Here is a 144,179-nt window from a genome sequence, read left to right as displayed (position 1 = left end):
CTTTTCCCTTTTCTCCCCTCCCCCAACTTTCCTTCCAAATAAATAACTACGGAGGAAGAACACAATGCAAAATATCACCTGAAATGAGTCATTTCCTGGGTTCGCCGGGCACACCTCACTTTTGTATTCTTTATACCCACAGCTAAATACAGCCATATTGACAATGTCAAATTCTGTGGCAGGTTCCAAGCAGTTTATATTTGAGGGGAAAATGGCGGGGTTCCATATCACAATATAAATAGGTCAACTGTTGAGAGAGGGAGAGAGAGAAAGTGAAGTTTTCATCAGGCCAACTTCCTTCATAGTAATAATTTAAAAGGGGGTTTCTGCTCATGCACGTTCTTTTCTTGAGAGAAATTAATATAAATCATATCCTGGATATCATTGTAAGGATTTGTTCACATAAGACCTCATGAAGTTTATATACAGGAGTTGGCACTAAGGCTTCATACCAAACATAAGATTTTAATACTAATGAAAAGTCTGAGGGCACATGATGTAGCAACTTCACTGAAGCTAAGCAGGTTTGAGGCTGGTCAATGCCTGGATCAGAGGCTACTTGGGAATCCTATGTATGCTTCATTGAGTTCCATGATGGGGAAAAGGCAGGATGTAAATGTTCTAAAAATCAGTTCATTCATATGCAGTCAATAGAGTCAAGTGGTTGCACCAGGGCTGGTACTACCATGAGGCAAACTAGGCAGCAGCCTAGGGTGCAGACCTCAGAGGGGCTCAGTACTGACTTTTAAGGGTCACAGTTTATACAAATTAGCTGTTTTAAGAAAAATAAATAAAAGGAAAATATAACAGTTAAGAAATTCTTCTTGAACAGCTGAATCAAAGTTGGCAATTTTTGGGGTGTGTGTGTGTACAAGTAGCTCACCTTGCCTGGGGCACAAAATAGTCTGGCACCGGCCCTGGGTTGCACAACCAGTCATATGCCTCACACTAGTGTATAAGTGTGATGCTTAAATACAGTAGGAGGGAATACCCCACAAAATAGATATGAGGCAATTCATAGTATTTCCCCCCTCATACCCCACACTTTTAGGCCTGGCCCATTAACACTGCTGAATAGAAAATTCACATGTTTAAATTGTTAATGGACAGCGTGGTAGTGGCAGGCCCAAGGTGGCCAGAAAAGTTTATACTTGAGGGGTGAGGGTAGAGGTAGGTCTTGAATTTGGGGGGGCTGTCTTCATGGCACCATGTTGGCACCACTCTGCCGCCAAACCCCATGCACTCGCTGGTGCGTGGCAGTGGCAACTTGTCCTAATGCGGGGAGGCAGCGTGGCTTTCCAGTGGCCATTAGGCTCGCCAGGCCCGCCTCCTCCTACAGCTTCCAGCAACCAATAGGAGTTTGCCTTCCTCCCAGGAACACCCCTGGAGTGGCTCCGAGTAAGTACAGACTGGCGGAAGAGCCGGGCTGACCTCGCTCTGGCTGGAAAAGTTAGGGTAAGTCCCCAACTTTTTAGCCACACATCTTCGCCTCTTTGCCCCGGGGTGGTTTCGAATCTGTGGCTGCATCATCCAACTGATGCAGTACAGATTTGGAGCCACTCTGGGGCAAAGACAACATCAAGACAGCCTCCAGGTCTCTTCCCACAACTTGTGGCTTTATGGTGTTTCAGGGAAAAGGGCATGCTTTCAGTAGGAATGTGTTTTGAGAAAAAGAAGTGGATATCTTGACAAATGACGCGAAGGCAGCTGTTCTGGTCGTAAGGGGAGAGGAATGGAAAAAAGGAAGAAGAGTGTTACTTAGTGATGAGTAACAAAAAGCCTGGTGTGGAGAGAAGTTTGCTGCGGGGGGGCGGGCACATTAATCCCAAAGGCTCCGGATACACCCATGGACAGCTCCATTGGAAACAAAAAACTACCTCCAGCAGTGGGACAGAGATTCTTCCTCCAAAATTCACCCCTTGCCTAGGCTAACCTCAGACTGGCATAGATATTTTCTCTCCTGTTGGCACCAATTAGAGGGGATGGGGATTAAAACTTCCAGTAAAAACAACCAAAAGTAACAACCCCCCTCCACTCCACCCCCTAGGCCTACAGTTACATCTATTTTACATCTGACCCATAGAGAGAGAGAGAAAATGGTGGCCAACAGTTTCTGATTCCTCCTGAAGTTTTTTTTTTAATCTTGAAAGGTGGTATACAAATATTTTAAATATTAATTAAATGAAATAACTTCTTAATTGAAGAAGTCTGAGCTTTTATCACTACAGAAGTTTGATAATTATTCATATGCCACTATTTTGAGAAGTGACTCCACTGAATTCATACCAAATCTATAAAAAGATGGTGCAGGTAATGATCAGAAACGCCAAACAGAAGCCTCGGTCTAGACTTTCCAAACAATCTGTGGCTGAAGAAAATTGCATAAATATAAGACCTCAGATGGTAATCATTCCCTTTGCCGCTTTGCTTGGACAGAGAGGAGTTTCAAGATGGCAATTCTTGGTAAGTTATACTGTCTTATAATAATAACTGAAGGGCTGTGGGATTTAATGTTATGTTAAGTAACATATGGTAAGATGATCGCCTCATGTTATGTAAATAAAAAGGAAAGCCAAGTGAGGTTCAGCTTCTCTGTGTCTTGTTTTTTCGTTTCGTTTTTGGAAATGACTTTCCCTCCTAAATACATTGTTCTCACTTATGCTGGCAAAACAACACAAAACACATATTTAAATAAACTAGTGTCCTACACAGAATAAGAGATTATGATTTAAATAAATAAATAAATGAACACACACACACACACACTACCTAACTGAACAATTGATTTGTATTTTCAGAGGCTAAGGGGAGACATCATTGAGGAGACATCATTTCATGAATAGTGTGCAGAATACGGATAGGGAGACATTTTTTCTCCCTCTCCCATAATACTAGAACCCATCTTTTATCAGGACAGATAAAAGAAAGGAAGAAAGGACTTCTTCACACAGCGTAGGTTTACTGCAGGGATAAGCAATTTTGGGGTGACCATATGGAAAGGAGGACAGGGCTCCTGTATCTTTAACACTTCCATAGAAACGGGAATTTCATCAGGTGCTGTTTGTATGCATGCAACACCTGGTGAAATTCCCTCTTCTGCACAACAGTTCAAGATGCAGGAGCCCTTCCCTCTTTTGTATCTGGTCAAGAAGGCAGGGCTTCTGCAGCTTTAACTGTTGTGATGAAGAGGGAATTTGACCAGGTGCTGCATGCATACAAATGCCACCTGTTGAAATCCCCTTTTCAATACAACTGTTAAAGATACATGATCCTGGACTGCAGCTCCCATTGGTTCTAGCTAGCACAGCCAGTGGTAGGGCATGACAGTGGCATTCCCCCCTCTGGAAAACTCTCCCAAGTGTGATCCAAGAAGTGGAAATTATGTCAAACTTTAGATGTCTCTTGAAGACATATCTGTTTATTCATGCCTTCTTTGAATTATAATTGCACTGCTCTGTTTTAGTAATTTTATTATTTTATTGGTTTTTATACCGTATTTTATGTATTTTTAAAATGTAGACCGCTTAGAGATCTTATATCAAATTGTAACAACATGTAATAATAAATGTAATAATAAAATATAATAATGTAATAATAAATAAATAAACAACAACAGCAGCAACAATAATAATAGTGGAGTTGCAACCCAACAACTTCTGGAGGGTCACAAATTGTCCATCCCTCGTTTAGGAGTAGAAAAGAGTTGTTTCAATTCTATCATGATTCCAGTCCCCTCCCTTACATTCTATTATTTCCTAATATTCTGTATGTGTTTTTGATAGCAGCAACATGGTTCCGCTGATGTTTTCGGCAGATATCAACAGGTTGCTCCCTAGGAACCTGTTTCTGGCCAAGAGGGTGACTATTTGCTTCCACTGTGTTCCCTTTGTATAGTGGACACAAAACAAATATTTTAAAGAAACTGTAAGAAACACCCAGTGTTCTCTCATCCAAGGGTAACTCAGTCCATGGCTAGACCTGCCGATATCCTGGGGATTGCTCCGGGATCATCCCCGTGCATCCACATGACACACAGGGGATCCCGGGAGCAGGGAGGAATGATCTCTCCCTTGCCTTGGGATATCGGCATAGCCTTTAATGCCACTTTTTCCTGTGGTTTTAGGATGATCCCGAGACCATGGGACGTGTAGCTGGGCATCGTGGTTTTGTCCTGGATCCTCGTGAGTAACCGCAATTGGGGGTGGGGTGGGGAGAATGGGAGGGGGTTTTGTAAAAAAAACCAAACCCTTCCCCTTTAAAAAAACACAAAATGGCAGCTATGATGTCCCCTCCTCCTCGCAAACATCGTGCACAGTGTGCAGACAGAGGGGGAGATCTCACGATTATTAAATCGCGAGTTCCTTCCCCCTCTGTCACGCTAGACCTCTAGGTCTAGTCATGACCTCAGACCTGGTCGACACACACAGCAGAATGAAGTAGTAGAAGCCTGAGGTGAGAAAGTACCATTTTCAGATGCTCCCACTTGTAGGAAACTCAGTTCAGGTATAAACCTAGCACATCAAGAAAAAGCTTCTAATTCAGTCTGTAAAGGCTTGAGGCATACAGAGGCAAAGTAAAAAGGTCAGGCCTTAGAGCCCTGGGATTATTCTTTTGTGAAGGGGTATCCCTGAGATGAGTAGTTTCATTTCTGAATTAACTTCCATTTTTTTCACTTAAGCTTCATTTCTTCAAGGTTCAAACAGTATTTTCTGTTTTAGGGACAGAGGGTATAAAAAGAGGGGAGAAAGGCAGCCAGGGATTCTACACGTCGTACTGAAGGTGCATGCATGCGCCCCCAGTATGCCCCCAAAACGATGGTGTAGATTCTGCCTACCTGCAGCCCAGAAGAGACGGAGGAGGCAGCGCCTGGGGAATCCGGCCGCGTCCTTGTCGCCGCCGCCTCCCTGCCGGCCTCCTGCTGCCGGTGAAAGAGCCACCCGGGTTGGAGAGCTCGGCGGAAGCTCGGCTCTTTCGCCGGCAGCAGGACGTGTAGATTCCCTAAAGATGAGAGTGTAAGGAAGCAGCAGCTGGAAAAGCCCAAATACAGCTAGGGTAAAATAATTCTCATTTTTGCAACTTTTATTTTCTTTTAATGACTTCGCATATCCCAGCTCTATTGACTAAATAACTATATTTGTAATTTGGTTGTTTTAATATACCAGTAAACTGTTGTGTTGTGTTACACTTCAAGTGTCTGGTGTGCCAATCACCCCACCTCTACAGCCTAAACCCCACTTTACTGGGAAGGAGAGGACAAAGGAAGGAAGGAAGGGCTCTTAAGGAGGCAGAGATCCTTAAGGATTATTATTATTATTATTTATTTATATAGCACCATCAATGTACATGGTGCTGTACAGATTACACAGTAAATAGCAAGACCCTGCCGCATAGGCTTACAATCTAATAAAGTTGTAGTAAACAATAAGGAGGGAAAGAGAATGTAAACAGGCACAGGGAAGTGTAAACAGGCACTGGGTAGGGTGAAGCTAAACAGTATAGAGTCAGAACAAACTCAATATTTAAAAGCTATAGGGAACAGAAAAGTTTTTAGCTGAGTTTTAAAAGCTGTGGTGCTCAGGGGGTCCAGGTCATACATGTAACCATGACAGAGCCCAATCTTGATTGTGCTAATTTTCTACATGCAGGGTGGTCTTTTTTTAAGGTGATAAGCCCACCTACAGGGTGGTGGGAATCTACCTGCTCAGTATGTTGCCTGTGTAGACAAAGCTACAGCTTCTTGCAGGGAACTGGGGAGCACATGTTTTCTACATGCAAGGAAGTATTTATTTTTAAAGGGAGGGGATGGAAGTTTTCAAATGTGCTCCCTCTTCCTCCCTACCAGAAATCTGCAATGGTATAATCCTGGGAAAACTTCACCACATAATTTCTGCATATTTATTTATTTACATTTATATACCGCCCCACAGCCAAAGCTCTCTGGGCAGTTCACAAAAGCTAAAAACAGTAAACATTAAAAATATATAAAATTTAATTTATTTATTTTTGTAGATTTGATTAACAAACCGAAGGGAGAAATCCCTGCTCTCTTCTTCTCTCCCTGTGCCTAGCTCAGGAGCTACATAAGCAGGCAGATAATCATATAAATCTTTCAGCAGCTGAAATACATTTCAAGTTTTCACTTTTGATGGGTGTTGTCATTTTATTTTGAACACCGTGAGCCTTGAGAATTTGCATTAATTGTCAGAAAGGTAATGAATGCACTGCGTTAACCGTCGACATGAGGGAGACCTCAACAAGAGCAAGTGAGTCATAGGGGGAAAATTAGGTTTACATTGAGTAATTAACTTCTCTTTGTCCCACTTTCGGCTCTGAAGTGCTGGCACCTGGCCATGAGGTGGTGGTGGGGGAACTAGAAAAAGCAAGAGATAAGAAAACACCCCCGCAGTTCTTATATGTAACATATTTCTATAGGATTGAATTGCAGCTTCTTTGTAAGCTGAAGGACGGAAATGTAATACAGTTCATTTATTACAGGGGTGGACAACCTTTATGCATCAAAAGATTGCATGCGGCCATGCACACAGCTGCATGGCATCAGTGGTGGAGCCTGATCTCTCCCTTCTCTCCATATACACACATTCAGGGTCTGTCCCCCCCCCACACACACACACAGGGAAGGGGAGGGTTTTAATTCATCTCCTGACACATGGAGATCCCACTGTTCCCCACTCTTAGCTACCACTGATAAGTGCTGGAAGAGCACCCCTCAGCTACTCCTGATTGGTGATGACTTGGCTACTCCCATTCTAATTAGCTGGGCAGCAGGGAGGGATAAGTTATGTAAATCAGCTGGGGAAGGAACCTGTGGGTCACATTGAACCAGCTTAGGGCCACATGTGGCTCATGAGTCATAGGTTTCCCATATGTGGTTTATTACACTTATGTCCTGGCTTTCCTCCAATCAGCTCGAGGCAGTGTACATAGTTCTCCCGTTCCCCATTTTATCCTCACAACAACTCTGCGAGGTAGGCTAGGCTGAGAGAAAGTGACTGGTCCACGATCACCAAGGGAGCTTCATAGCTGAGTGGGGATTTGAACCTTGGTCTTTTGACCGTGCAGCGGCAGACGGTGGAGCCAGGTAAGGGGGGTCTTATTTGCCCCCCATTTTGTCCCCCCTTCCCCACTTACCTGTCTCCGCCATCTACCGCGGAGGCAAGTGGGGAAGGGGGAGCAAAATGGGGGCCGAATATCGATCTGGACCTCCGGATCTCACTCTGGACCTGGTTCTGGAGCGGATCGGGGGAGATCTGGATGGACCCAAACTGGTTTGGGCACAATCCAGGAGGTCCAGATCGAGATCTGAAGTGGTTTGGGGAGGGTGTGCACAGCCCTAGTTTAAAGTAATATCTTTTTTGGCCCTAAATTCAATTAGCTTAATCTGGTTCTGTTTTATTTGAACAAGGTTATGCATTCTGGAGATCCCATCCGGGAACTTGTTTGAATAAACAAGAATTCAGATAAAGAAGCATGCTATATAGAGCCAAACATATAAATACAGTACAAGGTGATAAAGTCCTTCTTAGGATTTCTACTTCAAACTGCAGGTAGGGGATTGCATGCTCAGTCAAGTTTTTTAAATAGTCCCAGCACATAGAAAGCTAGTGAGCATGTTCAGACAACATGCTTAAGCCATGGTTAGGCCACTAACTCTTTTGCAGCAATTGGTTAGTGAGCGTGTTTAAATCGTAGTTATGTAACCACCATGGTTAGGAATGGTTCAAACGACCCGCTAAGTCATAACATTTCGCTCAAAATGCTTTTAGCATGTTTTCTGAACAGAGCCAGGGTGTCAAAGAAAAATTTTTTAGCCTAGCCATTTCCATTATGTGCCAGTTTCTTGAAGTGGTACCACCTCTTCTGACTTGCCTTAACATCCCTTGGCCTAGGAGCAGAAAAAACTAGCAGGAACAGATGTTATTCCTGAATGTTCAATTCTTTGGTCTAGGCCTTGTAAATTTTAGCAGAGGTAGATGACCCTATTATGGTAACATATTAAAACTAAAACAGAACCTCAACATATATAGAAGAATGTATTTAAGTTTACGCCCCACTAATTAAAATGGCATCGTATTGAATAAAATTGAACGTAACAGATTAATCAACTGAGGCTTTAGTTACAACCCAATCCTAGGTTTACTAAGAATTACATGTCATTGTGTTCAATTGGATTTATTCCCAAGTATATGCAGTTTTGATTAATGCATCAATTAAACTCAATATCAGTGAATAGCAAGGCCAAGCAGAGTTTTGACTTCCTGTTTCAAGGCTGCCCTATCTGCTATATCAGTATCTTAGATTACAGTGTTGTAGGGTGACCATATGAAAAGGAGGACAGGGCTCCTGTATCTTTAACGGTTGTATTGAAAAGAAAATTTCAGCAGGTGTCCTTTGTACATATGGAGAACCTGGTGAAATTTCCTCTTCATCACAAAGGTTAAAGCTGCAGGTGCCCTGCCCTCTTTTAAATCTGGTCACTTTAGTATAGCTCCTGCAGCTTTAATTGTTGTGATGAGGGGGAAATTTCACCAGGTTCTCCATATATACAAATGACACCTGCTGAAATTTCCTTTTCTATGCAACTGTTAAAGATACAGGAGCCCTGTCCTCCTTTCATAGGATCAGCCTACAGTGTTGCAATTCACTAAAATGCAATCCACTTTTCAGCATCATATGAGTTGTCCCTATAAATCCCAATACAGTTAGACCTACATTGGTAACCTTCACAATTTTTAATGTGTGAGTTAGCATAGAGGCCTTCCAGGATAATATTAAAATAAATATAATGATTGGATTCAAGGGTGCTACTAGGTACTTTTAAAAAAAGATCCAGGGCACAGGCCCAGCTATGCTATCTACACCTATGACCATTATTTCAATTAACCTGAACCTGAAATCCTGGAAGAATTTACATCTGAAGTGGTGCAGGGAATATGATTGTAAGGTGCAGGGCTGGCTCCAGATTTGAGGGGATTTTACGCAAAAAGCCCCCTAGTGTGACCTCTCAGACTTACCTGGCAGTTGCAGCAGCACTCCAAAAGTGGTTAAGAGTGGCCATTTAAATTTCTTGCAGTGCCCTGGAGCACCTGATATGTAGTGTCATTCTTGGACATTGTGGGGGATTTAAATGGAGTCTCAGAGACACAGCTACTCTGTGTAGATGGTCTCAGTCAGGTGTCATTGATGGTGGGCCCCATCATTCTGGCAACTGTCCGAGGATGCCAGGTGTTAGTGCTTTACCAGAAAAGTTGATGTAGTATAACCTTAAAATCTTTGATTCAAACCTCTTGTTAGACATGAATGCAAGGGTGGCCTTGGACAAGCCATTATGCCTTCTCTCTCTCTCTCTCTCTCTCTCTCTCTCTCACACACACACACACACACACACACACACACCTTTACTGAGGGTGGCCTACTTTATGTTGTGATGTTGGAATTTAGGGGTACTCCCTTACAGAATAGGGGAGAGAGAAAATTCAAATTACTTTGAACCAAAAGTAGATGAGCCAAAGACAATGGTATGCCTTCTTTTGCTCTATGAAAATTCTTCTGTCTCGTTTGTTTATTGGTTTTTAATTAAATTTAACAATCTTGGTATTTTAGAAATTCTGTTTTGTTTGGATTATGGAGCTCATAAATCTGAAATACTGTATATACTTAAATGTGGCATTTAAAAATAAATATTATTATTATACACATATAAGTGGTTTCAGTACCGCTGCTGAAATGTGAAAGATTATATCTTTAGCAGGACCATTACCTCCTGTTACTTACATATAGGATAAGGATCACGGAAATATGCAAACTAGTACCATGCCTAGAAAGTAGCTGTGTGCCTCAACTTGATGTCCTATTTGTTAATTGTACCTCAGTGCATTAAGTAAAGGAGAGATACAGAGGGAGTTAAAAACAAAAGAAAGGATGGTATAGCCCTAGTCAGCAACTGTTTTCTTTTGAAAGGCCACTAAGAAGTAAGGACCAAAGTAGACCCTTTGGGGAAGGAAGCCTTCGATTCTCTAATAAGCTTCATTAACACTTTCTTGACAGCTCGTTAACCATCCTGGTGACCTCTTAGATTTGGTACTACGTTACCTGACCTGCACTTTACATTCTAGCTAATCTTCTATTATTGTGGTTTGGAGTGACCTCCAAGCATTGTGAAGAGAGTTAATCCTCTTGTCTCCCCCTTTCAATGTCTTTTGTGTATTGTGGGTTTAATTGGAATGGTAATATTTTATGATTATTTATATTTTTAATGAAATTTTGAACACTACCTTGGGAGGGTAGAAAATGCAGTTCATAAATATTTATATAGATAAATTCAAATGATCTTTCCTCCAAGGATCTCTGTGTTTCTGAGATGCTCCCCCTAATTGGAGGGTGCTTCCCCCTAATTGGAGGGAGGGAAACAGGTCTCAAGCATTATTTGAGAGGTGGGGGTCAATACAAATTTGTATAACAGACCACATCCCACCCACATACATACCGTGATCCCATAAATACAATTTCATTTCATTCATTCATTTATTTAGCTAGATAATCTATCCTCCAGCAGCCCTGGCTCCCACAGTCCCTGGGATCTATTTTCTTGACTAATTTGGCATTTTGTGACCCTACCCCAAACTATCCCTTTCTCCTATCTATGTGTAACTTTAGGACTGGTAGTTCTTGAGAGGGTGTGTCCCACCTAATAAAGCACAAATTTATCTGAGCATTTCTACACCAGGGAAAATCTCACAACTTTAGCGGGGCTTTCTGCTTTCATTCTCATCACACAATCCCAGAGTCCTCCCTTTACACATGCTTTTCTCCCCCCTCCCCTTTATCCGTGCGTTCTATATATTTTATTTATACAGCCACAAGTTGGCACTGTGGTCTGCCTCATCTTATCGCGGGATTTCCTCTTTCCCGCTCAAATGGAAAATGGATCTTTTTGTTACTAGTTTATTTCTGTTTCAAATTAAGCCGCAGAAATCCTTGGAAAGTATGGGAGAGGTGGTGTAAAGGATCTGCAAATTTTTGTGAGTAGCCAATCACAAGCATGCAATAAATCGTTCTTGTAGAGATGGTCAAATTCTCAAACTACAGGTCCTAACTTGAATTGCACAACCATACTGTCTCTATTTTAGAGAAGGGCCTAGCCCAACCCTCTGTTCATAATTTTGTTTGTTCTGATTGTTCTGACTGTTTCTGATTAGTCCTATTCAGAGGTTACAGAACTATAAACATGGAGTAGATAGGGGGATAACAAGTATGGCACCAGCCCCCTCCACCTCTATCACACCTCAATTTTCTGCAGACGCTGCAAGAAACAGCAATAGTTCTGAACAATGCTTCAGTGATTCTGTAACACCACAGACAACATAAGACTTTATACATGCCTGACAGCTCAGAAACCATGGTGCAAATGTTCATCTGATTATCCGTGTTTGCGACTGTTGAAAAAAAAGTGCTCTAAAATCTTTCTTTGAAACCCTCAAAAACAAAGCTGTATGAACCACGGATAAACTATTGAGATGGGGAATGAAGAGGGGAAATCCCAGCCACAAAATTAAAATGGGTGAGTCAGAGAAAATAAACGGAAAAGTAAATACATCATTTTAAAATACAGATCTCAGGTTTTCAAATTAGAGGGATAAGATAAAAATACATCTCCCACCCCATGGCATAGAAGAAAGACATTTTATCTCACATAAAGGTGTCAAAGTTGTTCAGCATGCACTAATGGAGCTGGAAGTTCAGTGTTTTGAATGTCTAAGGATAAAGTTTAGAGAATGAAAGAACTGGGCATGTTAGCCTTGAGAAGAGAAGACTGAGGGGAGACACCTTTCAAGTACTTGAAAGGTTGTCACAGATGAGGGCCAGGATCTCTTCTTGATCATCCCAGAGAGCAGGACATGGAATAATGGACTCAATTTACAGGAAGCCAGATTCTGGCTGGACCTCAGGAAAAACTTCCTGACTGTTAGAGCAGTATGGCAATGGAATCAATTATTACCTAGGGAGGTAGTGAGCTCTTTCACACTAGAGGCCTTCAAGATGCAGCTGGACAACCATCTGTCAGGTGGATTCCTGCACTGAGCAGGGGGTTGGACTTGATGGCTTTATAGGCGCCTTGCAACTCTACAATTTTATGAACCTCCATTGTCTAAAGGTTACATTATCTAAATATGCTGCTATGTCTTCCATCGGCTGGTAAACTGATTTTCCCATAAAAAAACCCCAACCTTCTATATCCTACAATGATTGTCAATGAAGGCTAAAAATAGATTACAAATAAATGGATCAGCCTTTGTAATTAACAAAGGTATTCCATTTTTATCTTCACAACTGAGACTGAGACTCAGTGACTGAACCCTATTGAGCTTCATGGCTATGTGGGGACTAAAACCCAGGTCTCCCAAGCTCCAGTCCAACACTCCAACCACTATACCACCCTGGCTTCCATGACAGAATCATTCTGGAACCGAATTATATCAAAGAAAACTTTTAAAGTCCTCCAAACCTAAAGTTTAGCTTAATTTGGGGGATTTCCCTGATAACATTGTTTTTAAAAATGTAACGTATTGATGAAGTGATCAATGATTGTCAGCGTATTTGCTTTCTGCCTGTCTGTGCCTGGTACGTTTCCCAGTGACAAGTCACCAAATTCGTTATGTTGGTGAACTTTGGACCTTTTCAGGTCCCTGACAAGAGAGTTTTGAGTGGACTGCTTGAATTCCATACCTAGCTGGCATTTGTATGCCCCATTTTGATACCGGTCCTAGAAAAGGGAGTGGGATGTATGACTCAATGGAAAGAAGATTATATATATTCTGCCTGGAAGATGTTTGAAAACTTCCTGAATTTTTGAGTGACAAGTCACTTGATTTTATCTAACAAAGATAGTCCTTTACAATTGTTCATAGTCAAAAATTAGATTTTAAATATATACTTCTTTACATACCTGGCAAGTCATCCATGCACAATTCTAGGCCCAATCTACGTGGAAACTAAAGCTGTGCACTGCCTTGGGCAGAACTCCCATATCCAAGTTGAGGCGGGCTGATTTGGCCTTCCTCAGCCTGAATATGAGGTGGTACTGGGTCAGCCCGAGGCACCCTGAGGTGAAGTAGATTGGTTCTGAAGCCCCTGGTGTACCTCAGGCTGATTCGGGGGGGGGGGGTGGGCCACCACCCCATTCGCCTGCCCATACGGAAAGCTGGTGCGAGGCCATTAATGAGTCCATTGGACCCACCTGACAAACATTCACATATATGAAAAATAAACACGCTTACTTGTTCTAATATAAGGGATATCATCTACTTCATAACAGAGCATAGGAAATTGGGTGTTATGAAGTAGTTCCTTATAGTTTTAAAAGTGCGTTCATTCTTCATATATATGAATGTTTGTAAATAGCTTCTCAGTTTTGAACGTCTCACATCTTGTATAATTTTAGATGTTGAGCACACTGGTAAGATTTATTTGAATAACAATGGTGGTCATGTGGCTGTATAAACAGTATGCCTGGAGGCAGGCAATATCTTTAAGAGAGCTGGGACATGTTAGAGAGATTCATCACATCCTATGACCTGCACTTGTATTTCTTTTTTCTCAGTGTTGGCTCTGGTCCCAGATGCTGTTTTGTTGTTGTTGGAACGTCCATACAAAACATTTCACAATATGTTTACCAAAGGTGAAGTGAGATAAAAGTATACATCACAAAGAATAATCCCTCTTTTCAACTGCTCTCAACTCTCTGAAAATCGATGGTTTCCAGCCTAAAATCACCTTCTACCTATATCACAAATCAAAAAGGAAATGGATGTTTTAGGTTTGAAATCAGAGACATCTTCTGTCTTGCTTTGCTTCCTTGCTACTACCAGGACAGACACTCCTTTATTTCATTGTTTGTTTATTTGTTATAAATGAGTATGGATTTATATCTTTGCAGTTTTCCATAACCTTCTAGTTAATATACTTAAAATCTAGAAATATGTTCAAGTACAGACTTAGTATTAATAAACTGAAGAAAAAATATACATTTTGCTTCAAAGGCATAACAGTGAAATCCCAGTTCCGTCTAAGTGTGTTAAGTGATATGAATTAACATGGTTCCATGATGTTATCCCATTATTGTAAGCTGCCATTTAACGTGAATTCTAAAGAACATGCATTGCTAAAAACAGGGGAAATAATTGTGACTGTATTTTTATTTTATTTATATTGTATTTTATATTATGGTTTTATACTTTGAATGGTTTTAATTTTTGTGAACCGCCCAGAGAGCTCTGGCTATTGGGCGGTATAGAAATGTAATAAATAAATAAATAAATAAATAAACATTTTTGCTTAATCTTAATCATCATTAAAATGTATATATGAGCTAATCCATGTTTTGATGGTTTATTTTTCCTTAGGAAAAAACTGAGGGGGAGGGGAGTTCACCAGTAACTAACACAACTGTATTTCCTTCTCTTCCATTTTCTTGCCATCAAATTTCTGTGTACGGGTTCTGTAGCACTCCATTTAGTTCTCTTTAATAATCTATTTGTCTTTTAGCCATATTGGTTGCAGTCCTGCAACATAGATAAGCATCTTAAAACTTCACTGAAGTTGAATACCATTAAGCTTTTAGCAAAATCCAATTTAAAATAAATGCTGCCGAGTTGCATTATCTACACAGGAACTTTTTTAAAAAATATAGTTGCACAGGAAAAGAAATCTAGATGGATTTAATTTCAGGCTCCTAATTATCTTTGCAAATGAGATGTTACCCTGAATCATATGATCATCTCTGACTTCCTTACTCTGATCACAATATATTTCCCCGTAGTAAGATCTGGCTCCTGTGCTCTTACAACATTTTCATATGAGCAGAATTCTCAAGATGAGTTAACGATTTCTTTTGGTTCCCACAATTTATCTGTTCTTTACATGGCTCCAGGATTTTTCACCGAAGGTAAGTCTCTCAATTTTCTTTGACTGTTAATCTCTTACGTTGGCTCTCTTTGCACTTTGAATTGAGAAGCCACTTTACTTGCTCTGCATGTGCCTGCCGTAAAGAGTCTCGGATATTTTGCTAGGCTTCCAGTGCAATCGACCTCTGCATATTTATTTGGAAGTTGGTTCTACTGTGTTCAATAGCAAGGGTGTTTAGGATTATTACAACCTGAAGAATAAATAACAGACTCATTTTGAACAAGATCATAAAAGTCTAGTGCATTTGTGTTGTCTTGTGCAATATTTTTTCTCAGTAACTAGGAAAGAAATTTTATGTTGTAAAGCTCACCTATGTATTTCTAAAATCCCCCAAAACCTATTAATCTCTTTTAACTGACATTAGTATGTTATGATGATGCATAGACATGACAGATGTACCTGGTCTAGACTTTTCATAAATTGCTGTTCCCCAAGGAGGTGTCTGCAAGACACAGTGGCCCCAAGCCAGATAAAGTTTATTGAGACCACTTTCCATTGAAAGCAATGGAACAATAATCCTAGCAGTGAATATAAGAACATAAGAGCAATGCTGGATCACACTAAGGGTCCCTCTAGTCCAGCATTCTGTCCAAACAGTGGCCAACCAACTGTTGACCAGGGACTCACAAGCAGGACACAGGTACAACAGCACCCTCCCACCCATGTTCCCCAGCAACTGGTGTACATAGGCTTACTGCCTCTGCTACTGGAGGTAGCACATAGCTATCAGGACTAGTGGCCACTGAGAGCCCTCTCCAGGAATGTGTCTAACCCCTTCTTAAAACATATAAGCACACGCGTCCAAAGGGATCATTTCTGGCCTTTTCCAGTAAAATGTTAGATTTTCCTCCAGAAATGTATCTAACTAAATGTATCTAATTAAATTGGTGGCCATCACAAATCTTGTGGTAATGAGTTCCATAGTTTAACTACATGCTGTGTGAAGAAGTACTTCCTTTGATCTGTCCTAAATCTCCAATCAATCATCTTCATTGGATGACCCTGGGTTCTAGTTTTATGAGAGAGGGAGGAACATGCCTCCCTCTCCACACCATGCATAATTTTGTACACCTCTTTTGTACACCCTATAGCCTCCTGTTTCCCAAGCTAAACAATCTCAGCTGTTGTAACCTTCCCCCATAGGGGAGATGCTCCATTCCCTTGATCATTTTAGTTGCACTTTTCTGGACCTTTTCCAGCTCTAAAGTGTACATGAAGTGTACACCATATGTGGTCATGCCATAGATTTGTATATTGTATATTGGCAGTTATATTCTTAATTCCTTTTCTAATTATATCTATCATGGAGTCCCTCCCCCCTTTTTTTTAAAGCAGCTGCTCACTGGGTTAACATTTTCACCAAGCTGGCCACCACAACCCCAAGTTCTCTTTCTTGGTTGGTCACTGCTAGCTCAGATCCCATTCAGTTATACTTGAAGTTGAGATTTTTTTGCCCCAACATGCATCACTTCACGCTTGCTTACATTGAACCACATTTGCCATTTACATGACCGTTCTCCCAGTTTGGAGAGATCCTTTTGGAACTTATCACAACCCCTTTTTGTTTTAACCACCTTAAATAATTTGGTATCATCTGCAAACCTGGCCACTTCACTGCTCATTCCTAATTCCAGTTATGAACAGGTTGAAAAGCATTAGTCCTAATACAGATCCCTATTGGACCTCACTATTTATCCCCCACCCACCCTTGGGAGAATTTACTGTTTATTCCTACTCTTTGCTTTCTATTCTTTAACCAGTTACTGATCCATGAAAAGACCTCTTCTCTAATTCCATAACTGCTAAATTTGCTCAGGGGTCTTTTGTGAGGGATTTTGTCAAAGGCCTTTTGGAAGTCCAAGTAAACAATGTCTACTGGATCACCCCTGTCTACATGTTTATTGACCCTTTCAAAGAACTCTAAAAGGTTAATGAGACAGTACTTACCTTTGCAGAACTTGTGTTGATTCTTTTTCAGCAGGGCTTGTCCTTCTATATACTTATTAAGTTTATCCTTATTAGTGCTTTCAACCAATTTACCTGGAAAAGATGTTAAGCTAACCTGCTTGTAATTTCCTGGAACCCTGTGGACCGCTTTTTAAACATTGGTATTATATTGGCCATCTTCCTGTCCTCTGGTATGGAGGCTGATTTTAGGGACATGTAACATAAAGCGCTTTTCTACATGAGGTAGTTATTGTACAGTCATGATTCCTTACTTGTGCTTTTATTATTATTATTGTTTTATGGGGGTTTTTAGGCAATGGGGAAATGGGGTATTATTTCTGAGAGTGAAAGTAAAGGTATTTTCCTACTTGGTAATTTCCTACTTGTGTATTTGTGCTATTCCACTATAGCACAGAGCCACTTAGAGCTTATATAGCATAAAAGCAGGAAAGGAAAAGCTGTTTATATAGAGCTTGAATCTCAATTCTGAGACGTAATCAAAAGCAGATACAGCAATTAACAGCCGCCTGTAAAAACTTATTTTAGCCTTAATGTATTCATTGGGACATGCCACCCAATCCTATGCCAGTTTACTTAGAAGGAAGTCCAACTGTGTTCAGTGTGACTTATTTCCAGGAAAGTGTGCCTAGGATTGCAATGTTAGACACAGCCACTATATCTGGATCAGAGTTGGGAGAATGTATGACAGGGTTCCTAAAAGTTTCATCTGAATAGTTGATCTTGCCCTACGTTTCTGAATATCTATGGGCCAAACTAGATGTGATAGTGATCGCCATATTTAATCATGTATTTGCCCATGTATAACGTGAGCAATGGGGCCTGATCTGAACATCAAGAGTGGCACATGGGTCAGGAAAGAGAATCCTTCATCAAGTTCTTTGTCATTGCCCATCATCTGAACTCCTTAACCCTCCGATACTGGAATTCATTTTTGTGAACCGCCCAGAGAGCTTCGGCTATTGGGCGGTATAAAAATGTAATAAATAAATAAATAAATAGAAGGAAAGTGTTGGAGCTGGGAGGAAGGGGAGAGTTAAGTTTCCCTCACCTGCACACCCCTTTTGCTTGTAAAATCAAACACCCACATATAATCCTGTAAATATATATGAATTGAGGTTAGGCCATAGAGATTATGTTATACCAATTCTGTACCAGCTGCTTGCCAATTCATTTCTGGATACCATTCAGAGCCTTGGGCCTTAGCTAGACCTAAGATTTATCCCAGGATCATCCCGGGGTCATCCCTGTTCATGTAAATGACACACAGGGGATCCTGGGAGCAGGCAGGGATGACCCCGGGATGATGCCGGGATAAACCTTAGGTCTAGCTAAGGCCATAGTGTTGACCTTTAAAGGCCTAAATAGTTGAAGGACCACCTAACCCATATGACTGTGCCCATGATTTAAGATCATCTTTGGAGGCCCTACACATTAGCCCAGTAATAAGATCAGTAAGGTGCAGACTGAATTCACTCTAGCTGATGGAGGCCACAGTGTAAAAACAGATTGCCCAGCCGGCTATCTTAAGGCAGAGGACATGGTACACTTCCTAGCAGAGTGCCCATTGTACGCAGAGCTGAGGAAGCAATATCTTGAGCCCTTAATTGTTGGGTTCAAGTATGTCTCCTCTGCAAGCATAACTCTACCACTATTGGCTGATACAGATGATTACACGTCATATAGGACTGCCAAGTTTGTCAAACGGGCTCTGGAGAAACGAAAGTCACTGGCAGCCATAAAAGACTAAACTTATTAATATAATATAATATGTCAGCAAATATTCTCCAAGATTACAAGATGTTATAAGCAATAAACTGCTGTTGCTGCAGTGGTGTAAAAGTAGGAGTGCTGCAAACTCACAAGTGCCCTTGTTTTGGGACTGTCAAATGTTGGAAGATGTGCTACTCTGCTATCCTTCTGTTGCCTTGGTACAGACTCGCAGGACAGGTAATTAAAATACTTCTAATTGGCGCCTTATAAAAAAAAAACCAGATCATCGCAACAGTTTATTTGTGTAATTACTTCTCCACCTTTTGTCTTTTTAATCTGGTATGGATTGAAATGAAACAGTCTGGGATGGGAACGCTCTTCTCTTTCAGCTTAGAACACATTTTCCATGTACAACGTTTAATTTAGCAATGAGTTAATTGCAGGCTTTTGCTGTTGTTGATCAGCATCATTGTAACCTACTTGAAAGATATCGTCCTTTGTAGGTGGTGTGATTTTTGCTCTTGTTATTGTTTGGGCAACTTTTAAAACAAATTCTGGAATCACTACATTTAAATAATGGGAAGCTTAGTTTATGGTAGTATTGCCATTATCTTAACAAGGAAAAGAAGATTTTGTTTGTTTATATTTTACACTTTGATTATAGTTGAATTTATATGGGGTTTCCCGCTCTTGAATAATACACTTTATTTTGAAATGTGGGCTGGTCTCCTTTGTGTTACTATTTTCTAATTCTATATGTAGGACTGGGATTTTTCATGATGGCTGGTTGAAATGGAGGAAAATTCCTGAAGAGTTCTCTTGTAGGCCTGTAACACCCAAAAGGCATGAAGTTCTCTGATACTTTAGGCCAGAGGGTAGGCAACCTAGTGCCCTGCAAATGTTTTGGACTACAACTCCCATAATCCCTCACCATCGGCCATGCTAGCTGAGTAATCCAAAACATGTGACCCTTCTTTAGGCAAAGAATGACCTGAAAATTCCACATATATTTACCTCTGAAGCTAAGTGGGGCATTCAGCTGATGCCAGTTGGACCCTTCCTAGATTTGGAAGACCTAAAGATGGTAGTGCACACACTGGTAAATTCGAGGCTCGACTTCTGCAATGCGTTCTACATAGGGCAACCTTTGTGCCTAGTTTGGAAACTTCAACTAGTGCAAAATATGGCAGCCAGGTTGGTCATCGGTACATCTAGGGGTGACCATATTACACCAGCTTTAAAATCATTGCACTGGCTGCCAATTAGTTTCTGGACGAAGTATAAAGAGTTGGTAATTACCTTTAAAGTCTACGTGGTTTGGATCCAGGCTACCTGCAGGATCGCCTTCTCCTGTACAATCTGCCCTGCACACTCAGGTCCTCTGGGAAGAATTTACTTCAATTAAAAGGTAAAAAGTTAAGGAGATACATATGAATTAAAATTTAATACATATAAAATTGAATTATTAATATTTTCAAAGAGCACTCCTACACATTAACAGATAAAGTGATGGAATGAAAACAGTGCTCATTAGACTCCAGCCATATGCGTTTCAACTTGTTTTTAATGTTTACTATTTTTAATTGTTATAAACCGCCCAGAGAGCTTCAGCTATGGGGCGGTATATAAATGTAATAAAATAAATAAATAAATAAATTAGTCTTCGTCAGTGGCCCAATCACTAAAAATATACCAAAAAAACAAAAACAAAAAACATTTGTTAGAGCCTTAGAATAAAGGAACTTTATCTTTTTTATCTCTCTTTTCCTGTTCAAATAACACAAACTTTTTTGGACCTACCTAAGCTGTTGAGTATTCAGAAAAGGTTTTTCAAAAAAAGGGGGAGGGGCTGAATAAAGTATTCCCAAAAAAGGAATTTATATGCCACTTCCCAAAGTGGTAGATGGAATGCACCCTGAAATAAAAAATGAAGTTCTTAATTAGCACCTTGTTTTCTGTGCAAGAATTTACTTCAGCCAGCAAAACAACAGCTGTTACGTCTTCCAGCAGGCCTATGCAGTCGAATTTTAAGGTGTCTGGCTGTTATTTTAATAATGTATTAATTTTATATGTTTTAATCAGTTTTATGTATTTTATAATATTTTTGAATTCTATCTTGTTCTCTGCCTCGATCCAGAGGGAGAGGCGGGTAATAAATAAATTTATTATTATTATCATTATTATGGGAACTTGTGTGAGTGGGATGTTAAAGAAATGTAATAAGCAATGAAGTACTTCTCAAAGTGGTTCATTGTGGTATGAGCTCTGATACCCAACAGGTGATTTCATTGTATTAAACTCAGCAGGGTTTATGATGGTGATGACAAAGTAGTAGGCTGTTGCTTATAAAAGCTGCTGCCACACTCACTATAAACCATGTCTTGATAGCATCAGGAAGCTCATATAACTGAAACGTTTGCAACCACACAATAAGCATTCTTCCAAATGGAGGGCTTCTAGCACTATCAGTTAAAAGGCACTGTGCAGTGATTCTTTCCCTCCTGTATGGATTTTCTATAGTAAGAAAAATGATGGGGAAAGTGGTTGGAAAACATGGGGCGGTGGTGTTAACAAATGGAAAAGAAGGTGTAGTAGTCCGTGAATGATGAGGCAGGATGATTGCATGATAAAAGCATCACCTGGAAGTACCCTAAAAACACGACCCCAAACTGCACTTATACTTGGGAGAGTTACTTCTGAGGATTGACATTCAGAGGATTGAGCTACCCAGCTGCAATTTCATAAAAACTTGTTTGAGAACAAGCTCCACTGAATTCAGTGGAAGATATTTCCAGTATATACAGTAGGACCAGGCAGTACATTTACACCCTCGCCCTCATTTACACACAAGGCACAGCGACCTCAAGAAGAGAGGTGTCGCGCCCGCCATTTTTTGATTTTTAAAGAGACAGGAGCGCAGGAGCGCTCCAGCGACAATGAATCTTTTTTTAATTACTTTCCCTGCTCCCCCCCCAAACCCCGATAGGTGCAGCGGCTCCCTGCTCGCGCGGAGCTGGCTCAAGCCGCGGCAACAGGCCCGGGGACCGTGGAAAAACCGGGACCAAAGTGTCGGGCTGTATCCCTCCCTGATCCCCTGTGCATCATCTGGACACACAGGGACGATCCTGGGGTTCACCCTGGGATAAAGGCTGGTCTAGCTAAGGCCTTTGAAAGTGGTATGACATCAGTATATGGTATGTGTCTTATGGGCCCCAATAGTTGTCAGTGCACTTCAATACCCCTATAAAGCAGTAGTGTGGCTCCTGCCTTTTATGTACCGCTTTCATAACACTTCCATACTGGAATATCCTGTTTGATGTAGATGAGCCCTTAGATTCCTTGTTCTAGTTATAAAATAAGGAAACAAAAAGATGGAAGATTTGCCACTTGAAAGTTTATCTTTACCTCAGAAATAAACATATTCCCAACAGTGATAGCCCAAGGCCTTTTGCTGCCTGAAACAAAAGACACAGCCGCCACCACCTGGCCCAAATTATACACACAGAACTGGACTGGCAGTTCAGTCTTACTTTAACGCTAGTGATGGGACAGTATCCTGCTGTGCCACACTTGAGGGCAACAGGTTAGCTGAGGGGCTGCCAAATAGGCTGTTTGGCGTGCACAGCACTCTGCCTTCCAACACCTCGCCCCACTCCCTGCCCCCTGGCATTTGCCGCCTGAGACGTCTGCCTCACTATGCCTAATCGTAGGGCCATCCCTAATTCCAAAGTAATTAAGAGTTTGAAATATGTCTGTAAGAACAATTGGATTTTTATCCCTTAAACCAAATCATCTCATTCCTTTCCCAATCATATATATGATCAAACCACAAACGTAGCGTTTGTCTCTTCTGCAGGAGAACCTACATCTATTTGGTTCTTTGCTAATGTATGGTAAAATACTTTACCACCTTAGCCTCAATGCAAAATGTGCGTGATGGGTTATTAGTACTGACACTGTGTAGATTTATACCTGATGATTTATACCTGCAACTTTTTTCAACATGCTTTTTGAGAAGGAAGGTGGCCAGAAGATGACTAAAGATATTACTAAAGCCCCAAAGCTGAGAGTAGGAGTGTGGTAGCGGCCAGGATTGTGAATTGGGTGTTGAGAAATCACTAGTTCAAATCTCATCTCAGCCACCATCTCATGAGATGCGCTTTAGGTGAGTTACTATCTCTCATCATCAGTCATTCATCTGTAATATTGGAATAATAATACTGCCCTGCCTGAAAGGACTGTCGTACAGATTACTGAGATAATGGAAATGAAGTGCTTTGAATGTTTTGAAATGTTCTATATAAATAATAGGTACTATTAAAAATTGCAAAAGTTGGAGAACAAATATGAGGAATAAATCCTGCAAAGCTCCTGGGCTTTTTCCCACACATTTGATCCATCTCACAATAAAAAAGATGTACATTTGCATCCATTTTTCTGATCATTTCCCCAATTACAAATGTGACTCACTGCTTTGACTTACTTAAACAATCCATGACACAGGCCATAGCTAGACGGGGCTTTATCCCAGGGTGATCCCCAGGATCGTCCCTGTGCATCCACATGATGCTCAGGGAATCCCAGAATCAGGGAGGGATGATCCCTCCCTTGCCCCGGGATCTCGCCCTCCCCTTTGGCCCCGGTTTTTCCACGGTCTCAGGCTGAGCTAGAGACCGCGGAACATGTGGCTGAGTGCCGCGGGTTAACTCGGCTCTGCGCGATTCCTCACGAGGAGCCGGGACCTGCGCCCATCGGGGGTAGGGTGGGGGGAGCAGGGAAAGTAAGTTAAATTAAAAAAAACCCACTTACCTTATGCGCATGAGCGTTCATGCGCTGCTGGCTCTTTATGGTTTTTTTTTTTAATGGTGGGCACGACGCCTCTCCTTCTGAGGTCGTTGCGTGTCGTGTGTAAACAGAGGAGGGATCTCATGTTAAACACAATATGAGATCTTCCCTCCTCCATTGCAGGTTAACAGGTAGGTCTAGCTAAGGCTACAGTTAAATCCAACTTTCTCTCTTCCGAACCCAGCACTCTTTCCACTATACTGGCTTCACTATAAGCAATGCACTTTCCCTTCCCAACGGTTTTTTAAAAATTCTTTTCAGACTGATTTTTGAAAATTGCACTTATTAATATATATAGTAGCTAAATTCCTAATGCATGCATAGGTTGTTGATGGACGTTGAAATGCTGCAAATGTTACAGCTTACTTTGATCGGTTTTCAGTAACACAATATTGTATCCTTATTTTGGAAACAGATCTGACAACGTTGCTAGCATGTACTGAATTTGGACATAATTCTGAAGTATCTTGGGGAGTGAGGTGTGTGATCTTACTCCACAATATGTCTATATGTGAAACATGGGCTGTACAGAAATACATATTTTGAAGTTAACATTTAAAGCATCTTTGGCAAGGAATAACTCCAGATCTGATAGAAATATAATTTGCATTATGTACTACCATAGAAAGAACATTTTGCTCATAAAAGTAAAACTAATTGACATTTGTGTCAAATATTGGCAACAACGGGTTAAATCTAAAGTTAATTATTGAAATGAATGGGACTTAAGATAGTCAAAGATCTCATTTATTTAGATGGATCTACTCTAAGAAGGACTAGTGTTGGATTTAACCCTCTAGGTACAACCTAACCCAATTTAAATCAACTGCAATTTTGCCATTGACTTGAACAGGATATGATTGTGGGCCATGAGTGCTCCCATATTAGCCATCTAGTGTAGAATCACCATGCTTTATTCACTCATTGTTTAGAGGGCATCCACATGACACTATCATGCATCATTGTCATCCTGCATTTTTCTTATGGTTCTTAGAGCGTCACCACTAGGGTGACCATATGAAAAGGAGGACAGGACTCCTGTATCTTTAACAGTTGTATTGAAAAGGGAATTCCTGCAGGTGTCATTTGTATATATGGAGAACCTGGTGAAACTTCCTCTTCATCACCACAATTAAAGCTGCAGGTGCCCTGCCCTCTTTTAAATCTGGTCACTCTAGTATAGCTCCTGCAGCTTTAACTGTTGTGATGAAGAGGGAATTTCACCAGGTTCTCCATATATACAAATGACACCTGCTGAAATTCCCTTTTTCTATGCAACTATTAAAGATATAGGAGCCCTGTCCTCCTTTTCATATGGTCACCCTAATCACCAGATGAGTGTTTTATAGCACGCTCGTTACTGGCCACTCGCAGATCCTTTTTTTACTGGCCACTCGTCTGCCTTTTTTTTAAAGGGCATGGTTTTAACATGGGCAGTGATGTACCATACAGGTGAAGTTCCACGCACATTGATTATAATCTTTGCAGTAGGTGATGTTTAATGAACCTGTTGTTGTTGTTTTAATCTATCTTTTAATTATCACCAAAATGTTTTTTGGTTAAACTTTTTTTAATGAAAAAGATATATAATGCTATAATGTTTGTATCCATAAAAATAAAAATAAAAATTATAGAAAGAGGTTTTTTTTTTTAAAAAAAAATTAAAATTAGCATTGTTGTATTATGTTGTAATGCTATAACACCATAATATAACATTTTACGTTGAAGCAATTTATCCTGTTGTTCTCACCCTAGATTCAATTAACATATTTCTCAGGGAGGAGGAAGAGAAAGGCAACCCGCCTTCCAGAATAGTCTTGAAAGGGGAAAGACAAAAACAGGCCATCTATGCTCATTACCTGTGACTTCATGGGCCATTCCAGGGCCCTGAAACACAAAGTGAGAACGTTAGCAGTCATCAACTGTCTATTCTCAGGTCATTCATTCCTTTCATTTCTAACCTGCTCAATAGCAAAAGCTCTCTGGATGGTTCACAGAAATGAAAACCCTGAAATATAACATGATAAAGCATAGTATAAACACCTTTAACTTACAAAAATTCTAAACAATTGAAAACCATTACAAGTAATTAAGAAATACTACGACCCAATAAAGAACGAATATGATCAAGAACAGAAGTCAAATGCTGTGAAGCAGAGGAAAGTCTTGACCTGGTGTTGAAAAGATGAGAATGTTGGCACCAGTTGGACCTTGCCAGGGAGAGCATTCTACAATGGGGAGGGTGGCACCACCAAGAAGGCTCTGTCCCTTGTTGTCATCATCCAAACCGCCCATGGAGGAGCATTCAGAGCTCAGATATGTAAGGGTAGGTTCATACTGGGAGAGGCGCTGTGTCAGGTGTTTACCTGCAGGCAAATATCTGTACTTGCCGAAATCTTGGGGCTCCATCACACCTATTTTTCCCCCTCTGGTTTGTCTCCACATTTTTTACCCATTTCATAAGCCTGTCAAGGGCTTTCTCACACACAGTCCCTTTCATGTGGGTTTTCGCTCGTTTGCTCTTCCACTCCACCCTGCCCCTTCTCCTTCCTCCTCCAGTTCATTGGTTGTGGCACTCTGATGGGCATGGGCTGTTCCCTCCTGCCTCTGGCTTTGTTATTTATTTATTTATTTATTACACTTATATACCGCCTCCATAGCCAGGGCTCTCTGGGCGGTTTACAGTAATTCTAAAATTAAGATAAAAACGAGTATACAAAATTTAAAATTCTAAAACACAGAACATGTGTTGGAGCACTAAAAACTCCATTCAATCAACTAACAAGTCCCTACAACAATCGTGCTGGAGGAGGAGAACCACCCCGCCCCCCTTTCATCATCAAGACTCTATTAGCACACACACACCAACAAAGGAAAAAACGAGAGGGGAAAATAATCCAGACTTCCCCACACCAAAATAAAATACAACAAGGGGGGAGGTGCAAGATGAGTGCAGGACAGGGACAATGTCGTATGAGTACTGCGCTGCAAATCCACATACCAGGAATGGCGAGTGTGCAATAAATTGCTGGTGTGATGGCGCTCATAGAATCACAAGTCTCCAAAGGGCTATGCAGACATTTGCTTGCAACACAGATAGAATTAAAGTGGGTACGGGATGTGTGCAAGGTAGCAGGTTAAAGATGGGGAGGTTAAAAGTTGGATTCTTTTTTAAAAATATGGCTACTTAGCATTATTATTAGGAGACCCAGATTAGTAGTACCTGATTTAAATCAAGCAGCAGCCTTTCCCTATGGATTGACAAACTCTATGGATTATGATGGATGTTCGATCTATGAACCTGCTGTTCATGCCATATTTTTTTTACAAATCAATTTTTTCATCAGCTAATCTAACCCAGAGGGTGCAATCTCCTATGCCATTGTCTTTCACAAACCCCATTGTGATGAATGGAAACTGTGCAAAAGCATGGAAGTTTAAGTCCCATTCATTTAAATAAGAGGATTGCATGGAACATTGTCCCAGGGTATTGTGCCCTTAAGCTGGAGAAAACTCCAGACATGTAGAGTTTTGCAGGAGAGTGTCAGTCAAGAACTGTACTTTAAAAAAGAAAAGAAAAATCAATGGCATATAATGGCAATACTGGATGTGTGGACAGCTTTGCCAAATATGGAAAAAGCCAAATATAAAATTATTGTATTAACAGTGTTTATAGTTTTATTACATGTAATCTCTGATTGTTTTTTCTTCTTCTTTTCATGCCAGTCTCTAAAATATTGCTGCCTGAACTTGTTTGAGAAACACAAAATAGAAGAAGCAATCTCTTTTATTGGCCCAGCTAGTAGTTTAAAAAATTGGGAGGCTTTTGAATGTTTCATGGTGTTGGGGGGGGGGGGGCGGTTTGGATAAGGGTGTTCATAGAGAAATGGTGCCAAAGTTAAATGTTTTAGGACCTATTGATCTCAATGGGGAAGGGCAGGTTAAGCAAATGCTTAGTTTTTTCCCATTGAAATCAAAGAAACTTTAAAATGCTGTAAATATCTGGTTCCATTTCCATCTCAGACCATTTTGGTAAGGCTATTACTTTGCCTTAAAACCAGATAACAAATCCAAAAGCACAATTGCCTATTATATTTCAGTTTGGTCATAAAATTTGCAGGAGGGAGTCAGTGGGCATATTTGGAATTTTGAGAGTATTGTGGGTACTCTCCCAAAATGGCTGCCATCAGCAGGGAGGGTTTGCCCATTCATAAAATGGCTGCCATAGTGGGTATGGATGGTAACAAAACACTCATTTCTAAGACGGCACATTGGAGAATCTAAACTGAAAGTAAAGTGTTCAGGAATCTACGTACAACGCAGAGGAAGAGCCTGAGCTCCAAAACCCAAAGCCACTGATTTGAATCCAGCATGCTGACCTCCCAGTTAAAAAGAATAAATAAAAAAATCTTAAGTTATAAAATCAGGAAGGGGCAGGAAGCCTAGCAGGCATCAACAGAGGTGTCTGCCAGCGATGTGGGTTTTCTGGAAATATTTCCAATGCAAATTAAGTTAACTTGCATAGTGTTATTTGCATAGAAACATTTTGAGTTTGCAATGGAAAAGATTGCGATGCCCTAGCGAGATCTAATATAGCATATTTATTTTACCTGCATTTAGTAAACAACAAAGCTTTTTTTTTAAAGTATCCGGTGTCTGTTTGTTGCCCCAATGCACCACAAGTATTTGACCTGAAATATTTGAGGGGGGAAATTAAAACACATTTTAATGTGATTTAAATGCTATATTATACTGAAGTTTTTATTGGAATACTTGTAAAAAATTAAAGACAATAGCATGGACCTCCCTTACATTGCTTAAATTTAAGAAAAGAGAAACAAGTATTGAAAACTGTTGACATAGGAATTAATTTTAGCAACCCATAGAACTATGCATGATATGTTTACAACCATTCATCTACTTCAAGGGAGTTCAACTGTCCTCCACTAAAGTTATTGGAACACCTTCAGTTTTACTGTCACTACTTATTAGTTCCATTTTACTCTGAGACATATATGTATTTCAGTGACATATATGTATTCTCAATGACATATACTTGCTAGGAATAATCACTTGAAAAGCAACTTTGAAACTGCCATGTTTGTCTAATGTTATATTTGTAACTGGCATATATTCATTTTTCCCAATGAACTTATGAAATGGAAAAATCTCCATGAAAAAATAATGCACTGGAAAATTTTCCAGGAAATTTTCCACCACATATCACCAGTGTCTGCAGACACCATGTTGGAGACCTCAGATTTACAGTTGCTACTTACATATAGTTTGATTGGATGATCGTGAGGTGGAACCTCATATCAATGTCCCATCTCATGGTTACACAGCTTAGGGTGCTTTTCTCCTGCAGTTAGGTTACACCAAAACACAAAAGGCAGCATTGTAAGAAGGTGGTTTTAATGTCACCACTTGTAGGAGATCTCCAGCAGACATTTCAGTTGGTCCAATGTAAAAGCACGTGTGACAACATCTGTCATGGAAATCTTTTTAAATAATGTTGTGATACTGAACAGCCACCAATTTCTATTTCACAATTGCATTCCAGGGTAGATTTCTTTACAGCACAAACCTACACGTCTCCTGGAAAGTAAATCCCATTGAGTTAAACAGGATGTTCTGTCATCCAGTTCTGGGCATCACACTTCAAGAAGGATGCAGTTTCCAGACCCCTGATCAACGACGATGATCAGGAGTCTGGAAACAAAGCCCTTTGAGGAGAGACTGAAAGAACTGGGCATGTTTAGCCTTGAGAAGAGAAGACTGAGGGGAAACATGATAGGACTCTTCAAGTTCTTGAAAGGTTGTCACACAGAGGAGGGCCAGGATCTCTTCTCGATTGCAGGACACGGACTAATTGGCTCAAGTTACAGGAAGCCAGATTCCAGTTGGACATCAGGAAAAACTTCCTGTTAGAGCAGTACGACAATGGAACCAATTACCTAAGGAGGTCGTGGGCTCTCCCACACTAGAGACATTCAAGCTGCAGCTGGATAGCCATCTGTCAGGTATGCCTTAAGGTGGATCCCTGCATTTAGCAGGGTGTTGGACTCGATGGCCTTATAGGCACCTTACAGCTCTACTATTCTATGATTCTATGATAAGTAGCTATATATAATATTGTGGCCATAATGAAAGAAATTTCAATGGCTTTCTTGTGGAAGTTTTGCTTTTATTGTACACTTATTAATGGGCCTACCGACAGAATTATTGAAGGGAATACATGCTGGAAGCAAGGGCAAAGTTCCTAAAAAAAATACTGTACAATGCTTATGACATTAGACAAGGGATCTGTGCCAGTTTCCTGTCTGGGCGTATTCAGTGTGTGAGTCACTCAGAATACTTTTTGCCTGTAGTCAGATGTGTGACTGAGAACATTGGAATTTTCAGCCCACCTCATAGTGGGTCCTGTCAGGATTAACCACTTCGTGTGGAAGTTTGTCTTTTTGTAAAAGGAGCTGCAGGGAGCTACAATGTGGATCAGGACTTCTCTCTCTCTCTCTCTCTCTCTCTCTCTCTCTCTCTCTCTCTCTCTCTCTCTCTCTCTCTCTCGTTCTCGTTCTCTGGTGTGTGTGTGTGTATGGTGTTCTACCCCATTTTACCCATGCCAAGGCCATGATCCAGATCACTCTCCCAAAACTGTTTCAGAAGGGAAAACTTTGCAGGCTTAATTTTTTAAGCCTGCAACTTTCCCTCTTAGTGGCTAATACTAGCAACTCAGAGGGCTGCTATTAGCCACTAAGAGGGAAATTTGCAGGCTTAAAAATTTAAGCCTGCAAAGTTTTCCCTTCTGAAACAGTTACTGTCCCTATGGCAGGAGAACCCCTCATCGCCATTCCATGGCCCAGATCCAAATCAGGGTGTGTGCTGCATTTTCCAAAGAAAATTATGCTGGGATCCCCAGATAAGGAGCTCCGAAGAAATGTAGTTTGGCCCTTAAAGTGACACTAAAGCAGGGGATCTCTGTTTGTGTTTCTTTGCATGTGTTTCGCTGTAAAATACTATGTACATTGATGGTATTCAGTTACAAATAAGGTTAACCAAGTTTGTACTGCTCCATTCAGGTTCCCTAGCTCTTACACAGACAAACAGACAGACAGACAGACAGACACAGACACACAGACACACACACACACACAGAGAGAGAGAGAGAGAGAGAGAGAGAGAGAGAGAGATCAATAGCTGGAGCTTTTAATTCTTCTTGATTTTGCCTTTTCTAGTAAGTTTACTTATGATTGCAGGGGTTCACATTCAGCTAGGGTGACCATATGAAAAGGAGGACTTGGCTCCTGTATCTTTAACAGTTGTATTGAAAAGGGAATTTCAACAGGTGGCACTTGGATGCAGGCAGCAGCTGGCGAAATTCCCTCTTCATCACAACAGTTAAAGCTGCAGGAGCCCTGAACCTCTTTTTTATCTGGTCACTTTAGTATAGCTGCTGCAGCTTTAATTGTTGTGATGAAGAGGGAATTTCACCAGGTGCTGCATGCATGCAAATGACACCTGCTGAAATTCCCTTTTCTATACAACTGTTAAAGACACCCAGTCCTCCTTTCACCCTACATTCAGCTGCGAGGCCTTAAAGGATCTGTGAATGCCTTAATTAACAATTGGCCTTTTCAGGGTCAAAGGACATGTTTCAATACAACATCAAAGCATACAAATCAAGAAAGTAGAAGGGAAGCCAAGAAAGAGATGTAGTGGCTACCACACAATCATAATGGTATTTCAAATGACACATTTGGTTGGAGAGCTAGTGGCAAGGCTGCAGTGCCCACTGTACAAAGTAACTAACAAATAAATAATGTTGTCAGAAATGTCAGCTGACCATCCTTTGCTTGGGTGATGGCTTGCTAATGGCACCCTGGTTGTGGGATAAGCTTCCCAGAGAGGTTCGCCTGGTCCCTACATCATGCTCTCTTCAGTGCCAGGTGAAGACCTATTTATTTTCTCAGGCATGTTAGTCTTCCAGTTTTTCTTGTTTAAAATCGTGGGGCATATCTACACCAGCCATTAAATCCGGGCTGGTCTTGTGTGGGTCCCGGGGGCAAGTGGGGATGGCCATGGGCTTTCCATGGGATATCGGAACTGCAGAAATCTCCATGTTTCCCATGGTCCGACAGATAGTGTGGCTGCCGCTGCCGCCTCTTCCTTTCCTCCCTGCAAGTAGCGGGGATCTGAAAATGGGCATGGAGCTTTACGGGGAGACTCTGTGCCCATGGGCGGATGGGAGCAGCTGGTTCGGGGAGTGTTTTTTTAAAACATACTTTTGGGTGGAGTGCAATTGCGCTCCGTCTCCCCTGTTTAAAAAAAAATGGCGGCCAGAACGTCCCTCTTCCCTTCTGGGATGTCACGTTACTGTTTGGATGCTGGAGGAGGATCCTGGAAGCAGGTAATTTCATGATCCTCCCCTCTCTACACCCTTATATTTTCACTGCTGCTAGGTTTTATTTTGGACTTGTATTGTTATTTTATACTGTCGCTTTAAACTTTTATATTATTATTATTATTATTATTATTATTATTATTATTATTATTATTATTATTATATCGCCCCATAGCCAAAGATCTCTGGGCAGTTCACATAAGATATTATATTTTATCATATCATATTTTATGGTTTTAATTGTTGCATACTGTCTAGAGAGCTTTTGACTATTGGGCAGTATAGAAATGTAATAAATAAATAAAAGTCCAGGACTATTGGTTCATATTTCATAATTGGGAGCTCATGATAGAATCCAGTCTTCTGGCACCCGGGAATCTCTTTTTCTCCACCTTTTGGAGTGCAATAATTCTCCCCACTTTAAGGAGGGGGCAGAGAATCAATTTGGAGCAGTTTGAATTTGTACACACAAACACAAAGGTGCTAGCCTTGACCAGATATGAACAGTTGATAAAAACAAAGTTAAGGATTATACAAAGTTATTATAAAATTATATGGAGGTGGTATCTAACCCCAGTGAGATTAAATAAAATAAATAAGCTGTATTCAGCAAATTGTTGGAGAGGTTGTGGGGAAAAAGGAATGTATTTACATATGTGGTGTGAATGCGAATATGTACAAAAATTGTGGGAAATGGTGTTTAATGAGATAAAAGAAATTGTTGGAATGGAGATTGAAGAGACACCTAGTGTGGCATTACTATCATTATATGGACATTTAAAGTGTAATAAGGAAATTAAAGAATTGATAACAAATTTGCTGACAGCAGCAAGAGTAATTATATCTAGGAACTGGAAGGTCCAAGGAGATTATCGTATTGAAGAATGGTATAAGGAAATTTGGGATATTGCCATTAATGATAAATTGACATGTAATATAAAAGTAAGAAGAGGCATAACAAATACGAATGAATTTGAGGGAATTTGGAAACAGTTCCTGGTATATGTGTTCTCTAAGGGAAGTGGAAAACCACCACCAGAAGAAGTAATGAGATTTTGGAAGCAGGAATAGATCCCAAAGGGTGAAAGGGAGCAATTGTACTGTATTGCATTGTTTGATTATGAATATTGATAAATTACAAATGTTAACAGTTGAGCACATTTATGTAATTTTTTTCTTTTTGATTGATTGTTTTAATGTGAAATTGATGTATTTTAATTTGTGTTAATAAAAAACTTTAAAAAAAGGATTATACAAAGTATAAAACTTAATACAAAATAAATAAATTAAAATTAACAATATTTTCTCATAAGAACACTTATATTCACACTCAGGTCCTCTAGGAAGAATTTACTCCAGTCAGCCACAACTAGGCTGACAATCATTACCCAGTGGACCTTCTCTTCTGCTGCTCCCAGACTGTGGAATGGCCTTCCTGGAGACATCCAACAGCTTAATGGTCTTTCTGATTATTATTTTTTTTAAAAAGCTATAAAGATGGATCTCTTCCAGCAGGCCTACCCAGTCAAATTTTAAAATGTCTTAAAAGATTTTAGGATTTTAATAATGTATTGGTTTTATGTTTTTACACAGTTTTATGTATTTTATATTTTTGTATTTAATATTGTTCCCCACCTTGATCCAGAGGGAGAGGTGGGTAAGAAATAATAATAATAATAATAATAATAATAATAATAATAATAATAATAATAATTTTAAACATCTAATGATATAATAAAAAGTGCTCTTTCTCTTATGACCAAACGCATTTCGACCAGAAAGGTCCTCTTTAGTGGCCCAAAGTCTAATATACAGAAAACATTCATTAATGCCTTAGAAGGAGACATTGGGGGGGGGAGGGGCTTTTCTTTATACCTACCTAGGCTTGTATATGCAACAAAAGTTTACCATATAGGGCTGACTTTTTTTATCATTCCCAAATGTAGTCGATATTGTATACAAGTGAGATGTTTCGGTTTCAGTTAAGCCTCATGCAACAACCCTAAGCACCTTGGCCTCCAACACGGAATTGAATTTCACGAGGGGTCCAGATGATGACCTCTCCTATTTGTAACCCTCTCATGATTTCCCACTGTTTCTTCTGCCAATAAAAATAAATAAATAAGAATCAAAGGTGCTTCCCCCCCCCCAAGTGGTTTGCATTTTTCCATTGTTTTTTAAATAATTTTGGCTTGTTTAACATCGGAGGAATAAAAGAAAAGAAAAAAAGGAAAGGAAAGGTACATAAAAACGAGAGATTCTTGGTATAGATATTTATGAGCATTGTAGTGTTTCTGTGATAAAATGTTGTTTGGAATGAATCATGAAAACCACAAATAGTTCTGTCATGTACCCAGAAACTTCTCAAGTGTTCTGATTTCATACATTCTTCAAAACAAGAGGGAAAAAATGATACACTCTTAATTGTCAGACAGAGTTCTTTATTGTGTCTTAGCAAATTGCTATTATACACAAACACAGAATAAAACACTATACAGTTTAAAACTTCGCCAACAAACCATTAAGAGTTGAATAGTTTTCAGATGTTACATTCCCCTCAAATAGCTTTGATCATATTATTAATTCACTGGTACAAGGAAATACTCCTCTTTACTACTTCATTCACCTCTCCTTAATGCCCTGAATAAATATCAATATACAAATAATATATGACTATTCAATACAGTGGAGGTGGGTGGCTCCTATTTCAGTGGGGGTGGTGACGCCACTCTGGGTTTCAGTCAGAACCACTCAGAACTCTAAAGGAGCTGTGCCAAGCCCTAGCCCCCAAATGTGTTCAGCACTTTGGACAGCTCCTTTAGAGTTCCAACTGGTTCTGACTGGATTCACCACCCCACTGAAATAGGAGCCACCAACCTCCATTGATTAAAATAGTTCTTTAAAAATCAACAACACTTTTTATAGTCCCACTTGAAGTCCGTGGAACATATGATCCATCTGGTTCAGTACTGTCTGCATCAGCCTTCCCCAATCTGGTGCCCTCCAAAGATTTTGGACTTCTACCCAACATGGTTACTAGAGAAGAATCCCGGGAGTTGTAGAAGGCACCAAGTTGGTCACAGCTGGTCAATGTTGACTGGCAGCCAGTGGTTCTCCCCAAAATTTACACATGCAGTCAAGTGAACTGGTAGGATGGGCCAGGACACTTCAGATTGTAGGTGGGGGAGTACCATTTCTGAATGCTTCTTTCTTTCTTTCTTTCTTTCTTTCTTTCTTTCTTTCTTTCTTTCTTTCTTTCTTTCTTTCATGTCCCTGCCAATAGGAAATCAGCACATCAGGGAGAAAGGCTGTAGAAGTCTGTTGTATTGTTTTTCTCTTTTCAGAGAGTTTTAACATATGCAAGTTTGTAAGCAAGTATGCAAAAATATAACCTTTTACTTATAACCTTAAATGGCCATTTTATCAACTCAGCAATCTAGTATTTCACTGCAGCATGTGTGGACCAGACTAGAATTCAAATACTTTACTTTAACTCTCAGGGAGTAGTACCTTGCTCCTAACCACTTTAACTCTCAGGGAGTAGTACCTTGCTCCTAACCACATTTAATTAAAGAGCTGTTATAGAACTAGGAGACTTTGGACCGGTCACTGACTCCCAGCCTAACCTACCTCACAGGCTTGTTGTGAAGATAAATTGAAGAAGAGGAGGACCATGTAAATTGCTTTGGGTTCAGTGCAAGAGGAAAAAATGTGGGATGATCTTATAACTCAGTATTGTTTTTGCTGATTGGCTGAGCAATGACACCTTCTCCTTGTCTCCTCACTGTCTGAGAGGCAGGAGGTGGGCATGTGATGTGGGCCATTTTGGCTCATAGGACCACAAGTGTGGAATACTCTCCTGGAGGTGAGCATCTGACTGACTCAACCACTCCTCAGCTTCCAGCAGAAAGTGTCAATGCAAGGCTGTGATTGTTTACTCAGAAGTAAGCTCCATTGAATTCAACGAGACTCAGGCCATTTCTACACCTGCCTTTTCCCCCAGGATCATTCCGGGATCATCCCTGTGCATCCAAATGACACACAGGGGATCCCGGGAGCAGGCAGGGATGATCCCTCCATTTTCTTGGGACAACCCTTAGGTGTAGAAAGGGCCTAGGATTGAAGCATAAAGGGGCACTGTTGTCATAATGTGACCACGTTTCAATTTCAGAACTAGAGCTAAAATTAAACTTTACCCAAAAAATTAAATTTTACTATTCAAATTTTAATATAAAAATTTGAATGTGAATTTTTACTCAATATTCAAATCGGGGTGCTTTAGATATATTGATATGTCTCAACTGCTTTGTCTTTGGCAAAATCTCACAGGCTCTCAACAACTAGATATTAAATACTATTACATCTCAGCTACAAAAACTGAATTTCTAAATGCACCACTGGATGTCAGTTATCAGATACCTTCAAATAATAACGATCAGGCTTTTCCAATGAATTAATGCTATGCAATGTCACCTGCCAAATATAAAACACTGAAACTGAATATCATTCAGTGTGAGATATGGGCATAAAAAATGGGAGAATATTCTGATATTCAGAGAATGACAACTGAACATTAAGTTTCCAGAGAGGAGTTCTGGGGAAATTTTGAAAATTCATTTCAACCTCAGTCAGGCTGAAAGGACCCCTCTTTTATGCTAATAGCAGTTCTAGAGCTACTTCTTAGTGTGTGTTTTTTTAGATCTTTTTTTCCCAATGAGTTTATTTCATTGGAAAATCATGACTTTTTTTTTTTTTTAAAAAAAGTTAATCCAGTGGTAAATCTAAAATGCTTTTCTCATCAAAAATAAGGGAAAATAGAATGGAATTTGCTTCACTTTGGCACATACCTCCATGACAAGTAAAGCATGAGTATGTCAGTTTTAAGTTATGATGCCTTATGTTTTGTCCAGTAGACTGGAAGAGTCTTGTCCACTGAGCATTTAAAATTCTGACACACACTCCAGAGCATCCTTCCCAAACTTAATGCCTTCCAGATGTTTGGGACTTCAACTCCCATCAGCCCCAGCCAACATGCCCAATGGTAAAGCATGCTGGGAGCTATAGTTGATAAGACTGCTCTAAAACCTCCAGTTTTTATTATGAATCACAAACTCTTTCTGGTAAAAATCATGTGAATTGGTGGCCACCTTCAAGTTCAGGCCTGCTCCTCAGCCCAACCTTAATGTACGTTGGCAGAAGATGGTGGCCTACAGATCGGTGGAAGACATACTAGGCCTGCAAGGCAGCCTACTCACTACCATTTGGCAAGGGGACTGAGGCTAATGACTAGCAAAGGGGAGCTGTGACTAACCTATCAAAGAGTCAAAGGATCCACCCGAAGGGATAATTTCCACAATAAAAAAATTCTGCATCCATTCTTGTGACTTACAGCTTTGAACTCATGAGCGGGTCAAAGTAGAACATATACCTGGAGTTCCTGGAGAGTTTGAATGAGTTAATAAAAAAAAATCCATCAATGTGAATTCAAATACTTATATAAATCTCTTTTATTTTTGGGGTGGTAGTGGTAAAACATCTGTTTTTCATGGATCTATGGATCGCAATAAAGAAGTATAAAAAGTAAAACATCTGGATTTTTTTTAATAGGATGAACCATAGTTGCTCACTCTTTTAAAATATAGTCCAAACAGTGGACTACTAAAAGAATAGATATGCTGGGTGTTATGTTCACAGGAAAAAAAATGACAAAGCACAAAGTGCATGAGAGTAGACTGTTCTCCACTGGAATGAATGGGAATGACACAAAACCAAAGTAGTGCTAATTGGGCCACAGCTTCCTGCAGGATTAAGCCAATGATATTTACTACTAGGGATGTGCTCCGCTCCGATTAGGAGCGTAGAAGCAGTAGCGGATTGGCCTGCTCCGCCTTACCCAGAGGCGGAGTAGGAGCGGACCGTGGACCCCCTAGAAGCAAGGCGAAGAGAAGCGACCATTTTTCGGAGCTCCGAGTTCAGGCGGAGCGCTCCGGTCGCCATCTTGAAAACATTTCGCCATAGGATTGCATTGCGGCAAATAATCGCGCATAACTACGTTGTTTTTGAAGCTATCGCTCTGGAAATTCTTGTGCTCAGAGAGTCGTGGATGGGGGTCATTTTGAGACCACTCTCACCTCTCTGCGTTGTCCGTGTCGCGTGCTATATTTTTTTGAAAATCGGGTCAACCGCGCGGCTCAAACTGCGTTTCGGCTTTTCGCCCATAGGATTGCATTGAGGGAAAGAATCGGGGATAACTGGGGGGGGGTTAAGCTATCGTTCTGAAAATTCTTGTGCACAGAGAGTCGTGGATGGGGGTCATTTTGAGACTACTCTCAACTTTCTGCGTGCTGTGGTTCACGTGCAATGTTTTTGTGAAAATCGGGTCAACCGCACGGCTCAAACTGCGTTTTCGGCTTTTCGCCCATAGGATTGCATTGAGGGAAAGAATCGGGGATAACTGGGGGGGGGTTTAAGCTATCATTCTGAAAATTCTTGTGCACAGAGAGTCGTGGATGGGGGTCATTTTGAGACCACTCTCAACTTTCTGCATCGTACGGGTCGCGGGCTAGAAGTTTTTAAAAAATCGGCGGGAAAAATACCTTTTTCAAAGGGCTGAGGGGCAGAGTCAGCTCCCGGTCATGATGATCCCAAAGTTGGAGGAGGGCATAGGCAAAACAGGTAACTTGGGATTCTGGGAAACTTCTCTTTCTTCATCTGAACGGGCTTTTCCCCGTGTTTTTTAACACAGTAGCCCCACCAAATGCACAAACACAACCTGAAATCATATACTAAGCCAAGAATAAGAGATAGAAACACAGCACTGCTCCCCACCCTAACCTTGGGGAACAACTGAATCGATGTGGTGCAAGGGGATGAGCTCCCCTAGGGCATCTCATCGTGGACGTGCCCCCACTCTCTCCTGCACTGGAAGGCCATAGAGCCTTCCAAAGAGAGTAAAACGGTGGAGCAATGCCTCTCATGAGTTGAAGTGAATGGTCACTTTTCAGTGGTGGAGCAATGCCTGTTCTGAGTCGAAGTGAGCGTTTTACTTCTTCTCGGAGCTGTGGCTGTCAGTGTCTTGAACTGGCAGCTACTTCCCCCTCCCCCGGGCACGTCCCCCTATTGCTGGTAAAAGACAGATATAGCCTTTTTTAAAAAGTTCTTGTTGTTTATTGAGCAACACTGCTGCTTTTAATTCCACCCCTCCTTTGTTTATTGATTGATTTATTCCATTTTATATGCATTACTGGCTTATCCTTGACTCACTTCCTTATGCCCCCAGAAATGCCAGCTGCATGCCTGCCTGCCTTCCCTCCCTCCTCCCCTGCCCACCTCGCAGGGATGTTGTGTGTGGGGTGCCCGATTTTCAAAAATTCGCCAAAAATCAGGGGATGGTGGGATTGCTTTGAAACTTGGCATGCGTGTGTATATCCCCATGAGGTGTCATGGTGCCAAACATGAGGTTTCTAACTTGAACAGAAAAAAAGTTGTATAATTTTTTAGCTTTCAATGCAAGCCTATGGGGGGGGGGGGGAAACGGAGCTCCGGATCCGGATCCGGAGCTCCGGGCGGAGCGGAGCGGAAGTGGGCGGAGCGGGGGCGGGGCGGAGCGGCCTGATCCGGAAAATGGCGGATCTGCAAGTGAAGCGGAGCGGGGGGTCCGTGCACACCCCTATTTACTACAACCCAGGCAAATGACATTCAAAGCGTCATCACATGGGGGGAAATCACTGTCGCTTCTCCACATGTCCTCATTCTTCCCAGAGGGGAAAGAGGAAGTAAACAAAGACCACTCAGAAGCTGTTTTTATTGTGCTGCTTTTCCTGCACACAGCAGGAGATAGTGGCATGTTCCATTTCTTTAAAAGAAGTTGAATTAAAAGGGGTCTATTTTGCTTCAGAAAAATGAGTGGAAGGCATGAGAGGTGTGAGGGAGACGGACATCATCGTCTAAAGCACAACCATAAGTGGGCAGTAGCGAATGTGTGATAATGGGGCCCTGCTGCACTGTGGGCCCTCAGCAGGTGAACAACACTGTCTACCTTGATGCTGACCTGTAAGTCATAAATAGTATTTAGGGCCAACCAAATTAGTTTGGCACCTGAGGCAGAAAATTCCACATGTACCTCTTTCCTTTTCTGCCAATATACTGTATATATAATAAACTAAGTAATGAACATTTTCTTCTTTTTCCTTGTCTCCTAAAATCACCTACTTGATGTTAGTCAGTGCAGCCCCATTCCCTGATAGTGTGAATGTGGTAAAGTGGGATCATGCTTTCTTAGGGTGACCACATGAAAAGGAGGACATGGCTCCTGTATCTTTAACAGTTGCATAGAAAAGGGAATTTCAGCAGATGTCATTTGTATATATGGAGAACCTGGTGAAATTCCCTCTTTGTCACAACAGTTAAAGCTGCAGGAGCTGTACTAGAGTGACCAGATTAAAAGAGGGCTGGGCACAATACTGGGCAAATTGTGGCATCCAGGGTCAATTTCAGTTGGGTAAATGGCACAGATTAAACCAGTTCTCCAGCACCGCTGTGCATTGAATCTGAACTGCCCCACCTAACTGCTATTAACATTAAAAACTACCACCACCACCACCTCACAGGAGTCCTTGTTCACTGATCTCATGTAATTCTTGAATCAATGGCAGTCTTTAAGACCTTGGTCTGAATCTTGTCTCTTCCACACTTGAGCCCATCTCATTGCCTCCCTTACCAAAATTGTGTAACCTCCCAAATATTAGAAAAAATCTCCCATTTTTGCAGCCCCACCCCAGCCTTGTGCCTTATAGCTTGGGATTTGATCAAGCCTAGTCTATGGCGATGCCCCTTTCCCCCCTCCATCTCCAGAAGCCAACGTTTGTTAAACGTCAATAAGAATATTCAGGTGTCAAGTAATTCCGACTCCCTGATCTTTCACTCCCTTTCCACTTTGGCAAGCCCTCTCTGCTTCTTTCTTCTGTTGCCAAAAGCCTGACTCACTAAGTTCTTCCCCTAACTCAAAGTTTGCATATTTTCCCCCTCTGTTAACAAGATGGAGGAATGAATGTGTATTGTGTAGAGACCTTTCGGTATTGTATTCAGATGAGTAACGTGCACGAGAGAGAGAGAGAGAGAGAGAGAGAGAGAGAGAGAGAGAGAGAGAGGAGGCAAGTCTGTACGCCTTCCCTTCTCCAGTGTGCAGTTAATTTGGCAGACTTCTTTCCAAGATATCTTGCAACCACTGAGGGTAATTTTTTTTGACATGTAATAAATATTTTGACACTTCACCCTATGGCATCCCATAGCCCCTTCACCAATATACAGTTGCTGCTTTTTGCTGCATTTGCATAAATTTCATGGGTATGAGAAAAGGAAGAGTTGCAAAATAAACACATACACACACCATCTCATTAGCAATTCCTAATGAAAGATTTCTCCTTGGGTCAAATGACTAATACCCTATTAAACCTTTATATTCTCTGATGAAGGTTTGGGAGCCGAAAAAAGGTGAGCTGCAATCAGGCAAAATCTTGTGTAGAGAAGCGAAATACACCTACTCAGAGAAGCCATCTGTATCTGAGTTATTTTGATAGAAGGTCGCTGGTGGTGTTAGTGAGCCACTCTGTGGGGTGCCCAGGTGCCCTCTTTGACAGAGAACAGTCCTCTAATTGAGGGCAGCCAGAGGACCATCCCCTATTTGAAGGTCTGCCCTGTCCAAGTCCAGTTTAAGGATAAGGAACCACAAGGACTGTTGTCCATCAAGGGTTAGCACATGGGCAGCAGAACGAACAGGTGGGCACACAGGTTACCTAGTCTTTCACAGATGGTAAGATGTATGGTGCTTCCATTTAAAATATAACCATTATCTCTAAATTTGCATCTGTACATATAAATTAGCATTTGCAAGTATACAAAAAGCTGGCCTTTTTTATGCTCTTTTTTGGCGATTTGTAAGCAGCTGCCCTAGTTGGGATTTGGAAGAAGACTGTGTGGGTATTGCAACATCGCTTCTCTATTGCCTTCAAGTAATCGTATGAGAAAATCAGTAAAATGATGCATATAAGCCTTTTTCAGATATTCATATGGGGATAATGAATGTGCCTAGAGGTGGACACACCTATGTGTGTTCAAAGAGAGCTGTTGTGATGTAGTGATTAGAGTGCGGGACTGGGATTCTAGGCCTCCCCCCCCCTTGGCCATGAACCTTACTTGGGAGACTTTGGACCGGTCACTGACTCCCAGCCTAACCTAACTCACATGCTTGTTGTGAGGATAAATTGGAGAAGAGGACGACCATGTAAATTGTTTTGAGTTCAGTGCAAGAGGGGAAAAAGGTGGGATGATGATGATGATGATGATGATGATGATGATGAAATCTTCCATTTATTGACACAGAGTATTGATCCATATTGTATTGTTTTTGCTGATTGGCTGAGTTATGGCACCTTCTCCTTGTCTCCTTGCTGTCTGAGAGGCAGGAGGTGGGCATGTGATGTGGGCCATTTTGGCTCATAAGACCACAAGTGTAGAATACTCTCCTAGAGGTGGGCATCTGACTGACTCAACCACTCCTCAGCTTCCAGCAGACAGTGCCAATGCAAGGCTGTGATTGTTTACTCAGAAGTAAACTCCACTGAGTTCAACAAGACTCAGGCCGTTTCTACACCTGCCTTTTCCCCCCCAGGATCATCCCTAGGCATCCAAATGACACACAGGGGATCCCGGAAGCAAGCAGGGACGATCCCTCCAATAATCAATAATTTCGTTATTTCAGAGAACTGATGTACTATTCCCGTGTTTCTCTGTTCTGCTATTGTTCTTCTTATTACCACTGTTTTATGACTGTGTTTTCCTCTCTTTCATTTTGTTTTTAAAAATATGCTGGAATCTGAGAAGGCTTGTATGAAGATTCAGATTTTCCTTACACAATCATTTATGATAAGTAGGCGGGGAAAACCATGTTAACTTACTCCAAACTTGAATGTGTTGATTGAAGATTGAGATCCAGATATTCTGACATTTTAAGATGTTTAATAAAAGCCCAGGGAGGGAGAGAAAGGCAGCCAAGTAATTATTCCTGAACATATATATTCAAGGAAAACAGCAGCTGGAAGTTAAGTTAATCACTATAAGTGATAATGTATCATCAATAGAAGTGATTAGATTTGGTGATAAACCCATTTTTTCCAGATACGTGTGCATCAGATGACCTAATTTAATTAAAGGTAATTAAAATGAATGGTACAGTAAAAATCACTTTCCAATTTTAATCCAGTATAATTAAAAATTGGATTGTTTTGATTTATGTTTCATGTTTTCTGTTGACTAATTACATCATTAGATTAGAAATATGTGGTCTTTTACTCTTCCAGCTCACTCTATCCCAAAATTCAGGGAGATGTGCAGTGGCTCTTAGGGATATATCTATGTTTTGCTATTCTGCTCTAAAGCAGCACTCAGAGCATTCTAACAGGATCTTGTAGCCAATGTGCGGGATTCCTCAACAGACAATTCAATGTGGAAAGAATCTTTTGAGGCTAAGCAATTTGAAAACCATTGTTCTAGCAGATAGATTGAACATGATGTTGACCAATCAGAGAAGATAAGGAGGTAGGAAGGTAGAACAAGACAGACATCTAAATGGAATGAAAATTACTACGGATGGAGCATGGATTTTCAAGCTTCCCGAAATTCTTCAAACTTCACTTTGAGGCTTGGTTCAACTCAGTCCTGTTTTTGTTTGCAACAAATCTTTTTTGTTCATTCAAATGGGGCAAGTGTGTTCTTTAAATGGGAAAAGACTGTACTCCCCCTCCCCCATTGACTAAAGCATAAATATGTTTTTTTAATTATCATTTCAAAGTGCGAACTTTAAAAAAAATCATTTTTGAACTAAATCAAAAATTAGAGAACATATGAACATCTTTCGAAATATGTGCTCCCATTTACATTTGCGTCTCTGGAAATTTTGGACAATTTGTGAACTGAACAAAATTCCCATACATCCCTAAGAAGGACCGTATGTTTTCAAATTGCACATGAATCAATGTCTCATCTGTCAAGGCCCGTTTCAGCCCTTGACAAAACATTTACAAGCAGCACGATATGTTGAACTGTGTCAGACCATTTCACCTTGTCAGCCTATGAGCGATGATGTACTTTTAAGCAGCATTGGGAGAACCAAAATTACTTGATGTGACCAAACTTGTTCTTCTATTGTAGCTCATGATTAAAGCATTTTTTAAAAACCACAATTTTCCCCCCTTCAACTAATCCTCTATCCGGCTGACTCATACCAGCTGTTAAATAACTAGATATTTAGGTAAAGCTGAAAACCACCTATAAATCAAAACATGTAATATAAAATAACCAATCCCTTCCTGCATGGAATGCTGTGTCTATCATTGTTTGATTTATGCTGACTAGGTTCTTGTATATTCCTGAATGGTTTTAACAATCATGAACAATGATCCTAACAGTGTTACAGAGATAGGTGGAAATTCATGCTACATAGTATCACAGAGTATTTTGCGGGGAAGCTGTTTTTCTAATGTGGAGCGCTCCTTTTTTTGTAAAGTTAATATGCTTATTCATACATTACCCCCCTATGTATGGGGCTTGTGAATGGATGTGGCAGTGGGGCCAGGTGCATTAACCCCATCCCCAATATTTATTTATTTATTTCATTTTTATACCACCCAAGAGCTGAAGCTCTCTGGGCAGTTCACAACACTAGGGTGACCATATGAAAAGGAGGACAGGGCTCCTGTATCTTTAACAGTTGCGTAGAAAAGGGAATTTCAACAGGTGTCATTTGTATATCTGGAGAACCTGGTGAAATTCCCTCTTCATCACAACAGTTAAAGCTGCAGGAGCTATACTAGAGTGACCAGATTTAAAAGAGGGCAGGGCACCTGCAGCTTTAACTGTTGTGATGAAGAGGAAATTTCACCAGGTTCTCCATGTATACAAATGACACCTGCTGAAATTTCCTTTTCAATACAACTGTTAAAGATACAGGAGCCCTGTCCTCCTTTTCGTATGGTCACCCTACACAACACTGACTCCAGAGCCTCCACCCTTCCTGACTTTCAAATGTCTAGAGAACTTCTGAAGGGGAGGCTATGCATGTTCAGCTGAACTTCCATAGGTTCCCCCCATGCAATGGGGTATATGGAATGTGTCCTGGGCCCCAACAGTTGTCAATACCATTATAAACCATTACAAAGCAGTAGTGTACATCCTGCCTAGGTTGTTTCACACACATCCCTCCCTTCCTCCTCCTCTCACTCAAGGCACCCAGAGATTTGTGGCTCAGTGTGATCCAAGACTCAAGCTCTTGCTACTTTCAGAAAGAAAAAGTTCCATGGCATTTATTAATTTTTTTATATGTACATCTAAAACTGCTCATTCCTTAGCACAGAAGCTAAACTTAAAATAGTTTCTTTTCAGTGCAAAGTCTGAATGGGTGCATAAAAGCTAAATCTCTCATTTCTTTTAATTTCTGTTTAAAAACAACAGCAACAATTTTCTAGGTTTTGTCACTATCGGTAAATAATAGCCATAATCATGGTAATAATAACCAGCAGCATGCCATTAGAAAGGCACAGAATCTCAAACATGCACACACACATATCCAAAAAAATTGTGTTTTCAAACCACATCATTGCCAATCATTCCAATAGTTTTCAATCTGAAGTTAGATTGTTATTTTTCTACCCAGTTTGAAGAGTCTGTTGGTGGCAAAAAAAACCCACAACCATTTAATTTGTCTCATTAGTGCAATACCACATTTCACTCTAACACCCTAACTTGTTTCATTATAAGCTTTCAAGAGAAAAGGCATTTAATTGCCTGAAGCTCCTATAATAATGCATACTCCTCATTAATGCCCTCTTCCAGAATTTGGAAGAAAAGGAAATTCTATACAAATCAGAATAGCAGGTGAAGTTTCATTTTCTTTGCACAAAAATACAGGTAACGAAGCTGCAAGACGAGGCAATTAGAGAATTATAAATATTAAGGAATACATTTTTGAACACCAGATGAGAATTCAATGTGCTGTTGTCAGCAGATTTGGTGTGTTTCGTAATTATCATTTGGCAGCATGTAGAAACTATAAAGATAGCTTTAAGCTACAGACGAAGTGGCTATACTATGTTCCAAGGATTAGGTTACCCAAAAAACATTTTCTATAAGTAGAAAATGTGTTTTGTTTTGTTTTCCTCTTAGAATTAGCCCTTTTTAGACAGAGTACTAGTTCCTCATTAGTGCTATAGATGGTATAAAAATTAGACATAGTTTTCAAGATAGTGTTGTCCAAATGTATGAACAATACTTAGGTCTCACTTTAAAAAACACACCACAAAGTTTCTAGATTTCTGTATATAAATATGCATTAACATCAGGGTGTTCTAAATATTCTGAATCTGGGGTACAGTTATAAAGAATTTTAAAAAGTCATTCTTACTTAGCATTCCAATAATTTTCCAGTGTGAATTAGATTTTTATTATTTCTGCTCATTGAAAGAGTCTGTGGCTGTCAGTGATTCCCAGCACATACAAAATTGTTTCCTGAGATTCAGTATCTGCATGAGTGAACAAACTTTGGAGCAAGAATAAATATAAAATCAACTTTGCAATGTCTCTGTACCTAATCTACTCCATAGGGGCCTAATCTACACCAGCCGTTTATTTGGAAATAATATCAAGGTCGTCCCTACCATGCCACATGGCATTCACCTACTCCCGTAGTGATCTAGGGACCACCCCTCAGTTATTGAGATATATCGCTGACTGCTTTTGCCATGGTTTTTCCAGCTTTCTCACTACGATCCCGAAGTCTGTGGCTGGTGTGCCCCCCCTTCCCAAAGTTGTTGCTGTTCAGCGTGAGCTCCCGGCTCTGCAAACAGCCAACCTGCTGTCAGGGGCATGTCCAGCAGTTTCAGACCTGTGCAGGAGTGGACAGCTGCCATTTTCAGCATAGTTTTTGATTGGCTATTGCTGTGTTTTGGTATAGACCATTTGTATTTTTTTTAACACAAACATATCAATGCGCAGGAGTGCATCTTTGACACAGTACCCACCCCACCCTGCGTTTCTCTGTATTTGCACTGGTGCTGAACTTGGAGGAGGTATTAAAAAAAATCTGTGCCCCATACCCATCTGTCCAGCCCTGCCCACTTCTCCCAATACACAGGGTGCACGTCCTCCTGCAACTGCTCTCCTTTACACCTGGGAAACTTTCCTCACATGTTCCCCGTGAGGGATGATCTCGGAAGCTGGAAACCCCTCAATCATTCCTCCCCCTTCTCGAAAGGGCTTTAGGTGTAGATGAGCCCAGGGTTGTGTTCTGATGATGATGATGATGATGATGATGATGATGATGATAATAATAATAATAATAATAATAATAATAATAATAATAATAGTGTGTGTGTAATCTATGCTTCCCAGAGCTTCTTGAAGCCAGGGGGAAATAAAAGTATGAATGAATGAATGAATGAATGAATGATACTTTCTAAATTTGATCCCAATGAAAGACAATTTTATCAACAACAATTTTTATTGTACAAAATAAAACCCTTTCACCTTTTGTGAGTTTCCACTACCGTGTGTGTGTGTGTGTGTGTGTGTGTGTGTGTGTGTGTGTTTCCAGTTCACAAATTGGCACAGCTTTTTCTCTTTCTGATTATTTTCTTTCACATCTGGGCACTCTTATCTCAACTCGCTCCCTCACACATTCCATTTGCTTTGATCTACTGTGCTTCCACTTAGCTTTGGTAAGAAGGAATATATCCACCTAGCATTTCTAAATAGCATATCAGTTCCACTTCTAAAGCCCAGAGTAAAAAAAAAAAAGAAGCGCTCTCAGGGTATAACAAAAGACATGGATCAGGTCAGAGATTAGGCAAACTGATTTGTACAAATGGGTTCAAGGAGAAGAATTCTTCAGATACACCTGAACTTTTACAGCAGGCAAATCTGCTGTTTTACAAAAGCAAATAATTTACCAAGGAAAGGTCCAATTACATACTGTAAAGTTGGCAATGCAATAGGAACAGAAGATGGGAAATCCACATCAAAGGTGTATCTAGTCCAGCAAGCTTTTCATGTAATTTTCTACTGACATTTAAGCTGAAATCCTTAAACTCCCTTACTAGGGAGTAAGTCCCATTAAACATAGTGCAATTTACTTCTGAGTAAACATGTATAGGATTGCTGTGCATGACATGTGTTGCCACAGTCCACACAGCAACCTATAATAAGTTACTGTTCTATTGCATGAAGAGATAAAATCTTTTCCTAAGAACATCAGAAGAGCCATGCTGGATCAGACAAAGGATCCATCTAGTTTAGCATTCTGTTCACAAAGTGGTGAACCAGCCTTTGCCTCATTCCTACATTTTGGAGCATCTTGCCTGATTAAGAGGGACCACAATGCCAGACAGAACGCCTCTCCCAACACAAACCTGTCCATACACTATGCTCGACATCTAAGGTTTTCCTCTGGGTGCCTACTCCAAGGGAGGCTAGGAAGATGGCAGCAAGGAAGGGGGCCTTCTCGGTGGTGGCCCCGCAATTATGGATTGATCTCCCCGATGAGACCTGCAAACATTGCTCCAGCTAACAGCTTATGGTTGCTTTTAGATGTATATTCTTGTGTATACTGTCTGTGGTATGTTTTATGTTCTTAAATTTTGTATATCATTTTTAATGTTTTAATGTTATGTAAACCACCCAGAGAGCTTCAGCTAAGGGGTGTTGAAGAAGGAGGAGGAGGAGATTTGGAGATCTCAAAAGCTTGCCCACAATTTCATGCATATTTGTTTGCTTCTAATAAAGATATTGCACTCCTGGGAAGATGTATTGCTCCTCACTCTTCCTTTTAGGAAGGGAGACTGTACTTTTTGCATTTCAGTACCACTCAATCTTTGTTTACAACCTATCCACCCTGCTGCACCCATATATGTATGTGTGTGTGACACTCCATGCATCTAATGGAGTGGATTAGAGCAGAGATGGTCAGAAGGTACTTCTTCAGATGTTTTGCATTTCAACTCCCAAAAGCCCCTGCCAGCATGGCCAATGGTGAGGAATGCTCAGAGTTGAAGTCCAAAACATCTGGAGATCTACTTTCTGTCCAGCCCTGAATCAACAAAAGCTTTTACCCTAATAAATATGTTAGCCTTTAAAGTGCTGCAAGACTTCTTGTTGCTTTTGCTGCAAAAGACTGACATAGCTACTTCTCTGGATGTTCTTCCTTTTAGGATTTTCAGAAAATGTAACATGATATTGTGGTCTCCCATCCAACACGTATCATGTCCACACTCACATGTTACACAGTGGCATCACATGTGCTTCCAGACCACTCACTAGCCCCTTCAATATGGCTCTTCATTTATATGCTTTCATCCCTGGTCTCTGTTAGGGTTTTACATCAAAGCTTCTGTGGGGAAGTTCCAAATAGGGGCTACATTTTACTCAAGCATGGGCAGGGTCCTCCAGATGTTTTGGCCTACAACGCCCATCAGTCCTAGCGAGCATAGCTAGGTGAGATGTCATGGAAGTTATGGACCAAAAAAATCTGGTGACCACAAGTTGTCTGCCCCTGCTCTAACCAAAGACCTTCCAAGCTGTAGTCCTGTTGGCCTTTCTTGTTTCCACATAGTTTAAGTGGATATCTAGTTGCACAATAGTTTTTTTCTTTTTTAAGCTGAATTTTAACTTAATGTAAAAAAGCATCTATCTATATCCTCTGCGCTACATCATCCCAACTCTTACCAGAGTTATGTCATAGGAGACTAAGGCCTTAGCTAGATCTAAGGTTTATCCCAGGTTTGTCCCGGGGTCATCCCTGTTCATGTAAATGACACACACGGGATCCCGGGAGCAGGCAGGAACGACCCAGGATGATCCTGGGATAAACCTAAGGCAATTGGGATATAACTGCGAACTGACCAGAAAAGAAACAAAAGAGATCTGACCATAGCAGACGGATTTTTAGAAATAAGCAGGTAAAGCTCTTCATGACATGAATACAAATGCAAACATTGTCACCTGCTAATGTTTGCAGATGTATATAAAGCTGTTGTTCCAGGCACTCGATTAGAGGCTAGCCCCAGATTAGGAAGTGTTCACTTCTGTAACCTTAGAGCTGAAAGTTGGAACTAGGTAACCGTCTGACCTATATATGACTCCCCTCACCCCCACCCCACCCCCATTCAGCTCAGTTGGTAACTCTTATGTATCTCTGCCAACTTCCCCACCTCCCATTGAGGTACTTTTCTAACCATCCCGATGAGTCAGTGGCCATTCAGTTAATTCCTGTACTGAGCGGCTGACCTAAATACCTGCAGAAAACTGGTCTGTAAGAAAAACCCACCACAGGAGGGAAGATTAAGGACTTTTTGAACATGAGAGAGAGAGAGAGAGATCTTTTTATGTCTATGTTGTCTTTTAATCTTTGGCAAATGATAAATGCCTTTTAAAAAAAGTCTCTCTTCCCGTATTTTTGCCTTCCTTCCACTTTGTGGATGTATCCTGTTATAAGCAAACCAAGAGACTGCCATTTTCTCTGAGACTGGTCCTGTTCAGAAGGCATGCTAAGCCACGGTGGTTAAGTGTTTTTAGCTAAACATTTTTTGTACACACATTTTTGTATGCAATTTTGCCCAATTTATGTGTTTTTGTAAGCAATTTCCTCTAATCTAATGCCTTTTATGAACGCACCCCCCAAACACAAATATATGGATTTTTGTGTGTACTTCCCCTAAATATAAGCATTTTGTACACATTTTTGAGACCTTTGAGAACCCCATTGCAAAATTCATAGAAGTGTGAATTTGAAAGGATAAGTCCATGTTGTGTAGGCTCAAATGTGTGAAATTAGGTCTAAATGCTCCCTGATTCCCTATTCAGCCCCCCCCCCCGGCTATTCTGCTTCTCCCATTGTATGGTATGTGATTGTTTCCTATGTTTCCTGTGCTGCTGCCACATGAGGAAGCATTTCTCTACATTTCAGCCTGGATTTTGTCCACTCGGGTGGAAGTTTGACTCTCCCTCCCAGCCCTTCATGAGCCTGTGTGAAATGATTATTTCCTGGCTAGCATTGGTGAGTGCGCAAGCAGACAGGCAGGGGCAATGGAAGGGCGGGATCTTGGCTCTAATTAGTTGATGGCCAGCAGGGCTGAGATGGCACCTGAGCAATCTTAAAGCTCAAAGCAAGGCAAAAAAATGGATGACTCAGTAGGTCCTTCTGAGAGCTGTTTTAATGCCTTCCAGGGTTGCTTTAGGGGTAATGTGGTTTATGCATCATTCTTTGCTTATGGTGATGCTTGGATTTGCCAATTTGGTCTTGAGCCAATTTAATAAATAAAAAGGATCCTGCCTAAGGAGTGTAAAGATTCAGGAGTAATTCTCTACGTTATGAACATGGCGATATCTATTGAAACAAATCCCAGAGGTCTGTGGGCCCTCTGCCTGACCTGGAGCAAATTATTCTCTCTCATCATATAATATTGCAAACAATGTTAATGAACAGGCAGTGGCATGAATGTGTGCACTGCAGTCCTACAGATTCATTAATGGCTAAGAGACGGTGGACGCATCTCTCACTTTCTCAGTTGTACAACGGGCAACGATCAAGGGATTTGGGAATCCGTTCATACACAGCAGGGGCATTGAACCCCTTCCAACCTGAGGGCCAAATTCCATTTTGGAGAAACTCTCTCAGCACACATTCCAGTGGGGTGTATGCTTTGGGGCAGAACCAAGTAGATTCTGTGGAATCCTATTCATCTCCACTTTCAAAGAGCAAGTTTCAAGTCCTCATGTCAGAGAAAAGAACACACACACCCCAAAACATTTTAGCAATTTCTGCTGAAGGAGAACAGGCCTGTGGGTGTGAGGAACACAACCGGCAATGCCTGTGCAAGAGGCAGACCTGTGGTAGGTGGACCAAGGGATTTTTTGCACGGTTCTGCAGGAGCATCTGCAGCGATCCTGTTTAGGGTAAGAAACGACTGTGTTCAGGAATTCAGGAGGGGTCACATGCAAGGGATCAAGGTGACACGACAAGACCGGGCTGCAAGCTGATGCAAACACAGTCAAAACATGTCTACCCAGGCCTTTTTCATCTCTTGGCTCTGACGTGCTCATTTAGAAGATCTGATTCCTACAAGAGGTTGCGAACAGTCTGTGCTGAACCCATACTGTCCACAAATGCACTCCAGAAAGGGATCATAGCCATGGTGGTCTGAGGAACCTAGAATGTGATATCAGTGTTGGATTTCCTATGCTACATCTTCATATTTCCTTTTGAAAGGGACACCCAGATTGTTGTTAAAGTGCTGAACTGGGAACAGGAGAAAATCTCATGCAGATGCTGTCAAATGCTCCACAAAAATGATCCCTTAGAATTGCTTCCTTTTTCTCTGGCAGGGCCCCTTGGCCTTCACAGAGCCAGGAATTCAGGATCTGGACCTTTGGGGCCATCCATATGACTGCTAATATACATAATTTGCATTAGAGCCTTCAAATTGCTTCACCTACATTATGGCCCCATAAGGTAAGCTGGTGATATTATTCCCTATTGCACATAGGGTACCAAGGCAAAGAGCATCATTGCTTGCCTAATGCTACCTGGTGGGTTATTCCTTTTTTTTTTGTTTAGACAGCAGCATCAATGATTATGTTACTTTGCAGTGTTTTTGTTGACTGTCAAATATCAGCAGTTAAGAAGACACCAGAGGGAGAAAGTCAAGGAAAACAATATAATTGCATAGACTTAAGATTGATTACAGTTAGGAAATGGAATTTAGGAGTTAGTGGTGCTTATATTCTACTGAAATCAGTGGGGCTGGTTAATTTCAATGGCAACTAAAGGCAACTATTGCCAAAGGCTGTGAGTTAACTGCACTCACTTGAGTGTTGTGGGCAGTGCAGGCAGGTGGCTCCAATTTCAGTGGGAGTGTGAATCCGCTCCTGGGTTTCAATCAGAACTAACCTGAACTCTAAAGGAGTTATCCAAAGTGCTGAACCCTATCCTGAAAATGGGTTCAGTACTTTCGATAGCTCCTTTAGAGTTCTGACTGCAATCCTCATGAGACAAGCATTTTATGGCAAACTCACGCCTGGCCACTCATGGATCTTCATGAGGGCATTCCTCCCACGTGTCTCCTGCTCCTTCTATCACTTTTCCTGCTTCAAAATGCCACCTGGAAAATCCGATTGTTCCAGCTGTAACACAAATTGGCACTATTTCCTGCCATGTTTAGGAGAGGTTGTGCCATAAAAACGCCCACTGAATGGGCCACGTGGTCGTTGCTTGCTTCCTCTTTCTTCCCCGTGTGAAGCAAAAGGAAGCTGCTCGTTCCTATTGTGGGATAGAAGCAGGAAGCAAAGCATTGGTAGGGAAACACCATTCCTCCGCCCTGTCTGATGATCCTCTGTTTCTGACTGAAACCCAGAGTGGATTCACAGCCCTGCTGAAATTGGAGCCACCAGCCTCCATTGGTAGTGAAGCTTCCTTCTCCAATCAGTAGCTTGTTTCAAGTTCCCTCAGCATTCTCATTTGCAGAGCTTGAAGTTGTGTTATCTTTACTGCTCCTAACAGAGACAACAGTGCACAATCAACAACTCAGGAGTAGTTCCATACATGTATGGGGAAAGGAACAGACATCAAAGGTTTTTAAACAGCACTGTATTGGGACGCCCACGAAATTGGGACCTGCGAGAATGAATGTGAAAGGTAAGTCAGTTTGGCTTGAATTTGTTTTCCCTCCCACTCCTTCTGCTGAAATGAAAAAAATATATATACGTGCATTCTTGCTTTGAACTAACCATCAGGTATGCAACTCACTGTGATGCAAAGTACAATTACATCTTCCCTCTCTGTTTTGGTGATTATAATAAATAATAATAATATTAATAATCATATATGGCTCTTTTCAACTTCAAAGAGCTCTAGGAACATTTGGCTGGGTAATCCACAAGCTTTTGAAACGTATGCGCACATTGTTATTATCCTCATTGCTTTACTGATGAGAAAAGCAAAGGGAGAGAGGACTGCAAGGGAAGACTCAGCGTCAAGGGATATCAGTATCAACAGAGGATCAGGACATCCGGGAGCTCTTGTAGCTGAGTCTTCCCCCAACCTAGTGTCCTCCATAGGGGTTTGACTACAACCCCCATCCTCCTCAGCCAGCATTGAATGATGGGAGTTGTAGTCAAACACCCTCGGAGGCACCAAACTGGGGAAAGCTGTTGAAGCTGCCATGGACTTGTGTTATACCACTTTCCATAGTCCAGTAGAGGCAGATTCTCAATTCTGTACCGCTCTCAGAGCAGTGAAAGATTTGAGAGTCCTTCTGGGAAGCCTTTCAGGGTCGGTGCAAAAAGGCTGGCACAAGTTGCGACTCCCTGCCTAGCAAAACACTGCCCATCAGCCGTGCATTTAGGTTCCACAAGTGGTTGGCAACTCCAATGCACACACCCTTGCGCTTTTGCGGTCCCAGGCAGGCAGCAAAAACAGTGTTGACCGAGCCCCTGATGAGTTGCCAAAAAACTTGCCCAATGGGTTTGTCAGGGCAGAATTTGTGCAGACCTAGTGCAGAGACTGAGGAAAGAGATGGGTCCGTTTCCTTGGCAGCACCAAGAACCCAGAAGCAGGCAGTCAAATTTAAGTTGCCATCTGAACAAGCAAAAGAAGCAAATGTAGGCCTCCTGTGACCAATGGCTTGCTTATTTTGGGCTCATCTCTGGCAGAATCAGAGCACCTACCTCCATGAGTCATGCTGAAAGGTAGACATATTAATTCACTGGACTTCATCATCAGTTTAGGAACATTTCTTCTTTTACTCTATTTGTAAGTTATAAAATTCAACAATTTGCAGTTGACCTCTGCGAAGTGTTATCTTGGAGATTGTCCCACCCTGCTTTGGGACTGGCATCTCCTTTATGGGGGATGATGATGCATAAATTGCCACACTATCAGTTCATCTAGCCTAGTATATTCTACTCAGGCAGAAGCCTTTCCAATCGCCACTATCTGAGACCCTTTCAAGTGGAGACACGTTCACTCCGCCTACCCCAAACTGGTGCCCTCTACATGTTGGACTACAACTCTCACAATCCCCAGCCAGCTGGCCATTGTGTGTAATGATGTCCCAACATTCTTTTAATAATGAAAAGCAGGCTTAGGAGACGTCCATTTTAAGTAGGGTAGGAGGGTGCTTAACCTTTTTGTGGCCATCATTTTTTTCATTCAATACCTCCTCCAGCTAGTTTCTCCTCAAATCCCAGCATCCAGAACTGTGGGTTGCTCCACTTTTTTCAGACATCTGTGTTTTAAAGCCTTACTCGGCATTTCTGGCACAACCTGGATTTCTAATGAACTGTCAATTGGCAGTTAAAATGATTGACGCATTGGGATTGACTCTGGTCATGAGTATATATTCTCAGATAACCTTTTTATGACATTGCCACAGAGATTATCATTTCTTTGTAATTTCTACATTTATAACATCACAAGCCCCCTTAAGGAGAAAATGCGGTTTTGCAAGAGTATATACTTTGTACTTCAAAATTGCAGATGACAGAGTGTGAATTCATTCATCAGAATAAAAATAAGCAAGGTTTTTCTAATAAGATCCCATGAGAGTGCTGCTAAAGGTGAGCATCCCTATATTGAATGACAAAGGGAGAGAGAAAATACTAGAATTTCTTCCTGCATCTATAAACATTGTATTCCTACCACCACCTTGTTTTATAAATGATTTCTGTGAAATACCCTCAATGGCATGAAAACATTTCCTATATTAAAATATATTCTTCATAGTCATTAAAAAAAAGTCTGTTCTCTTTCAAATGTGCTGGGAAGCAAAGGATTACATTCAACTATGGCATTGCTTACTGGACAAATATATGACTTTTGCCATTGGACATAGATAGCATTGAACTGCTACCTGATAGAATTGTAACTCAGGAAAAATGATCCATTACACAAACATTTGTCTATCAAAGCCCTGAAGTGTTTTTTTTTTAAGAGGAGGGGAATAAAAATGTATCTGGAAGACCATGGGGAAACTAGCTGGTTCCTGTTTATCACTTGCTAAAGAACTGATCCAGTTTAATCTCAGAATGCCAGTATTCTCAGAATGCCATTTGTTATGCCACAAGTATGTTCTTACAGTCAATCATATATTACTAATAGTGATCTCAGTTCTATGAATGCTGGGCCTTATGCCAACAAATAGCACCTTCATGCAGAATAGATTACTGGGACTACTAGTCCCTGGGGCTACTGAGAGAAGGCAGAAGAGAGGATGCCCAGGTCTGGAAGCTCCTGCCATCATTTCCTGAAGGGACCTTTAATTGGCCTGAGAGAATTACTGTATATTCTGGTGTTTGTTTGAGGGTCAAAATCCATTCCGCCAGCCCAGATCTGGATCTGGTCTGATATGCTTTGGTCACCTTCTCCAGGAAAGAAAAACAAATGGGCAAATGCATTTAGCTTGTGACAGTCAAAGTATTAATCTTGCATACCCTGAAAAATCCGAAGGTGTCATACTTATAATTTATGAAACCCATTATAGTAATACAGGTGCTGGACAAAGTCTGGGAAAATGTTATATTTATTCATGTTTAGGACACAGTATCCACCTATGGTTACGCTAAGGTGAACTAACACATTATATGGCAAATGAGTGCACACATTTTGTTTGAAAGTGATAAGATGTGAATATGCTGCCCCCTACAGGACAAGAAACTGTATTCATTTACAATAGGGTGAACAGATATGTAGGTGTGTGTCTGTGTTTACATAGACACACACATATAAATTAAGCTTCAGTTTTCAGGCTGTCCTAGAAGTACCTTAACAATTTGGGGCATATTTTAAATTCTCCCATTTTGAGGAAGAGGTGTACTGATGGGATGCTGTCTGCTATGTATGGATCAAACGTCAGGGCTTGAATACAACCCAGCATGTGAAGTATCTGTCTCTCTCTTTGTCTACACACACACATGTACACATGCATGGACAGACATGTATATTAATCTGAAGGTATTATGTCAATATGAACCACAAATCCTTACCCAGATATTTTATCCCATAAAATATCCCATGTTTTATCCCATGTTTTTAACTTTTGTAAACTGCCCAGAGAACTTCGGCTATGGGGCTGTATATAAATGTAAATAATAATAATAATAATAATAACAACAACAACAACAACAACTTCCTCACCCCTTCACTTCACTCTCTAGATTTGGGGACATACCTTCTTGTGTTTTAGATAGCACTTGGTACTTTGCTTGCAATATTTTTTACTGTTATTATTTTAATTTTTATTGCAAAATTTCAACAAAACAAAACATAAACAGGGGGAAATGTCCCTACACAGATTTGAATATATCATTTTCAATACATGCATATGAAGTATATGAAAATAGTTTTCTAAGAACTGTACATAAACTTCAACAAAGGCAAACCACATATCCATATAAGTGCCCATTTGTAAGTGGATACCAATATATACCACCTGTTGAAATGCTGAACATGTTGTTAAGTCCCGGAACCATTGCATTATAGGAGGTCAGTATTTATCTCTCACATTGTATGACAGTATTTTTATTTTAAAATATAAGCATTTAAACTTAGGTTTTCAAAATGTATACACTGGTACCTTATTACTGCAAAAAAACAGTTTGGCTTCTTTTTTTCTTTATCCAGGTTGCTGATCAGGGAACATTGCATGCTAAGAAAGCCCAGGACTGCATCTACATTACACATCAAAATGAGTTTAACTGCCATCATTTCCCAATAGAAACTCTTTAAAATGTACTTTTTGATGACTGGTTCATATGTTCCCCTCAGCCACTTGTGAATGTGCTTAACAGCTAGTGCGAGTGTTCTACCTGAGGCCTCTTTTCATAGGTTGCACTACTCATAAGAAGAGAGACACTAAGCATTTCTACTTTGGAAATGCACCTTCTCACGGGCACTGAGCAGTGCAGGGCCAGCCCAAGACGGTTTGCTGCCACCCCATGTATAGAAGCCCACCAGACTGGCAGTTGAATCTTATTTCAACTCTGGCTGCCTCTACTGCAACTGAGGGCTGCTGGGTAGATTAGGGGACACAGGGCAAGCTATGCAATACACATCTCTGTCCCCTAACACCTTGCCACCTCTACCCTGAAAAAGCTGCCTAAGGCAGCTGCCTCAACTTGCCTAATAATAGAGCCGTCCTCTGTCAATGGTATTGTGAGTTCCCTACTCATGTCAGTAATGAGTACATCTGCCCCCAGAGGCGCAGAGCATTGTTGTGTGGACTTGAGGCCCACTCCCCCAATGTCAAACTTGGTGGCGTCATGGTGTGGGGAGCAGTGGTGTAGTGAAACCAGGGTACGCAGGGTCAAAGCACCAAGACTTTTTGATTGGCAGGGATGATGATGTCATCTGCCTCAGCTGGGGTGGGGGTGGGGGTGGGGAGAGAAATGGATTTTCCCAGCAACAATATACAATTGTGAGCTATATCTGTTGTTGTTACACAAACTATTTTGGGGTGGTTTGATGTTGAATGGGCAATTTAGACCCAGCTTTATGAAAGACCTGCTCCTGGTGGAGATGAAAACTACTAGGCCTGGTTTCCTGATATGGATCAACAAAGCTGTTTGCATTTTGGGACTCACACTACTATGGGGAACTGTCACGATGAGTGTCTGCACTTCCAAATTTACCACTTACACCACTGGTAGCAGCTAAACAGTCTATGGGTGAAATCCAGTTAAGTTTTTCCACTGACACAATTGCTTCCATCAGCAGAGCCAGGAAGCGGAGTGGGTAGTAATACCTAAAGCTACAACATGCTGATAACAACCCCCCAAATGGGCAAGCTTTCGAGATCTCCAGGTCTCTTCATCAGAGATCATCAAAGTTGCCTTTGTCCAAGTCTTTCTGCAGCTCTGCCAGACAACTTTAGAACTGTGTTAGACTCCCTGATCCACCCCAGAATTAAGCGCTCGATCCCTGCTCTCACTCAGCTGGCGCCCCTCTCCCCTTCCGCCTCCTCCCAGCGAGCGATGGGCGGAGAAGCGAGCCGAGGCCTCCGGCAAGCACCGCCTCCTTCTTGCCTTTCTTGTGCCTCGAAGATGGCCGCAGCCGCTACTTTCCCAGCCGTGAAGGTAAGGCGCCTCCACGCCGTTTGGCACCGCGCGGGACGCACACGCACACACCGGCTTTCCTTCTCACTTGCTTTCCCTTCTTTGGGGGCGCCGTAGCCCCAAAGGCGGGCGCCCCGCCTCCTCGCGGCTGCTCTCCCGGGGAAACAGGCACCCATGCGGGGCCTCGGCACGAGGGAGAGAGATCGGCGCGCCACGAGCTCTCCAGACCGGCTCCAGAGTCAACCTGGGCCTGCTTGAAAGAAAGTTCTCCTCCGGCGAGCGCCTGGATCCCGCTCACCTCCTGGCACAAGCGCCTTTGTCTGGCTTTAGGCGCAATCCTTCGCGCGTTCAGAACGGAAAAGTCCTACAACTCCCAGCATCCCCCAGCCTTGGACTGATCTAGCAGCTCCCTGGGAGTTGTAGGGTTTTTTTGCCCTGCCGAGCAAGAATTGCTGCTGCTGCTGCTGCTGCTGCTGCTGTTGTTGATGATGATGATGATGATGATGATGATTAGCAGCGCCGGGGTGCCAGTCTGGAAGCCGTGCTTCCTCCTGCAAGCCCGGGGCTGTAATCCTGGGCATGCCTCCCTGGAAATAAGCCTCGCACAGACCTGCACAGGATCGCCCTGTTAAAAGCGTGTGGGTGAGACTGGTTAGGCTTCGTGCTGACTTGAAAACTGGATTCTAGGTCTAGTGCAAATTAGATCCTGGCTTCTCATGTTTTGGACTACAATCCCCATCAGCCCTTACCAACATAGCCAATGCATTGTAGTCTAAAATATATATTGAGGGTAAAATCCAAGGTAAACCCTACTTAGAGTAGACCCATTAAAATGAATGGAACTTAACTTAGTCATAACTTATATGTCTCATTCATGTCAATGGGTCTGCACGACATAGGGGACTCATGTGGGATTCTACCCTGTGTTGCCTACCCCACTTAAATCCTTTTGCTTCTGGTGGGATTTTACTTTGCTTATCTCTTCAGCACCTTATTCCATTTTTCTGTCTTTTTTTGAAAACTCAGAGCTTTCTTCCTGCAGGGAACGCACCTCATCTTTATACTGGGTTGTACACCGTAGTATAGAATAACTACCCCCTAATGTCAGTTAGAATATAGTTGCCCCATTCATATGTTTGCTTCTCTCTCCTGTTACCACTTTTAGCAATTCAGCATAAAAATACACAAAATTTAAAACAATTTAGACAACTGAAAACAGTTCCAATAGAATACTAGACCTGTAGATGGCTAAACAAGTCTAGTGTAAACATAAGAAGAGTCATACTGGATCAGACTAAAAGTCCATCTTATTCAGCATTCATTTACACAGTGGCCAACCTGCTGCCTCTGGGAAATTCATAAACAGGACTTGAGTGCAATAGAACCCTCGCACTCAAGTTCCCCAGCAACTGTGTACATAGACATTCTTATTTATTTATATGCCGCTTTTCAAACTACATTTCCCAGGCGGTGTCCAACATTGAAAGAATCAATTAAAACAAAATCTGGATTCCTGAGAGTGGCAGATTGATGATAAAACATTCAAAAAGTAGGCCAACAACCCTGTGAGGTAGGTTGGGCTGAGACTGGCTCAAAGTCACCCAGAGGGTTTCCATGGCTAAGTCGGGACCAGAACCCGGATCTCCCGACTCCCAGTCCAACACTTTAGCCTTTCTTTGAGTAACTTGGTTCCAAACCTTTCAGAGATTTAAAGGCCATTAGCACCATCTTGAGCCCTATGCTTTAATCACGGCTGCTGTGCCTTAACTGTGGCTATGTCAGTATATGCCACCCTTACTGTGTTGGTTTAACTATGATTTTTACTCTGTAGGAGGAGGTACTCTTGCTTGCTTGCTCATACTGATGAGTTGGATGTATTACTCCACAGAAGGGGTTTCCCCTGATATTCTCCTGAATCAGCTGCATTGAAACAGAGTTGTTGTTTTTATTTATCTAAGGTGTTATAAAAAGGGGAATAATAATTAAAAAAAAGGATGAAACAGAGTTGACGCATAGCTGTTCAAAGTGGGTGAATACAAGTGCAGCCTTTCCCCAACTGGCTGTCCTCCAGATATGTCAAAATGCAACCCCATCACCCCTCGCCTGTTTCCCCCCTGAAATTCCACCCCCACACAGGGAAGAGTTTAAAAAAGGGGGCGGGGAGTCCCCATTGACACCAAGGTTTAATCGTTCCCTCACAGAGCATGCTTGTCCCAATTCGACTCAGGACTGTGTGCAGTTACGCTGGAGTCCAGGAAAAGATCAGGCTTAGCTGTACTCACGCCATTAGCAGAATGTATCATTTGGCCCTTAATACACCCTGACCCAAATCCAGCACACTGTTAGTCCCATTAGTTTTTCGTAGAAATAATCGTGCATAACTCTGTGCGCACAGTCACGTAAACCTTGAGGTCCTCATCTTTCGTCCTTGTCTGATGAGAGCCTTTTTCCTTGTTGCGTAGGAGTAACATTCATTCCTTAACCATTTGGGCAAAAATGTCCAGGTTGCTGCTTCAGCAAAAATGGAATTCAGCTGATCGCGGCAGAACAGTGGCCAAGCTCAGAAGCCAAATCTAGCAGCTTTGTATTTCTCTTCTAACTGCAGATGAATAGCCTGCAATGGTAAAGAATAACTAGTTAACGCTCCTGTGGTTCATTGCAACGGCAGCCACAAAGCCCTGAGCCACACCTGACAAGGTTGACTTGGCAAGGTGATTGAACTCCAAGTCTGTGACCACCTCAGTCAGAGAGAAAATTTGCTAAATTGTCCTGATAGCCCAATGCTGGACCATACACATATGAAATTGAAGCTCAGTTTGACTGGAGGCCTGGCAAGGGAGAGGACATCCTTCTAGATTGCAGCAATTTCCCCTCCCCAGCCATCAGGGCTATGAAGGTGGACGCAGCTGGGAGAGATCAACTCCTCCTCTTCATCCACCTGAATCTCAGTGGGATGTGCCAGACTTAGGGTGACCATATGAAAAGGAGGACAGGGCTCCTGTATCTTTAACAGTTGTATTGAAAAGGGAATTTCAGCAGCTGTTGTGATGAAGAGGTGTCAATTTCCTCTTTATCACAACAGTTAACGCTGCAGGAGCCCTGCCCTTTTGTATCTCGTCCCACTAGGCAGGGCTCCTGCAGCTTTAACTATTGGGATAAAGCGGGAATTTCACTAGGTGCAGCATGCAAATGACACCTGCTGAAATTCCCTTTTCAATACAACTGTTAAAGCTACAGGAGCCCTGTCCTTCTTTTCATATGGTCACCCTACCAGACTGGCAGCCTGTTTTTGGAGCAGGTTGTGGCTAATTAGTATTTGGTCTTGCTGGCATTCAGCGGCAACCCAGAGGTCATGTTGGTAGAGCAGCTGAAGTAGGGTGACCATATGAAAAGGAGGACAGGGCTGCTGTATCTTTAACAGTTGCATAGAAAAAGGAATTTCAGCAGGTGTCATTTGTATATATGGAGAACCTGGTGAAATTCCCTCTTTATCACCACAGTTAAAGCTGCAGGAGCTATACTAGAGTGACCAAATTTAAAAGAGGGCAGGGCGCCTGCAGCTTTAACTATTGTGATGAAGAGGGAATTTCACTAGGTTCTCCATATATATAAATGACACCTGCTGAAATTCCCTTTTCAATACAACTGTTAAAGATACAGGAGCCCTGCCCTCCTTTTCATAGGGTCACCCTAGCTGAAGTCACTGTGGATGGTGGAAAGAGCAGAAAGACGGACAACCACTCTTAACTGGCCTGACTAATCTCTGCCATTGTATTTCCCCCTTGCCCCAGGGTGGTGTTCGCAAAATTGCCCTGGCATATAATACATTGATGAATGCATACATCTTTTGAATCGGTTGAGTAAAGAGTTGGGTTTTTGAACTCATAAGCTGCATAGGGCCAATTGTCTAAGGCAGGGGTGGCTAACTTGTAACCTTTCTAGATGTTTTGGCATACAAATCCCATCAGCCCTAGTCGACATAGCCAATAGTGGGAGTTGTAGGCCAAAAACCTGGTGGGCCACGAGTTGGCTCTACCTGGACTAAGGCTCCATAAGCTATGGTTCATGAAGCTGTGGGTGAGTGCCGTGGTCACATGCTTCTTCCTTGCCCCTCCCAGCTCAGCCAACTTCAGCACTTTGCTTCTGGCTTGTGCTAAACTAGAGTTTTATATTCAAACCAAGAACCTCTGGCTTAATGTAAGCTAGAAATGAAATGTTGAAACGGGTGTGTGCAGCAGGGGTGAGAGAGGAGAACTTAACCACAGTGCTCATCCACACCTTCACAAACAGTGGTTTATAAATTTTTGGATTATTGTCTGAATGTTGCCATAGTGGACCAATCAGTCTATGGTTCCACTGTCACTTCAGCACCGCGATCCTATACACATTCAAATGGGAGTAAGAGCCCATGGAACCCAGTGGGATTTACTTCTGAGTAAACATCCACAGGATCAGGCCACATCCAATAAGCACTGATTCAGTGACTCAGCTTGTAACTGATCAATCTGTGTGAATTAGCCTTCGCTTACTTCACATATATTTTAATTTCAGTACTTTTTGCATACGCCAGGAATTAGATGCTCACTTCAGCATGCTGTGCTTTCCAAATCCTGCCTTGTCTTGGCTTCTGCTTTTGCTCAAAAGGAAAAAAAGTGCTTCATTTAAAACAAAAAAAAAAACAATTACAAATGAGAAAATGTCTAGCTCTGCTGGTTGCAGAGAACAACCGTGAAACTGTGGCTGACTGCCTTCTGAAGGTTCAATAGCAGAGAGGCACTTTTCTAATATTTTATTTATGTATTTTAGAAAATTTATATCCTGCCTTTCTAGTGTATTTACAGTGCTCAGGGCAGCATATGGCAATTTAAAAGTACAAAGCAAAGCATAAAAAGTTAATGCTGCAATAAAAACAGTAAGAAAGAGACAAATATAGCAGGTAAAACAGCTTAAGGCTGCAATCCTATACTCACTTTCGTGGACATAATTCCCATTGAACTAGGACTTGCTTTTGAATATCATAGGCTGTTGGGAGATTTAGGCCCCATTCAGACAACACGCTAAACCATGCTGCTTAACCACAAAATGGTTAACGGAATGCATAATGCATTCCATTAACCATTTTGTGGTTAAGCAGCAGGGGCAACTGTGGACTGAATATTGATTAATATGGGAGAGGGGGTTTGTTCTGCACTTGGTGAAATATATATGTGTTGGCTTCATTTGTTGAGTTTAAGAGCATATTCGTGCTGATAGGGTTAAATCTGCTGCTAAAATCTGCTGCTAAAAGCAGTGCCATCAACGAAAGTCTACTTCATCTCTGCAGCTGACTCCATACCTCAATATGTTCTCTGGAGGGCTGAGAAACCCTCCGGAGCAGATATTATAACATAAGAAGAACCATGCTGGGTCAGACCAAAGGTCCATCTATTCCAGCACTCTGTTCACACAATGGCCAGCCAGCTGTCAACCAGGGACCCACAAGCAGGACGCGGGTGCAACAGCACCCTCCCACATACGTTCCCCAGCAACTGATGCATATAGGTTTACTGTCCCTGATACTGGAGGTGCGAAAGCAAGGAAAACCCCGTAGGGGAGTAAAAACTAGCCAAAGGCAAGGGTGGAACCAAGTAATCTTCTACAATAATATTATTAGTAAAAGTTTTATTAAAGTGCCAGGTGCCTACACGTTTTGAACACGGTTGCGTTCTTCCTCAGGGCTTTATAACGTTAGTGCAGTTGTCTGCAGAAGCTGCTAGGCACTTTAATAAAACTTTTACTAATAATATTATTGTAGAAGATTACTTGGTTCCACCCTTGCCTTTGGCTAGTTTTTACTTTCCTGGTACTGGAGGGGCAACGCAGAAGACTGCAATGAGGAGGAGTGAGGGAGAAAGTCCTGTCACACTTGTGGATGTTCGCTAGCATGACATTGAATTTAACCCATAATGCATTGCTGGCTACACTTTATTGTGATCTGGTTAAGTTTATGATGTGCCTGGGCGATGAGAACAAGAGGGAGAATGGGGTTTCTTACACTGTGACAAGGGAGAGGAACTTTGCTGCTAGCTTTGGAAATGCCCTTCCCTCAGCAGTTTGACTGGGGAGGGCATTTTCAAGTGTTTACAGGGCATTCCTGGGTGGTTGTTTAAAAGCAGAAATGGCTCACTTGCTGCTCGTAAGCTCCACAAATCCCTGACAATTCCTTGGTGAAACAATCCAGGAATTGCTGCATTACATGTGAATCAGGGCTCTGTCTTGGCTCCCTCTCTGCATTCCGGGTTACTAACACTGACCTACCTTACAGTGATGTAATGTTACCAACAATATAATATATGTGATGCACTTTGCATACTTAAATTGATACGTAAATGAGAAGAATTAGTGTCTTAAACTGCTGCAGATAATGGGGTACTAGGTCTTCGTTTTATTATTATTACATATGTATAATTTTATGTACAAATTGTTTTACAAGTGTTAGTTACTACGTTCATCTTTATGTAAGACATTAAAATAACAACAAAAACAATTTTACTGGTTCTGATTTGATTTCTTCAGATTCATTATACAGTATGTTGGAGAAAAGGGTGGCCTTGTTGTAACAACAGTTTTTGTCCTGTAGTTGAGGAGAACTTGTTTGGGACTAAGCATCTCAGTCCCATAATAATTGTGGCTTTTTGAGCATTTGAGCTTCCAGATTTGAAGATAAATACAAATTACTTTAGTGTTGGAAATAGCAAAGCTATCTCCCCTGTTTCTATTTCACCACAGTTGATTGTTTGTCTGCACTACCACACCCGTGCCACAAGATGGCAGCAAATAAAAAGAATATCTCCTTTCACCTATCAGTACTCTTGTGTGCTTAGATGTGTCAAGCAGAGGCTACATTGTTTATTTAAAGCAAAGCCTACACTGTTTACGTAAATTGTTTTTAGCTATTTACATTGTTTTATTTTTTCTTTGTTACTTTAGACTATTTTTATTATGTCGTATTTTGTATTATGCATTGTTGTAAACCGTCCAGAGGTCTTTGACTATGGGACAGTATAGAAATTAAATAATAATAATAATAATAATAATAATAATAATAATAATAATAGAGATAACAAGGATTGCACAGGCTTAGTTAATGAAAGATTCTAATTTCTAATCTAATGCCATAGAGCCTATGCAATTGCAAGTAGACAGGATCTTTTTGTTGTTGTAAATTTCAATACTAAAGAAGTTTGTATCGAAGGTAAAATGGAATATTCTATAGCTGTTGCTCTTTATTTATTATAAGTGTTCGTCAATATAATTATGTGGATGGTTTTTTAACATCAGTTTATCTCGTTCAGGGGTTTATTTAGGAGAAAACATTCAAGCATAAGAATAATTTGGTTGTTGTTCTTCCTTCTAGAATCATTTGTATTTTGGGGGAGCCATCTTGGTTTTTTTTGTTTTTTGTTTTTGTCTTTTGCTGTTGTTGTTGTTGTTGAGGTAGTGGCCCTGGATCTGGAAGTTTATTTTATCACTCAAACTAACCTCTTCAGAGGTGGTCAGGCTCCGTCGTAAACTGGCGCCATCTAGTAGCAAGGGCATTTGGCATAAGGTGAGAAAGAACACAACTACCGTATTTCTTCAATTCTAAGACACACTTTTTCTCCCCATATAAACATCTCTAAAAATGGGATGCATCTGAGAATCGCGGGTGTGTTTATTATTTCTTAGAATCAAAGCTTTTTTTTCTGTTGGTGGTACTGAAATTAGTGTGCGTCTTACAATCGATGGTGTCTTAGAATTGAAGAAATACGGTACATCAAATCAGGACCCTACATGATGACCCAGTTCAGATGACATACTAAGCCATGGTGATTAAGCATTTTGAGCTAAACATTATGGCATAGCATGTCATGTGAAACATGACTTTAGCTTGTCCAGTGAACCATTCCTAACCATGGTGACTACATAACCATGGTTTAAACACACTCACTAACTATTTGCTGTAAAAGGGTTAGTGGCCTCACCATGGCTTAGTGTATTGTCTGAACAGGCCCAATAAGGATTCTTGATCACAAAGAAGCAAAGGACAGGGTTGTATCTCAATTCCCTAGACCATGAACAGATGCTGACTGAATTGACAATTGAATCTTACTTCAGTGCTGGTGATTGGATAGCATCCTCCACCACAACTGAGGCAGCAGATAAGTTCAGAGAGTGGGGCAGGACAGACCATGTGGCATATATTGCTCTGCCCTCTAATAAAGGGAAATGGAAAGTGTGTTCATGAGGAGCGTTCTGCCTCTGGTGGTCACCTCACTCTGCCTAACAGTAGGGTCATCCTTGATGACTGATCCAACTCATATTTATTACTTTTATTAAGACATTTGTATCCCGCCCTATAACCCAAGGATCTCAGGGCAGCGTACAGACAAAATATACACCCTGTTCTTACCTGCACTGTCCAGAGCGCAGCGTTGGGGCACAGCTAGTGGGCACGATCCCATTCCCACTCCACTCGTGCAGTGGGTTTTTGATTCCGAAGGAGAGAGTAGGGCCATTGTGTTGAAGCACGTGGGCTTCAAGTTTACAAATATGAACATGATGTTGATATATTATATACCTGTTACATTGAATACAAAGTCCAAAATAGGTGTAACATTAAAGTATAAAATATCTTTACTTCTTAAAACAAAAAATGTTTTGGGGTGGCAGTGATATACTAGGGGCCCTGTACAGTTTGTGGCAGGGGGCAGATCCCATACATGGGCTGCCAGTTAACCACCCGTATCTCATAGGACAAGGCTGGGCAACCAGCCATCCAGATGTTTGGGGTTACAATTCCCATAACCCCTGACTGGCAGCCATGCTGGCTGGGACTGATGGGAGTTGTAGTCCAAAACATCTGGAAGGCACCAGTTTTCCTACCTTGTTACAGGATAATGATAGCAATGCCTGATAGCACCATTTGGTACCATTTGAAGGCCGTCCATAAAAATCCTTTCTTCAGGCAAACCTAGTCAACTTTAAGTTAAGTGTGAGTATTGTTGGGCTGAATAGTTAATTCCATTATTTTGAAAAGCGTTGGACAGCCTTCCCTTCCATGATGTACTTCAGAGATTCTTATCCCAGGTGCTCCTTGGAGTTACATCACTGGTGACCATAGAAAAGGCCTTTTCTGTTGTCATGGTGGTAGCCAGATTGTGGAACGTCCCTAAATACGTTTTCTTGGCTCCTTCCTTGCTATCTCTTCAGTGCCAGGCAGTGTCTACCTGATGTCTTTTCACGTTTTTTCGCAATATCTGACAGACTTCAATATCAAATAATTTCAGTTCAACCTTCTCAAGGTCTCAGAACGAAAGGGCAGGCATATCCCATCAAAATACAGTTGGAGGTTGTGCAACAATTTTTTAACAAGACAGTCTTAACACTCATGTGGCACTGAAGTATAGGAAGTGCACAAAGAAGCAAAGAGCATTTAACATCAATTGTTTACCGATTAACTCAACACTGCAACGCTTTATTGATAACTAAGCTCCTAGGAAATTTTAATATCCTCAATTCCCTTACAGTCGTTCAAGTTTTAGGTCAATTCAGTAAACAAAACAGCATGCCAGACTTTTATAAAGACTTGTACTCCAACCAAATATTTGTAATATATACAGATGTACACACAAAGCCACCTCAGATATAGAACATGGCAAGACTTTTGAGCAGAAGTGGTGGGACTAGCTCACATTTGTTCCTCTTCCGAGGATGCTTCATGTTCTGTAGAGTAAGGAGGCAGAGGACGGGCTTTTTGTCTATGCTTTCCTATTCCGCTGCATCCTGGCTCCTCATCGTCAGAGACCTAGTTCTCTTTCTCTGAATGCTTTGAGGACTGACAGAAGAATTCTCCAATTCCTTTTTGCCATGGCAGAATTGGTCTCACGCACACTGGGTTGCCACCCATGTACTTACTCTCAGCTTTCCGTGATGTAGGAGAGGAACTCACATTAGCATTTCCAGAGCCCAGCACTTTACAGGGGTGCCCTCGCAGCTACCATTTTCTGGTAGGCTCTGCCAGTCCCACCGCAGTCCACCTTGGTCCGCACCATTCCTATGCAAAGCTGGAAAGCGAGCGGAGGAACCGTCTCAAGCAGTCACCGCATGCCGTTCTGGCTCCCGACCAGACTCCTATCTGACAGACTTTGATTTGCCACTTCGCTGCTTTTGTTTTAATGTAGATTTTAATTCTCATCTTTGTTTTTATGTGCTGCTTTTACGACCTCTTATGCGTTTTCTATTTTTGCGTCTGTGTTGTGTTTAGTTTTATTGTAAGCTTCCTTGAGGCAGTCTGGTGATACGGTGGTGGGGTTGAAATACCGTCAGCCAAATAAATAACAAAAGAGCCATGTTATGCATAGTCAGACTATTGGTATATATAGCTCAGTGCTATTGAATGGGAAGAAGCATCCCATGGTCTTTCCCAGACTTGCTTTCTGATCACTTTTAATTGGATTGGATGCTAAGCACTCTGCTGTGTGTTGATTGCCTGGCATGCTGCAAAGTCAGCTTTTCTTTTCTCGCACAGTCTTGTTGTTCCAGAAGAAGTTGGATTACAGATAGGCTGCCTTGTTATAGAACCGATGGCTTCCTCACTTTGCAATTTGGACTTGGATGTGGATACTACAGTGCAAAATAGATTCATCAAAGGTGTCAAATTTGTCATTTACCCATTTTAAAATATTGCGAAGTAGTGACTGGTTTTCTCATGATGTTAGGGGATTTTCGTGCTCATAGGGCTGGTGATCCTGTTGAAGCCCTGGCTTGAAGAGACTCACCAGGATGCGTAGTGGATGGAATGAGGAAGCGACTTGGGTGGTTGACATGATCTCCCCCAGGTTGAGCTGAAGTAGCTCCCCGATTTTCCAGGGAGCTTCGGATAATGATACGGCAGGGATGATGTCTACAGTGATGGTGGAAAAGCATCTGGTGAATTCTTCCATACAGTGACTAGAGCTCATTGTACAGCCAATATCATGGCCATGATGGCAGCCAAGAGACCTTACATAAAGATTAACAAAACATGAATCCAGATATAACGTGGATGTGTCTATATCAGGGATGAGGCAGGAGATGTTGTTGAATCTCTATATTTTAATGCGCTGAGATAGGGGTATAGAACATCTGGTGCAGGGGACCAAATCTGGTCTGGGGTGTGTGTGTCCCCTGACTACCAAATGTTAGATGATTTTTTGGCTTTTGTTCAGTTTTGCCCCTATTCTGAAAGATTGAAATGCTGCTCCTAAGGCTTATGTATTGGTAGACGCTGACAGACTCTCATATTTTTGGCCCCTTTCCTTGTGCCTTTGCCCCCACTGAAATGTGCCTCCTGAGATGGTCTCCAAAAAACGGAATCAGCCCTAGGGCTGAAAGAAGTTCAATACCCCTGCACTAATACTGGATGGGGTGAGGCCCTGATGAAAGATGGGTGGGCTGGGCATAACACCCTAAGAGCCAGGGGCAGGAGAAGACAGCAGGGCAAGGGAAGCAGCCGGAAGACTTGCGAGACAGATAGATTTGGCAGAAAGAAGGGGAGGGAGGCGGGAGGCCAAAGGGAGGAGAAGAAAAAACTGGGGAGAAGAAGTTGACAAATGGTTGATTTGAAATGAGCAGCAAGGGTCGCAGGAATCAAGCGGCACAATTCATATAGCTGGTTAGTAGAATGCAGGGTGTAGGCCTTCTTACTACTGTACTAATATTTGCTGTTAAACAAAAGCTTGCCACCGAGGGACAGTTTACCCATGCCTCTTATTTGCGTGGCAGTCTGTGTCGATAATACACAGAGGGCTGGTGTGCAGTTGCTATATGCAGTATAGCCTCCACACACAAGAAAGCTTGTTTCAGCATTATTCTCCCTATATGTAACATGTAGTCTGAAGGCTTTTCCAAAACCGGTACATGAGGAGGAATGTCCTTTGAAGTCATCCTTAGATCCTAACTGAGGAGCTGTGAGGAGGCTTGGGAAGATCTGAGTGAAGAAATTATTATTATTATTATTAGTAGTAGTAGTAGTAGTCATTAATAATAGTGGTAAATAATAATAATAATAAAAATAATAATAATAGCTTGGAAGCAGAGTTATGTCTGCATATAGAGGCTTCTTTAGGGATTATCCAAAGTACACTGTCCTGTCTGCATATTCATTGTTTTATTGTTTGTATTTTATATTTTAACTGTATTGTACACTGCCCAGAGAACTTTTTTTGTGAACCGCCCAGAGAGCTCCGGCTATTGGGCAGTATAGAAATGTAATAAATAAATAAATTAGCTATGGGTAGTTTAAAAGTGCAATAAATACATACATATGGGCTGTGTTTGGTCAACACAATAGTCAATGGTGGGTTAAAAATCAACTCCACGGTTGATTATCAAGGGGGTACTCCCCACACAACTTGATCATAATCAACCATCGTGTGGATTAAGGCCAGTGTCAAGTTCACTATTAGTCAATGGTATGTTTGATTGACACATCCCCCTGCCCTCCCGCTGGTACCCCATCAGCCATTGCGAGTTCTGCCGGCTGGATTAGAGCAGTAGCCACCACTTTGGTCACTCTTGCCAGGGAACTCTGTAGTCACCAAAAATAACCAACTGCGTGTGACAAAATAGTCAGTGTTGCCCGACACACGACATGATAACTAACTGTTATTCAAATAATCAACTCTGCATAGCGTTGGTTATTTGCATTGGTTATTTTGACTGAATAACCAACCATGGTGTGAAAAAGTCCCTGTAGACAACATGATAACCAACCGTGTCATCCGAACCCAGCCATATACATATCATTGGTCAGTTCTTTGTGGTGTTCTATTTGTCATATGTGTTTTCTAAACTAGAATTCGGTCCCATTATTGTACATGCCTCGAATAAACAACAACCACAACAACATCCTTGATGTTAAGAAGAGGCACCAAACTCAAATGGTTTCCTGGGTTTCCACGGTCTTTGTCCAAGCTTGATTGTGTTTCGTAACCATTCCTTAAGAACCACAACAAAACATTATTGAGGTGTCCTGTTAGAAATTCAGGAATCATTTCATGCGTTTAAATATCTCCTAACCTAACACGTTCTTCTTTCCTGCAAGATTGGAATTATTGGAGGGACTGGTCTGGATGATCCTGACATATTAGAAGGTCGAACAGAAAAATACATTGATACGCCTTATGGAAAGGTGTGTATTAACTTAGTTGTTTCCATTGTTTGAATGTGTATGGTGTGCTAGGGGGGCACTTACGAACAAGGGACAACATTCCCAAGAACTGCCCATGCAGCAGGTTTTAAGGCATATGTTTCTCAAATACAACGTTGTGCAACAACTTTTGAAGCTCGATGGAGTTCAAAAACAGTGTTCTGAAACCATTGTTGGGCTGGGGAGACGGGTCTGCTATAGCATAACTCTCATAATTGTGCCCAGTATCTGATCTTTGGCTTCCCAACTTATTTGTAAGCTTGTGGTGATAACTCTGATTGCATGACAGCTACTGATGGGTGTGATTTTCAGTCTTTCTGTACTTCAGCTTTCCTCTTTGTGAGTCTGCACCTGGAAAGACATGTAAAGTGTCCTTTCACGCCATGTGTATTTTGTGAGTTTGATGCAAGCCTTCCTATGCCATGGTTTCAGGCTGTAACAGCCCCTTTCCTGTTCACATAGTTAACAAGGACTTTTGGGAGAACCAGCTATGGACCCCTTCCTGCTGCTAGCCCTTACAGGAATGCTTTGCACTTTGGATGAGCCCAGCAGCTCCCAATAAGACATGTATGCATGTCTCTAAACAGCAGTCTCTAGGGCAGCCTGCTTTTTATAACTTATTGACACTGTTTGTGATTTTTTCATAACTCTGATTTTGTGAAAGAATGCACAACACAGCTTTGCCATTTTCATTCCTATTTCAAATGTGGGCTGCAATCCTATGCACACTTACCTGGAAGCAAGCCCCATCAAACCTGGTGGGACTTACTTCTGAGTAAACATGCTGCACAATGAGCCCATCTCTGAGATTTTTAAGAAGCAGGCTTATTTATTTTTCTTATTTATGGACTTGCATAAACATTTTTGAATTTGTTGGTGTGTTGTTGTTTTTTTAACTCCAGCCATCAGATGCTCTGATTTTGGGAAAGATAAAAAATGTTGACTGTGTGCTTCTAGCCAGGTATGTGAAATTCTCAAACAGCATTTGAATTAGTATTGTATTAGAAAAGATGGTGTGCATGATACATTTGTCATAAATCCATGAAATCAGTTAAAAACTCAAATTGAGGGTTGTATTGAGTATTTTGGAAGTTCCTCAATTAGTAGGGTTCTATACCTGATTGGTTTGATCAAGATTCTTAAGTTAGACTTTTTAATTCTTTTTTGAACTTCTGAGTTCTATGAGTTGTGTTGGGCACTGCTGCTTTCAGCCTTACCCTTACTTCACAAAGCTAATATGTGGGTAAAAGGAACCAACAATGAAATACAACCTTCCGCAAGTGTTTGGGATAGATGAATTCAGAGACCAAAACACACCCACACCCACACACCCATATATAGAACATGATGAAAGTATCTGGCATGTTAAAATCCCAGTGTTAAGGGTTTCAGGAGATGAACCAAGAACCTCATGGCCTGCAGGCAGGACTGCGCCTAGGGAAATAGCCTCAGATTATATGTACTAAGCCCTCATAACTTCTGGCACATGAGGAAACAGGGAGTATAAGATAAGAAATCTGAAAGATCTGAAGCTGATTTATGTATTCTGTTATTTATTACATTTATATACTGCCTCGTAGCTGAAGCTCTCTGGGTAGTTTACAGAGATTAAAAGACTGAACATTAAAAATCAATATACAAAATTTAAAACCACAAAAACAGCTAACATTTAAAACAATTTTAAATACTCAGCCAGGCCAAAGCTAGTTCGGGAGTTCTAGGTTGGCCTTGTTGACTTCCTTGGTCAGCCTTGTGGTATCTTCTTCCTAGTACACTTCAGATTGACTTCAGGGAATGCCAAGTCTATATCCAGGTATGGCTTCCCACAGCCCCAGCCTGGCCCTGATACCTAACTACTCTCCTTGCCCCACACTTTCCATCCACACAGAGGAAAGCGTGTTTTGGTGTATCCATTCCTAACTGCAATGCAAACACATCTTCCTGAGTAGCTTGTTGTTGTATTTCTCTCTCTTGTAATTTAGCTTCACCAGACCCCACCCTTTTCTCTCCATAGGCATGGGAGACATCATACGATTGTGCCAACAAATATAAATTTCCGCGCCAATATGTGGGCGCTGAAGGAAGAGGGTTGCACTCATCTATTAGTGACTACTGCCTGTGGTTCATTAAGAGAAGAGATTCAGCCTGGAGATGTTGTTATCATCGACCAGTTCATAGACAGGTAAGGGAGAGAACGGGGTCCTTCTGTGGAGCTAGGCCTGAAAATCACTGAATTAGATCTAGGACTGCTTGGAGAACTTATTTCCCAAACCATTCTTACTTGGATGTCATTTTGGGCAGGATCCAACAGGGCGCGTATGGCCCTGCCGATTCTTCTCCACCCTGCTGATTCCCTTCTGCAAGAGGGACCCACCGCTTACGCAAGAGAGATTTAGGACTTCCTAGGGGAAGCCCCAAAATGAGTGGAAATACTTGTTTCTGGAAGAGGCAGGTCGGCCGACCTCCCTTATGCTAGCTCCACTGACCTGCCTCCATTCAGAAACGAGAGCATTCCACTTGTTTCGGGTTGCTCCAGATGCGCTAAATCACCATTGCACAAGAAATCGGAGCTGTTTATGCAATGCAATTGGCAGGGCGGAAGAGAATCGGCTGCAGTGTATGCCCCCCTTGGATTCTGCCCTCTGCTTTTGATTCTAAAAGTCAGCATCTATAAACCTGCATTAAGTGCTTTTATTTTTAATTGGGATCCAAAAATGCGCTTACCGATGGTGAGCACTTAAAAAAAAAAAATCCAATGAGATTCCCCCACCCTCCTGCTAAACCTGGAGTAGGGTGCGGCATCTCCCAGCAGTGATTTTGGAAAAGTTTGGGAAGCAACAAGAGTTTCTGAGAATTTTCAAAGTCAGTGGAAGATCAGCAAGATCTGAAAAGGACAGTGGAACTCTAACCTTGCACTGATTTTATTTAATCCACAACTGTTCATAGACGAAACTTATCTAGACTAATAAAAAAGGGATGTGTAGCTGTCCATCAGCACCCTAGTGCCAAAACTGTGAAACCCAGACACCTGAAATTTGGAACCCATGGTTATTTTTTATTAATTTGAATTAATTTACGTGTGTCCGCCTGGTAGAAGCTTGCAATGCCATCTTCAGCCACTAGAGGTAGACTTCCCAAACACAGCTTTGCATTCCATACAGTTTGAAGCCAGAGAAGAGAGTATTACAAGCCGGGTTGGTTCTCTAATAAGGAATAAAAAAGAGATTTGATTATACTCAGACAAATAAAAAATAAATACTATAATAGACATCTTTAGATTTTCTTAATGGCTTTAGAAAAAAATTAACACATCTCTTTCACCCCAACTCCAGCTCTTTTTTGTCGAGCCCATAAATGTCGTGGACAGGAAGGAAAGGTTTTCTCAGAAGATGCAATTAGTTTACTCAGCGCAGCTGAGGTTGGAATGGCGCCTGAGTCACAGCGGAGGTTACATATTCCTGTGAATGGATGACTCTACATTGCTACCAGCTGCTGATCTTTTTCTTTTTCTTCCCTTTTTGCACAAACATATTTTCCAGCTGGGATGATGAGGTAGAAAGAGAGAGAGGGCAGGGAATAGAATCAGGATCTCTGGATTGCTATTCTCCTAGCAAGCCAGAAACATGAGCCAAGGAAAAGCCCTAAGGCAGCCTTCCTCAACCTGGGGCGCTCCAGATGTGTTGGACTACAACTCCCAGAATGCCCCAGCCTGCTGGCTGGGGCATTCTGGGAGATGCAGTCCAACACATCTGGAGCACCCCAGGTTGAGGAAGGCTGCCCTAAGGAGAGCAACAAGCCAGAGATTCCAGTTTGGACATTATGCCACAAATGACAGATGGAGGTCCCCTGGTTTGTTTGGCCACTTCCTTGGGTGGGAAGAGCCAAGTGGTAGAAATTGGGCAGTGTGCACTAGCGTGCTTGCTCGTTCATGGTAAGCCAGAATTCTCAGCAATTCTGGCCCACCATGACTTGCAAACTGCCTTGTCCCATCTAGAAGCCACATTGCAAAGCTGAGCATCTCTCAGCCCTTTGTCCCAAAGACTGTCCGGTCTATTCTCCTGTGTTCTATTTCTAAAAGTCTAGTAATACAAAATCCATCTCTCTTCTTGCACTCATAGCGCCCCTCCCCCCTCCATGTCTCTTCCTCACCAGTCAAGGAAGCCCAATATGAATATGAAGCTGGGTAAAACCCATGTGGCTTCACATTCAAAAGCTACACATCCAGTGTTAGCACACCAGTACAGCACCTGCCCATGCCAAGGAATGCGAACACTGCATGTGCTGGCACAGTGCACTCATGTCCTATTTGTGGTTTTCCCACAAGCAGCTGGTTGGCCACTCTGTGAACAGAATGCTGGACTAGAGAGATCCCTGGTCTGACCCATCATGGTTCTCCTTAGGTTCTTAAGGTGACCCGACCGAAGCAAAATGGTGGCTGTCAATCATAAAAATAAACAATAATAATATATTTCTTACCCTCCTCTCTGATTGGATCGAGGTGGGGAACAACAGCAAGCATAAAATACTGATAAAAAACATAGTATACACTGTTAAAAATATCCCAAAAGCATACTAAAAGTATCCTAAAATTCTACTGGATAGGCCTCCCAGAAGAGATTAGTCTTAATAGCTTTCTTGAATGCTAAAAGACTGTCAAGCTGATGAGTCGCCTTTGGCAGGCTATTCCACAGTCTGGGAGCAGCGGAAGAGAAGGTCTCTGGGTAATGGTTGTCAGCCTAGTCTTTGCTGACTGAAGTAGATTCTTCCCAGAGAACCTGAGTGTGCAGGGCGGATTGTATGGGAGAAGGCGATCCCACAGGTAGCCTGGACCCAAACCATGTAGGGCTTTAAAGGTAATAACCAACACTTTATACTTCACCCAGAAACTAATTTGCAGCCAGTGAAGAGATTTTAAGACTGGTGTAATGTGGTCGCCCCTAGATGTACCAGTGACCAACCTGGCTGCCATATTTTGAACTAGTTGAAGTTTCCGGACTAGGCACAAAGGTAGCCCCATGTAGAGTGCATTGCAGAAGTCGAGCCTCGAAGTTACCAGTGCATGCACTACTATCTTTAGGTTTTCTAACTCTAGGAAGGGGCGCAGCTGGCGTATCAGCTGAAGCTGATAGTAGGCACTATCAGCTTCAATACCATCAAAAACAGCCTTCTGGTAGCAAATGATCCCTTTCAGCTCAGAGCACTATTTCTCATGCTCATTTCTAGCATCAGGTCGTAAGCCTCCGCATTGCATGCTGCACACTTCTCGCCGCACCAACCGGGGCACAGAAGCCTACAATGTTGCGGCTGAAACCCACAGACGTCATCTTATGCCAGATGATTTGCCGCGAGGATCACAACATGAAAGGTGTCCCTCTGGCAACCGTGACTCATATTCCAGCCCCCGCTCATGTTTAATTAGCCAAGAAATGACACAGCCTATTACCTTTTTTCTTCCTGCCAAAGCTGGTGCACAGATTGGAAACCACTCCCCTTATTTAACTCTCAGCAATGTCTGCTACCGGTTTCATCATCTGTTGTGTGTTACTGCTATTGCGTTTGTGCGTTCCCTATTTAAGACGTCTTTTCAGAGTTTCCCACTGTGTGTCTTATTTTCTCCGAGTGGACAGGCTAACAGTTTCGTGTCAGGATCTGAGTATTATATCCCAATATGTATAAATATTTGTTCCTAACACTTGCTACAACCATACTAATGTGGGCGGCTGTGTGTACACCAACTCTCTTGTGGGTTATCATCGCTGGGGAGAAGCTGAGAAATGCAGGATGTGGATTTCTTTCCCTTCTGCTTTTCTTCAGTGCTTGCTTTGGGACTCTAAAGTGCACTGTAAAGTGTATTTGCCCAGGACAGTGGTCACTGTGACAGTGCAAAACTTGACAGTGCAATGATCTTTGTTTACTTGCAATATGGAAAGAAAAAGTCCAGGGGGTAACACTGGTACTGTGACCGTGTACACAACGGTCGCTTTTCTGCCCTTTCCTAGGCTGTATTCTCTAACCAGCTATTCTTTTTCTTCACAGGACAACCAAAAGGCATCTCACTTTTTATGATGGGAATCATTCCTGCCTTCCGGGAGTGTGCCACGTTTCTATGGCGGAACCTTTCTGTGCCAAAACTAGAAAAGTTAGTGGATCTTATCTTACTGGAGGCAGTGCCTATGGCTACGATCCAAACAGCCTGTGCATGAGCAGAAAATACTTGTGCATGCATCCGTACGTGGCATGGGGTGGGGAAGACAGTGTTGTAGTTTTCCTTCTCAGCCATAGCCATCCCTGCTGCATTGAATCCTGCTACCAAGCATCTCCCGATCTTTAGGACTGGCTTTTTGGAGATGGCATAAGTTTTTGGTGGGAAGGGGAAGCCAGATAATTGCCAGTCCACCTTCCATTCAATGCCACCCAATGTTTCAGTTGGTTTGAATTATCTCAGTCGTTCGCAAGTTGAAGTAGACCTCTCAACGGAGACATGGCAGTTGCTTCCAGACAATGAGGGATGGCCTCCACCCACACCATGCATCCCATGTGCCACTTGATGGGTGCTAAAGAAAGTATCTATCAGCGGGATTGAATCTTGAGTGCACTGGCCAAATCTGGCCCCCTAAGTTCTCCATCTGGCCCCTGGGCCTTTCCGCCAATCACCAATCATTTGGTTTCCTGGCTTTTTCACAGTTTCCCCACCCCTTTTCTAAATGGTTGAAATGTCTCTGCTAAGGAATAATTACTGGCAATAAGAGCTTTGGGCCTCATCTACACCAAGCAGGAAAGCGGTATATGAAAGGCAGGAGCCACACTACTGCTTTACAGCAGTATTGAAGCACACTGACAACTGTTGGTGCCCATTGACTCATACTGCTTTCATCCCACCATATCCTGCTTGGTGTGGCTCCTGCCTTTTATATACCGCTTTCATAGTGCAATATCCTGCTTGGTGTAGATGAGGTCTTAGGCTAAAATATGCTGGTATTTTTGCCTCCGGCCCCACTCACCACTGGAATGTGGCCCCCGAGAGTTCCAGAAATGAATTTGGCCCTTGGGCTGAAAGAGGTTCTGCACCCTTGCTATAAACCACCTCCCCGTCCATCCCACACACTACAGTGCTGAAGGTGAATGTGCTACCCTTTACTGTTGCATACCTTTAAGGCATTGCTCCCATTAGTCGCTACACTTGGCAAAAGTTACAGCAGTGAACAGGTTTATATCAGCATCTGCTCTCGAGTAAAACATGGCCATGCCAACCCACTTCGAGATTCTCTGCATACCCATGTATGACTCATGAGGGTGGCATCAGAGGAGTAACATGTAAGGATTGTAAAGGACGGGAGAGGGCAGTGTGGTTCCACTGAACCGCTCTTGGTCTGCTGCCACCACCTGGCACCACACCTGGGAATGGAAGGAATCCCCAGGTGACCCGCCCCTGGGCACAAGGAGTAGAGACCAAACCAGTTCTCCCAATTCCCTGAGCCCAGAACAAAGGAAAAAAAGTAACACCCATCGCAAAAACTACACTAGGTTCAGCACTGACCCAGATGGAAATAGCACAATTCTTAGAGTTTGTTTACAAGCAAGGGAAAGGGCTGTGTAAAGGGTACAGGAACAAGTGAATTACAAAGCAGATCCACAACACATCAACAGTTGGAAACCCACGTACAGACAAAATAAAAACACCTTAACTGGCTTATGCTACTTACTGGTCATAAGGGTCCTTAGTCATAAGCTGCACCGGACTTGAAAACCACCTTCTTGAGACAGGATGAGAACAAAAGACATTGGGCAAAAAGCCCTCCCCAGATTTATACTGTGTCCAAGCCCGACTCAGGTGCTCTCCTCGCTCTCCTCCAGAAAGGAGGGTCGAGGGGGCAGTGGCATGATTCAAACCAACCCAGCTGTAAGCACTTCTCCCTTCAGGTCTGAATAGTTTATGACCTTGAGGCTGGAGATACCTTGCCCAGAGACAGCAGAGCCATCCATATACCACTGAGGTAGAGCAGGCCCGTCCTCCCCACAGATGTCACAAGGGCAGGATCTACACTACTGCTTTAAAGCACTTTATTACAGTTTTGACAACTGTTGGGGCCCAGGACACATGCCATATACAGTTGTCAAAACTGTTATAAAGCGCTTTAAAGCAGTAGTGTAGATCTAGCCTAGGTCTCTCTTCTTGGGCCTCTTATAGACCAGCAATCTCTAACCCACACAGTACAAATCAAAACCCCAACAAAAGAAAAATATGGAGTCACTTCGGTTCTTTACAGTGAGCACTTGAAGACAGGAAACACAATGGAAGATCCAGGTGTGACGTGCCCCTTTGCTAAGAGGAGGAAGAGGTTGCTTTCACAAAAGTTGCTAGTGTCTCATCTGCATATATGAGCTGATCGCAGTTCCCTGTTGCGTGTTGCTACAAGTTTAAGGACAAATTTCTACACTTCCAGCTTGACATGCTGACTTAACAGTGAATCTTAGCTGCTGTGTAGGGTGTGAAGCAAGCAGCTCATGATAATTTTAATGATGCTACTTTATATGGTAGTTTTATTTTCGCTTCAGCCATATTTTCAGTGCTGTTCAGGATAATGCTTTAGTATTCATAAAATGCCATTACCATAACACACAGCCTTCCGTCTGTGCTCTCAAGCTTCCAATTTTAATTTGTAGAGACAAGGTGTTTGTACTTTTTTTTAAAAAAAAAAGTCCTTCAGTCACCAGTAAAACACCTTATTTTGTATCCTAAGACACACCTCCCAGGATAATGGCTTTTAAACCATGGCTAAGACAATAATTTTAAAAATAGTCGAGGAATTTATAGTTGAAGAATCTATGAAATGGCAAATGCTGAAGGTGTAAAAAGTGTCTAATTTTGATTTCTAAATTCGCCCTCTCTATGTTGGGCATTGCTTGTACTCAAACTGTGCTTTCTTATCTTTGTTCTGTCGTTGTGTCCTGTTCACCCTCTTCCAGTCCCAAATGGAGGTATATAAACGGGTGGCACTCTGCCTATGTGGTGAGTGCAATATTAGTTCATGCATGGAGGGGGTCTGAACGGCCTCCCAGAATGATTAACCCATGTGTCCCTTCTGCTGTCTCTGTGTTTTCAGGTTCTGATGGATGTTGCAAAGAAGCTTGGGATCAAGTGCCACTCAAAGGGGACCATGATCACAATTGAGGGGCCACGTTTTAGTTCTCGGGCAGAAAGCCTGATGTTTCGCGGTTGGGGGGGTGATGTTATCAACATGACGACAGTCCCCGAAGTGGTTCTTGCCAAGGAAGCTGGCATCTGTTATGCAAGTATCGCTATGGCAACAGACTATGACTGCTGGAAAGAACATGAAGAAACGGTGAGTAAAGAGCGCCTGTTTTCCTTTGTTTTTTGTTGCTGTTTAACATTCAGACCAGGGGTCCCCAACCTTTTTAGAAGGCACATTCGGGAATAGGAGACATTGCTGTGGGTACCACGACAAAATGGCTGCCACAGAGGAGTTTGCTAGTCACATAACGGCTGCTGTGGGGCCTGGCTAGTCAAAGGAGGTGGTGGGGAAGAAATAGCGAGGCAAGAGGCAGGGAAGGAGAGAGAAATAGCAAGGCAAAGGGGTTAGGGGGGAGAAAGCGACACTGTGAGGGGGAGAAACAGCACGATAAAGAGGTGAGGGGAAGAAACCACGAGGTAAAGAAGTGGCTGGGAGAGAAACAGCGAGGTCAGAGGCTAGGACTGGAGAAAAACAGCATGATAAAGGGGTGAGCGGGAGAGAAAGAAAGAGCCAAGGCTGGGCGCTAGGAAGGGAGAGGTGGAAAAGGCAGAGAGAGAGAGAGAGAGCAAGGAAAGGGGCTGGAGCCCCCTGCTTTAGACTGTGTCTACTCACTGTATCTACATATGCACAGTTTTCACAGGAATTCACAGTTCTTCGTCAGGCAGAGAAGTAGCTGCGTTTCAGTCACAACAAGAAAAGTGCCATGAGCAGTGCAGCCTGACAGATTCCCTCATAGATATCCTAATGACAAAGTCATTCCTCCAGGGTGAATCCTTAAGTAGCCAAAACAGCACCATCTATGCAGAAGAGGGAGATATCCGTAGGCTTACAGGAACCCCATGGTTTGCAGAAATAGAAAAAGAGACATTCTGGGGGGGGGGGAGACACACCTTAAAGTGGGGGACCCAAAAACAGACCAATGAGGACTGAGCATGCCCAGTGACTGACTGTTGGCTGGGAGTAGACAACCCAGGAAAATGAAATGTGATATCCTGGAAAACAGCCTGGTTGGCCTCTTGAACGGGAGCACTGCACATTGCAATATCTGGCGGGTATCTCTACAACACTGCTTTGTAGGTGATTCCCTCAAAACTCCGCAGCTTTGCTGCTGTGAGGCAGGAATAATGAATTTTGACAGCAGAAGGGAGTGGAGGGTAACCGGACAGAAAAACTGCAGCACCAGCAGCCATTTGGCTCATCAAGACCACCCCCCTGCTCTGCGTTCCCACGTTTACCCTGGACTTGGATCCGCTCCCAGCAAGGCCCACTGGCTTAACCCAAACTGAGGCCACCACTGACAGACAGAGAAACAATGAGGTGACCTAGGAGCAACTAAAAAAAATGTGGTAAAACGACACTACAAAATAGCGATATTTTGTTGGGCAAAAGCCCAACGTGGCTACGAGCTGGGGATTGCGTCATCTAAACAGCACAACACTACTGCACAGCCACAACAGGGTAAATAGGCCGTATAGGCACCCCCTGAATGCAGGCCCCACTTGTCTAAACCAAATGTGGATAATTTTAGAAGATCGGTTTCTTTTTTCATAGCTGAGGTCAAATAACCACAAAAAAGAATGCTGCACTTCAAAGGGAGCGTGAAACTGCTGGATTGCAATTTGTCAAGAAGTTCAGCTCTATCTCCCACAGCTTATGCTGGGATAAAGGACTGTCGTTTCTTCATAGAATAGTAGAGTTGGAAGGGGCCTATAAGGCCATCAAGACCAACCCCCTGCTTATTGCAGGAGTCCACCTTAAAGCATACCTGACAGATGGCTGTCCAGCTGCCTCTTGAATGTCTTTAGGGTGGGAGAGCCCACTAGGTAACTGGTTCCGTTGTTGTACTGCTCTAACAGTCAGGAAGTTTTTCCTGCTGTTCAGCTGGTATCTGGCTTCCTGTAAGTTGAGCCCATTATTCTGTGTCCTGCACTCTGGGATGATCGAGAAGAGATCCTGGCCCTCCACCATGTGACAACCTTTCAAGTATTTGAAGAGTGCTCTCATATTTCCCCACAGTCTTCTCTTCTCAAAGCTAAACATGCTCAGTTCTTTCAGTCTCTCCTCATAGGGCTTTGTTTCCAGATATTCTACTTGTGTTAATGAGTTTACACACTCATGCAATGTTAGGAAGTTTGTGTTATCAGCAATAACTGTTTTGTGAATGGCCACTGGTAATAATACAAATCATTGGCTAGAATCCAACTAAAGTGAATCATGACTAACTCGAGTGCCATTCATTTCAATGGGTCTACTCTAAGTAGGGCTTTAGTTGGATTCTACCCATTGCCTGTACTTACATTTCATTTCCCTCTGACCTCACTGTTTACTCCCCATTCCAACCTTGTGTGTATATACCTGCAGCCCAGACAATACTTCACGCATCAGATGAGGTGGTCTCTTATCATGGCTGAAGCTTTCATAGACTAAGCTTGTTAGTCTTTAAGTTGCAGCAACATTCTTTGCTTTTGCTGGAACAGACTGTCATGGCTACCCCGCTGGAAATATAGTGCACTAGTATCCCTGAATGAGGACTTACCAGAAAGTCCCCAGTTCAAATCTTGTTTTGCCATTAACTTGGTAGTGGTGTTAGGTAACTACTCCCTTAATTGTTTCCCCACACCTGCAATATGGCGATAATAATACTGACCTACCTTACAGGGTTGTTAGAAGGAATACTGCAAGGGCCTAATACTGCAAATTAGTCTGTGGGCCTAATTTGGCCATGCTGGGGCTCAATCCCACTCCATGGGCCCCACCCCCACCCTCCCCAAGTCCTGCCCCCTGCAGGGAGAGGAATCCCCATGCTATCTCTGATGGGAGATAAAAAATGGGATTCCTCTTTGCACTGCACACATTCCATCAGAGGGCATCTGGTGCAAAGTGGAATCTTGTTGTTATCCCCCATCAGAGTTAAGCTGAGGATTCCCCCATCCCATTCAGTCAGGGCTTGTAGGAGCCAGCCCATATAAGCCCTGGCCATGTCCTTTCCTATGCTGCTCACACCCTGATCAGGATACAAGAGGCGCTGGAAGGAGCAGCCCCACCTGGCCTGGGTGGGGAGGGGCTTCAGGGAGGGTCCCTGCCCCCTTAATGCTATTCTGTCTAGTCTAGGAGTTGGTAATATAGACCCAAAGTGGTTGCCCTCCCCTGGAATACAGAGCACTTGAAACATCCTGAAGCACTATACCAGGGGTGCCGAACCTCAGACATGGGGTCCCATTCCAGCATTCCATGGTACTTCAGAAGCCTACACCCCCTTTCCCATGCTCCTTCCCCAATCACTGTTCATTGGGTAATTTCTTAGCTTTTGTTTAGTTTTCCCCTCTCCTAAGGCTTAGTTACTTGAAGCAGTAAGCTAAAATATGCCAGTATATTTGCTATTTTGCCCCAGCCCTTTGCCCTTGGCTCTACCCACCAGTGGAACAATGCCCTTGAGAACTTCTCTGAAATGGAATTGGGCCCTCAGGCTGAAAGAAGTTTTTAATTCAGTAATTTAGTCACTAGAAAAGTGCTTGTTGATTCAATGCTATTCAGCTGTTAGGCCAGATGTGAAAATCCAAGTTCCAAATATAGCATGTGGGTCAAAGATCCAAATACAGCGTGGGTCCATGGGTGTCATGTGTGCAGATGGTTTGGAGAAGATCATAGAAATTTAAAAATAAACTAAAGTGAGTCATCACAGGAATGAAATTGATTCTATTTCAAGCAGTTGTGCAGTGAAAATTATTATTAATCTTGCCATAGCTCAAGAGTGGAAAAAATAAATAAAGTGTCCTCCTAAAAGATAAACTCCTTATTCAGGACGCAGCAGCTGACTGATGCCTCTGATGAGTATGTTCAAAATGTGTCTATAGTTGATAATCCTAAAATAGGAATCTTCAACTGTATGTATTATCTTGGAAATACGTTAATATTTTTCCTCAATAAATTTAGCTATTGAAATACTGGAAGCCAGTAATATTATTTTGAGTAAAGCTAAATAAATATGGGGGGGAAAACTTTTCTCAAAGTTCTGAAGTTTAAAAGCCAAATATTTTAAGGTTTTCCCTTTATAACAAGTATACTTTGTTAATTGCAATTCCGCATAGCCTTCATTCCTCTGAGGTCAGTGATTGCAGAATAACTCTATTGTTGTAACGGGCAGATGATATATTTGTGTTTCTCATGAAGGTCATTTGAGAGTATTGTGGAGCTTATTGGGTGATCAAATGCCTTTTTTCTGTAGGAAATAGATTTAAGAATAACTGCATGCTTGCCCAGTTTTGCAGCTCGGCTTATTCGCCACAAAAATGAGCTGTGGCAATGGAAACTGTGAGATAATGTGAAATGAATGGCCAAAGGCATCCTATAAAATGCCTTACTTAATACCAGTTTCATTGTTGAAAAAGACTCTCAATGTGGAGGGAGGGTTGTTGTTTTTTTAAATTCTATCTGGATATAGGCATTCCTCAGATTTGCAGACAGGAAGGCAAATCTGCATATTTGAGCATATCCTGAATCTTAGATGTTTTGTCCTATAAGCTGAAGTTTGCTTACATCAGAGCAACCTCTGAAGTAAGCCATTGGAGCTTCCTTGTTCAGTCCTCAGTGTCTCCTCTGATTGATCCACACTTTCCTCCTCCTCAGCCCTGCCACTTAATTATGAGGCAGCCAGGTGTCTTTTGCCTTTTTCTTGTTCGCACAGGGCTCCCCAATGCGAACCTGGGACCCAAAGCATGTGGTCCTTCAAAGATGTAGCAAACAGTGACGACTTGTTTTTGTTTTTTACTGTGGAGTAAGCACAAGGATCCCATTCAGGATCTGAAGTCTGGGGTGGGGGTTGGGAATAAATGTATTGAAGCCACGGGATTTAGGATGGTTAAAGATTTGTGTGGGAAGTGCATATCAGGGGGAGGGGGAATGAATGATGTGCGTGCATGTGTGTAACTGAAGAGGAAGTATGGGTGTAGCCTTGCTTGCTTTGGACTCCGCTGGAATGGGGCCCCTGGCATGCTTCATGGTGGAATCATAGCAAAGGGGTGTCCTGCTTAGGTGTCCCCACAGAGGCGATTTTGTGTTAGATGTCAGATGCAGGCAATGCTATTATGCATGTAATGTATCATGCAGTTTGCCCCTTAGAGAGAGGCTGATGTGGATGCTTGATGAATATTTACCCTACAATTTTAGAAGTCACTATTACTGTGATAAATAATGTTTATTTGCATCTCTCCAGGGAACATTTGCCTGGAGTTCACTTGTGTTTAAAGGTTAATTTGAACATATCTAGTATGTGACAATCCAATCCTATACATGCCTTCTTAAAAGTAAGCCTCGCTGAGCCAATGGGACTTACTGTCAGGTGTGTATAGGGTTGCATCCTGAATATTCCTTGGGGTCCATGAAGGCCTGTTTTAAAATCAGAACCATCAGCATGAAATTTGTTTGTTTATTGACTGCATTGTTGTCTTTGCAGGTTTCAGTGGATAAAGTGTTAAAGACTTTGAAAGAAAATGCTAATAAAGCAACTAGCTTACTGCTTACTGCTATACCTCAGATTGGGTCCATGGATTGGGCGGAGACCCTGCAGATCATGAAAGTAACGTGATATTTTTATTTTACTTCACTTCTTATATTTGTACTCCAGCTCTTTAAAGGGTGGCTGAAGACAAAACATATGTGAAAAAGGGTATAATCAATAAAAACAACAAGATTAAAAACAATCACAAAGCTAAAACCCATGCAGTATCACAATAAAGCTTTATAGCACTATGAAAACAGTGTGTGGTATGTGTCAAAGGGTCGCAACAGTTGTCAATGCACTTAATACTGCTATAAAGCAGCAGTGTGGCTCCTGCCTGTTATATACTGCTTTCATACCACTTTCACAGTGCTATATCCTGCTTGGTGTAGATCTGGCCAGAGAGAAAACGTAAAAGGGACATGCTTTTAAACATCTTCACACGTAAGATTTTCAAGTGTATAAATCTTAATTTTCCGTTTCTCTACAAAAATACAGAATGGAAAGTGTGATCAGTATTAACTTTCCCTCTCTCTCTCTCTCTCTCATACATAGAAATTTTGCTGATCAAGATCCCAACAGATGGGTTTGCACAATTGAACAGCCCACCATAGCATATTTAAGCCACAGTGGGCTGTGGTTCATGTGGGCGGCCATTTTGAATTTTCAACACCCCTCACCATGGTTTGTCATGTCATGGGAACCCTTGCATAACCCATGGTTTCTTGCTGGGTTACGCAAAGGTTATTGGACTGCAACTCCCAATGTTGTTTAATCCTCGCATAACCCATGGTCCCTGGGTTTACACAACACAACAAGCCGTGGCTAGATACTAAATATTCAAAATGGCCGTCAGCACACACCGCAGCCCACCATGGCTCAAATAACCCATGGTGGACTGTGGTGTGTGCTGACAGCCATTTTTAATATTTAGCCATAGTGAGCTGTTCAATTGTGCAGCCTTTAGTTATTTGTTTGATTGTGTTGGCTAAAGATCAGAGCAATACAGGTGTAAAGCACGAACACCAGTATGTATAAAACAAAATCTAAGGCCCAAATCCATAGAAGTGGAGACTCTTCTGTTGACATGAATTAATGGTCTTAACTAAGGCCCCAGGAAAGGGTAAAATTTAGAGGAAGGTTAAGCTGTACATTATTTAGACTAGTTTGCAAAGTACATAAACGTTCTAAGAGGATTATTTATCGATATAATTTGTCCTTTCTGTACTGAATTTTGTCTTTCAGAATACTGTACAGTTGTCTGTTATACTACCAAAACATTAACAAGCATGGCAAGGCACTCAAGATAAACAAGATGGATCTTTTGAGAATGTGATAATACCCTGAAAGAAGATGGTTAAAACATGCAACATTTTTCATTATTGTCTGCTAATATAAGTCTTGTTTTGGCATACGATCTTATAGACGAACATTCCCACCAGGCTGGAAATTACTTGATTCTAAGAACTGACATTCTGCAGGATAGGAATTGAATAGTAAATACATAATCATCATGCTTTATAGATATGAGGAGAGGAAAAATAAAATACCAAGGGCTACAATTCTGGTTCAAGTATTAGCTCAGCACTCTACCTAAAGATATCAAGGCAAAGGCAATCTGCTTTTAACTACTCCAAAGGGGTGGGAGAAACCACAGAAAGCCCAAAGCCAGGAATTTATAGATCTGTTACATTGATAGGTCTTCTTTCAGTGCCAATGTTTTGCAATGGAAAGAAACGGTTGTTGAATTAAATGGTATTACATTGGTAATAAACTTTATTATTTCTATGTCTTCATTTACATAAAAATATTCACTTTTTTTAAAAAAAACAACAACCACAAAATTGGTTACCTTCTAGACAGGTTTTTTTTCATTTGGAATGCCTTCCTGGTTAAGATTCTTGAACCTCCAAAACTATATTTGATTTTAGATATCAGCCAAAGGTTGGCTGCTAGGAAAGCCTTCAGATGAAAAAAGAAAAAGAAGAAGAAGCATCCACTCGTTATGAGTATGTTAAGACTGTTTTCCTTTGTGCCTTCACTGATAGTTTTTTGAGTTTAATGAGTTGCCGGTTTTATTAATTTTGGATTATTCTTTTTTATGCTTTTCACAATGATATCTTTTGATGTTTTATGCACAATATGGATTTGATTTCACTGTATGTATTTTTTTAATGGTTGTAATCTACTTTGAGGGGTTTTTTTTGGATGGGTAAACTGGTATATACATTCTTAAAATAATAAATAAATACATTTGGAGAACAAAAGTATGCAATGGTATTTTCCTACATTACGTACATACTGAAGGGCAAGGTGTGGAGCAACTCCATTAGAAACTCTAGTATTGGGCCTTTCTCCTACAGCAGCATGCTGGCTTTGAGGCCTGCCAGAGCTCCCCACATATACTTCAAGGAACACATGTTCACTTCAACTAGACGTCCTTCTGTGCCTTATACCAGCCTTCTCCAACCTGGTGCCCTCCAGAGGTGGGGGGCTGCAATTCCCATGATTCCTAGCCAGCATGCTAGATGGAAATGATGGGTGTTGCAGTCCCATAGCTCTGGAGCGTTCCATGTTGGGGAAAGCCGCCTTACGCCAGTTCAGCAACCATCTCCAACGAAGCAGTTATTCCCACCAAAAGCTGCTGAAGTATGCACTAGGCAGGAGGCTGTTTCTGAATGTTTCACTGTGAGGCACCCAGTGGCTTCTCCTGGAAATGATTGATTAGACAGGTATGCATGAGAATTTAATTTCTATTCGCAAATCATGCAAATATGTCCCGTTTGCGGATGTGAGCAGGAGTGTGCTTTAGAGATGCTTGCAAATTCCCAAATTTGCACTCGTGGTAAAACCCCCCCCATATTTTAAAAGAATGCTCTCTTTGAAATGCGCATTTTAAAATGCATTTCCATGCTTTGCTCATGGGGGAGGGAAGTGTGCTGCGCACTTTTGAAAAATATTCACAGAACTTTTCCCTTTCAAAGGACACGGAAAACAACTCGAAAACAAAAACTGGAGCAAGCCAAAACAAACTCCGAAGTGATTTTCCAAGCTCGAAAATCGCTGCTTCTCCCAGACCATTACTTTAGTGCTTGACTTACAAGAAGTAGTTGGGAGTCAACCACTAAAGTGGCATCTGTGAAAGGGAGAGGGTTGAACTGGCCTCTGATGGAACCGCTTGTGGAATATTACCTTCTGCTAAAGGAACTCTGTACCAAACCACTTGAGCCTCATTCTAACATATGTGTTGTGAATCACGAAGAGTAATTCTGATGATGATCTTCTATTTCTTTGAAAAATGTGTCTTGGTTTTACACTGACTCTTTAGAACGGTACTGATGAATGTATGCAATATATGCACAGATATATTCATGCAGTTTATTTCTCTGCTGTGTATGTTCAATGCCCACATTGGTCTTTTAGAGAAAAGACCATGCTGCTGCTTTAATCCAATAAAAACCAAATGTAACCTCCTCTTTGAGTGTCCCGTTTGTTTGAAACATGGGGTTGAGGCCTACATATTCCTTAGGTCATTCTCAGTAAGCAGAGAAGCTACATGGTGAAATTCAAATTTTTAATGTTGGGCAGCTCAGGAGTTGGATAAAATTAAGGAAATACACACACACACACTATGCCACCTAATAAAGCCATGGTTACTTTTAATTTCTACAGACAAACATATTACTGAAAACCAAAGTAAATATTGGCAGAACTTTTCAGTTGAAAACATTGCTTTTTTGTTTTGTTTTAGTGCACACATTTCCTACTGATAGGGTTCCTAAGACTGCAATAATGTCTATCCTAGGCCCAAAAAACATTATTCAGTTTGCATTTACTGGGTTATTGCGGTTTTGGCATGGCTCTGATCTCTGGGGTATTTTTCCTTTATTCATTTCTTTGGGTGGGGAAGCTTTTTTTCTGACAGGGCTGCATTCCCATGGGTGGGAGTAATCTATTGAGTCCTCAATGCCAGGGATCGGTAAGGCTAGAGAAAAACCCTAATTTCAAAAGCCCTTGCAAGTGATCAGTTAAAAGAGAAAAGGAACTGGAAGAGAGAGGATTTAATTTTAAGGGATGTATTTATTTATTTATTGCATTTCTATACTGCCCAATAGCCGAAGCTCTCTGGGTGGTTCACAAAAATTATATTATTTTTTACTTGAAAATTTAGAGAGAAACAAAACACCATTTCTTAAAAATGTAGTTTGCAAATTACATAGATGTCTGCCTCTAACACAATTGATAAGGCTCAATGGAGACTTATGTGCACACCCAGAGCAGTGGCTAATTGAAGCGAATGGTGTAAGGCCCGATAGCCACATTCAGGTAGCTCTCTGCCTCATTTGGGCCCAAGGATGCCTTTCATTCAGCCCAGCTAAATTTAGCACACACTGCAATCTTTATTTGGTGGAGTAGTTGCTGGTTACTGCAGTTCTTAAGCATTCTAGATCATGGTGAGCAGGAGGTAGGCTTGGATCTACTGGTAGATCTCTCAGTGATTTGCATAACTGTATGTCTTTTCTACTGGGCTCCAGTTGGTGGATCTCAGGGCTCTAGTTAAAAACACACAAAGTGGATTCCATAGGCCTAACATCTACCCTCCTCTGCTTTAGTTCCGAGGACAGAGCCATGGCACTTAGTTCAATAATAATAATAATAATAATAATAATAATAATAATAATAATAATAATAAGCCTTTTATAGGTGGAATGTGTTTTCTGACTGGGCCTTGTATACTTCCTCTGGTGTTGCCTGATTAACTACAGCAGCGGAATGGTGTGTGGAGGTGGGGAGCAATTGTTCTGGGCTCTCCATTTGATTGCCATTGCCACTTGGAAATCAATTAGAATTGTTCTCTTGATTTTTTTTTCTGTTTTAAAAAACCATGTTGATACAAAGGTTCCTCAAAGACTACTTTTAATTAAAAGCACTCTCAGTCAACTTTACCTACCAATATATGAATGTCAGTATTTCCTTCTTCTGCTAAATTCTTGCTCAATGGCTTTTTTTGTAGACAGCAGGAATGTTGATGCTGTGCATGTTTATGCAAATGGATCTGGGTTTTCCCTAAGTAGTATTATCGGTGCCTTTCAATGGAAGGAATGTTGTTAATAAGCTGCATGCTTGGACAGCAGATGCTTCTGCTTATTTCTTGTGAATCCCCTTTTGACTTCATTCCTACAATAAATCCAAATATGTCACGTGCCCTAGAAAACAGCTGTCTACAAGAAAACCATTAAGTCTCCAAGAGGGTTTGATGTACTACAACAGGGGCAGCAGATGTGCCCTCCAGATGTTTTGGACTACAAGTCCCATAATCCCTGAACATTGATCATGCTGGCTGGAGCTGATGGGAGTTGTAGGCCAAAACTTCAAGGGGAGGGGGCACCAGGTTGCCTACCCTTGTTCCACAATCACTAAACCCTAACTATGGCCATAGCTAGACCTAAGGTTTATCCCTGCATCGTCCAGGGGTCAAACCTGTTCATCTAGGTGACACACAGGGGATCCAGTGCTCAGGCAGGGGCGAACCCTGGATGATCCCAGGATAAACCTCAGGTCTAGCTGTGGCCTATGTTAGGCTACCCTAGTCTTCTCTAACCTGCTGCCTTCCAGATATTTTAGACTACAACTCACAGGATTCCTATCCATTGGCTATGATGGGTGTTGAAGTCCAAAACATCTGGAGGGGCACCAGGTTGGGAAAGGCTTAATATTATTGAGTTTCGGAGGTTGTAGAACAGGATAGGCAAACTGGTGCCATCCAGATGTTTTGGACTACAACTCCCATCAGTCACAACCCACATGACCAATACTTTTATCCATGAATAGGAAGGATTTTTTCTCAGCTGACTTCAGTGATTATCCCATTTTAATAACAATGATGTCACTTCAGAATAGATGGGAGAGGTGACTAATAAGGCAGGGACTTTCAAATGGTGCTCTGGGGAACTCCTTGCATGCTTATCAGGGATTTGTAATTGAGTAGATGAATAATAGCGGACAAGTTTACAGCACTACTGAGCTTCCCCTACAGTATGCAGCTGCGAAAGAGCATTGGTTGTGTTCTAGACTTCTCACATGGAGCCAAAAAATGTATTATTGTATAAAAAATGTATAAATGTATAAAATGTATAAAAATGTAATAAATAAATAAATAAATAAAAGAGAGAGAAGGAAGTGGGATGGACAGGTCAATATGGAAGGCATTCTCTGAAGACAGAATATTTGAACATCACTGCTTTTAGAGAATGGGTGCATAAGCTCACATACATCCCCTGGAATATCTAATCCTAAACCATTTGTGTTTATAGAGAAACCAAGGATTGAGGTATGTAACCAAAACATGGCTACTAACCACACCTCAAGTTAATTGCAGAGTGCACAACTGAGCCTGATGGTTTGCTTTGTTTTAGTGTGACTACATGTGGCCCCCAACTGAGATCCTAAACAGTGAGCACCGGGAGGCGAGGATGAAACCTCTCCTACCTATTTCCTTACCAAAATTTTAAAATAAAAACGGGGGCAGCAGGGAGAGTTTCAATTGGGAGTCCCCTGTCCTTCTCCCAGCAGAGAGAGATGGAAGGAGGTTGAGAAAGAATGGGAAGGGCACTGCCCATTTTGGGCTCGGGGCCTACCTACTAAACCAGCATGGGCCCCCAACAATTTACCCCCAAGGGACCGCTGCCCTCCACCAACGGCCTCCCCAGCCTTCTTGTAATTGATAGCAGCTTTGAGGCTGCCATCTTACGCCCATTGGCCATGCGGAGTAAGCGCCACTGAATTCAACGGGGCTTACTTTTGAGTAGACACATACAGGACGATGCTGTATGTGGACGTCGCTTTGATTTGTCTGTGTACGTTTAGCTGTGTGGTTTTTATTATTATTTATATGTATTTACTGTTTCTCTGTGTAGTGTAAGCCACCTTGTGAGAAGGCTTTCTAAAAGAATTCGTCCATATAAAAAATAATTTCACCATATAAAAAAAGAGGAAGAGTAAAACATTTCATTCAACACCGTTTGAGAATTACTGAGTGGGCGGGGACGGCCCTGGCCTATTCGTAGCTTCCTCGGGAGTTACAGAGGGAACAGCTGAGGAGCGCGGCAAGCGGCGTCCTTTATGAGTCTATCCTTTAGGTTTGTGTAAATCTAGTTTTGCTGACTCAGGCTCTCAGCAGTAATTTATTCCCACCCACATGTGCGTCCAATGTAGTGGAGGCGGGTGGCTCCCATATCAGCGGGGCTGTGAACCTGTTCTAGGTTTTAGTCAGAACTCTAACGGAACTATCCAAGGTGCTGAACCTATTTGGGGAGCTAGGATGCAGCACCTTGTTTAGCTCCTTTAGAGGTCTGACCGGTTCTGACAAACTCCGATCGGATACACAGCCCTACTGACAGAGGAGCCACCAGCCTCCATTGGTCCACCGTCTATTCCCCTCCCAAAGCTTGGGGCTCGGCCGAGACTTTTGACAGCTTTCCTTTTCGCTCTCCTTCGCTCCGCCCACGCACGTCCCAACAATGCTTCTTTCTCCTCCCTGGTTTGTCCCTCCCTTTCCGCCCGCCCAGATCTCCGCCCCTCCTAGAGGGAGCGGCGCTAAATTCTCCACCTATAAGGCGGGGATTAAAAAAGGCATCATGAATCAATCAGAAGAGCGTCGGGTGCGGTCTTTGTTCATTTCCACCCCATATATATATGGCAAGCAGACTCAAAATTCTGCTTTAAATATACAAAATAAACATACAAACAAACCCGCATTGAGTCATTCTTTCTTTTTCGTTTCTACAAGCTATCTTGCAAAACCAGCTTATCTTGCATGGTTGAGTGAGCGAGAGTTGTCCGAGCACTCGCCCGCACCTCCGTACTACTAACCACGGCGTATGGAGGGACTGATGGCCGGGGAATTCTTGTAGCGAAGAAATGCAATCTGCGCAACGCCATTTTAGCCCTGCTTGTGTCATTAGGGCTAAATTTCAATATATCACCCTTTGCTTTCTAATTCCATAGGAGAGTGCAGTTTATCCTTGCCCTTTGTGTCAAAAGCCTGAAAAAAACAAAACCCTCATTCTTTTTTTTAATTTATACATTAGTACTTCCTTCTGATCCGGTGAAGGTTTTGTTTTGTATTTTAAGATTGCTAACACATGTTAAGAGATAAAGAAGTAGTACTGAGTTATCTCAGACTCCACGATGGTTATTTATTACGTTAGGTATGTGTTGTAGAAAAGGCGTGACTGAGAGAGTAAACGCCTTGGATATGAACAGAACAAACTGTTTAAACTCCCGATGGTCATCCAAGATATTTAAATTGGGTTCCGTGGTGGCTTGTGACGGCATCAGAGGGGCACCTATGGTTGTGTGAATAAAGTCACTTGAATGTTCTAAAGTGCAACATCAGCCGGTCTTGGAGGAAAGCATTAATGTGGAAATCCCATACAGACGGAGAAATTTTTAATTTTTATTTAGTGAAACAAGAAGAGTGTGACTTTCTCTCCCCCAGTTGCTTTTTTGTGACATCCTGCCTGATGAAGAGATGCGGAGATTTCAAAAGCTTGAACATTTTTGCCAACTTTGACTTGGGCCAATAAAGGTATTATTTATGATTACACTGCTTTAGATTCTCGATTTTTGTTTGCTACGGCCTTTTTAAAGGGTACTCTGTTGATCTTCACATTTTATTTTATTTTTAAATCAACCCTTCTGCTGCCGGATTAATTACACTGGCACAATTACCACACCGTCACATGGTTTAAAATCGCCATCCTATCTTAATTATGCATAGAAAGAGTCACTTCCCTTACATCTTTTAAAAATGCCAGTCTCTTTGGAAGGCAGGCTGATTAACATGTCTACTAGAAAGTCCCGCTGCGTTGAACGGGGCTTACTCACTGGTAGGCGTTAGGATTGCAGCCTAAAGGGATCGCCATTTCGTTTGCCTGGTCCTTCACCATGGACAGTTCTATGGTAGTTCTTCATGGGAGGGATTATCTGTATATCGCAATTCTAAGCAATCTTGCTCAGAAAAAGGTCCATTAAATTTAGTGGGGCTGAGTTCCTAGAAGCTGTGTTTAAGATCGCAACCTTTCTCACAGACCGACAAAGGGGAAACAACAAAAGTGGCAAAATCGCCTCGAGACAAAACACTGGTTTGGCGTTCTTGTAGAGACGCGGGACTCCTAGAGTCTAGACTGGGTATGTTTACATTGGCAACTGTCCTGAGACCTTATCCATGTTGTCTCTTTGTTGATCATGCGAAAGGCTCCTCCGCGACTCGCAGAAGTCGATTTCAGCTTTTACACGCCGCTGTTGCGATTTGTCTGGGTATCTTTACCATAAGTCACTTCAGGAGGATAATATCTTGGGAATGCCCTTCTCACCCCAAGGGTGAACGGCAATGCGGTGTAGCAAAGATCACCATCCTTGAGTAATTTACACAGTGAATTCTGCTTTGGGTTCCAATGTCACAAGACTGAGGCCCAGTCTTGTGTAAATAAAAGATTGTATATATATTAAAAATACAGAAATCGTGTATATGCATGTTTAGACGTGGTGGTGGTGGTGGTGGTGGGGAGACCCACAACTCCCAGCATGCCCTAGCCAGCATAACTGTATAGGATTGTGCCCTAAACAATTTTAAAAGAAATTAAATACACATAATTGTGCATTAGGGTGTGGCCATATTTTGGCTAAAATGAATTGTTGCCAGCCTTAAGTCCATACGTGTGGTGGAAAGGAGGCTACATGAGTCTTTTTAAAAAAGAGGGGGGTTAGTTTTAGTCTGAATTATGTGCATACTTAGTGGTGGCGTTTCTTAAATAATTCCTGAGAGACACTTCGGTTATGCAAAAAGTATGTCCATTATATGATTCCCTCAGAAAGATCTTTAGCTCTCAAATTCCCTAGATGTTTTATTCGACCTGACTGAACACACTTTGATTATTATAAAGCTAGTTGGGCATTTTTCCTTCGCCTTAATCTGACTCCCCTTTCTAAAAATGTGAATTGCTGGTTGACTGCAACCCCCCAAAAGTCTCAAGGAGGTAACAACAAACTTATTAACAAACTCTCTAACCGTATGCATAATTACATATTTATTCAGAGGCAAGCCCCATTCAGTTCAATGGGACTTACTTCCAAATAAGTCGATGTAGGGTTGCAGCCTAATCAGTTTAAATTCTCTACCGTAGAAATGTCTTTCTGGGTTCTTGTTCTTGGGTGGGTAGGTGGGAGCAGTGAGCAAGCAGAGCAACTTTCCTAAAAGCTGTATTTGTAGCAACAAAATTGAAGCAAAACAATGCAGTAACTAAATGGGTCCTATTTTAATAAGCAGACATTACAATCTGTGGACGTTTTAACTGAAGCACTTCTTCTGGGCCGTTTTTACGCCTAAGGATTATCCCAGAAAAATGGAGGGATCATTCCTGCCTGCTCCCAGGATCCCCTGTGTGTTATTTGGATGCGCAGGAATGATCCCGCGACGATCCGGGCGGGGAGGCAGGTGTAGAAAAGGCCCTGGGCTCATCAGCCCAAAAGGTAGGTGACCACGTGGTTCTGCCCACACTCTGCAGCCAGGTCAATAGGGAGGCGGCCTTCATGGTCCGGCAGGTCGAGTCGTGCTCCGCCTAACTCCAGCACCTGCAGGGTATCCAGGAACCCCTCGCGTGCAGCATCGTGAACCGGGAGGCAGCCGGTGGAGGGGTCTGGCCGGTTGGGGTCCGCTCCGCTCTGCAGCAGCAGCTCCGCCACTCTGGGGCTCCCAAGCTTCATGACCTGGAGGAGGAAGGAAAGGAGAGGAGCCGTCAGCCAATCTCCAGGACAGCGCTCCGCACAGGAATTTGGTTTGTTCTGGTCAATCCGAATTAAGGCGGCGGTACAAAGAATAAAATCCCAATCCGGAGTCACTCCGAAGTGACACCATTCTAGAATACGTAATGAATTGTTATTTAATGCTCTCTCTCCGGTTCCGCCAGCTTTGTACTAATTTGCGGAAGGGGGCGGACAAAAGACAGTCGCGTCGTATATTTTGTCCAGAAGTTATATGGAGCAAACGAACAGAATGCTGAACTATGACGTCAACAAAGTGTGGATTTCTCAATATGACGCACACTCCGAGTGGTGCCCGATGGGTTGCATTCAATATTGGTCTACCTAAAGTCCCATTCATTTCAATGGGATAATCCTATTCAAAGTAGGATTAAACTTGGATACAGGCCAATCTTATGCAAGAATACTTTGCAGCCTGTCCTACCCCTGGAAGTACTGGCGCAACGCCTTGTCAGAACATGTTTACTCGGAAGTCAGGCATCGCCAAATTCAATGACATTTCCTCGCCAGTGTCCATAGGAATGCCAGCTGAAATGCCACCAGTTTCAGCGGCATTTTCAAGGCAAATTATCTACATTTCTGCTTGCGCGAGAACCCATTCAATAAAATTGACTTCCAGTTTGCATGACTATTAGCCAGGGCTGATGGGAGTTGAAGTCCAAAACATCTGGAGGGCGCCAGGTTGGGGAAGGCTGCGATAGGGGCTTGTATGTGTTTTATTCTGATAGGTTACAAACGTGTTTGGGGTGAATGAGGACGAAGAACAGGAAGAAGAGACCGAACTAGCCAAAGGGAAGCTTGGGGCAGTTCTAGCAGAATAGAGAAGTTCAGGGCCTGGAGTTGGATTTAGGTTCAGTCACATTTCAGTCACTATCTGAACTCACATTGCTTTCTACCCTGAGTATGGCTAAATCTGGATCCAACCCAGTAGGTTTGAGCAAGACTAATAGTGGAGTCCTAGGCAGGTCTACTCAGATGTAAGTCCCATCGGTTTCAATGGGTATAGGTTTGCAGCCTAAGGCCATTTCTTTTAGTTTTTTCTTTTCTTTAAAAGGCTGCCATCATATATACACTTCCCTGGTGTGTGTGTGTGTGTGGGGGTAAGTCACGTTGACACCCCCCCCATGGCACTTACTTCTGAGTAAGCAAAGTATGTATACGTCTTTTATTTATTTTATTTTTATTTATTATTGCATTTATATCCCACCTTTTTCCCTCCATGGAACCCAAGGGTGCACTTTTAAAGCAAAGTGCACCCAAGGCAGCTTACCAAAGACAGTCCAAAGTAAGCATGCCTAGGGTTCAAGTCCTACTGAACTCAAAGGAACTTACCTCCAAGTGAATATGTATATGGGGTCAGGCTGCATGTTTATCATGGAGAAGCAGCCCCTGCATGACTGGGAATCAGATCTTGAGTGAGAACATGAAGATCCTCTTGGGAAAAAAGAATGGGCTTCCTTTGCCTCCATGCTGTTTAGGATCACAATGGACAGGGGCTATTTCGAGGTGAGTTTCAAGGGGATTGATTGAACCGTCCAGAGAGCTTTGGCTATTGGGCGGTATAAAAATGTTATAAATAAATAAATAAATAAATAATCCACCCACCCCAGAAATCCCCTAAAGTTTGCCACAATAGCAGTGTAATCCTAGGCATATCTACTCAGAAGTAAGTTCCATCATGTTCAATGGGACTTACTCCCAGGTAAGTGTGTATTTCTGCTTAAAGGCACAAAGGTTTGGGCTACGAAGTAAAACTGTAGCAGGACGATCCTCTGGACGATAAGTAACAAACTACTAACTTCAGTGTGATTGTGGGCAGGCAGCACTTCTTTTTGTGTATGACATATACCTTTTGTTGCGCATTGTGGGGTGTATGTGATTTAGTTTTTGAGGCTCAGACCCCTCCACTGCCTTGTGGCAACTACGAATCTCCGAGCCAAATTAGCTTGGAGCAGAAATGTGTATAGGTTCAGAGGAGTGATTTTATGCTTTATAGCTCAGATCCATCCTCTGGCTTGCACTTAAGTTCTTGCAACTTACTTAACTTTTAGCCTCACCAGGGGCTCCATGGGGGGGATCACCTACTGCCACTCCCCCCCTTTGTTGCTCGTTACTTCCTCTTTTCAAAGAGGAAGCAAACAACCTACACAAGGCCCATTCAGTTGGCTGGTCTAATCCCGCTGCTTCTCCTGCACACAGCAGGAGATTGCAGCAACTTTTGTGTTTAAAAATATATCGGACTTTCTGAGGTTTTTCAGAAGGGGCAGGAGGCAGACGATGTGAGAGGGACCCATGAAAATCTGTGAGTGCCCAGCGACGAGCCTGCAATAAAATGCTCCTCTGATGGAGATCCAGGTTTGCCTACTAGGAAATTGGTGTTTTGTGACTGGCCACGCCTATTACCACCACCGTTTTGTGAATGAGCAAGCTCCTCCCTCCGTTGCTCCCATTTTGTAATGGTGCCCAGGACACACATTCAAAATGTATCCACCAGCCCCCAAAGGTCGCAAAGCCCTGTGTACTGACTGGTCCCTGCTCTCCAGGATTTCAGATCTTTGGGATTTCCCAGCCCTACCTGGATATACCCCGTAATCACATTGAATCTGTGCATTGTGTGTGTGTTTGGAATGTAAGACATGTGCTCTGCTATGGTGATTGTGCAGCTAGGTAATTGCAGATCCTGAACTTACTGGTTTTATAGGCCTAATCTACACCAAGCAGGATATTCCACTATGAAAGCAGTATATAAAAGGCAGGAGCCACACTATTGCTTTATAGCAGTAGACATGCACTGACAACTGTTGTGATCCATTCACACATACCATATACCACTTTCATAGTGCTATATCCTGCTTGGTGTGGCTCCTGCCTTTTATATACCGCTTTCATAGTGCAATATCCTGCTTGGTGTAGATTAGACCTAGTGGCCCCTTGAGAAGGCCATGTGTATTACTTTAGTTTTGAAACACACAACTGTCTTCCCCCTCTCCCTACCATTCTAATACTTCAGAACTGCTTCTACATTCTACATATTAGATCCAAAAAGGAAAAAGTCCAAAATGCACCACTACCTGTCAACCAGGATTAAAAGAAAATAAATTCTCTGAGTATGTGCAGTTTTGCATTTTAAACCCACTTAAACCCACCCATTTTCATGACTACAGAAATCAAATAGAGTTTCCGTCTGCTGTTCTAATGCTAAAAACATTTGCTTAGGGGAAAAGCACAATATTGTTGATTAAAAAGGAGTAATATTTTTCAAACTAAAAATAATAAAATGAGCACCTGTAAACTATGTTCATGCCCCCCTTGACTATAAAATGTTTTTTTTTAAAAAAAAAAAATAAGAAGAAAAGGATACTGTGGTGAGTAGCATCATTCCTGTCCAGCTGGTTTGCGATTCAGCTCCCTTCCCTTCCCTTGCCTCTTTCTGGAGGTTGTTTTGGGGGTCCTGGACTGTGGGGCACCCCAGGTCCAGCCCAAGCTGCCCCACTGACTTTCAAACTATTTATTTTTATTTATTTATTTATTAGATTTGTATACCGCCCAATAGCCGAAGCTCTCTGGGCGGTTCACAAAAGATGTCCGCCCAGAGAGGACATCTGTACCAGGGTTTTGAGAAGCAGGTTGCTATGAAAGAATCAAAGCCCCATATATTTGGCAGCAGGGCAGCTGTAGCATCATTAAAACAGATGGCCAAGAAATATATTTGCAAGCAACTGCAAGGGAGCAAGTTAATATAAAATTAAGAATAAGAAGCTCACGAATACTCAAGATCTTCAGTACAGGTCGTCAGTTGGGGAGGACTGGAAGACACCTCTTTACCCTTCCAGGCAAAGTTATTGCCTATGAGCGTTTATATTTTAGATTATTATAAGAGTAATTATTACAAATGCTTTTAGTTTTCTCCAGCTTTTAAACCGTGTATTTGGGGGGAGGGTTTGCCACCAGCTCCCCCCCCCTCCACGCACATACATTTACAAAAGTGCCCAGGCTTCAGAAAATTCTCTCGGAAATGAGCTGTACTCCAGAAATTCCTAGGCTGGGCTTGCTGCTTTGGGATCGGAGGACGTAACAGATACAATGAAACCTAAATCGCATCCCAAGCTCGTCATTTTGTAAGGTGATGATCACTGCCAAATATTCCGTTACTTTGTACATCTCTTTTTTCCCTTTTTAAAAAGAAGTTATGTAACATTTAACACGCATTCCCCTTCTTCATCCTTGAATATGGCTGAGGGGAAAAGTAGATGAGAGACCCATAAAACGAAGTTACAAGTTATCAAAATGGACATCTTTTTGAAGCGCTTGAATGCGAATTGCGCAACAGCCCAGCGAATGTATCCGTTGCTTCCACGACAAATTGATCGAAGATGTCCTACCGTAAGCAACGTGTTTGAGACCACCGTAGGTTTAAGAAGGCGCACATTCTATTAGCCAACGGGTCTCAAGGTAGGTTGGTTAAGGGATAATTGGTATTTAATAGGGGGATTCGTTAAGGAAACTATTTTCTCTTGTCACTTCCGAAGTTGAAGTCAACAAACCTTTTAAGGAGAAGAAGGGGGGGGGAATCTCTTGAAGCCCCCCAAAGTTATAGGAACTATTATTTCAGAAATCTGAGGTTCAAATTCGGATTTAATTTTCTTTTTAGTTGTGGGGGTGAGTGAGAAGAAACTATTGTAAATGAGGGCAGCTCTCGTGGGTTTCTTCCAAAGTTTGGGGCTATTTTCTCAAGCCCATCCTTAGGGCGGGCAAATGGATTTTCAATGTTAAAAGGCTGGTATAAAACAGCAGATATATTAAACATTCGGAACTATAGTTTGGGGGTGAGTGCCTTTTTTGGGGGGGTGGGGGGGGTGAAGGTTAAGTCATAGAATCATAGTAGAGTTGGAAGGAGCCTATAAGGCCATCCAGTCCAACCCTGTGGATCGGTTTGAGCCTCCCGCCAGAGCCCAGCCGCCCTTGGCATCCATTTTCTCAGACACACACCCACACACGGCCGTTTTAGGGAACTTTTATTGCGATGGCTCCCTTGGCCCTGGAGACCTTGATTGGGAAGCGATGCCTCCTCCCGCGCTCGGGAGACGGCCGGCCCGCACGCCAAAGCCTCTACCTGAATCGCGCTCCTGCCATAGCAGTTGACCCCATTGGGGTCTGCGCCGCCCGCCAACAGCCTTCGCACTGCGGCCAGGTCCCCTGCGGCGGCCGCGCGGGTGAGCAGGTTGCTCTGGTGGAGTTCGCGAGCCTCCATCGCCGGATCTCTGCCGTAACGGCCCGACGAGAGGCGCACGCTTAAATCCTGGCTCCGTGTGGCCAAAGCAGCATGTGACTCTCAAGCCCCGCCCGTACGCCGAGGCTCAGATCGCTGCGCCGCCGCCGCCATTACTTGCGCCGAGCAGCGATTCCGGGAGCTGAAGGGGGGTGGCGAGGCCCGAAGTCCAGCCTCCTGCCTACCCCAGCGAACCCCATCAGGATCGCCTCCCACGGAGAGTATCCAACGTTAGTCCTAGTGAGAGGAATCCCATGGAATGAATGAGGTTTCAGTTAATGACGACCACTGGAATGAAGTCCCATTCATTCCCATGGTTGTGACTCACTGAAGCCCCATTCATTTTAATGGGCCTACTCTACGTAAGTCTAACATTCGATACTGCGGATTAGTCGTTTCAGAACAGCCGTCTTTTCCCTGCAGCCCACGTGATCAACGGGGCTACCAAAAAAAAAAAAAAAAAAATGGGGGGGGAGGGTGATTAGGTGGGAGAATTCCCTTTCCTGCACTACACAGGGATCTATGGCCAGATCTACACCTCGTGTCATATCCATCCAATCATGGTGATGCTATATCCCCCTGGCGCATTTATACCTTCTAGCACACACACAACGACACCTGTTGTGGTATTTTGGATAATATGGAATAAAAAGCGGGGGAATACTGCTAGAAAAGTGGCATACGGAGTACCTAATGTGTGCCCAACAGTGATCAGTGCACTTCAACGCGGATACAAAGCACTAGCGTAGATCTAGCCCTGGACGGAGTAGGGATACACCGGGCCTAGATCTACACCAAGTAGGATATGACACTTTGAAAACATTTTGAAAACTGTATATGCAGTGTGTCGTGGGCCCCAACAGTTGTCAATGCTGTTATATAAACCATTTTAAGGCAGTAGTGAAGATCCTGCCAGGGACATTTTCTTGTAGCTCTTAATAGACCCATGTCAAAATGCGTTTCCATCATCGACAACTCCTTTATGCATATTTATGAACGGATGAAATTTATGAAATCACTGTCTATTTTGGAATTGTCTACTTTGAAATTAACCTCAGTAGGTGAAAAACAACCACCTGTTGTTGTCGTCTTGTTTAGACAAATATATAAAACATGGGAAGTAATGTATACTTGTCTTGCTATATTTGTTCCGGTGTAAATTGTGGTAGCATCTCTTTAGATGGGGAAAAAAGGTCAGTGTACACATGCTCCCATGTTTTTCCAATGAGAGAGGGGAGGCGTAGTTTTCTGAAGTCTAGACCCACAGAAGGCTTCTCGAACTGTAACAGTTGCATGGAAAAGAGAGAATTACACCAGGTGCTGCTTTGTATCACCATAAAAAGGGGGTCTCACTTGATAGGATTTTTCTCCAGGTCTGGGCTTGGCAATTGGGATTGGAAAATCTTGCAAATGTACAGAATGCTTGATCCCATGCACTTGTACTTAGAAGTAAATCAAATTGAATTCAATGGGATTTACTCCCCAAGTAAGGTTTTATTGGGGGGGGGGTGCAACTTCAGGTGCTTCACCTGTTTTGGCTCTTTCATTCTTTATTTAGAAGCAATACTGGGTCAGTCGCATTTCTTCCGCTTGCAATCCTAATGATAAAAATTAAGTCAGGGTGAGACTATTAATCGTTTTACATGCCCTCCTTTTTTGTTGGCAAAGCACTTATTCTATTCATCCTGCCAAACATCCCTGCCTAATATGACCCCATGTTGCACTTTGAGAATGTGAGATAGTTTAGTTAAACCAAAACCCTTTAACTGCACTGTTTTTAGCTAGAATGGTTAGAATGTGTTTGCTTATGACTGGAGTGAAACTTACATGTCATTGAACTTATATTTGACTGAGTGCAATGTAAGTTTTGCTTCAGTCAATTCTTTTATTTATGTTTGAAAAGACTATGGACTTTATTATGGTTTGGGGAAATGATATAGTATAGGTGGAGCAATATTTTTGCTTTGATATAGAGCTCTGATGTAATGGGCTGGTATTTTATAAGAAAGGGATACAGTCCTATGCACACTTACAAGGGACTTTCCTATCAATACCAGTGGGAATTAATTCCAAGTAAACATGTATACAAACAGACCATAAGTTATTGTGAGGATAGGGCCAGAATTGCCTATGCTATTCTAGCTTGATCCTATGCATGTTTACTCAGCAGTAAGTACTGTTTAGACTTACTTTTTAGGTTAGTTAAATTAATGAATCAAACACTTTTGATTGATGGACCCCCCCAATAACCAGGCAAAAATAAATGAAAAAGAAAAAGAAAAATACAAGCCCTTACAAAAACCATGAATGGCAGATGTCACCTTAGAAGAGGCGTGCTGCTACTGCTAACATGGTGTCTACTGTGAAACTTACATATCCTCAAACATACTAATAGCAAACTCAGTTCTTATGTAGCACAAATAACACCATCCATACAGAAGAGAGAGCTATAAGCAGGCTTGGTGGAACTGCAAGGTTTGCAGAAGACCCCCCCCCCCAAAAAAAAAACCCTTTAGAAAAGAAAACCCATAAAAGGTGGTGATGGTGAGAACCCAAAATTGTCTAAGGACGACTGAGCCTGCCCAATGGGCATGGAATGAAGTTGGTTCCAAGTTCCCAGTTCCATATTTGTGTTGAAGTTCAAAACAGTGCTTCATCAGTAAATTGAATGAGAAGAACCCAGTGTCCTTGCACCTCAAAATAAGTGCTGGACTAGTCCATATCATATCTACGTGATTGGGAGACTTGTCCTCTTCAAGATAAACAATTATTTTCTAGAAGCAAAGGCATTATTTTGGAGTGACTATTATGAGAAGGCTCCCATTAAACTGGGTGGGAGGGGGGAAATGTGCTTGAGTATCCTGAACAGGAACATTCCAGGTCTATGCTATAACATTTTGTGGCAGAACCTCCTGGGGTTTTCTAAAAAGAGCAAATGCTTTTTGATTTCAGTCATTTGCAAATTTAGGTCAGTTCAATTCATTTCAATTATAGAATCGATTGACTTAGACTTCCATTAACTGGGTCACACCCACCCACGTGCACAGCACACACACTTTAGTGCAATGTCCTTATGATTGCAAGCTGAAGCCCAGTTCACATATGCATGTGAAGCACTGAATGACTTGGGACATCAAGTGATGACTTGCATATGTGGAACAGATCAAGCATCTGAGACAGAGAGCTGGTTCTCACATGTATGGTCATCAGCTGATAGCTACAAGCATCAAGTCATGGTCCTTTCTGTAAATGGGCCAATGCAGAGATAACCCCACAAATTATTCTTCATCTTAATATTTTTATTGGCATATTCAATGTATTCATTTTTCCATTTTTTTAAATTATTTTTTGTCATCTGTCTTGAGGGACCTGGCCCAAGCAGGATGTGTGCAAGTATTTTAAAATAAACAAACCACTTGAAACACAATACTTTTCAGTGCAGTCATTTTGTTAGTTGACTGTCATCCAGTCTAATCAAATGAGTGCATGCATAATCAGTCCGTGCACGTGTGAGCTATAATTCTCACATCATTGCTTACAATTTGCGCAAGATTTCCCCTGCAATCCTTTTGAATGAAGGCAGCTGAAACATTCAGATTTTAAGGTTGCCATCCTATGCAGGCTCCCCTGAGGATGACCAAAAGGAGATTTAAAAAACACCCCTCGCCAACAGGATTGGGGGGGGGGGAAGCTCAGGAAATTACGATGGGTGTGTGTAGGAGTGACTTTCATGTACTGAGTCACAATTTCAAGAATATCCTTTCCTTTTGCGATTCAGGCTGGGTTTTTTTTTGGGAGGGGGGCAGGAGCTGGATCAGGGTGGAGTCCCAATCGAAGTGAGATAAGGGAGAGAGAGAACACTGTTTAGTGGGGGGGGTTTTCTCCCCACAGGGGAGGGGGGAAAATAGAAAGGAAAGGTGGCCTTTTTTCTCTTAGTTTCTTTTGGCTGCTATACTCTCCTTTTTTCTTATTACGTCGTCCTCCCCCCCCCCCCCAAGAAATCCCCCAGGATCAGATAACTAGGCCTAAGCAAGTTGCCAAGGCATTGCTGCCTAACAACGTCTCCGTTCTGTTTTCAAGCTGTCTAACCAAAGCATTCTTCTCCCTCTTCTCTGACTGGTTGTTCTCGGAAGGGCTCTCCCGCAACCCGGTTCGCGTCAGGCTCCGTCCTACTTCTGTTCTAGGGAAGAAGGAAAACAGCGGCTAAACGTCGGTTAAGTGCTCGGCCTTGACCATTCACACTGCTTATCTGCCCGCCCCTTGAGGGTATAGCTGTCAACGAAGCGGTTGGAGTGAATACCCCGATGAATGAGGCGCTAGTCCTCATGTGGCTGGCAACGTGATTGGGATGATTCCGAAGATGTGCTGCTGAACCACTTCACGTGAAATCCTGGCCAAGGGGAGGAAGTGACACGACGTTTCAATGTTCCTCCACAAAAAATAACTGCGTCCTTGTAGCACGCCTGCGAGAAGACCAAGGCTATTCCTCTTTCCTTGGGACGCTTTTGACGTGCAGGGAATTTATTTGTGGCAGTGTTCAAACCCTTGAGTTGTCTGTTTGATCTTTCAAAAAGCAAAAGCAACCGTGTTGGCCATACAGTGGGGACACGCACACACGCACACACACACACCCCTAAATCCATATCGTGTCATACCTTTAATCGGCCACCTCAAAGATCATTAAAAAATTGCAGGCTTTCGATTTATCAGGCAAGATGTCACCTGGCAGAGCCCAATTTTAAAGTCAGCAAAACTTGCAACTCATCTTTAAACATCCTGTCTACATCCGGTCACCATTATTTTATTTTTCTATTTTTTTGTCCAAGTCCCCCACCCACCATCCTACTTTTTGTAACATCTTGCATGATAAAGAGATCTGGAAATTTTGAAAGCTTGCACATATTTGTTTTGTTATCTTTGAGTTGGCTAATAAAGGTATTGCACTATATGGCTGTTTGACGTTATATAGATGCCATTGTACAGGTGCTTTACTGAGTTGTGTTTGTTTATTTTTCATGTAAATCTGAGGTTTGGTTTTGCCTGGTGCTAGAAGACTGGAGATGAAAGTCAAATCTGCTTAGGGTGCAATCCTATGCATGTTTAGACAGAAATAAGCATCCTGGGACTTATTTCAGTATAAACATATGATATACCTTTCTGCCACTGTTTCGCTAATGCCAGCAGCATATCCCGTGGCCCACGTACTTCGGAGTAGTCCCATTGGCTTGAAAAAAAAAGACTAGCCTAGAAGTCAATAGCGCATTGCAGATGAAAGCTGATCAGGGTTTAAGTTGAGCCAGGAGTCAAGTGTCTGTTTTCCTAAGGAAAAATGAAACCTTAAGAAGAGCAAAGGTACAACCTTATGCATGTTTAGACAGACAAAGTCCTACAGTGCCCAGCTGCTGGACGGGGAATGCTGGCAGTTGTAGGATTGTGTGTGTGTGTGTCTAAACATGCATAGGGTTTCACCCTAAGCCAAGAATATGCGAACAGCGCATTGAGGGATATATTCAATATTATTCTTACTTAGAGTAAGACCCATTGAAGTGAATGGGACCTAGCTTGGCCATGCCTAACTTAAGTCCTGCTCGTGAGTCCCTGGTTGACAGCTGGTTGGCCACTGTGAGATCAGAGTGCTGGACTAGATGGACCCTTGGCTGTTCTTATGTACAAGAAGGTGAGCTCCTAACAGTGACAGTGATTTCAGATTAAACATATTGATAGTGTGTTGGCTTGTGAAATATGTCTGGGTGGAGTGGGTGGATAGTTCACTGGCCTATTTTCGAGAGAACTTTTGGTTTCCAATGTTTTGATTTAGACTGGGCTCCTATGCCTCTAGCAGTCAAAGGACAATATGAAATAAACTGGAAAAGGACAAACTCTGCACCTCCCTTCCTGTAATCTTACCCTAAGGGGGTTGGAGTTCTATGCAGAATGATGTAGGAGGAAATCCCATTGAAAGTAGTGGGACTTACTGGCAAAGAAACATAAGGCAACAATTTAAAGCACAACTGCAAGTCAGTTGCATTGAACTCAATGAGATTTCAAGTTCCCCAACTGAGAGCCCTCCAAATGTGTTGATTGGGGGATTATGGGTGTTGTAGTCCAACACCTCTAGAAGGCACTTGGTTGAACACAATGATACTTACTTCTAAGTAAACATGCCTAAATTGGGCAGTACCTCTTTCATTTTCCATTCCTCTCCCCTTTTAGTCAGCCCCATTGAACTCAGTTCCGAATAGATGTGTCTAGGACCACACTGTAGTAGATAAGGCAAACCAGAAACCGTGGGGTGGGGTGAGTAGAAGTTGCTGAATTAAGACACAGGTTCAAAAATCTCTAGCCATGAAGTGTCTTGACCCAGGGCTGCATTCCAGCCTAGCCTAAATAGGGAGGAAAAGGAGAGCAAAAGAGATGCCTCCTTGAGGTCCTTGGAAGAAGATCTGCATAATAATAATAATAATAATAATAATAATAATAATAATAATAATAATAATAAATAATGATAATGGAAGATGATAATAATGTCATTATTATTATTATGCTGAAATACACACACACACACACAAACACACACACAAGTGAACAGCATCCCAACTTGAAAAATGTCCCTTCCTCCAGCCTTCATCAGGGGGAGAAAAAGCGCCTCCAAAATTCTTCACACCCACTGATCAAAAACAAGCCCTTTACTTTCATTATACCATTGTAAGGTGGGGAGAGATTCCGGTGAAGAGCTTCAAACACTGACCGCTGGGCTCAAATATGAAACTGCCACTATATTATGGCCTTTGTGCTTTCACCAGGGAAAGTGAAGACGATAGCTATCCTTAAAACAACAACAACCAGTTAATAAATATCTGGGGTTGGGTCCAGAATTAACCAGAGTAGGTCCATTCATATCAATGGGATTGGCATTTTGCCACGACAAGCATAAGTCCCCCTGATTTCAAGGAGTCTGTTGTAAGAGTGGTTAAATCTGGATCTGGCCCTTGAATTTGGAGAGGGGTGAGGGTTGTCTTGCTTTGTCTTTCCATTGTCTCTCTCCCTTCCAGCATCGCTGGGCACCATGGAAGCCTGTGGTGCTGACTGCTGAATTGGGCTAAGAATCCCAATTCACTGTTCCTGGGAAGGAAATGTATTGAAAGATGGTGGGGCTTTTCGTTCCATACAAATGAGCAGAGGGGCTCCAGCAGCCTGCTTCTGTAGGACAAGGTGCTCTGGGCTTTTGTTTTCAAGTAGGCCTACATTTGAAGAGGCCTTTGGTGAAAGCAGATCTCCAGCCACCAACATCCACAGCATCCTTCCCCAATCTGGAGGCCTCCAGATGTCTTGGAATGCAACTTATCCATGGCCACCATGCTGGCTGGGAGTTGCAGTCCAACACATCTGGAGGGCACCTGCTTAGGGAAGGCCTATCAACATACTAAGGGGCACTGCTGGCTGGAGAACGTTGGGAATGGTAGGACTTTTTTTCTGTCTAAGCTTGCATAGGATTGCACCTTAAAGGGCAGCAGTAGAACGCAGGGGAGTTTGCTGCTGTTCGTGTCCTAAGAAGAGCAGAACAGTGTGTCTTAAGGTTGCCAAATGACTTCCATACCATGAGATCCCATTTCTAAGACGTGTGACAGAGGTCAGTCATTTGGGGATGGGCTAGGTACCATTGGTGGCACCAGACATTTTTGGGGGAGAGAGGCAAAGTATATTTCTAGGTGGGTGAGATGTATTCCATATGTTAAGATCTCTGAAAGAAAAATAATGGTATAGTTCACTTCCATCCTAAACAAATTATTTCTGAAATAAATGGAGGAAAGAGTTACTTTAGGCCTATGCCACAGAAGAGGAAATTGATTTTAATTTTGAAAAATATTAATTTGTGCTTAGAATTTTTTTCACTTTTTTTAATTATTAGGCACCCCATATATAAATAAATTAACTCTCTCTCCTGCATGCCCTTTCTCCCCAATGGATTGCTACTGGTCTGTTGGCATCTAGATGAGTATGTCAGCAGCTGCAAAATGCATATCCTTTGTTGGCTCAGGAGCTGCATCTGAACTACAGAGATTATAATATGTGATTGCATGTATGTGAAAAGTGCTTTTCCTTGGTGAGTAGAGTGGTGAGCTCCTTGTTTGGGGAAGCACTCACCCCCTTTCCCCTCATCTAGCATCGCCCTTTGGGACCTTAGGTTCTAAAGTCCCCCATATGAATGAACATAAGATTAGAACATTACTTGTATTTTATGGTTTTTAATTGTGCACTGCCCAGAGAGCTTCTGCTGACAGGCAGTATAAAAAAGTAATAAATAAATAAATTATGCAAAAATGATGTTAAGATTTTCTTTGATCGTGAACATAACAATAATTTTTAAGAACAGAAGAGCAGCAGGATCATTCCTACACCTATCTAGTCCAGAGTTCAGTTTCCATAGTGGTCAAACAGATGCCCACAGGCAGGCTAAGAGTGCAACCTGCTGTGATCAACAGCAATTGGTATTCAGAGGCATGTTTATGGCTGAAGTGGGGACTCGATTCTTGAAAATCAGGCAGTGGTAATTTTCCTGGACCACAGTTTTAGAAAGTGCCTGCGACTAACAAGCCCTTATGCTAGGCCCATCCCATAAACCATTCTCAGGCCAAACACCACCACCACTTGAAAACCTGAGGGAGGGTTAATTAAAACCTTTTCCCCTAGCTATGAGGGAAACAGGTTTTATATAGGATCTGCTCTAAATATACTGTGGGTATAATATGGGGTGGGTGTTGAATAACTGTAAGGAAGGTAAATAATGCCAAGCTGACACGTGGTATTTGGTAGCTAACAAAATAATAAAAAAGTTTATTGTTATTTAAAAACTTTAAATAAAAATACAATATTTTCAGTCCTGCCTAATCTAAACTCTCCACACACCAACCACCTCTCTCTCTTTACACCAGTCCTAAGTCCCTAGAATCTAAACTCTTACTTTACAAATAAAAACACACACAAGACAAACAAAACCTAAAACCACACTCCTTATAAACTCCTCTTCCCCCCTACCTATTACATCAAAAACCACACCCACTCAGTTCTAACATTCCCTACTTATCAGACATACTAAATAAGACATATACAATATAATCAATTGTGAGATAACACCACAGAGCCCATCTGACAAGGAGCCTCTGTGTGCTTGCGCTTCAGCTCCCTGAGGGTCTGGCAGAATTATTATCCATATTTTTATTCTATAAACCAGCCTTTCCCAACCTGATGCGTTCCAGTTGTTCTGTACTACACCTCCTATTATCCTTGATGATGTTGGAAGGGGCTGATAGGAGCTGTAGTCCAAATCATCTGCAGGTCACCAGGTTTGGGGAAGGCTGGTATAAACTAAGAGCAAAGTCACAGTCTGAGTGTAGTTTCTGATGCAGCCAAAATGTGCATGGAAACAGTAGGCCTCTCTTAAGCCAAGTGAATGTATGCAAAAGAAGAAATTTTGGCAAGGATGCCCTAGTTTCAGGTGCCACCAAGAACTTGGCTACATCCTTGATTGGGAGGGGGAAATCTGAGTCTCCTGGACGCAGACCATAGTAGAATTTGGAAAACATTGAAATGGCTGGCCTTGTCAATTACATGGGACAAATCCCACTGATTTCAACAGGAGAGCTAAGGATTTCTCTCCCACTGAAATAAAATGGTATACATATACTTGGTTGGGTCATGGCCAGGTTTTTTTGAACCACCTGTGCTGTGTTAAAATGTTGCTGGAGAGTGATTGGCACATTTAACTATTCTAGGGTGACCATATGAAAAGGAGGACAGGGCTCCTGTATCTTTAACAGTTGCATAGAAAAGGGAATTTCAGCAGGAGTCATTTGCATATATGGAGAACCAGGTGAAATTTCCTCTTCATCACAACAGTTAAAGGTGCAGGAGCCCTGCCCGCTTTTATATGTGGTCACGCTAGTATAGCTCCTGCAGCTTTAACTGTTGTGACAAAGAGGAAATTTCACCAGGTTCTCCATTTTTACAAATGACACCTGCTGAAATTCCCTTTTCAATACAACTGTTAAAGATACAGGAGCTCTGTCCACCCTAAACTATTCCCATAGCCGAAAAAGGTGGCAGATTCTACACCCGTTGGAGGAATAAGCCCCCCAGCCCCATCTAAATCTGTGAGCCTTTCTTAACGTGAAGACTTCTAGAACTAGATCCCAGCAAAGTTTGTTCCATATAATTTGAAGTACTTTTGCTTTTAGAATTGCAGGCTTAAGTTATGTTGGTATGAGTTCAACTTTGTGGCCACTGAAGGCTGGTGGCTCCGATGTCGGTGGGGCTATGCATCCATTCTTGTTTTCAGTCAGAACCAGCCAGAACTCTAAAGAAGCTATTCAAGGTACTGAATCTGTTTTGGTGATAGGGTTCAGTCCCTTGGATAGCTCCTCTAGAGTTCTAGCTGGTCCCAACTAAAACAGAGAATGCAATCAAAGCCCCACCAAAATCGAAGCCACCAGCCTCCACTGTCCCTGGCTCATGTCGGTTTCTTGGAAATAAGCATGCTGGGAACTAAAGGGACAAGAGAGACATGACTTTGTCGGTTTTGAATTTTTACTCTAGCGTAGGGGCAGGGGCCTGATCCAGATTGAGACCATAGCCTGGAGGATAGCGGGACTTTAAAGATCCAAATCGGAGGCCCTGTGCCTAGTTCCAGAGTAAAAATGAAAACAGCTGCTAGACACACATTTAAAGACATGTCTGTATTGGCCTGTACTCCCAAGGGTTGTGCTTTGGACCAGATTGTGAAGGGTAACCGTCCAGGCCCAGCCAAGTTAAGTCCCATTTATTTCCATGAATCTACTTTAAGTAGAACCCTATTTCACTACATCCCAGTGTGTTTTATATTCAAGAGGTACTAATCTACACCAAGCAGAATATTGCACTATGAAAGTGGTGTATAAAAGGCAGGATTGAATTATAGCAGGACTTAAGTGCACTGACAACTGTTGGGGCCCATTGACACCTACCATATGCTGCTTTCCTGTTACTGAGACACAGATCTCAGGACTTTTTTATTTTTTTGAGTGAGAGGAAGCTTCTATGTGGGATGTAGCCCCCTTCCTTCCTTTCCACTCACGGGTGGGGGGTTGTCTCAGCAACATGTCTCTGAGCACATACAGTTTTCTGGATCTAGTCCTGCGGCTATAGTTGCTGTTCCTAATACCTTAACAGGATTACTCTAGAGTAAGCAAGTGCCACTTTTCAGAAAGGCTGAAATGTCAGATATCCTACACCTTCCAGTGGGAATCAATTCAGCAAGGCAGGCCCAGGCCTTGGGAAGGACCCGCTGGCTTTCTCCTTAAGTTCCTCAATCAAGCAGGCGCCTTTGAAATCTTGCACGTTTATCCCGCCCCTTATCGAAAGAGAAACTGAGGCCCACCGCGGTGGTCGCGAGCCAGTTAAGAACACTCCAGGAATAAGTTCCACGCATCACACAGTTCAGGGGATCTCTCCTCCGCTTTGCAAGGGCTGCTTCCCCCGAGATTTATTTCAGGCCCACTTCGTCAGCTCTTTTTAAAATAAAACAAAATAAAAAAAACAACATCACCAAGGGTCGGCATCACATCTCGATTGATCTCCCTGGATAAACAAAGAGAGATGAAGCATCTGACAGACAGACAGGATGCGTGTTTTTTTTTTTTAATGATTAAAACCAAACCTTAACCCTGAGCTGCACTAACTCGTTCGGCTGCAACTTCATTTCTGTAATAGGGGAATGAATATGTCCAAGTTCCTGTTTGCTGTGTTGTTGTTGTTTTTCCCCTTTCAAGCATGTGCGCGATATCGCTCCGCTCGCAGGAGCAGCCATATTAAAGCCTTAGGAAACGGGGTCTCCTGAGGCCGATGGCCTCTTCCCCTTCCCCGGACAGCATTCTTTCATCCCCCCGCCCCCACTCTCGTGGAATGGCAAGCGATGGAAAGAGGGGACTCGCCCGTCCCCTCCTTTTTTTGGAGGGGGTCGGGGTGGTGGTGATCGAGGTGGTACAGGTGGCCAATGGTAGGCTTTGGAATGGAGTCTTACCCCTCAGCGCTGTCGATGCTGATGCGCATTACTTCGAAATGTTTGGGGGCCCATTCTGCCGAGGGAGGCCCTTGTCTGCTGCCCCAAAGTCCCACCCTGACGGCACCACTGACGGTACAGAATAGCTCCGGCACTAGACTGACACCGCCCCCCCCCCCCCAAGAAGTTAAGGTGGGGGAATAGCCACACAGGCACACATTCCTATAAGCCTTTGCACGGATCTGCTGACCCTCCTTCCCTCCCCCCTCCCACTCTGCCCCCAAATGCTCGGGCCCCTTCCCCGGAAGTCTTAAAGATGGAGGAGGCACCCACTGTTAAACTCGACGACCCCTCTGCCAATGGCGGAAAACTCCCCTTTCGTTTAGATGGAGGCTTGTGCGCGGGGGGGGGGGGGGGCAGATAACACTCTCTCCTTGACACAGTTCTCTACTGAAGTGAATTAGTGAGGGGAGAGAAACGGAGGGCGGGGCCGGATACTTGTGCGCCTCCGAACCCACGCGTCTCTGGATCCAGACCGTGCCGTCGACTGCTCGGACCAGCCAATTCGGTGCCATCCAAATCGGTCTCGATCCGCAATCCAAATCGGTCGCGCTGATTCAATTTTTGCTTGGCGCAGTTAGAACTAGGACCGGGGGTGGAGGGGAGGAGGCACCCACTGTCAAAGTCGAAAACCCCTCTCCCAGTGGCGGAAAGCTCCCCTTTCGTTTAGATGGAGGCGTGAGTGTGCGTGTGTGTGTGTGTGTGAGAGAGAGAGAGAGAGGGGGGGGGGAGGGGAGATAACACTCTCCCCTTGATACAGTTCTCTACTGAAATGAATTAGTGAGGGGAGAGAAACGGAGGGTCGGATACTTGTGCGCCTCCCAACCCACGCATCTCTGGATCCGGACCATGACGTCGACTGCTCGGACCAGCCAATTCGGTGCAATCCAAACCGGTCGCGCTGATTCAATTTCTGCGTGGCGCAGTTAGAACTAGGAGGAGGGGTGGGGGAGAAGGGGCACAGGCGGCCCCATCCTAGACAGTGCAGTTGCTCAGAAGTCCGCTGACATCGGTGGGACTTACTCCCAAGGAAGCGTGCCTATGACTCAAAGCCCAAGCTCCCTATCTGAAACGTGCTTACTACGGAGAAAATTATCTCATTGCAGACATTGGGATATCCCCTCCCCACAAAAAACAAAAACAAAACAAAACGAGCTTAGGGTTGTGCTGAAAGGGTATTTAGGAAGGAGAAAGTGGGCGAAATCCGAAGATTATAAACCAAGGACAAACTGAGCGCAGTCCAAGGATTTAAATGAGTTTAGGGGCGCCTAACTTCTCAGACGATCCGTCTGACAAGCAACACATTGCGGATTTCTCTGGGAGGTTGGATTTGCTTAAAACGTGTCTCTGATTTCCAGCCAAGTTATTATTAAGGTTGGTCAAGTAATGTTTGCTAGAGGACAAACATTTCCTAGAAGATATTTAACAGGAATCCATATATTCCACAGGAAAAGCCGTCTCAGTCTAGTGAAGCGAGGACAGCAGAGAATTTTGCAGCATGTAAAAGACGAACAGTGCAATCCTAGTGTTCTACTCAAAAATTAGCCCCATTGAATTCAATGGCACTTACTGCCAGGTAAGAGTTATATGGAATCGCAGCTTCAAGCACACCTACACAAGACCAAGCCCCATGAAATACTGACTTCCAAGTAAGCATCCATAGGATTGTGTTGTGACACATGTATATTGTCCCAATCCACATAAAGAAGCCCATTGGTTGATTTATATTAACTGTTTTTCTTCCTTTAGAATGCCCCACTGTACCATCTTTCTGAAGCCAACCAGGGCGGTTTACAAAAAATTCAGAAGACTGAAACTGTAATCAAATAATAACATAGTAAACTATTAAAGAGCAACCTTAAAAAGTGGAATAGAAAACCAATGAATCAATCAGTCAATCCATAACCACCATTTTGGTTGAAGATTTTTTTTAAAAAATGACCTTCAGGCTATGCCCTTACTCTGGGAGTAAGTCAGCTTTCATTTAATACAAATACGTGTAGCCACAGAGTTAAAAGAAAAACCCCTATAGGTTTCAAAATTTGCCTCTCAGTTTCCAAAATTAGATTATCTGTTATTCTTCCTTTAGAATGCCCTACTTTGTGTGCTTAAGATAGCAACCCTTTTCTTTTCTTTTTTTTAAAAAAGAGAACCCCCCTTCACACACACACACATTCATATATTCAAGTCAGTGTTTAAGTCACCTTTATTTCAGGGGGAGAGTTAAGCGTGTGCTTAGATCCCACCCTCAATTGAAACTCGAAAATGCCTCATTTGTAAAGATATAGCTCATGGTTATTACCAATATATATATATATATATATATATATATATATATATATATATGCATGCAGCCTTGGGCATCTAAAATGGCAAGAGAAATTCTCGGCAACTCGGCAAAACAATATTACAACTATTTTTATGCCAACACATGAGAAGGGTGTGCTGTCTGGTTGTGTGTGTGTGTTTGTCTACAATGAGATTGGGGGCTCATTGCATTAGGAATTACAGAGTTCTTGCAAAATTACTGTAAAGGGCTGCAGCAATAGTTTTAGCATGAAGGTCATCATTTACAGTGGCTGCTTTTCTCTCTGCTTTTCTTTTCCAATCTGCTTTGTTTAGAATTATGTTACTCTTTCAAATCCTAGCATTTGATGCCTTCCCTTGTGAACGTCCCAGATTGTTTTTTCAGAAAAGCTAACCCTAGACCCGCCTGCATGATTCTTTTTTTCACAGGAGACCATGGTAAGTGGTAAAAATAAATAAAATGCCTATTTTCCACTGCGAAGGCAAAATTGCCAGGCGAATTCCCTGTTGAAGGGAATTAATTAGAATAAACCCTGTCTAAACGTCATTGGGTAGAAAAAAGACCCAAACTCTAGTGAAAACTTTCCTTCAAATTATATTTGGGCCTCAATTTGGACAGAATGGACTTTTAACGATAACGTGGGTCTTAATGTCAAAATGTAACTGACTGGGAAAGAATGTATCTCTGAAGAAATGGAATAATATAGAAAAAAATACAAAAGATCAACTTTGCACAGGATGAGAAAGAAAATCAAGAACGAGTTGAATCTATTTCTGTTATCTCAAAATGGAGTTCATATACACCATGAGGTTCCCTCCTAGAGTGTTTTGAGCCAGTTCTAAATTTGCATGGTTCACTCTCTCCCTTTTGCGCCCTTAGAGTAGTATAATACTATCTTGCCAAAACAAAAAAACAAAAAACACCACACTAAAAAACAACCTGTAGATAATTCAGGGTTTTGATGATCAAACGAGGCTAAATTTAGTGGAGACTGATGTAAAGCTCCACTCAACTACAAATTAAGTCAGTATTCTTTAATATGTTCAGGCCTACCTATCTAGGAACAGGGGGGAAAGAAAAGAAGGCCATTTTTGAAGGCCATAGGAGCCACACATGAAAAAGAAATAAGCACATGCAGTGAGGGTGATTTGGCATTGCCATGTTATGCAAATGATTTGTGGTCTAATTTCTTATCCCTGTGATCATAACATTGTTTAATAACACTTTCTCTAAATGAGAACTCTTTCTCAGAAGGGCCTGTGAGATTTGTTGTTGCAAAATTACTTGTCTCAATATAAGCAGCCATTTTTTTAAAAATGGAATTATTCGAGGTCTGTCTGTCTGTCTCTCTCTGTGTGTACACACACATAAAACATAGACGGAATGCTAACGTTTCAATAGAATCGCCTTGTCAACAAAGCCACACACTGTCTCCTCCTTTTTTGGTTCATGATTGGGAAACACAGTAGTTTTATTTTTAAATTCAAGATGCCGCTCATTTAAAGCAAGCGAACAACATCCCACTGCACGGGAGAACAGAAATTCACAGGGATCTAGAAATGCCCTAACCCCTTCGAGGGAAGTAAGCGGCAGGTTGCAGCCCCCCCCTCCCCGGGCACCTCAAATTTCCTCCCAGGGACAAGGACTTCTCTGCACAACCACGATGCAAAGCTACGAGGCACCGAGGAATGAACCAGTAAGAGGCGGGCAGGTGGTCGGCATTTCCCTACCTGTTTTCGGCGGAGAGGCCCGGCTCGGCGGCGCGGCAGGGGCAGCAGCGCTTCTTCACCACGAGCACCAGAGAGTGGCGCAGAGGCCTGCTCCTTTGAGGATCCCTCACCAGGTCCCGGATGAACTTCAGCAAAATGGACTTCAGGATACGCGGAGGTTTGCTGGGCCCAGCGCATCGGATGGCGCATTTGATTCGTCTGCCCATGGCGCTCGCCAGTTGGGGGACGGGTGGAGGAACGCGTGGCGAGCCGCCTCGGTGCCCGAGAGGTCTGATCTTTATGACATCCGGGGGAGAGAGAGAGAGAGAGAGAGAGAGAGAGAGAGAGGGAGGGGGGAGGGGGCGCTCGTGGTTCCAGATTCTTGCACAGACAGGTTTCACTCTATGGCATCGTGCCAGCCCAGAAGCCGATCCAGAGTCAGAGCCAGTGGTTCCTCTTCCGTCCCGCCCCTCCCTCCAGATAGTCCCCCCTCCCGCAGGTTGTTTTCTGCTACACCGTGACAATGACAAGGGGAGGGGAGGGGGAGTTATTACACGAGAACCGTCCATTCACCCACCCCTCTGCCCCTCCTTTCCCCTCTCCTCCATCACCCCATGCCCGTCTTCCACCTCCTCCTCCTCCAGCTCCTCCTCCTCCTCCTCTATTCTCTATCACCAAAGGCCAAAACAAAACCAAAAAAATTAATTATATAAAAAAAATCCCCAAACCACTCTGACTGAAGAATGCAGCCAATCAGGTTTCTGTTTATTTTCAATGAAGCTCGTAACGATCTTGCTCCCCCTCCGCCCCCGTTTGATTGGAAAGTCACGCGTGGCCGTGGCAATGCCGGGGAGAGGCGTTCCCGCGGAAGGATTCGCAGCGCGGGGAGTGGTGGTGGTGGTGAGCGAGCGAGCCGGCTGTGCATTTGCTGTCCCCGCTTTCCTTTCCCCCTCCCCCCGCGCTGAAATATACATCTATCTGCCTGCCTGCGTCTCGCTGGGGCTCACCCCCGCGTTAAACGACAAGGGCAACCACCCTGATCCCCTCCCCTCAAACCCAAAGCGTCCTATAATAAAGGGGAGGCGGGCTGAAGGCTAGCCAATCGGAGAGGGGCTACAAGTAGCGGGCAGCCGTGCGCCGAATGAGGCGCAGTATAACTTCTTGCTGGAGCCCTCCGTCCGTTTCCGTGTTTGGGCGATTATTTGAATGGAAGCGGCGCTGTCAATAAACCGGGCGGCGGAGGCGGAGCAGCAGCAGCACAGCAAGCAGAGCGCTTTTGACTTCCTAATTCTGGATCACTGATTTTCTACACACACACGTTATCATTTCAGAAGAAAACGCCACTTTAGCAGCGATCGCGGAGGCAGAAATGGGTTCTCTTCGGCTTTTGGTGTTGCGCCAGGCCAGCCAGAAGCGGAGCGAGCGTTACAACGCGTCCGCAAGCGTGTGCCGGGCGAAGCTCAGGTGGGCGTGTCTCTCAGGGAAGAACTGAAATCCAAAGAAATGTTATCTGCCGCTCAAGGTGTGTGTGTGTGTGTGTGTGTGTGTGTGTGTGTGTGTGTGTGTGTGTGTGTAATATATATATAGTTTGACCCACAGCACCCGCTTCCTGTCCATCTTTGACTGGCGACTTTTTAGCCCACCGGAGATCGGACCATCCATGTGAGGTTTATTCTTTTCTCCGGAGACCTGCTGCTCCCTCTGCTTCCTTCAACGGCACGACCTACCTGCAACAATCTGAACAGGCGGGGTTGGTCGGTCGGATCCATCGCCGCACAGAAGGATCGCCAAACCCTTTCCATTGCTAACGTTGCGCCAGAGAGACAGAGAGAGAGACGCTCGTTCCTAGTCTTGGTTGGAGGTAAGATCCGAATTGGCGCCTTAATCCCGAATTTAGGTCCTGAAGTACGTAAAGAGTGACATTTTCCTGCTGCTGTTACTTTTGCAAACCGGTCGTCAGGAAAGCCAGGAAAAAGGGAAGGCGACGGAGGACGTCCTTGCTGGTCACTTACGCCTTCGCTCTTCTGGTCAGTTTCAGTTGAGGGTGGGGAAAACTCAAGAAGAGATCTGTTGGCTACCGTGTCAGATAACATTTGAGACGGTTTGCTCTAGGATTAGACAGACGACTCTCAATGAGAAATTGAAGACTTCCTGGTCCTTCGGGTAGATTCTCACCAGTTGGGTGTGTCGTCTTAATGCTATTCCCATTATGCAACGTGTATAATTATCAACAGTGACAACAAAAGCTGGGATGACCGCATACTAAGCTTTCTTTGTGCTGGAGAACAGACTTTCCCTTCTGTTTTTGTTACAATGTAACAACAACAACACCCTACTAACGACATTTCACCGGGCTGAGCGTAGAATTCTAAATCAACAAGAAACTTTCACTGAGTAAAAGAAGGATTTTCAGATGTATAATTATAGGGTCGAATAATCTGTCAGCATCCAGGCAGCCAATTCCAATTGTTTAAATTATTAAAGTGAGAGGAATGCCACCCAAATCAGTTAAATCTAACCGATGATCTGGGATCAATCAGGATCCCAAATGTTGAGTGGTAGCGATAATTCTTTTAATCACATTTGAGGCTGTTTCTCTCCCTTATCTGTGAGAGGCTTCTGTGAATTGAAATAATATGTTTGCAGGACAGGGTTTGATTTGTTAAAGGCACTAAGGGTGCTTGTTTAGACATAAAAACAATCCTACAATTCCCGCCATGCCCCCAGCCTGCCACGGGTGGCTGTGGCATGCTGAGAATTTTAGGACTTTTTGCCTCCTATCTAAAGTTGCATAGGATTGTGCCCTTAAAAGACGTCTGTACCTACTGGTGCTCCCAAATGTTCTGTTTTTGCTCATTAATCTACACACTTCCAGCATCTTCCTGTCTTCGTAGCATAGAAGCCTTGTCTGGAATTGATGTACTGCACTGCACCTTTTGAAATAATTGCATGTTCTTATATGATCCATTGTGCCTTGCAGCAGCAACAAAGGTCTCTGTGTGTGAGAGTGTGTGTATATTCAATTAAACCTCAACAGCAAAATCAAATGGCCTTTTGGATGAATGAGATTCCCATGGTCAGTCTGTCTTAGAAGCCTGTTACCTCTGTACATGCTCTTTGTTCCTCCTATTCTAAATCCCCTGCTCTCTTAAATGAAATGACTCTGCCCAGGCTCCCTGGCCGGCTCCTGATGTCTGGTGCTCCCTTCCTCCCATACCAGAACAGTTGTTTTAAATGGATATTATCTAATCTGTTTTTATGCTTTTTATGGTTTTAAATTTTGTATATCGTTTTTAATGGTCAATGTTTTAATCTTTGTAAACTGCCCAGAGAGCTTCAGCTATGGGGCTATATATAAATGTAATAATAATAATAATAATAATAATAATAATAATAATAATAACAACTCTGCTCATACTCAGAGGAACTTTCATTCATTATTATCCACCTTCAAGCCCCAGGGTGTAATCCTATATAAACTTACATGGGAGTAAGTACCATGTAAGTCAATTGGCTTACTTCTGAGAAGACATGTATAGGATTGTGTACTTTTACCCTGAACACATCAGGGTAAAACTGTAACAGAACCTAATGCTTTCTCATTTAGTGAACATGTAGGGGCATGACATCAGCATCTGTGATCCCAGAGAGGCTACAGATGGTATGCAGGTGAGAATGAGTGTGTGTGTGTGTGTGTGTGTGTGTGTGTGAGAGAGAGAGAGATGGCAAGGATGGGGCTGGGACTGGCTCTGAGCCTCACACAAAGAAGCCATCATATGGCAACTTGACACTAGCTGTCAATCAATCGGCCATCTTAGCTCTACTGCTGAATGTAGGCCTCAGCATGACTCCATTTCCTGTAGCTTCATGGGCCATCCTTCTAGTTATTCCTGCTTCATATATAAGCCAGTAAGTTTGTCATTATTTTTCTGCAGCACTTCTGCCCCAAGAAAAGATGCAGATCACATACTAGGGGAGGGGGGCTGGGTGCCTAAAAGATCAGGGGTGCAGGCTAATAGGACAAAAAAAAAATTGTACACATTTGCATATGCTATTTTATATATGCGCATATATATATATATATATATATATATATATATACACACACACACACACACACACACACACACACACACATACTTGGAAATAATTACTATAAGTAAACTTTTATAGGATGCAAGCTACTTAACCTCTTATTTGCTTTCAAAACAACTGTGCAATGTCCCAAATTGTGCTTGCTTAAAACTTTTCTTCCATACACCTGCACCTTTTTTTGATCTTTCAGGCCCAAATCCAGATTGTAAAGATGGAGTACCCGGGACCAGTAAAGAGTTGAATGGCACCATAAGCATTTACCAATTAATTGCAAACTGAACATGGCACAGTGGCAAAGGAGAGATTTGGAATGGGTTGTCGTCTATAATAACCTATGCACTTAGGCTGCAAAATCACACAATTACTAGGGAGTATTTTTTTAATTTTTAATTTATTTTAATTGTAACCAAAAAGTGATCAGTCCCCTAACAATTGACGTTTAAACAGCTGTTATATAAAATTAATTAATAAAATTTTAGGGTGGGTGGGAATAATACAAAGAAGGAAAGAAAAGAGAAAAAAAGTTAAAATGTCCAAATGCTCAAAGATGAAGCGGGCATATATTGTTGTAGGTCCGGTTGTGATGTACGTATCTCCACCACTTAGCATAAAAAGATAGTGGTTCTGTTTTTCCTTGGATTAAAAGCAAGTCATGAGTTATTTTTTTCTGATATTGCCACTGACCATATATTTCGATACCATGCCAATAAGTTCAAATTGTCCAACTTTTTTCACAGCTGTGTAATTGTCTGGCAAGCAGCAGTTAGTAAAAATAATAATAAATCTTTACATTTCAAACTTACATTAGATCCTTTGTACATTGATAATAAAAATAATTCTGGATCATATACAATCCTTTCTCAAGTAATAATAATCAATTCTTTATGTATTAACATCCAGAATCCCTGTATATGTGGACAAGTCCACCATAAATGAAAATATGTGCTTTTTACCCTGCAGCCTTTCCAACAGAAGGGGCTACATGTTGAAGTAATATGCTAGTTATATTGGTGTACGATACCATCTATGCAGTATTTTCAGAGAAGTTTCTCGAATAGAAGCTGATATTAATTTAAATGGTCTATTATTCCAAAAATTTTTCCAGCTAGCGTCATCTAATTTCTTTCCGAAATCTCTTTCCCACAATTTCTTTAAGCCCGCCATTGAACCCATCTGGGTGTCTATTAGGATAGCATAAACTACAGATACAATTTCCTTCCCCCCTACCATTAGTACTGCTCGTTCTGAGTGCATGTGTCTTTATGTTGGGGTCTCTGAGGAGGTGGGATATTTGTACTTCTTGTAGCCATCCTAGGCCTAGTTCTCTTAGGTCAGTTCTGAGTTGTTCTATGGTTTTTGGTTTATCCTGGGCATAAAAGTCTCTCAATTGAAAATATCATTTCCCCCCATTCAGAGATTTTAGTGATGATAGTTGTATCTAAATTACCTGGATATATTTATAATGGGATGAGGGAAGACCACACTGGAGACAAAATAAATAAATAAATAAATAGGGAGTAACCACCATTATACATAGTGGGATTTACTTCTGAGTAAATAATCACTTGCTCCTCCCCTACCATCATTATAACAGGCATAATATGGCATAATAAAAAAATAGTCTAACATTTTATAGAAAAATTAAATAATGTAAACAACTACAATCAAATAAACATTTTTCCTCTCCCTAATAGACCTGTTCTAAAACAGCAGACATAGATACCTCATAATATGCCATTAAATGCCTGGGAGTAGAGGGTGGCTGAAAAGATGACAGTGTTGGCACCAGGCGGGCCTCAGGGGGAGCTCATTCCATGTATAGGGGGCACCACTGAGAAGGCCCCGTCCCTTGTCACCTTCCAAATCTCCCTTGGAGGTGGCACTTGGAGCCCTGCCCCACCAGATGTTGATTGTAGTGTTCAGGTATGTTTAGGTCAGAAGATGTGTTCTATCAAGTATTACAGAAATTCTGATTTCTTGAAATCCTGGAACCTACACCAAATGCTGAAATATTAAGTTTCTAACAACTTCATTATCATACAACTCTTAAAGTACCACAATTCCAAATAAAGGTATTGCTCAACTGTGGATATATATATATATATATATATATATATATATATATATAATTTCTCATGGACTAACAGCATGGCTACCTTGTTTTGAAATTACCAATCTTCAGTTTTCTCTCTAGATTCAGATACTGGAACTATCTCCAGGGTGGATAAGGTAAGTTGTAGCTCTGATAACATTTTTAAGCAGTAAGACTCCAAACCTGCATATAATTACCTGGGGGTAAATCCCATTGAAGTAAGTGTGACTTCTGGGTAAACATGTAAACAGTAAGTTTCATGTAATGCTGAACATGTTTCCCCATTCACAGATCTCTCTGTACCCCAGTTGTTTGTTTATCCCATAGAATTTCCTGTAGCATCTCAGCTCCCTTTTCCCACCTCACAGGTCTCTATAGCTGTGTCCTGGGCTGGTTCCAAGACATTGCTGCTTGAGGCAGAGCAGCAAAGAGGCATTTAAGAGGCAACTGGACAACCATCTGTCAGGTATGCTTTAGGGTGGATTCCTGCATTGAGCAGGGGCTTGGACTCGATGGCCTCTTAGGCCCCTTCCAACTCTACTATTCTATGATTCTATGAAATGGCACCCCACCCCACACACACCAGTCAAGGTGCACAGTAATAGTCAAAAGCCAGTCAAGTTGTTCTGGGCCCTAAGGCAGAAAATCCTACAAGCATGTCTTTTCTCCCCTGGCAGTGAAAATACAATAATAATTAATAAATTAAAAAGTGCATGATTTGCTGCTTTTCCCATGGTGTCCCAAATCAGTTGTCTGAAGCACCTACTTCAGGCTCTAAAATGTGTGAGTGTGTGTTTACCTGGCACCAAAAAGACCACAAGGGTGACACCAGGCAGACCTCTCTGGAACAGCTGCTCCACAACCACTACTGAAAAGGCCTTCTCCCTAGGAACATCCTTTTTAGACAGTTCTTTCAATTTTGGAAAATTAAGTATGCTGGGAGCTGACTTAGTATCAATTGTTAGTGGATTTTCTACATCATTTTGTTCTCTGGGATACAGAGAATCCTGCCTTAGGCCAGCCAGACAAGCAGATTATACCTGAGCCGGATCTACACTACTGCTTTAAAGTGCTTTATAACAGTTATAAAGCGCTTTAACTGCTTTAAAGCACTTTAAAACTGATATAAAGTGCTTTAAAGCAATAGTGTAGATCCGGCCCTGGTCTTTGGTTTGGGTTATGACTCACTAGAAGAAAATCCTGTCTCGTCTCTAGTGACTGAGATGAAATCTAGGTTGCCCTTGTTTTTCAGATTCTGTGTGGGCAAGTTGGTTGCAATAGTTCAGATTACTAGGAAAATCTATTGTTTTGAACCAGAGTTATGATGGCAGCAGGTGATGGGAGCAGTAGCAAATAGGCCCAGCATTATCACTGGGGGCAGAATGGAGGTGCTGGCGAAGGCTGACTCTGTTCACTACAGCCAAGCATGTTGATGGTTACAGGTGCTCATTTGAAGGTGCGATGCTACAGGGTGTTTTTTTTTTAGTGTGCAATTGAGAAAAATGTGCAGTTGGAAATCTGATAAAGTGCAGTTGAAAAAGGTGGTAAAAAAACAAGATGTGTGTTATGTGTATATTAAGAACTTAACAATAGACAAAGTGAGGGATGGCATGTAACACAAATTGTATAAGGATGCAGGTGAAAGAGCCCTTGATGGTGTGACTGATGTTGTTGGGTCCTGTGACAGTGTTGCCTGAATAGATGTGTGGGCAAAGTTGGCACTTGGGTCTATTGCACTGTCTGGTCCCTCTGTCTGTGTCTCTGTCCTATGTACTATTGCTGGTTAGCATCTGCTTCAGGTTGGGAGGTTGTCTGTAGGCCAGGACTGGTCTGCTTCCCAAGGCTTGTGAGAGAGAAGTGTCTGTGCTGATGATGGGTTGGAGTTCACTGATGATCCGTTGCAGTGGTTTTAATTGGGGGCTGTAGGTGACAAGCAGTGGTGTACTTCTCTTGGTCTATCGTCCTTCCTGGGTATCTGTATGGCCCTGTCAATCTGCCTTTAAGTTTAAGGTGCTACTAGTGTTGGCGATCATCTGTCCAGTCGTGAAAGAGAAATAATGTGTTTGGCTTGGGTTAGGTGGGGTGGGGCGGGGGGTGCCTGACAGGATGCATGTGCAGTTGAAAAAATTGCTTTAAAAAACCCTGTGACGCTATGTGTGTTAAGACAGAAAAAAAGTCCTAAAGCTCCCAGTATTCCCCAGCCAGTTGGATGACTTTTTTCTGTCTAGACACACATAGGATTACACCCTTACTTTTTAATTCTTAAATATGCATATGGCCTTTGAAAGCAGTCCCCCTCCCCCACCATAAGTCAGTTAAGTCCAGGGGCTAAAACTACCTAACTATACCACTATGCTGCTCTCCAGATGTTCTTTGATTACAGAACCCATCACCCCAACCATTGGCCATACTGGTCAGGCTGATGGGATTTGAAGTCCAGCAGCATCTAGAGGGTCACAGGTTGCTTACCCCTCCCTCTTCTAGGAGGAAGGCACCAGTCTGTTTTTGTCCTATTGAAGTCACACACCCTTCTGTCTTGATTAAGACCAATAGAAGGCCTCACAGGAAAGGTGGGGTTGAATGAGGGATCTGAGAAGGAGTGTGAGAGAGATCTTGCACCACTTATACTGCCAGGCGTAAAAGGCAGCTTTCAGAAGCTGAAAATCTGGAGCCTCCCTTCAGGATTATGGTATTTTATCATCGCCTCTTAATTGTTTTTGTTCCTCCTGTTGTAATCCACTCCCATTCAGACTGACAAACATGGAGTACACTGAAAGGTGAAAAAGGCACAGAGTCAAAGGGCAGGCTGCAGTTTGGAGAGACTTGGTTCATAAGAATTAAAGTTCCATCCCACGAGTGTTTTATTGCACACTTGTTACTCGACTCTCATGGAGTTTGCTCAGGTCCCTCACATGATGTTGTCTGCCTCCCGCATGCCATCCGCCCCTTCTGGCCTTTCTTGTGTGACAACCCACCCCACCCCATTAAGTCCAATGTTTTTTTTAAACTCAGCATTGCTGCTCTGTCCTGCTGTGTGCAGGAGAAGCAGTGCCATAAGAACAGCGGACTCAATGGGCCTTGTGCTTGTTGGGTACTTCCTCTTTTGAAAAGAGGTCGTTAACTAAGGAAGGAAAACACCAGCAGAAAAGTGAGGTAGGGAGCGTGTTAACCCCTGGTGTGATGGAGCTTTTAATCTCTACCTTCTCCAGGTCTTCCTTTTTTCTCATCAGAGAATTAGGACAAGAATGGGGTGGGTGGGGAGAATTTACTCACAGTGCAAGCCTATGAACGCTTAAGTAATACTGCTATACTGGCAATTGAAAAGAAATGATCAGAAGTCCTGGACCTTGAAACTGTAGTTAATCGTTTTGCAAGAGTGCATAAGAATCTGGGCATTCAACTTCTTTAGATCTACATGCTTTCAGTTGTGCAATCCTGCACTGGTGGCTGCTTGTGATGTGGAATGGGGACAGAGGAAGACATGAAATGCTGGCCAAAAATTCACATGTTGAAATGTGAGAAGCAGTGTGTCCACCGTGAGTGGGAAAGATGCCCTGGCGAAGCAGCTCCCAATTGCAAACTTAACAGGTAATCCAGCTCTTTGGTGTTTTGGAAAATTTGTGTTTGAAATCTGTTAGCTTCTTTTGAACACAAAATATGGATGTGGGTTTGGGGGACAGTGAACAGTGAAATACAGCCTAACTAGATGGTTAATTGATAGCTAGAAATGTTTGTCACATTTAAGAAGTTGTTTTTCTGTCCTGGTTTTGACCAAAGTACTTCATTAATCTATCAAACATTTCAATTCCTTTAGAGCCAGTGTAGTATCATGGTTAGAGCTTTGGACGGGGACTTGGGAGATCCGGGTTCTAGTCCCCACTCAGCCATAAACCTCACTGGATGACTTTGGGCCAGTCAATGACTCTCAGCTTAATCTACCTCACAGGGTTGTTGTGAGGATAAAATGGAGAGGAGGATCATGTGAGCCACATCGGGTTACATGCAAGAGGAAATAAGGCAAGCTAGACATGTAATAATACATAAAAATGTTTTTTTTAAAAAACATATTTCTATACTGCCCGGTAGCCAAAGCTTTTTGGGGTGGTTCACAAAAATTAAACCCTTAAATCCAACATAATATAAAAACTTTAACATACAAAAATGGCAAAGAATTTCAATGTCCTACAGTTTTCCCCAACTTGCATGAGTGGCTGGGGGATACTGGGAGTTGTAGGACTGTTCTTTTCTGTCTAAACATAGATAGGACTGCACCCTTAAACAGGTTAAAAACTATTAACAATAAGTACCAAGATCTGATAAAACAATTGACATTAAAGCCCCAGTATACTGTCAAATGCCTGGGAGTAAGTCTTAATGTGGCATTGAAAAGATGAGAATTGTGGTGCCACGTGGACCTCAGTAGAGAAAGAACTCCATAATTGGGGGAGGGGCCACCCCTGAGGAGGCCCATTCCCTTATTGCCACCATCTGATGCTCCCTGAGAGGAGGCACTTTTAGTAGGGCTTCAGATGTTGATCGTAGTTCATCCTCGTGTAAAATTGTCTGTAGTGTATAAAACACACTTTATCATTGTTACTTCATCCTGAATTTATTTACTTAACTGCTTGAAAGGAGCAAAGTTAGAATAATAAAAATGAAAAGACTCCAGGGTTTGGTGGGCCTGTTGATGTTCCTGTTGCCCCTCTTAGACATACTAAATGAGAATCTTCAAGCTTGATACTTTATAACCAAACAAAACACAAGTATGAATAGTAAACAGCAGAGTAAAGTTAGTAAATCACAGTATCATTTGTATGGCAGAGGTTAAGAATGCTAGTGCAAGTATTTGGTGTACTGTCATTTCACATGCTACATGACCTTATAGAGATGTCTACTTAAAAGTTCGGTATGGCTTACTCTCAGGTAGCCTACAGTCCTATACACAGTTAACAATGCAGTCCTATGCATGCTTGTTCCACAGTGGGCTCCACTGAGTTCTGATAAACGTGCATAAGATTGTAGCTTTAATCACAGTTTCTGCCTCAGTCCTCTCTATGGATTCTGAGGAGGGGGCAGCACCACAACCCTAGGTGCTGGTGCTTTGCTTCAAAGTGTGCCCAACTGAGACCTTAGTTCCTCTTAAGGGGGTGCGAAGGATAGCCTGATCACCTTCCATAGGTTCCCTGAATCAAAATGTCTACCTAGATAGTTATTGTCTGAGTTGCTTTCAGTGGGGACTAGAGAGGTAAAATGTCCGGAAATTTTGAGGCCATGGAAACCCCCTCTCCATTTGTTGTTGAAGATATATATGGGGGGGGGAAAGGGGGGGAGAGCAATATTTATTTGTTTATTTATTTTTAGAACTCTTTACAAATCTAAAGTCACCCTTTTGTAATCTGCTGCCATCCAGATATTTTGGATTTCAGCTGCTATCAGCCTCAGGCAGCAGGGTCAATGGTCAAGAATGCTGGGCACTGTAGTCCAAACATCTGGAGGGCATCAGGCTGGGGAGGGCTGCTTGAGGAACATAAAGCAGGCTTTCTATTCCTAACGTTATTTTATGTAAAACTTAGTTTACTCATAGAATTATCATTATATTTTAAAACTTTAAAAATTTATTTATTTATTGTATTTATATACCGCCCCATAGCTGAAGCTCTCTGGGTGGTTTACAAAAGTAAATTTAGTTAGTAAATTTGTAATTGTTGTTGGAAGAAGTAAATGCCTGCTAACCCTAACCCGTTATAGAGTCTTGCTGAAATCAAAAGGGATTAACTGTGCCCTGAACTCCCTTTATTTCAGTGTGGCTTGGGTGAAGCCTTTAGCTTCCTCTGGATTGTACACTGTTTGTGATGGTATCTGCCTAAAACCCCTGAGCAGATACAAATACAAATAAAATAAATTATACACTCCCAATCCAGACAATTAACTAACTGCATAATCAGTTCCCATTCACATGCTTCTTTGAAAGCCAATCTCATCATATTAATGTGGATTATATCTAAGTAAATTTAGATAGACTGGAGGATTTGGAGGGTGTGGTGGAAATCCATATTCCCCCCCCTACAATGTTTTTGGTATTTTAGGAACTGGGAAGCATTAGTGAGAGACTGGAGCTCTTAACAAAAAAATTGCTGACATACAGCATAATCCCTATATAGCAGCCTTCCTCAACCTGGAGCGCTCCAGATGTGTTGGACTGCATCTCCCAGAATGCCCCAGCCAGTTGTAGTCCAACACATCTGGAGCACCCCAGGTTGAGGAAGGCTGCTATATAGGCTACTCAGAAGTAAGCCCCGTTGAGTTCAAGGAGATTCAGTAATGACTCAGTGCTTGCACGAGAGGTTCCTTTCTTTTTCTAAGTGTGTATAGAATTCCAGTCTTAGGCAAAAAAAGGGGGGCTCATTCACCCCACAAAGGCCATACTTCATATTTCCATTTTCTTTCCTACTGGCTCTCTTGAAGCCTTCAAATAAAAAAATTGTGCAAATAAAAAACAAAGCAAGATCAAGGATCTCCTCAATCCTCCTCCCCAATGCTCTTTTTCAGAACATTGCTTACATAGTGCACAATGAACAATTTTTACCTCCCCCAGAATAACAACGAATTATTTCTTTAACAATAGAAGAAACATATAGGAAGGGGGAATAATTGGAACTGACCAGCACCACTAGGAAGTGTAGTGTGTCTCTTGCTGGCCGGTAGCACCTGACACACTACCCGTTTTATCCTTGTACATAGAGGACAAGCACCGGTGGGCGAGAGACCCTGCTACAGCCCCGTCCTCTTACATGCTGGTTCTCCATGTGCACATAAAGTGCTTATAGGGGAAGCATGCAAACCGCCCTTCAGTCTGAAGTAGCACTGCAGAGTCTGGACTGTGTATTTCTGCAACTCCAGGCTGGCTTCGTGCCCACTCTCAGGAGTGTGTGAAGAACCAGATGGTCCCAGGCCAAATGTGCAGGACTGCTCTTCGTAGCATTGCCCTTTTCCTGATACTCCTGCTGCATCAAAGCATTTCAGCCAGACAGCTCTTGGAGGTAACGGACCACGAGGGAATGGCCTTCTTTTTCAGCCAGGTCAATAGGGAGGTGGCCTTCATTGTCCTTCAGGTCAAGGTGTGCTCCACCTAAGTGCAGCACCTGCAGGGTATCCAGAAACCCCTCGCGAGCTGCGTCGTGAACTGGGAGGCAGCCAGTGGTGGGGTCTGGCCGGTTGGGATCCGCTCCGCTCTGCAGCAGCACCTCTGCCACCCTGGGGTTCCCGAGCTTCATGACCTGGAGGAAAGGGGAGAAGACCTGTCATCAGCTTGGGCAGTGCTAATGTTGTCCTCTTTAGAGCTCTACACCCGGGCTAGGCAGATGGCACATCTCCAGATGGTTTGGACCTCAGCTCCCAGAAGCCTCTGCTAGCATGGCCAATGGTCAGGAATGCTGGGAGTTTAAGTCCAAAACCATCTGGAGATCTACCTTCTGCTTAGCTCTGCTTTACATTTGCTTTCCCAGGCTGTTGCCCTCCAAGTGTTTTGGACTAGAACTCCCTGCATGCCTGGCCGTTGGCTAAGGCTGAGGGGAAGTGAAGTCCAAAATATCTGCAGGGCCCCATGCTGGGGAAGGCTGCTCGACACACTTGTAACTGTCACTTTTTATTATTATTATTATTATTATTATTATTATTATTATTATTATTATTTATTTATTTATTTATTTATTTATTTATATAGCACCATCAATGTACATGGTGCTGTACAGAGTAAAACAGTAAATAGCAAGACCCTGCCGCATAGGCTTACAATCTAATAAAATCATAGTAAAACAATAAGGAGGGGAAGAGAATGCAAACAGGTAAGGGTAGGGTAAGCAGGCACAGGGTAGGGAAAAACTAACAGTAGAAAGTAACAGTAGAAGTCTGCACAACATCAAGTTTTAAAAGCTTTAGGAAAAAGAAAAGTTTTTAGTTGAGTTTTAAAAGCTGCGGTTGAACTTGTAGTTCTCAAATGTTCTGGAAGAGCGTTCCAGGCGTAAGGGGCAGCAGACGAAAATGGACGAAGCCGAGCAAGGGAAGTAGAGGCCCTTGGGCAGGCGAGAAACATGGCATCAGAGGAGAGAAGAGCAGGAGCGGGGCAATAGTGTGAGATGAGAGTGGGCTGCGATAGCCAAGGAGATCCTGATCTTAATCGGAGTCACTCCGGATTCACTCTGATCGAAGGATTGTTTGGAGACTTTTTGTCTGTTCACGCCCCCCAGTGTTGTATCCTTAACCCTACATTTTGGTCTTAACGTAAAATATGCTGCAACCCTCTTGGGAAGCCGGTAGCTTAAATGCATTGTCCTGTGCTGTCTGGCTATCACAACCCGTTTGCTCCCCACGCGATTCACGGGAAGGGAACTTTTTGGAGAAGTTTGAAAACCGCCCTTGAAACTGACAGGAAGAAATTGCAAGAGACAAACGCTCCTGGCGAGAGACGTGGAGCGATGCTTCTCTCCGCCCCACCACAGCAACCCCCAATATAAGGAGGTGGGGCGAGTGACCCAACAAAGGATCGGCGAGCAGTTTTCGCTTTGAAACCCAAATCAGAGAGGATCCTTTAAAACCTAAATTGGTCAGGAGTAGCACAGCAGCGTTCAATTCTCTCTCCGCGCCGGGCAATCTCTGCACGCCGTTTTCTCTGCATTTGAGTCTAATTTAGAGCCCCTGAAAGTGAACTGCCCCTTCCCCTTTCACTCTGAATTATTTTTCAAACGCGATTTAATTTTCAACAAGTAAGACTGTAATTCTGTGCACAGTTACCTGGGAGTAAGCCCCGTTTGAAAACAAGGGGAGCCCCTCCTGAACAAACAAACAGCTAACTGCTGTTGCCTGAGGTGAGCGGTCAGTAAACTACAACAGCCTCAGCCAGAATGCGTTTTCTGAGCGACAAGGTGGAGTCCGCCTCCTTTGGTTTAGGGCGGTCCGATTCCTTTCAATGGGTCTGGTCTAAAAAGGACTTTGATTGGATTCTACCCATGGGCACCAGCGACTACCTGGAACCTTCTCTTTGCATTTCAGCCTATAACAGGGCTCCTCCCCTAGATCTTAAGCAGCAGCAGCAGCAACATCTGGAAGTTAGGGTGACCATACGAAAAGGAGGACAGGGCTCCTGTATCTTTAACAGTTGTATTGAAAGGGGGGATTTCAGCAGGTGTCATTTGTATATATGGAGAACCTGGTGAAATTTCCTCTTCCTCACACCAGTTAAAGCTGCAGGTGCCCTGCCCTCTTTTAAATCTGGTCACTCTAGTATAGCGCCTGCAGTGTTAACTGTTGTGATGAAGAGGGAATTTCACCAGGTTCTCCATAGATACAAATGACACCTGCTGAAATTCCCTTTTCTATGCAACTGTTAAAGATACAGGAGCCCTGTCCTCCTTTTCACCCTACTGGAAGTTCAATCTTTATTTCCAGTGAATTTGTTTTCAAGTGAGTTAAGCTGCAATGTTTATCCATACTCTTACCTAAGTCCATTGAATTTAATAGAACTTCTGAGTCGACATACAAAGAACTGCAATAGTATTCAGGATCACTGCCAGAGATAATCGGAGCTAGAAATTCTCTATATTTTGTTACAATTATATCCTATCTTTTCCTTTAAGGGGCCAAGGCGGCGTACACGAATCTCCTCCTCCTCCTCTCCATTCTATCCAACAATACGGTGAGGTAAGTTAGGCTGAGAGTCAGTGACTGGCCCAGAGTCACCTCATGCACTTCATGGCCCACTGGGGGCATTTGACCCTGGGTCTTCCCAGTCCTACATTCTATCCACTACACCACACTGGTTCTCTTTCTTTGAGTTTGGGAAGGATACCTCCAAAGAGGCTGGAGCAGTAACCCTACCCCATGACCTAAGATGGCACACAGCCGCTGTTGTTGACCCAGGTCCGGATCTGAGAGACATCCAGCTGGGATACTTCTGTTTGGTTAAGTTGGGTGGAAGGGAAAATAGAGGGACCAGAAGCAAATGGAAAGCCCAGCAAAGGAAGGCGGAGCGATCCCAAAGGGAGTGTGCACAACTGCTCTTATCAAACCCCAGTGTTGACATGTATGGTTATGAAAATTAATGAATGTTTATCGAAGGCAGATGGGGTGTGTAGTTTGGTTTGCTTGTTTGGTTATAGTCTCTTTAAATACAGCGTTATTTGATCAAAGGGTTGAGGAAAGTCATTACCTTAAAAGAGTAATGCAGCTAAATTGGAAGAGGCTGGGTGAGGTGGACAGACCAGAACAAAATCTGAACTTGAACAAGTCTTTTTGCCTTGGACCCTAAGGGGGGTGATTTCTCTCTCTCTCTAGCTCAATCCACAGCCCAGGCGGAGTAGTTTGTTTGCCTGACAAATACTCTCAGTCAAGCTGGAATGTTGATTCGATCTTTGTTTTAGTGGTAGCGGGGAAGAGCTGCAATGGGAAACAAAGTAAAGCTGTCATTTGATGTCGGTCAGACAATGCAGGGTGGGCCAGTCAATTGCAGCTTCACAAATCAGAAGCGAGGCGTTAGCAAGGGAGGTATTATTTCTAAAGGAGGCGCACTAAAAATTTACTTCCTCTTCTCTGTTCTCCCTCTAGTCCCTAGGATGAAACAAACCCCATATGAAGCGAGCAGAAGACACAATTTCACACTCCAGCACGATCTTAAGACGTAACCCTATGCATGTTTAGACAGAAAAAAAGTCCTATAAGTCCCAGCATTCCCCAGTCAATCGAGCTGGCTGGGAATGCTGTGAGTGGTAGGCATACATTCTAAACATTTAGTTGTATGGGGCTAAGCACCTAGTTATGCTGAATTGTGGCTTAAAGCTAGCACATAACTCTGCACACGCAGACCAGTTAGGTGGTTGAAGAGTGAGATCGGATGAAGTGTGAGATCGTTCACTTTCACTAGGAACTAAGACCCATGGAGTTCAAAGAGGGGCGTGGGGACCGTTTTACTCCCAAGGGAGTGTGGATCTCATTATACACATTTAGGTGGATTACACGAGAGCTGCTGCTGGTGTAGGATAGTAGCTAAAAACTAAAATGTGGATGCTATTCTTATTTAGTTAGAAGTAAGCCCTGTTGGGTTCAATGAGGCTTATTCCCAGGAAAGTGGGCACAGGATTGCAAGCTGAACTCAATGGGGGTCACTTTGTAGTAGACATGGATAGGATTGCCCTGAAAACTAGGAATCCGGAAGGAATCATGAACTCACCTTACGCAAGCCACTTTCTCTTAGCCTCACTTGCTTTACAAGGCTGTAGTCCATATTTCAACTAGATAATACACCTGTATTCAACTAGATAAACACTTGTAGAAATGTTGAATGAACTGGCACATTCCACGGAGTTCATTGTGTGCGGAATTCGGCACGGAACCAAGGGAAGTGAAACAGTTTAGCAGCTGATATTATCAACTGAGTCTGAGCGCCTTTATCCTGTTTGTCTTCTGGCAATTGGCACTTAGTATAGATTCCCTATCTTCAACCCAGGATATTATCCATTCATGTATTAATTTATGTATAATATTCATTGTGATTCACTTTTAAAAGAAATAGCGTGGTGGTGGTGGGGGAGGATGTCTGAAAATTTTAACGGGGAACTGCTATTTGCTCTCTCAGATTTAAACAGACCTGCAGTGGGATCCCAAAGATATTTACTCAAAAGTAAGTCCCATTGAATTCGATGAGACTGTCTTCCTAGTGTGTTTAGGCTTGCACTTACTTGCAATTGAACTCAAGGGACTTAGTTCTGAGTAAAAATGCCTGGGATTCTGCTGTAAAAAAATATCTTCCACACAGTGTACAAATCTGACTGCAAAATAATGACAGAATGAGTAATGGGTAACATACAAATGAAAGCTGACCTCGGCTAGTCACATCCAACTTACTAAAAATAAAAAATGCAATCCTTTACATGATACCAATCACTCCAGAACCTGGCCTCATAAAACTGTGCTTCTTTGGTTTAGTTTTGTAGTAGTCTTGGATATGTAATGTACAGACCTGGTTCTCACACAACAACCAGAGTTGAGTATCAGTTGCTGTTAAATCATGGGTTGCTCTAGGAACCCTGCGGTATAGTTTAACTATGGGTGGTTAAGAGAACCCATAGTTTGTTGTTGGGTTATGAACTCTGGGTTGTTCCTGGTTAACAACCCACAGTTAAACTACAGTGCAGAGTTCACATATAATGACAATCCACAATTATTGGATTGATTCAAGGACAACCCATACTCAATCTGTACTCTGAGTTGTTATGTGCATTTTTTAAAATAGAATACTGTCTGAAAACAATACTGTCTAAAATGTATCATAGTAGGGGAAGATGAGACATAAACTAATCAAAGTGAACCACTTCCAGTCTCCTTGATTTCAGGGAACACACCCATCTCAAATGGAACTGAGAAGAAAAAATGTAATGGAGTCCATTAGCATCTTAAAGGAAGAAATGTATTGCACCACAACCTTGTTGAATGGGAGAAGGAGGAACTCTCCTTTTGGTAAGGACTATGTGCTTTCTAGCTGCAACTAAAGAACTAGCAGCTTGTACAGATGATAAAAATGAATCACTCCATTCTAAAAATATGTATTTGTGATTCCCTCCCTCCCCATTGCTTGCAATATGCTTTCTCTGGAGCCTTCTCCAAAGTGGTTAAGATCCATCTAGAGGCATATTCAGTTCCCCAAGTTTTTTAAATAGTATATATATACCACCCCTCTCCAACCTTTACCCTCCAGATGCATTGGACTATAACTTCCAACACATGATTGACATAGATGTGTTTATTTATTTAAAACATTTATATCCCGCCCTATATCATTAAGATCTCGGAGATAAAAACGTACAGTGTAAAACAATAAATATGCACAGTTAAAAACAAATTAAACCATGTGTTGTGTAGCCCAACCAGGTTAGGAAGAAGTTATATACACCCTTGCCCAACCTCCCCTAGCCTGGGGCTCTCCAGATTGTTGTACTGCAACTCCCATCATCCCCAGAAAGCTTGACTGTCATTCTGGCTAAGGATGATGGGAGTTGTGATCCAACTGCTCAGGTTGGGGAATGCTGCCTTAACCTATCTAAGATTGTATCAAGGGCACATTTCCAAGTATGTGATCTAACTGTATACGATGGGACTCAGTTCTAAGTAAGATAAAGTAGGATTCCAACCTTAGGATCACAACCACAAGCACTTACCTTACATTTACATCCCATTTACTCTAAATCAGGGGTCTCCAACCGGAACCGGGCACTATAGCGCCACTGTCTCCCATCACCCCCAGATGGGACTGTCTAGTTGCAGGAAAACAAGCTCAGGGCTCCCACTGATTCTGCATTATAGTGAGTTGTATCATTATTTCATTATATATTACAATGTAATAATAATAGAAATAAAGTGCACAATAAATGCAATGTGCTTGAATCATCCCAAAACCATCACCTCAACATCCCCCCCTGTGGAAAAATTGTCTTCCACGAAATTGGTCCCTGGTGCCAAAAAATGTGGGGACCGCTGCTCTAAATAACTGATATATAAACTAAATATCACCTAGTGCTTCAGTCTGTAAATGCTACAAGATCTTTTCTCTTTCTACCACAGGGTTGGGCGATTCCTGGTCCTCCCGACATTTTGGCCTACCACTCCCATCATCCTTCACCACTGGCAATGCAGGGATAACGGGAACTGTAGACTAAGACATCTGAAGGCCCCCAAGTTGCCCATTCCAGTTCTAGAGGGAACCATGTTTGAACGACTCACCAACTCCACAGCAGTGTGATAAGTTAAGTGCCCATTTACTGAAATCAGGGCTCTGTACTATGTCCCTCAAATTCCAATTACAGGGCCAAAATGTTACAATAAAATCAAAAACAAAAAAGAAAGCCAGTTTTGAGAGACATGAACCCGAGGTAGTTAAAAACAAACAAACCAGTTATTAATATCAAATTAATGAGACTGAGCTTTACAACAAGTTCCTGCCTTGAGTCTTCTCTGGTTTGCACTGATTTTCCAACTTTACTCTTATACATTAAACGGCTACCTGCCAAATGCCACAGGTCTGCTCTCTCTCTCCCGGCCCCCCAACTGATGGCTTGCTTGGGCACATATCTACACCTTGTGTCAAATCATTAGAAGGAGAGGAAGTGGCTGCTGAATTTTGCAACTCTAGTGCCCTGAATTTGCTTCCCTCCCAATCCGCTTTCCTTTTGTGTCATGTTTTTAAGACAGTAAGCCTGTGGGCAGGGACTGTCTTAAAATATTTTTGTAAGCCGCCTTGAGAGCCTTGTTTGGCTAAAGGGTGGGATAAAGGTGCTATCATAAATAAATAAATAACGAACGAATACGGAATAAAAAGCAGGAAATAACGATGAAAGCCGTATATGGAACCTGGATTGTGCCCCAACAATTATCAGTGTAAGTCAATACCGTTGTAGCCCCCCCTGCCTCTCTCTCATAAATATATATGGAATCGGAGTGGTTTGGGAGTTGCTTTTGTGGGATTTGTGTGTGCGTCCGCGCGTGTGTGATATGATTAACAGCCCCTCCGGACGGCTTGAAGCTGTAGGGCTGCAACCCTAAACACTGAGCCCAGGTCGTGGTTGCATTGAATTCAATGGGGCTTCTGAGCAACCGTGTTTTGGATCGGGCCCGTGCATTGGGTCGGACAGCCCTTACTCCCCAGGGAGGAAGCACGGAATAAGAACCGCGCTTGGAACGCGCCCCGCTGGGAAGTCCGGACCTGGCTGTGCGCTGTCACAGCCGAGCGGCTCTTTCAGCGCGGGCTCGCGGGGCTCAAGCACAGCCCTTCTCCCTCGGCCCCCGCCCCACCACCTTTGGCGTTCCTCCTCATGCCCCCACCAGCCCCCGGGGAGGACCCACCTGGATCGGGGTCCTGCCATAGGAATTCACCGCGTTGGGGTCTGCGCCGCTCTCCAGCAGGTCCCCCACCGTCTCCGCGTTTCCCCGGGCAGCGGCGTTGGCCAGCCGGTCGTTGTCCCCACGGGGCTCCATGGTCGGTCTAGTGGCATCCGCGGAGACGAGCAGCCCCGCCGTCGCTCTGCCCAACTCTCGTTCTCGGGCGCGGTGGGCTCCAAGCTGGGCGACCGCTCCTTCTGCTGCGCCTCCGGTCCCCGCCGGGCCGGATCGTGCCCTTCCGCGCCTTCGCTTCTCACGGGTCTCTCCCGACCGCCGGTTTCTTTTCTGGACCGCCTCTCGCCACTTCGGGGCTGCGCTGACACCTTTGCTCAGCCGGGCGGCTTCTCTCTCGGCGTCCCGGCCTTTCCGCCTCTTGCTCCGCAGGTTTATAAGCCTTCTGGAGCGCGCCCCCTAGCGCCCTCGTACGGCGGCCTTGGTCACCGCGCTCCTCGCCTGCGGAGCTGCCAGAGCGCCCGCGCCCGAACAGATGCCAGGGGAGTCAACTCGGTCCCTTGGAAAACGCTGGCAACGGAAGGCTCCACCCTTCGAACTTTCGCCTGACTTAGAGCTGTTTGATGCATCGCTCTGAATAAGGCGGGGGAATTCTGGACTGTTCTTCAGTCTCACAGTCGCTGTCATAGGTTTGAGTGCTCCTTGTACAACAACAACAATAATAATAGCAAAAACAAACACTCCAGTAAGTAGTAAACTAGCAAATAAGTAAGGAGCTAGTTCAGCCTTCCCTAAGCCTGGTAAACCTCCCCCTCCAATTTATTTTGGACTTCAACTCCCACCAGCCTCACCCAACGTGTCCAATGGTCAGGAGTCCTTGGAGTTGTGGTCCAAAACATCCAGAGGGCAGCGGGTTAGGGAAGGCTGTCTGCTTTATTATATGCCTAATACAAAGCTGTGTAAGATTACTCAGAAGCAAGCCCCTGCCGACCCATTCACCCTTGCAGCCTGGACTAGTTACACTCTAGAAACCTACCAACACAGCCTGCCGCCTGTTCTTTGGAAGCGGGGTTTATTTACACTAGACTGCAAAGGAAGATGTGGAGAATCCCCTGCAGCTAGGTGAAGAGAAACATTTTTATTGGCAGTGATTTTAACTGTGGGACTGGCAGCTGCCTTGGCTGGACACAAGGTACCATTTTACACACGACCCAACCACAAAGCGTGGTTTGCAGCAAAGCTGGACTCAACCGGGAGTTCCAGTCTTGGCTTCCTGCCAAATGTACTTGTATGACATACACTTGATTTCAAACACCTGTTTGTCATGTTCACACACTTTCCATTTTAGGGTGTTCTGCCTTAAGGTAAGACAGGGGTCTCCGTTTTGGACTTTCGTGGGCATGTTTGGGAATTTGAGACCATGCTGTGGGCATCACCACAAAATGCCTAATCAGTGGGTCGCTGCTTTGGCATTTACCTTTTGCATCTATAGAGCTTAGGCTGCATTCAGCAAAACCTTTTGCTTCATATCAGTTTATCATATGGTTTGGCAATGTCCAGTAGTTGCTTCTTTATGCAGGGAGGTTGATACACAGATACATTTTGTACTGGAACAGTCTTTACTATTCACTGAAGTACCTGTTCTTTTAAATTATTTACCTGCTTCAAGGAAATTAACAAATGGTCAGCGTAAATGATTCTTTGACCTCTTTTGACAGCTAAAAGCCTGATATTTTATATTATATTTTTATATTGTATTTTATATTAAGGTTTTATACTATTGTTTTGTTTTGAATTGTTTTGAATGGTTTGTAAACTGCCCAGAGAGCTTCGGCTATTGGGCGGTATAGAAATGCAATAAATAAATAAATAAATAATATTACAACAGTGGAAGGGTAAACACTCACATCCTGTAATGCAACGGTTTGAAAACCTTACAACAACACCTTCAGATGGATACCTATTTTGGGTGTTTGGTCTAGTTTTGTTGAAATATAATTGCTAGAAATCTGTATGTATTTCATATAAATCCATGTACATATGTCTGTTTTAAAAATGGAGGGGGAGATTCAGGTGCCTGTGATCACCACATTGGGGGCTCATTCTCAGTGTCTGTGGGCACCACATTGGGGACCCCTGGGGTGGGACAATCCTATGGTCCAGTTTCAGATGGGAGAGCTTGTTTCATAAGGACTTACACCAGTGTAACTAGCTGTCTACTTTCCTGGCAGAGCATCAAAAGCGTCTCAAGATTAGTTGAAAAGAACTGCAACAGCCATTCCCACAGAGTTCCCCTAGTGATGCTGTGGCCACCCACCAGTGGAAATGTCTCTCCCAAAATCCCCTGGGAAGACAAGGAGAGGCAGTCTGCAAAGGCAATCACCAGGTCCATGCATATCTGAAAAGAAATACTGACACTGGTTTCTGCAGCAAGCCAGGTCTGCAGCCCCATGGGGCAGAAGCCTGCATAGAGAAACCCTGGGCTCCCCTGGAGAGAAAGAAGGCTTTGGGCTCCACTGTGGAAACCACAGCTGTGTGAGGGTGTCATACAGCTCCATCACACCAGCGATTTAGTGCACTCTCACCATGCCTGGTGTGCGAATTTGCAGCATGGTACTCACATGACGCCATGCCTGCCCTGTTAACACCCCGCCTTTTCCCCAGCCTTTTCCATCTTTTCCTAGAATGCCTAACATCTGGATTATTTTCCCTAAGCACGTTTAATGCATCCTTAAGCCTCCATGTAGTGCTGTACTCTCACATTTTCCTTTGTTGGGGACGTGTGCTATGATGGGAGTCTTGCTGTTGGCTTGAATAGATTGCATCAGGTCCTGGCAGGGAAAAGTGATCTCTCCCAGCAGCCAGCTCCAAGCCTCAATATAAAACCCAAACCTTACAACCCAGGCTTGAAAATGTTTTTTAAAATGGTACAATGCCCAAATCTCTGCAGAAACAGGATTGTACTCCCTTGATGCCCCCAAAGAGCCAGATTAAAGGATCATTCCATTTTTCCCAAGCAGAAAGGCAGTCTAGTTGAAGTACTCATCTGATAGGACCTGCTTGTATATGTCTTGTAAAGGGGGGGGGGGGAGGAGCAACCAATGAACTGGAGGGAGAAAGAGCAAACAAGCGAAAGAGCAGCATATTCAGGTGAAAGGGACCATAAGCTTTACAAGCTTATGCATCGGAGGTAAAAAAAGCAGAAGCAAAGCAGGGGAAAAATACATGTGATGGAGCCCATAGAAAGGGAATTTCATTGCAGGTGTCATTTGTATGCATGCAGCTCCTGGTGAAATTCCCTCTTCATCACAACAGTTAAAGCTGCCTCTTTAGCCCTGTCCTCTTTAGCTAGAGTGACCAGATACAACAGAGGGCAGGGCTCCTGAAGTTTTAACTGAAGAGGGAATTTCACCAGGTGCTGCATGCATCCAAATGGCACCTGCTGAAATTCCCTTTTCTATGCAACTGTTAAAGATATAGGAGCCCTGTCTTCCTTTTTGTACGGTCACCCTAGGAAACAAGCCATGGCAAGCTGTAGAGTGCCTGATTGTATGTAACATGGGTTAGTGAGCGAACAACCCAACCACCATGGTTTCTTCTCAGTGCAGCTTATTGTGATATGTGAACAAGCCCATTGTTGAAGTAGGGGACCATAGCAGTTTACTCCAATAGATCTTTCTACAAGCTGCCATGAATATTTTTTGCTGCATATTCAGTGATTAGAAACCACATAGTCTAGAAGTTATCTGCTTGTGCTGTACTTTGGACCTGAATTTGCTTTGTAAGTTTCCCCATTAAAGCCATGTCCCAAAGTTTCAACAACCCATTGCATAAGAACGGTTCTTGCTCAGTCTTCCATTGCAATGCCAGGTCTCCGTGTGCAGCTTCTCACATAAA

At 42.7% G+C, this 144,179-nt stretch overlaps 3 protein-coding genes across 3 annotated transcripts; 1 reads left to right on the top strand and 2 right to left on the bottom strand.

The window, feature by feature from the left end:
* Positions 1–59,031: 59,031 nt before the first annotated feature.
* MTAP (methylthioadenosine phosphorylase) lies at positions 59,032–90,192 on the top strand. The gene is made up of 8 exons (XM_063129215.1): positions 59,032–59,077; positions 72,162–72,248; positions 73,169–73,227; positions 74,281–74,448; positions 78,303–78,405; positions 81,371–81,610; positions 86,973–87,095; positions 88,263–90,192. The coding sequence occupies exons 1-8, from the start codon at positions 59,045–59,047 to the stop codon at positions 88,299–88,301; spliced, it is 852 nt and encodes a 283-aa protein (XP_062985285.1). The 5' UTR covers positions 59,032–59,044; the 3' UTR covers positions 88,302–90,192.
* A 7,346-nt stretch (positions 90,193–97,538) lies between these two features.
* LOC134400235 (cyclin-dependent kinase 4 inhibitor B-like) lies at positions 97,539–119,490 on the bottom strand. Its single transcript, XM_063128543.1, has 2 exons — positions 119,243–119,490; positions 97,539–97,787 (listed from the first exon to the last, which is right to left on the bottom strand). The coding sequence occupies exons 1-2, from the start codon at positions 119,429–119,431 to the stop codon at positions 97,539–97,541; spliced, it is 438 nt and encodes a 145-aa protein (XP_062984613.1). The 5' UTR covers positions 119,432–119,490.
* Positions 119,491–132,385: 12,895 nt separating this feature from the next.
* On the bottom strand, positions 132,386–140,568 carry LOC134400234 (cyclin-dependent kinase inhibitor 2A-like). The gene is made up of 2 exons (XM_063128542.1): positions 140,295–140,568; positions 132,386–132,685 (listed from the first exon to the last, which is right to left on the bottom strand). Exons 1-2 carry the CDS (start codon positions 140,424–140,426, stop codon positions 132,428–132,430), a joined length of 390 nt encoding a protein of 129 aa, XP_062984612.1. The 5' UTR covers positions 140,427–140,568; the 3' UTR covers positions 132,386–132,427.
* Between the last annotated feature and the right edge of the window lie 3,611 nt (positions 140,569–144,179).

The sequence above is a fragment of the Elgaria multicarinata genome, chromosome 6, assembly GCF_023053635.1.
Source record: "Elgaria multicarinata webbii isolate HBS135686 ecotype San Diego chromosome 6, rElgMul1.1.pri, whole genome shotgun sequence".
NCBI classification, from domain to species: domain Eukaryota; kingdom Metazoa; phylum Chordata; class Lepidosauria; order Squamata; family Anguidae; genus Elgaria; species Elgaria multicarinata.
Note: the sequence above shows the minus strand (reverse complement) of the source record. Positions and strands in the feature narration are given on the sequence as shown.

Bases quoted from the DNA above. Each gene is read 5' to 3' on its own strand.
- LOC134400235 (XM_063128543.1), bottom strand. From the start codon at position 119,431: ATGCGCCATCCGATGCGCTGGGCCCAGCAAACCTCCGCGTATCCTGAA. The intron at 97,788-119,242 runs GTAGGGAAATGC...TTCCTCCTCCAG, and splicing joins GGCCTCTCCGCCGAAAACAG to GTCATGAAGCTTGGGAGCCC.
- MTAP (XM_063129215.1), top strand. From the start codon at position 59,045: ATGGCCGCAGCCGCTACTTTCCCAGCCGTGAAG. The intron at 81,611-86,972 runs GTGAGTAAAGAG...TTGTCTTTGCAG, and splicing joins GGAAAGAACATGAAGAAACG to GTTTCAGTGGATAAAGTGTT. The intron at 87,096-88,262 runs GTAACGTGATAT...TTTGTCTTTCAG, and splicing joins AGACCCTGCAGATCATGAAA to AATACTGTACAGTTGTCTGT.
- LOC134400234 (XM_063128542.1), bottom strand. From the start codon at position 140,426: ATGGAGCCCCGTGGGGACAACGACCGGCTGGCCAACGCCGCTGCCCGG. The intron at 132,686-140,294 runs GTGGGTCCTCCC...CCTTTCCTCCAG, and splicing joins ATGGCAGGACCCCGATCCAG to GTCATGAAGCTCGGGAACCC.